General features: G+C 39.1%; 1 protein-coding gene across 1 annotated transcript; it reads left to right on the top strand.

The window, feature by feature from the left end:
• Positions 1-34,308: 34,308 nt before the first annotated feature.
• Positions 34,309-116,676, top strand: LOC149172436 (poly(A)-specific ribonuclease PARN-like). Its single transcript, XM_089424328.1, has 8 exons — positions 34,309-34,864; positions 71,886-72,016; positions 72,158-72,349; positions 72,432-72,544; positions 115,051-115,167; positions 115,285-115,399; positions 115,565-115,802; positions 115,903-116,676. Exons 1-8 carry the CDS (start codon positions 34,518-34,520, stop codon positions 116,558-116,560), a joined length of 1,911 nt encoding a protein of 636 aa, XP_089280454.1. The 5' UTR covers positions 34,309-34,517; the 3' UTR covers positions 116,561-116,676.
• The last annotated feature ends 27,503 nt before the right edge of the window (positions 116,677-144,179 follow it).

Here is a 144,179-nt window from a genome sequence, read left to right as displayed (position 1 = left end):
ACTTGGAATTTAACTACATTATATATTATATCTCTTTAGATCGAAGTTTGATCCAAATAGTAGGTCGAATGTGTGTTCCAAACTAGGCAAAAATCTCATCCAAGAAAGGTATAAAGTCAACTCCAAATGATCACAAGATGCCATGAAATACCAGAAAAATGTATATAACCAAAACTTAAACAAAGAATCCCTTTCTTGGTCCCTTGATCTCCTCCAAGTTTCACGAGTTATGAACCCCTCACTTTGCTACCTCAGGTTCAAATTTTATTAGGTTCCTTGACTGAATTTATTGGCACATTTATGCTCCACGATTGCCTATATATATGAAATTTGGAGTGCCCTTGACTAGAGCCACCCTGTGACTTTTGATGAAGCTAACCTTTCTTGTAGTGTTTTTAATATTCAAAATAATTAAGAGACAAAGTGTGATTGAAACATAGTGCTATAAATGTTCCATTCAAGTAATACAACATCCCATTCAATGTTTTATGAAGTTAATCGCTTGTTATCAACCTGAGTATTTTGGAATTAGTGCATTATGAAACCTATGCTCAGAAAGTAGATGAAGGATATATTGTTTTACAGCTACTTATTGAATTTGGGATCAATATGCAATGGAGTCCTCATCATAATCATGCATACCATTCTCTGCAATGACATAGTGACTAGATCAATTCTTATTCATAGAATGCCAACCTTTCACAGTTACTGAAGAATGGTCAACTCAGTGGCTCCTTGCTTTGTTCTCGACCATAGCATAACTGACCCTTTTCCATCAATGACAACACCTCAGCATTAAGATTCTTTGCCAACTCTTGGGTGGACCCAACCTCAATATTAAGGTCTTTTTGCGCATTATTAATGATATTTTGTGATCCATCTTCACGTGATCTCTCTTTTTCAATGAATTCATTAATATCAAAGGCAAAATAATTCTCCTTCAACTTTATTTTCATAATTTTCTAAATTCTGTTGATCTTTAAAAACAAGTCACCAATTACAACCATAAATACTTATTTTCGTCCATGGTCTGTCACTTGGGAAACTAAACCAGTAGTGGAAGGAAATGATTTTTTATCATAAAATAATAAGGTTTTAAAACTATTTCATCCAAGTCATAAGCCTAATGTATCCAACATGATAAATAAAAAAGGTAAATGCTTGTCAATACAATAGAAGCAATGGTATTACGTATAGAAGATAGCAAAAAAAAACGATTGAAAGAAATTGTTGAAGGAATTCCCATAGTGCAGTTGAAACCATTAGAAAAGTCATGTTAACTTGGAGACATTAATCGAAGCTGCAAGTGTTCCTGGTGAAGCAAGGCCTTTTCCTATAAGGAATATGGCTTTGAGATGTCCTAATCACATGGCCAAATCATGGTTTTCCATAGCCATGTCTCGATTATCTGCTATAATGTCATTGAGTTGCATTGGGATCTCCTTACGTGTTTCAAGGTTGTTTGTTAGCACTTGGCCCAAGAGGGATTTCATGTGCTTATATAGATGTATCGATTTTTCCTGTTTCAGGAGTGCATTGGGTGAGAGAACCATTCAACAACTGAGGCAAGAATCTCAACATCTATGAAATCATTGCAGTTTGCCATGGATGCAGTAATGGCATGATTTAAGTCCCTCTGAATAGGGCCAAGAGTTTTTTCATGAAATCTTGTTGCCATAGCAAAGGCCCTAGATTGGGCCCTAATATTGTTGTCACCTATGATTATAGAGCCTATGTGGCTCCACATACATTCTCGGGGCATGTTGGGATGGGGGGAACGTAGCAAGAAAGGATTGTGAAACAAGAGTTATGGTGTAAAAGAGAAAGGCTTGAGACTTCAAGAAAGAGGATAAAGGAAACCAATCAGGGAGGGGTCCCATAGGCCGCAAATTTGTGGGGGTGCCAACCAACGTGAAATGAATAAGTAGGTGACCACGGGGAGAAGAAGAATAAGGCAAAGGTCAGTGATCGAGTTTGAATAGAGCGCGGGGGAGGGAAAGGGGACCGGTGAACAAGTCTTGAGGCAACTTCAAAACTCAGATGTATATACCTAGAAAACACTAATGCACTTGTAGTGAACACTAAGCTAAGCTAATTCCTGTTAATTAAGAGAGCCAATGTTAGAAAAACCATAATAGGTGGTTACTTGGAGTTGGGCCTTGCATAACCAACCTATACCAAACATGTTAAGCCCAACAAAGTGTAGATTCTCATTGAGGAGGTTAATTACTGGAGCTACATCAAATGGAGGGCGTTGAGACTAGCCAGTAAATGAGGAACCATTGTTGTGATCCATAAATCATGCCATTAGAGTCAGGATTGCATTGCATTGGAGATGAAGGGAAGATCCACCTCTCGGCCAAACAAATAAACAATGATAGGTGGAGGGGGAGAGGGTGGTAAGGTCATAAGGACTTGGATCAACTCCCAAAATGAAAGTGGAAACAACAAGTGCCTAGCGAAAGTGCAACTCACAAAGATGGATGAGAATTACCATTGTAGTGAGATATCTGGGTGGAAGGACGAGGACCATAACAAAATACAAGTTTGAATAGCAAGTGAATTGGGGTGAGTGCAACATTACGTGACATATCCACATGTTTGTTAACTTAATTGTTGAAGGGATGGGGTTGTGGTGATGTCATCTCATCCCCTGTAGACGAATGTGTGAGCACCCCGAGTGGGGGAGTTCTCCCACAATTCTCCCTCAACTTTAAAGCTTGATTAGCTAACCAGACAACTACTTGATTACTTGTTCCATGAATAAACAATTTTAATTATTAAGATGATATCCTTAGTCAAGTTACATTGGAACTTTAGCTTTTAATATGATATCCTTAGTCAAGTTACATTTGAACTCTAACTTTTAAGATGATATCCTTAGTCAAATTAAATTGGAACTTTAACTTTCAATTGCATTTTGTGTTGGAATCCACGACAAAATTATTTACAACAAAACTAAAACAAGTATGGATGTCTTTTATTATTATTTTTTGTTTTGTAGATTGTTGTATATGTGGTGTTATAAGCTACATTCTTTAGGTGACATATATTGTGTAAATATTTTATTCCATAATAATATTTCTCACTTTTTTTTAAACAAGTTGTTAACGTTGACATCATGATTTTCATATATAAGATAATTACATGTCCATCTCTCTTTCTCACTTCTCCATTTTCTTTTCTTTTTTATCAGTTCAATCTATAACATCTTTCTCCGAGGAGTTTTTGTTTCACTTATTGGATTGATATCATGTCTTATCGGTCTTCTTTGAGTTTGGGCTACTATTGACATGATATCTACAATACTATCTCTTAGAAATTGTGTATTCTCATGTAAACATTTCATTTTGTGTTAATATTGTCATTCATTTTTATTATTGTGACATGCCACCCCATATCTACCCAAATTCACGAGCTCGTAAGGGTAAACATGAGACGAGTGTCACTATGACCTGACCTGATCTCTTAGTTCTAGTTAAGGAAGTGGGGCCTACAAATTGACAACAAATTGACATCTTACAGGGAATACAAATTGACCACAACTAACATCTTACAGGAACTACAAATCACCCAGGAGCTAAAGAAACACCCGAGGTGGTCAATCCCTGAGCTGGGACCTTATTTCTCTAACATGGACCCACAACCGCACCCAAAATAAGGCATGCATGCAGTTATGAGGCTATAACCACACTCTAAGCCTAGCTACCAGCAGTTATGACCTAAAATCTTTAGTTTTGTGCATGTGGTTTTGGGATTTCTACCACCTTTTCAGCCTAGCCTCTAAACCCCTGCTCAAAACTGCCTGAAACTTTCCAGAAGCATGATTTACATGACGACAATGATAAACCTTAAAACTTGAAGCAAGAACTTGACCTATATTAACTAGAACATACTAGTTTTTTTGTCAAACACATGGTAACACATGTAAGCTATAGGTCATGAATGCATATCTGAGTGTAAATCTCTGTACTTTAGCTAGAAATCACTGAGAATGTATAATTCCCTCTCAAGTAGCTACAACAAAACTTGTTAGCCCATGCATTCATCAACCATTCGTTAACTTATCAAAGCATAATAAGAGCCATAATTGGAGCACATCATAAACCATGCTTATAACCAACATATAACTAGAATATTAACCATGACAGAACAACCATCAAAGCAACACAATAGCAAGTACAAATGCCCATAATTCATAATAGGAAAGTAGCTCTTATTAGTATATGCAAAAGGTAACCAAGTCATGGACTTCCACGTACCACCCAACCATAGATTGAAATGAAGCAAATTTTTCTTTCAACCAATCACCCACATGCCATATTACAAACATGAATGTGGGATCTCATGTGATAAACCAAAACATAAACAACCAAGGGAATTCAGAGGTTAAACCACCTCCACCCTCAAACTACTACAATCTCGCCAAAACCGACCAAGAAATCACAAACCAAACTGAGCTTGGATGTCTCAGAATTCCTTCACGATACCTTGAGGAGTTTTCTTGTCTCCACCCACTTGTCAAGGGCTTCCTGGAGAAAATCATCTCCACCCCCAACCCTTGGTAATTTTCCTTAGACCACCTCACCTGGATCCCAAACCTTCCGAAAATCCAAAGCTCAACCATCAATGAATCCCATCACACCATGTTGTCCAGGAAATGGCAAGGCAAGGCTGAAATCACCGTCAAACTAGACAAAACCCATGCCATTGACAACAAATGAACCAAATACATAAATGCATGAACCATGCATTTACACCTCAGCTAGGAAATCACACATGCAACATGTTACCTGCACCACATTCATGTTGAAGCCGCTAATCCAATCTTCTCCTTGATTTCCTTCGCTTTCCTTTGTGATCTGATTGGGAAAATTAGTTTTGTTGTGCTAAATTCCTCTTTAGAATATGTTAAAGGTTCTTAAGGATTCATGAGGTTAATTACAAGTTTAAAACATGAGTTTTTGAGTGCTTTTATGTAAATTTTATGTTCAAATTAACATAAACAAATGACTAAACAACAACATATAACATACATAAACATCACCATAAACAGTGTCACAACAGCACATGATGAAGAAGTTCACCCCTCCTGGGATACGTCTCCTTGGTCCAACTTCTAATGTTTTCACCCTCTCTATTATGCTCAAAAGTGTGAATACATCAGTTTACAATGCTCAGAAAGCTCTGAAACTTGTTCCAATGGCTCCAAAACGCCCAAAAATGCCCGTGTAGCCCTTTCCTACTCCTGATTGGGTAAAAAACTAAAGAAGTTATGGTCTTTCCAAGTTTTCTACTAATCGCACCACAAATTCCCCAAAATTCGTCACCATCCTACAAATTTGCCCCAAAACGCGCTAACAGAGTGACAATTTTGTCGATTTTCGACCGAAATTGTCAAACGCTTTAATTAGCCTCCAACGCCTATAATCCGAAAACTTTGGGCACATGGGGGCCACGTGCCCAAGGCTAAGGCCAATGGCCCACCCCCGCCGGTCGGCCCCCCCGTCCCCTTCGGTAGTGGTCACATGATGGTGTCGTGTCCAAGGGGTGGCCTCTCCCCCGAAATGGCGCGCATGTCTAATTCAAATAAAAGCCGAGTTCTTATATAGTTTTTTTTTTAACAGAAATGGTTGAATTTTATTGAAAAATATGGTTGGGCCTGAGTTAAACAACCTCTATTACAGACATTTGTAAGATTTTTGGCATTTCAAAATCCACATAATCTGGCTTTTTCCTTGGAATCTCATTGTTGCTTTTGATTCTTTTGGGATACCTTGAGATTTCCTTGCTTTGCGCTTAGAGTCTAAATGCTTGGCTTTTTCTTTCAGCTTTTCTTTGGTGGGATAAGACAACTTGACTTACCAAAAATTGCTTCCAACAACTCGATAGTTGTAGTCTATGACATTGCTATTCCTTTCCTTTATCTTGGTGGATAAGAGCTAAAAGCTTAAGTGAACGCGTTGGTTGTGGCAAGCCGGTTGTGTGGTTCGAATTGTACTGCTAGAGCAACGATCAGTCATAACCTGCAATGGCTGCGATGATTGACTTTCCAACAACGGTTGTCTACCTGTGTCAAAGCCATGGATCAACGTCGGTCTTTTGCATTCAGATGTGATTTGGATGAATGTTGTGTTCGCCAAGGTTGGCACTTTCATGGAGATAGAACTGTTGCAAAGGGAGTGCGAACAGAGACATGCCTTGGCTGCCCTGTCCATGCTCAGTTGCCCTTCTTTGCTAAGGAATTGGGTGCCTTTCAGTTTCTTCATCGTTCTTTGACAGAAAACCTTGGGCTAATAGACATCCCTTATTTGCCATAATGTCAGCTTCCTTGTTCATAGTTCGGAGGATATGGTAGAATGAGCAGGAAGTGAAGTTTTCCAACATCTTTCTTATTCTTTCAAGGGTCCTATTAAGCGCAGAGCTATTGAGTTGGTCGCCAATGTTTAGGATTTTAATTAGGATTTCAGAATCGCCGAAGAATTGAAGGTTTTCCCCTATGTTCCTCTGGGCAAGCTAACACGCTTTGAATAGTCCGAGAATATCGGCCTGGTTCTTAGTGCTCTGTCCTAGGTCCCAAGTGAAGTTGTCATTTGTGTGCCTGTTTGAGGAGTAGATTGTTCCTCCTACACTTGATATCCATGGGTTTCCTTTGGAGGCTCCGTCGAAGAATATCGTGACTTCGCCCTGATTTTCCCACCAGTTTTGAAAGTCCACCTCAAGGATCCGAAACCGCCACTCTAGATTGTGCAATGTCGGGAGAGGTTCTTTTTGTCACTAGCCCGTCTCAGGGATTCACCTAGCCAGCTGAGCTCTTCGGGGAGTAGAGAATTGTTTGACTTATGAGGTCTATTTTCGTAAGTTTCCAACAGCAGAGCTTTGGCCTTGGCAGTCACTGTATTGGTGGATTGTAATATGTTGTTGAATATGGCTTCATTCCTTGCCAACCAAATTCCCCAGCAGATGTATTTTGGAATTGCATTCCAGATTTTAGCCCATGTTGATTTTCTCTTCAAAGTGTGAGGATAGTGCTCTTTCCATGTGGCGAAGAGACTAACTACTGAAAGCTGCTCTGGAATTTGGGCGTTGAGCCCCAACATTGCTTGCAACCAGACTTCTTGAGAGAAGGGGCAGTCGATGAACAGGTGTTCAATCATTTCCTGAGCCTTGCAGTAGAGAGGGCATCTATGGGGACCAATAATTCCCTGTTTCTCTAAATTATCTCCAGTGAGGACCCTTCTTTGCATGAGAATCCAGTAGAAGGAATTGATTTTTACCAAGCCAAATGGGTCCCAAACATGCTACCAGAGCTTTGTAGAGTGGATCTGAGGTGGTTGTTCTTGAAGAGTTACAAAGCCCTGCTATACTGAGTAAGCTCTAATCTTCCCCCAGCCCCACTTGTCCCTCAAATGGAGATGCACAGGAGCCATACCAGAGAGCTTAGCTAGAAAGAGATGGAGTTGAGGGAGCATCCAGTCAGGGGGGCGATGGAGAGCCCAATTACTCCAATTCCCACCGGAATCCCAAGTGCATATGTCAGCAAGTTTTTGAATACCTTTTTGGATGAGCCAGTTGTGCAAATCTACAGTTTCCGGTGCAAGATTTAGGGGTTGGAGTCCCATGATCTTATCTTCCCACAATCCAATTCTTTTTTTGTTTCCTCGGATTCTATAGAGATGATCTTTAAAGAACTCCCAACCTTGGCTGCACAGCATCCACAACGTGGTTTCTTTGTGGGAAGCTCCTTCTTCCATATTCTTTATTGAGAGTCCATGCATATATTTTTTAACTAGAACTTCACTTGCAGGATGTCTTTGATTTGAGAAGATTTTCCAGAGAATCTTACCTCCCAAAGCCAGATTGGCCATCCCGGGATCTCTTACATGTAGTCCACCTTCAGATATTGGCCTTTTCACTATGTCCCAGCTTACAAGATGAATTTTTTTTATTCCCCTTTCCTCCTTGCCATAGGAAATTTCGAATCAGCTTATCTAGTTGTTCGGTGATCATTTTTGGAGCTAAAAGGAATGAAGCCTAGTAGATAGGAAGGGATGAGAGTACTGACTTAACAAGAGTGAGCTTCCTGGCTGTGGTGAGCCACTGTCCGCCCCATGCAGTCATTTTTTCCTTGATTTTGCTGATAATTTCCATCCAATGAGGGGCCTTGCTGGTTCCCAATGTTAAAGGTAGGGCTAGATACTTGAATTTGTCCTAAGAGACATAGTCGGTGAAGACCAGGGCTTGGGAAATCTTGAGAATAGTTTGCTGGTCTACTGCCCAGCCATACACTGCGCTTTTCCTCTTATTGACCATATCTCCGGAGACTCTGCAAAAGCTTTGGATTACTCCATTGAAGGCCCTTGCTATTTTAATGGAGGATCCTCCGATAAGGATAGAGTCATCGACAAATAAGGCATGATTGATTAGGGTTGTTCCATTTATCGCCCTGATGCCTGGAAGTTTCCCATTAAGCTTCTCTGCTTAGAGCTTATGGCTTAGGAAGTCCGCCATCAGAATGTAAAGGAAAGGGGACAAAGGGCAGCCTTTCCTAATGCCCCTTGAAGCTTTGAAGTATTTTGCCAACCTGCCATTTACTAGAGGGGCTATCCAAGGTTCTCCACTACATGCTTTAATCAATTTTATAAATTCAGAACTGAAACCAAATGTAGAAAGAACTTGGAGGAGGAAAGAGTTCCTTACTCGGTCAAAGGAATTCGCCATGTCCATCTTGATGAGCATACCTTTCTCTTTGCATTGATGGCTAGAATGGATGATTTCCTGCACCAGTATCAAGTTGTCCAGGATATGTCTACCTTTGACAAACCCTCCTTAGATGGGCGAGATGAGTTTTTCTAGCAGTGGCTTTATTCGATTTGCAAGTAACTTGGTGAGAATTTTGTAGGACGCATTACATAGCGAGATTGGCCTGAAGCAGTCGAATGCCACCGGGTTCACTTCTTTGGGGATTAGTGCTAGGAAAGTGGAGTTTGTGCTTCTTCCCACTTTGGCTTTTCAAAGGAAGCCTTTGATCATTTGGTACAAATCAGCCTTGATGATGTCACAACAGATTCTATAAAAATGTATGGAGAACCCATCGGGTCCTGGAGCTTTGTCTGGTTCCATATTCCATATGACATTGCTAATTTTGTCTTCAGTGAAGGGCTTCAGGAGTGTTGAGTTATCCTCCTCGTTAACCAGCCTTGGAATGTGCTTGAGGAAGTCTTGAGATTCCTCATCATCCTCCACACCTTCTTCTTTGTACAACTGCTGAAAATGAGAGGTTGCAACCTCTTTTATCAGATTTGTGCCTTTGAGAACAACCCCATCCAGCGAGGTGATTTCAGCAATGTGATTTCTAGAAAGACGAGTTTGAATTTGCTTGTGAAAGAAGGTTGATTTTCTATCTCCAGACACAAGCCAGAGATTGCGTGATTTGAGCCTCAAGGATTCTTCCTCCTCTCTAAATGAGCGGAGGGTGCTGATTTGGAGTTCTTTCTCGCTCTGTATTTTTGAGCAAGTTATGTCTTGCAGCTCCAGGCCCATTTGCAGATCCAACAGCTAGTTTTTGTTATGTTTTCTATGACTAGTGGGGGAGTTTGTGGGCTTTTTTATCCATTGTTTCAAGGTTGATTTGGTGGCCTTTATCTTTTTCTCCTAGACATAGTTGGGCGATCTGATAACATGGATGGACCAAGGCTTCTTGACTGTACCCATAAACCCAACTCTATTTGCCCAGAGAGGGCTGATTTGGAAGGGGATTGGCCCCAAATTTTCTTCTTCTTCCAGTAGAAGAAGGATGGGTTTATGATCTGAAATCAACTTTGGCAGAATATTTGTGGAAATGATCTTCTTCTCGGAGATGAAGGTGCTCTGAAGTAGGAATCTGTCCAACTGGGCTGAAATATGCTCCACCCCAACTATGTTATTTGTCCATGTGTAAAGCCCTTTTTTTGGCTTAAAATCCAGTAAATCCCATTGTTGAATTAGGTCTTCCACTAAGGGAAGGAAGTGTTCCCTGCTACTGGTTCCTTCTCTTTTTTCCTTTGGGTCGAGGATTAGATTGAAGTCTCCCACAAGACTTATATTCTTGAGGGAAAAGGCTTCAAGGAAATCCGTCAGGGTTTGCCAGCATTCTTTCTTTTCTGCATAGAGGACAGGTACATAAATATTAAAGAGAGAAAAGTTAATATTACTTGGAAGGTGTCAGAGTTCGGTGTAAATCCAGTGATGCGTCTGAAAGGAGCTCTCAAGTTGAAACTTGTCGTCCTCCCAGAGAGTTGCTAGCCCACTGCATGTACCTCTAGCGCTTATAGCTTTTCCAGCTTTTGTTTTCCATTTTACTTTGTTGAGTTGCAGAAGGGCTATGCCTTCTATTTTAGTCTCTTGGAGCATGAGGATCTCATGAAATTTTGATTTCAATAGGTTCTTGACTACTTCAGCTTTTGAGGGATTCCCCAATCCTCTGCAATTCTAAGAGACTAATCACATTATTTACTGATAGAGGGTGGGGTAGTACCTCCCTTGGGAGGCCTAGTTCTAGTATTTCTGCCGATAGACATCTCAATCGTGGGCTGGTTGCCTTGCATTTTTTGTCTCTCTGCCTCTTCTTCTCTGGCCTCTCTGTGAGATTTCCTCCCGGGTCTTCTTCCTTGTCATATCTGCATAGGTTGGGGAACTAGAGACACCTTTTGGAGTTCCAATTTGGAGAGGGCCTATTTCCTCTTGCCTTTGTTTTCTTCCATGATGATGGCCTATTGTTTAGCCTCTTTATCTGCTGGATATTGGAGTTTTTTTGGTGTGTTGAGTATTTCAAAGGGATTTGTGGGTATGTCTGCTCTTGGTGGGTCTGAGCTTCCCTCTGCTTGGGCTTCGGGAGGAGGACCACTCCCCGTGGACAATGCTTTCCCTTTGTTCTTGTTACTCTTCTTAGATGTTCCTAGTTTTTGGACCTAAGTCCATTGATCTCCTTTCACATTCTCGGCCAAATCCTCTGATTTCATTTTACAATGCGTAGCAAAGTGCCCATAGCCATGGCAATGTCGACATTTAAATGGGAGTTGCTTGTAATCTAACACTTGTATGTGAGTTTAATAGCTTTACGGAGACCTTCCTACAGGTCTACTTCTACCCTAATTCTCACACAGGAGTACTGGTCCCTCCTTTCTGCTCGATCGATGTATTTGCCAAGTTTATTGCCTATAGTTTCTAAGGATTTTGGGTTCCAGCAATGCAGAGGTAAATGGGGCAAGCGCACCCAGACAGGCACAACCGAGGGCACATCCTGTGTCGAATCGAAGTCTGGAGTCCATTGATTGAGATACAAACCCTGAGGCCCCTTGAAATATGAGCCGTTTCTGAATATGAGGTTTTTGTCTTTTGTCACTTCAAATACGAATACAAAGAAGCCTTTTCCGACAAAGTGACTTTTGGTACCTTCCTTGACCAGAGATCGCCAATTCCTTTGAACCCAGGCATCTACAGCTTTAAGCGAGGGCCATAGCCCAGTGAACTGTCCAATAAGCCCTCTTTATGCTAGGTTCAATGCTACTTTGCATGGTTCTTCAATCGGAAAAAGCAACTGTGGGTTGGAATCCATTCTTTTGACAAACTTTTGCTATTTTTTGGTTGTTGGGTGTTTATTGCATGCCACAACTAGATCCCAGAACGCAGCTAGCTCAAGTGGAAGGGGAGGATCCCATTCGTGGCCCCCTCCTGGGGCCATGGCACTGGAGCTGCGCGCAGTCTCACGCTGTCGCTGTGGTTCCTCGTGCGCAGAGCAACCAATATATATATATATATATATATATATATATATATATATATATATATATATATATAGTTATGAACTATTACTTGTAGAAATTTTGAATAATATGACACTTATTCACAGATATTGAATAATATGATATTGGCCCACACTGCGCAATCCTCATTGGCATTACTCAATCCATGCATGTGCAAATCTCATGCACAACTGATAGTCACAACTCACCCTTTCACTTACCTCTAACACCTGTCTCTATTGAACTGTCCATGCATTGAGTTAACTGATGTATTCTTAGTTTCTTTATGAGTTAATAATTAGTGAATTAATTAATAATCAATTCACACAACTCATCACTAGTGTATTCTTTAGTTAGACTAAATACAACTAGTTCAACTAAGTCAAACTGAACACAACTCCATCAACTCCACATCCAACTCCACATAACTCACATGCATGAGTTCTAACTAAAGTCCTCCATGCAGTAGCTCAACTAACACATAAGAAACCACGTGATTCCTTTTGTCAGCTGCATGTGCCACATCCGTAGCTCGAACTGAAGTGCTCCAAGAGAATAAGATAATGTTTAGAGTCCAAATATTACTAAGGGCTAATAATATTTGATTGTTTCTATTTTTAGCCTGGTAGTCTAAAAATAGACTCTGATCACTCCGCTATGAACCAAAAAATAGAAGTCCATCTATTTTTCCCAACATGACCAATCATCCATAAACAGCATCCTGCAACTCATAGACCATGGTCCATATGTCTAAAAATAGACATAGTCTAAAAATAGACTTTGCGCCAAAAATAGCCTGCGGGCCCACTTAGTGAAGGCGACTCCTTTCCACTAAGCTCCATCATCTTGTTGCATTTTCAACACTCCCTCTCAACAAGATATGGATTATCTACAACCCCTATCCTGCAACTCTGGAATGTTCTGCATGCAACACATTTGCCTGGTCTACTTGCTCCAACAACACTTGAAACAAAAACACTCCCAACTGACCACTCTGTTGGGCTAGGAACATACTCTGATGCTGAAGCTCTACTTGCTGCTGACAAGTGCTCCCTCTCTGACATCTTCGCTACTGCAACATCTCCATGCATCTCGCACCATTGCACACTTCTCTATGCCACCTAGCACTGTGCAAAACACTTGTGCCTCTCGCATTGCTGCAGCCTGCTAGCTATGCGCTGTCTTGGGATTCCCTACACTGTCGCTCTCTCTGTCGCTCCATCCACATCTGTCTCTACCCAATCAATTAGTTCCTGCTACTCCACATTGGGGCTCCCATAGCAAGGTCTCATCCAAGAGGTTGGGTACCTCAAGGATCTTTCCGCTCCTCCTTGGGACGATCAATCCACATCACCCCACCTCCTACCTGGAGGTATGGGTGCATGCGATCCCTCAACCCACCTGGCTCGAAGTTTCCCCCTACTGTAGGTCTCTGCATGAGTAGATGTCTCTACTCGATCTCCTCTCAGCTTCCCTTGTTGTGGCTACTCCACAACCTCCTGAAGTTGCTGCACCAATCGTGGCTCCTCCACAATCGTCTGAGACTTCTTCTGGCTCTGCATGTTGAGAGGTAATATACGCTCCCTCTCAACCACCAAGTCTCCATCAGTTGCCTCGCTACTCAAGGCTTTGCATGCATCTACATGCAACTGATAAAGGTTCCTGACTCGAACCCCTATCTTCCGGGTTTCTCCAGTTGTCTTGCTGTGCAGGAAAGCCTTTCCCTCACTGAAGACAACATCATATCCCTTGTCTTCTAACATCGCCACAGAGATAAGATTCTTCTTCAATCCTGGAACATGCATCACTTCCTTCAATCTGAAGGGTTTACCAAACTCCCTCTCAAAGGAAATGGTACCGATACCGGTCGCACTGTATCTACCATCATCGCTCATCTCGATGTGCACTCCAAGATCTTTCTCATCCAGATCAGAAAACAAATCTCGATCTCCTGTCATGTGAGAAGACGCACCACTATCCAAGAACCATACTGATCCCATCACACTTGATACCAAGCATGTGATCAGTGAAAAATCCAGCTCAAACTGCGAGGCTAAGGCCTCTCCCACTACAAATCCAACAGCTTGCTTATTTTTCTTCTTCTGCGGACAATCTATGGCACCTCCATTCTCAGCTTTGATGTTTCTGAGTTTATCCTTGAGCGCCATTCCACAAGCTCAAAACTCAACTGCTTCTGATCTAAAATTCGTGAGAACAAAGTATTTCTTGTACAGAGATCGACTGTATGGGCATTCACCGGATATCTCACCTTCCATAAGAAGGATGAATCTAGAGGCTACCTGGCCCGATTACAGACTCTGCCTGAAGAAATAAAATGTAAACACTTTCTGAATAATAGATCTGATGATCAATCCTCGCTTTGATATCCTGTAGAACTTTTTCTACAAATCAAAGAGCTCTGATACCATGTAGAAATTTTGAATAATATGACACTTATTCACAGAGATTATCACGATTACACACTATTGCAGAATACATGCATAATACATAACCTCCTCTACGTTGATCATCAATTTAGCAGCATTAAAATCAATGAAACATCAATCGCATGTGCACATTAACACAATATGTAACTCGAGGAAAGCATACAGCTGAAAACCCCACACTATCTGTATATTAATGATTGATAACATGTAACAATACATAGTACAATACTCCTCACAAGTACTCAGTACTATCTCCACCTGTTACACACAAACTAGCTCAAATCCGAACAAGTCACAGGTTCAAATCTTCTCCACTGCTTTGCCTGCCTCCACTACACAATCCTGCAAGAGAATCACATGAGCACAAGCTACAATTGCCTTGATATTGGCCCACACTACACAATCCTCATTGGCATTACTCAATCCATGCATGTGCAAATCTCATGCACAACTGATAGTCACAACTCACCCTTTCACTTACCTCTAACACTTGTCTCTGTTGAATTGTCCATGCACTGAGCTAACTGATGTATTATTTAGTTTCTTTATGAGTTAATAATTAGTGAATTAATTAATAATCAATTCACACAACTCATCACTAGTGTATTCTTTAGTTAGACTAAATACAACTAGTTCAACTAAGTCAAACTGAACACAACTCCATCAACTCCACATCCAACTCCACATAACTCACATGCATGAGTTCTAACTGAAGTCCTCCATGCAATAGTTCAACTAACACATAAGAAACCACGTGATTCCTTTTGTCAGCTACATGTGCCACATCCGTAGCTCGAATTGAAGTGCTCCAAGAGAATAAGATAATGTTTAGAGTCCAAATATTACTAAGGGCTAATAATATTTGACTGTTTCTATTTTTAGCCTGGCAGTCTAAAAATAGACTCTGATCACTCCGCTGTGAACCAAAAAATAGAAGTCCATCTATTTTTCCCAACATGACCAATCATCCATAAACAACATCCTGCAACTCATAGACCATGATCCATATGTCTAAAAATAGACTTTGCGCCAAAAATAGCCTACGGGCCCACTTAGTGAAGGCGACTCCTTTCCACTAAGCTCCATCATCTTGTTGCATTTTCAACATTACTTTGGCATATTGGTGGAGGCTTTGGACTCGTGTTGGGAGGTCACAAGTTCGACCCCCACTGTTGCCCGAAACTCGACCCAACACTTTGGGTGGCCCCTGGGCTACCACGTGGCAGCCTTTGGCTACGCCACCTGTCAGCGCATGGTTGGCCACCAACCACCCAATAAAAATACGCCAAATTGCACCCATGAGAATGTGCCATTTGGCATAATGTGATTCGTTGAGCCTGTTGACCAGTAAAACCACCACATAGACTTACACAGTCAACGCCACGTCAGCAATACAGACTGCTGAATGGGCTGTCAATTTTTTACAAAAATTCGCCTATTTGGGAAAGTGAACAAAACATGATTCTGGGAGCATACATTGTCTGTTTCACGCGAAACGAGTTGCGTAGAATTCAGGAAGACGAGCACTACATGGTCGTCTAGGTTCCACACTAATCCGACAACTTTGAATTTCAAGTTGTTTTTTGAGCACCTAATTATTCCTCCCCACTGGAAGCCTTTTGGGCCCCAAAACATCACTTTCAATTGTCCAGCAAGTAAGGGTATAGTTCCCTTACCTTTCTTATCTCGATCCATTTGGCCTTTGAAGGATTTTTTCCCTTGAGCCCCACTCGAAGGTAATCCACATTCCCTCGTTTTGAACACCTTGTTCTTCTGTCAAGAATGGTGTCTTGTTGTAGTTCATCAAGGTGTTCAGGAGAAAATTCCTCAATCGAAGGAATTTAGACATTTTATCCTTGATCTTCAATCAAAGGAGGCTTATACAACCTTAAGTTCTCAACGTTAATAGCATAAATTTGCATATATGAAGGCAAATCCAACCTGAAGGCATTGTTACCAATCTTTTCCAGAATTCTGAATGGACAATATCTAATTGGTTTTAGCTTTTTACCTTCTCCTTGGAGCCTCTATTTGCTAATGTGAAGCCAAACTTCATCACCGACTTGGAACTTGTGATCTACACGATGCTTGTCGTGCCTTGCTTTGTAATTGCCTTGACTCTTTTCCAACTGTTCTTGAACTCTTTGGTGTACCAATTAGATTTGTTCAATGAACCTTATTGCTTTGTCTATGTCACTATGACCATCAATAGCAACATCCTTTCCAAAAATGAAATCCAAAGGAGACTTAGGCAAGTATCCCAAACATGCTTCAAATGGCGATGTTTGAGTTGAAGAGTGCTTGGCCTAGTTGTAAGCATGTTGAATATAGTGCAAATGTTTATCCCACAACTCAGGATGCTTGCTACAATACCCACGAAGAAAATGTATCATTGTCCTGTTCACCACCTTTATTTGGCCATTTGTTTGTGGATGAAATGTTGTACTCATTTTCAATTTGGTTTCCATGAATCCCCACAAGCTTGACCCAAAAATCCCAACAAAGTGAGAATCTCGATCACTAACAATGGATGTGGGCAATCCAAAATGCACCCATACATTCTGAAATAATAACTGAGCAGTTTGTTCAATTGTAATTTGCTTTTTACATGGCATCAAAATATACATTTTGTTGAACCTATCCACAACTACTTACAAATAATCATGACCTGTTTTTGACAATGGAGGACCTCCTACAAAATCCATAAAAACACTCTCCCTGGGTCATGAAGGAACCATAAGTGGTGTGTACAATCCTAAATTCCTATTGCTAGGCTTACTGACTGCATATAATGAACATCCTTTAATAAAACATGACACACTTTCAAGCATACGAGGCCAATAACAATACCTCTATAGATGTGCCACCATCTTACATACACCGAAATGACTAGCAATAATAGAAGTATGTGCCTCTCTTATGATGTTGAATATTTTTCCCTGTGGAATACAAAGCTTGCCAAGATGGTACAACAAGTAATCATGCAAATGATAATCCAATTCCTCTACTTTATTACCTTGACTCAAGCTTGCATAAACATCCTGAAAGTCATTGTCTAATGCATATTGTTCAATATAACTTTCATGCAAAACATAATTATGCTTGAGTAAAGTAGATGGACTAATAATATGCCTAGAAAGCATATCATCAACTTTATTATAGATACCTTTCTTATACCTTATTGCCAAGTGGAATTGTTGAATAAAACCCATCCATCGGAAGTGCCTTGATTGTTGCAACTTAGATTGAGATTGCAAGTATTGCAATGGATGATGATCAATGTGAATGATTGTTTCCTTACCCATCAAGCAGTGTTTCCACATTTTCACATTTGCACCAATGCATACAATTCCTTGTCATATGTAGGATAATTAATCACTGCACCATTGAAAGTTTCCAAATGAAAACAGATAGGCTTACCACGTTGCGGACTGCACCCATGACATAGTCACTAGCATCAGTCTGGATTTCAAATGATTGTCTCAAGTCTAGAAGTGAAAGCACTGGATATGAGCTAATATGTTCCTTTAATGCATCAAAGGCCTTTTGTTGTTTGCCTCCCCAATGAAAAACCTTTTTCACACTAATCAATGCATGCAAAGGAGCTGCTATAGAAGAAAAGTTAGTAATGAATTTCCTCCAATATTGGGTTGCTACCAAAAAAATTCTTACCTCAATAACCGTCTTGGGCCTTGACCAATTCAAAATGACATCAACCTTGGAGGGATCTATTTTCAACTCACCTCCTCCAACAATATGACCCAACTAAACTAAAATGTTTTTCCAAACTTACACTTTGACATTTTTAAATACAACTATTCTTTCTTTAAGACATCAAGAACATAGTTACATATCAAATGAGAAAGTGAACTGGTACCCGTTTTTTTGAAGTAGCAAAAAATCATCTGATTTTGAAAAGTGGTGATGCCAGAATACACTTTTTTTAGCATATTTTTGGCACTTTAAATTTTCTTATGTATCAAGTATGAACATTTTTTTTCGATGTTAGTGATTTTCATGCTGATTTTGAAAAGTGTTGATGCAGCATCAACACATTTTTTTCGATGTTAGTGATTTTCATGCTGATTTTGAAAAGTGTTGATGCAACATCAACACATTTTTTTAGAGGGCTTATTTCTTACACTTATTTTTTTATGTATCAACTGTGAACATTTTTTTTTTTGTTAGTGATTTTCATCTTGATTTTGAAAAGTGTTGATGAGCATCAACCCTTTTTGTTTAGAGGGCTTAGCTTTTACACTTCAAATTTTCTAATGAATCAAGTGTGGATGATTTTTTTAAAATGTCGGTGATTTTCATGTTAGTAATAAAACATGACCAAAAAAAAAAAATTCTATAAAAATGTAAAAATAAAACATAAAGCATGACAAGAAATAAAAATAATAAAAACATGTTAGTAATAAAACATAAAAACATATAAAAAAATAAAAATAAAAAAACATAACAAAAATAAAAAAGCATAAAACATGTTAAAAAAAAATGACCAGAAAAACCAAAATTAACTCGTAAAAAAAAAAAAAAAAAAAAAATTTGATGAAAAATTAAAAATTAAAAAAAATGATTTTTTTTTCAAAAAAAAAATATAATTTAAAGATAAACAAATTGATCCACAAAAAAATCTAAAAACAATTTTTTTTTTTACCTTTTATTTCTTTTATTATTATTATTATTATTTAAGTTAAAAAAAAAATTAAAAAACCTCATTACAAAAAAATAAAAATAAAAATAGTAATAATAATTAAAAAATATATATATACATATATTTAAATTAAATAATTTAAATAAACAAAATAAAATAAAAATTTAAGAATTATTTAAAAAAAAAAACCCTCATTACAAAAAAAAATTAAAAAAATAATAATAATAATTAAAATAAAATAAGAATTCTTCAGCTCAAACTCTTCAAAATCTATCCATCATCTTTGGGGTGTCGTGCAAGTTAAAATGGGACCACTTCAGCTACTTGGGAATGCCAGTAAGCATGGGTCGAGCTAGAGCCGAAATCTGGGATAAATTTCTTGATAAATTTAAAAAAAAAAAGTTCACAACTAGGGATCCTTCTGGCTCAACCCTGCCGGCCGAATGGTGCTCCTTAAATCTGGGTTGTCTTCGCTTCCTTTATATCAGTTCTCCTTAGCTCAGGTGCCTACCTCCTTTCATCTCAAAATGGAAAGTATTCTTAGACAGTTCTTATGGCAGGGAGGAAAGAACAATAAGAAAAAATTTAATCTGGTCAGCTGGAAACAAGTTATTCAAAGCCAGGAAAAAGGCGGGATTGGAATCAGATCCCCATTGTTCACTAACTTAACTTTTGGTGGCAAGCTTATTTGGAGACTGTTAGAGGAGCAACAAGCCTGGTGGAAAAGAGTCATTGAGGTCAAATATCTTAATACTCCAAGGCAACAGTTGCTAGTTAGTGAAATTCCGGTAAGGATCAGCACAGGTATTTGGAGACTTTGCAAAAAAGCCATTCCTTTTATGGCTCAAAATGCCTCAATGGTTCCCACAGGTGGGAACAAAGTCAGCATCGCAAGCGATAAGATTATGGGAAATAAAGCCATCAGCAGCTTTACAGGTTTGGAACCAATCATTCTCTATTTCCAAAGCAAGGGACTATATCACTTGAATCAAATATCTCATTGGGACACAAAAACGCAGGCATGGAAAGGTTGGTGCTTCCCTCCCATCCCTGATCATCTCAAAGAATCCTTTAATAATTTCCAGAACCATCTTCACAATATCGCACCTATAACTAAAAATGGTGCTGACGGTTTCCATTGGGATCCTTCGGGTTCAAGCTATTCAATTCAGGTAGGTTATAATTTTTTGTGCAATAGGGATCTCCCCACTTCTCCATGGACGTATTGGAAAGCAACATGGAAAGTTGAAGCCATTCCCAAGGTTAAATTCTTCATATGGACCCTTTTAAAAGGGAAGACTCCCACCTCTGAAAATCTGCAAAAGAGAGGCATCTTGGGTCCTTCTCAATGTCCGAATTGCCTTGAAGCTGAAGAGACCATGCAACATCTCTTTATTTCATGCCCTTTCGCCATCTCCTGTTGGAAAGGTATAGTCCCCTCTGTCCCTCTCACCTGGAATTCACATCAGTCCATTGGCGAAGCCCTAAGCAGCAAGAAAAGCTATCCCTGGCCAAATAAGAAAAATAGCGTTGTCAAGAGGGTATGGGACGCCCTCCCTTACGCTCTCTTATGGAAACTTTGGATCGAAAGAAACCGCAAAGTTTTCAGGGGCTAGGAGACTTTAACCGGACTTCTTTGCAATAAAGCCAAAAGTCTAGCTATAGAAACCATAGCTGCCAAGAATTCCAAGAAAATCGACATGGCCAGCTTCTATAGTGAAGAGAGAGATTTTATCAAGAATTTGATAGACAAGTGTAGCAACCTCTCTCCAGTAGTCAATTACAATAGCTATTCCAATACCTCTGGTCATAACTGGAAAATAAGATTAAAGCAGGGTGAATTCACTGAATGGATCTCCAACAGCAACACTCATATCATCTTCTTCGATGGCGCCTCCAAGTCTAATCTGGGAGCTGCGGGAGCAGGGGGAATCATCTATTCGCCTAATGGAGACCCCCTTATTTCTTTTGAGTGGGGTTTGGGAAATCTCTCCAATAATAGAGCTGAGGCCCTGGCTCTCTATCAAAGCCTGCTCCAACTTCAAAACCTTGGAATTAAGAAAGCTTGGATTTTTGGGGATTCTGCTATTATTATCAGTCTCATGATTAGCAAGAGAATGCCCTCAAATATTCATATTCAGTGAATCATCAGTAGATGTCAGAGCATGGTCAGCCAATCTTGGGAGATCAAACTCTTTCATGTCCTCCGCACTTTCAACCGAGAAGCAGACAAGTTCGCCAGTCAAGCTTGTTCCAGAACCAAAGGGAATTTCTTCTGCAATAACAAAGTTTCATTTCAATATCTTCCCTGACCCTCTTTTGGACTAATGCTATTCCGTTTAAGATTTTCTTCTGATCGACCTTCTAAGGAGCCCCCTGTCCAAATCCTTTGCAATTCTGATTTGGTTTCCCTCCTTTTTCGTATGTCTTGTGCCCCTTTCCTTCTGATTCCTCTTGCCCTTTGCTTCCTATACTCTCTAGTGAATTTCGAGAAGTCTCACCGTGTGCCTCTGTTCCTTATCCTTTTCATTTTTGTTGGCTACTATGGCCTGGACTCAGGTGTTTTCATCATTTCCGCTCTTCATTCTATCGCCCTTCAAGTCGCTCTCATATCCAAGTTACCAGGGGAAATTATATGCTGGAGATCCCTATTAATTCAAGCGCAAGTTGCCACAGATCCATCAAGTTGCCAGAGGACTCTTACGTGCGGCAGGTCAGACTTTTAAAAACAGATTAAGATGTTTTGCAAAACTTGTTTTCTCCTCTTCCAATTTGTCCGGATTGATACTTGTACCAGTCTTCCTCAAGTTAAAAACCTCCAGAGAATAGCACATAGTAGCAATATTGTCAAAGAGCAGTTGTTCCATTCAAGCTCTAAGTCTGTACTTCTGGAGCTTTGCCTCCTTTTCTTTTTTGAATTATAAACAACAACCGATTTCATGAAAAAATTAAAAAATAAATAAATAAATAAATAATTTAAATAAACAAAATTAAATTAAATAAAATAAAAATTTAAGAATTATTTAAAAATAATAATAATAATAATAAAAGAAAAAAAAATTAAAAAAAAAAATGTCGCTTTTCCTCCCTCAACCACCTCTCGACCCCTCTCCTCTCCCGTCCCTCACCCTGTCCCCTCCGCCCCCCTCGCCTCCCCACTCTCGGCCTTCCCCACCCTCGCCTCCCCTCTCCTCTCCCCCACCCGGCCTCTTGGTTGTTGGCTAGGGGCTCGGGCAAGGAGGGGAGGGGGGTGCGCTGGGGACCGAGTGGTCGAGGGGAGAGGGGATGGGAAGGAGGTGCGATGGGCGCCAGGTGGGGAGGGGAGAGGGAAGGGGTTGTGGAATTTCGTAATTGCTTTATTTATTTATTTTTTTAATTGTTTATTTATTTTAATTGTTTATATATATATATATATATATATATATTTAAGTTGTTTTATTTATTTTTAATTGTTTAATTTTATTTTTATTTTTTTAAATATAATTTAAAAAACAATAATTTTTTAATTTAAATATTTTTAATTTAAATTTTATTTATTTTTTTAATTGTTTTGTTTCTATTTTTATTTTATTTTTTTAATTATTTAACATTTTTTTAATAATGTTTTTATTTTCATTTTATTTTTTTTAACTTAAAAAATGATTTTTTTTGTTTATTTTGTTTTATTTAGTTATTTTATTTATTTAAATTTTTCATTTTTACAAGTGAATTATTATTATTATTATTTTGCCTGAATCGTCCCCTTGCCACCATGGAAAATTTTAGGGGCTAATGTTCGCCCAATGGGTTAATTTTTCATGATTTTTCCACAAAAAAGATTCGCCAATTTCCAATTTTATAAAAGACGATTCGCCCAAATTTTAGAATATAAAATTATTTTACCTTAAAAATCGCCAACATTATAGAGAGACTATATATAAATAATTATAAATTTGATTAATTTTACAAATATATCAATAAACATTTATAATTTGCATATTAGGGATTAGTGAGATTCGCCAATGTTTTAAACTTCAAGAAAATTTTCCATCCTTAAAATTTTCCTTGCTTGCCACCCCGTTAAGTTAGGCCTCGGGGTCGCTAGGGTTTTTTTTTTTTTTTTTTTTAATGTTGTATTTTATTTTTTTATTTGGTTTTTATTTTATTTTACTCTTTTATTTTTTAAATTTTACATGGTATGGTTAATTTTTTTTACATTTTATAGTTTTTTTTTCTATGTCATTACTATATATTTTTTATATTTGATTTTTTTGTCATGTTTTATTACTTGTTATTATTTTTATGTTTTTTCAATATTTGAATTTTTGTTTTTTTTTTTCGATTTTTTGTGTTTCTTTTATTGTTTTTTTTTTCAATATTTGAATTTTTGCATTTTTATATATTTTTTATATTTGATTTTTTTGGTCATGTTTTTTATGTTTTATTATTTTTTATTTTTATTTTTATTTTTTTTTCCAATATTTGAATTTTTGTTTTCTCATATATATATATATATATATATATATATATATATTGTTAGTGTATTGTCGATGCTTGTCTAGCAACCCAATCCTATTATGTGCAATTTGATAGTTGATTTTAAATTTTTTGTTATAATGAATCGAGTCTGCCCCACAATGTGTTAATTTCATTGTTGGTCTTTAAGTTTTCATTACAATGGGTTGAGCTCACCTACAGTGCCTATCAATTTGATATCTTTTTATTATGTGCAATTTGATAGTTGATTTTAAATTTTTTGTTATAATGAATCGAGTCTGCCCCACAATGTGTTAATTTCATTGTTGGTTTTTAAGTTTTCATTACAATGGGTTGAGCTCACCTACACTCCCTGTCAATTTGATATATATATATATATATAATTTGTTTTCGTAATGTATCAAGTTGTCTTAGGCTACGATTTCAAAATCGCTATACATTTAGCATTTAAAAAAAAGTACTCATGGTATAATAATTCTTTCATTCAGTGCTCATTTTTAAAGTTTTTTTAGTCATAAATTTTTTTCCATAATGTCATGTTTAAAATATTTTGAAAATTTAAGATTATTTTGTAGTCATAATCTTTGGTTTTAATTCTATGGTTGAAAAATTATCAAGATTTTTAATGTTTTTCTAAGTCATGATATTTTATCTTTAATGTTATGGCTGAAAACAATTATAAATAATTAAAAAAAAAAAACCGACTTTATTCCGATATCAACACTTTTCAATTTCAAGGTGTTTTTTCATGTTTTTTTTGGATTTTTGGACTGGAGTAACCATTTTGAGGTAATAGTTCCCATTTGATCGGTAACTATGTTCAAGTACTTTTCTCACATGCATGACATGTTCATCACGAGAATTACTAAAAATTAAGATGTCATCTAAGTAAACTACAACAAACTCATGAAGAAATGGTCTCAACACATCATTCATCACACGCATGAAGGTAGTAGGAGCATCAGATAAACCAAAAGACATAACTAGCCATTCAAACAAACCTTGTTTTGTTTTGAATGTTGTCTTCCAAATGTCTCATTCAACAATTCTAATTTGATGTTAGCCACTCCTTAATTCCAACTTAGTAAAATACTTTGCATCTTTCAATTGATCAAGTAAATCATTTATTCTAGGCAGTGGGTAACGGTTCTTTACTGTAATCTTGTTCAATGCACAGAAGTCCACACACATGCGCCATGTTCTATCCTTCTTTGGCACCAAAACAATAGGTGAACCACATGGTGAAGAACTTGGCTTGATGATCCCTTTATCCAACAACTGTTGAATCTACTTTTTAATTTTTGCACTTTCCATCACTGACATCCTGTACATGCCAATGTTAGGAAGAGGACTATCTTGCTACAATTGTATCGCATGTTGGATTCCTCTCTTGGGAGGCAATTCTTTTGGTTCCTGAAACATCTCACCATATTGGTTAACAATATCAACCAATTCAGATGTCAATCTTGAATCACAACCTTGGAAAGCTTCATTGTCAACATCATTCTTGGGTTTGATCATTAGAAGCACATAAATCCTGCTAGAATTCACTAATCTTTTCATCTGCCCCGCATTAACAAGTGAAAGATTTAGTTTCTTGTTATGGGCTCTCACAATATATTCTACTCCATCTTTGAACAAATGGTATTTGTTTTCATGTCTATGGCAGATAGCTTCTCTATCATAGAGATACGAGTTGCCCAAAACTATACCACATATGTCTAATGGCACAACATCAAGCTCCACTTCATTTATGAAATTTGCAGCAATGGCGAAGTTCAATTTACACTTTCTAGTTACTTGCAATTGTGCATTGTCACGCACTCATCTTAATGGATATGGCTTATGATGTGGAATGGTTTCCAAGTTTAAACTTTTTACAATGTTTTCAGAGATGAGATTGGCTTGAAAGCCACCATAAAAAAGAGTATCAATTTTTTTTATGTTTTGAGATTACCCTTATGTGAAAAAGTTTTATCCTCTTCTTTTCATTTGGAGTTTCATTGTGTAAATTTGAAGTACTAGTGCTAGCAATGGATTATTTTCCTTTCATACCCATGGCTATAATTTTAGTTTCATCGGCCGAATCGAATCCCAAATCCTGTTGAGTGGTTGTAGTTGTCTTTGTTTTCGCTTGTTGTTGAATTTCTTTGGTTTCATTTCGGGATGAATCTTCCAACAATGAACTTCATCGTGACCCTATTTGGAACAATGCTTGCATGTTAATTTCTCTCCTTCCTTCTTAATGGATGCATTTTTCTTTCCCTTTCCTTTGAAACCTTTTTCTTTTCATTTACCCTTGAATGGATTTTTACTACTATCTTGTGGAGTATTTTTCCCTCTTGCCTCGAGATGAGTGGCTTGCACACACACCTCATCTAGATTATTAGGATTAAACATAAGGATAATATGCCTAAGGTAATTGTGTAAACCCCCTATGCACTTCAGTGACATGTCTTGTGATTGCAAATCTACACATTTTTCTTTCCCTTTCCTTTGAAACCTTTTTCTTTTCATTTACCCTTTAATGGCTTTTTACTACCCTCTTGTGGAGTATTTTTCCCTCTTGCCTCAAGATGAGTGGCTTGCACACACACCTCATCTAGATTATTAGGATTAAACATAAGAATAGTATGCCTAAGGTAACTGTGTAAACCCCTTATGTACTTCAGCGACATGTCTTGTGATTGCAAATCTACACCTAACATTATAGACCTTCCTTTATTTTATTTTATTTTTCCCTGAATTATTGGGTATAATCTTGCACATTTTGACCTTTAAGTTGTCTAAAGTTCTGCCAATTCAGGATGGCTTTCTGCATATGTGTTAGAGGGTAGAATTGTCTTTTAATTGTAGCAATGAAATCAGACCAAGAAATTGAGATCTTACCATGTTTTTTATTATTATCTCTTATTGTGTCTTTTATTCCCACCATACTATTGTTGCACCTTCAAGCCTCAACGAAGCTAACTGAATCTTTATGTCATCCTCTTGAAGGTTTTGAATTCTGCAATAGACCTCCAACTGATGAACCCAATTATCAATCTTCTCTGCATTCACTTCACCATTATACATGGGCAGTTCAAATTTAACATCAAGTTTTAACATGGGTGATTTACCAGTTCCTTTTGAAGTATGTTGATGAGTATGAGTAAGGGTTGTATTAGTGGAAGAGGGCGAAGATACTTGTGAAGAAGATGGTGGTGAGGCTGGAGGTTTACCTCCATTTCCATTACCTCCTCCTCCTAAAGAACCTTCTCCTTTGGGAGGCTTGGAGCTTTCACCCTGCAGTGTGGTATTCGTCTCTTCATAGAGGACCTTCACCATCTCTGTCATATCAAAGAAATCCTTCCTAAAGACCTTCTCATCCTCTGTCATGTTTGTAGGCTCTCCTTCATGAGACATTCTCACTGAAGTCTCAACTGCAACTTGAGGAAGAACTGGTGGTGGAGATTGTGGAAACCTTGCACTCCTTCTCCTTGACCCAACTTCAGGGCTTTCAACCAGCTTCCCTTCTCCTCTCTTGAGCTTCAACCTTGTAAGCATGACATTCACTTACAAACAGTTAAATCCTTCTTGCACAAAGAAAACCAAGAGCTCTGATACCAAACTTGATCTGATTGGGAAAATTAGTTTTGTTGTGCTAAATTCCTTTTCAAAATATGTTAAAAGTGCTTAAGGATTCATGAGATTAATTGCAAGTTTAAAACATGAGTTTTTTAGTGCTTTTATGTAAATTTTATGTGCAAATTAAATTAAACAAATGATTGAACAATAACATATAACAGACATAAACATCACCATAAATAGTATCACAACAACACATGATGAAGGAGTTCACCCCTCCTGGGATACATCTCTTTGGGCCGGGTTCCGAAGGCTTGACCCTCTCTATTATGCTCAAAAGTGTGAATACATTAGTTTAATGCTCAAAAAGTCGTGCAACATGTTCTAATGACTCCAAAATGCCCAAAAATGCCTGTGTATCCTCTTTATGCTCCTAATTTGGTCAAAAACTAAAGAAGTTATGGCCTTTCCAAGTTTTATGCTAATCACATCGCAAATTCCCCAAAATCCGGCACCATCCTACAAATTTGCCCCAAAAGGCGCTATCAAAGCCACAATTTCACCAATTTTCAGGGGAAATCATTAGATGTTTTAATTAGCTTCCAACACCTATAATTTGAAAATTTTGGGCACATGTGGGCCACGTGCTCGGGGTTAAGGCCAATGGCCCGCCCTTGCCGGCTGGGCCCACGCTCCCCTCCGGTAGTGGTTGCATGATGGTGTCATGTCCAAGGGGCGGCCCCCGTGGGCTAGCCCCTTCCCCGAAATGGCGCACATATCTAATTCAAATAAAACCGAGTTCTTATATAGTTAAGAACTATTGATTTTGCGTATAAGTGGAGGCTTTGGACTCGTGTTGGGAGGTCGCGGGTTTGACCCTCGCTGCTGCTTCCCGAAACTTGACCCAACATTTTGGTAGCCCTTGGCCACCATGTGGCGGCCTTTGGCTGGGCCACGTGTCAACCCGTGGTTGGCCATGAACCACCCAATAAAAATACGCCAAATTGCACCCATGAGAACGTGCCATTTGGCCCAATGTGATTCGTTGAGCCTGTTGACCAGTCAAACTTCCACATAGATCTGCACAGTCAATGCCACATCAACAGTACAGACTGCTGACTGGGCTGTCAAATTTTTACAAAAAACCGCCTGTTTAGGAAAGTGAACAGAACATGATTTTGGGAGCATACAGTGTCCATTTCGTGCGAAACGAGTTGCGCCAGATTCACGGTGATGAGCACTACATGTTCATCCAAGTTCCACACTGATCAGACAACTTTGAACTCTGAGCTATTTTTTGAGCACCTTATCACTTTGCTTGTCCTTTTCCTTTCTTTCCTTTACTTGTTTTTCCAAGTGCTTGCTCTCTTTCCTTTGATACACTTGCTCCAAATATGGGCAAATGATGTCAACTGATTCTCAGGTGCCTTTTTATCATTGATGTCTCCTTTTTTCTTCATTTTCCTTCATTTTCTCTCTGATTTCCCTTGCGTGCAAATTTATGTCTCTTCCCCTTCCTTTTCTCCGATTTTCCTTTATTTTAATAAATAAATGTCAAATAATGCCTCTTTGCCTTTTCTCATGCCTTTTCCAATTTTCTTAGCTATAAATAAACCACAAGTGACCCCCAATGTGATGTTCCCCCCCCATTAAGCTTGGAATATGTGTCCCATGACCTTGGTCTTATTTTTATTTACACGGAAACTTATCCCGGGGCTATTACAATTATATCATAATCATAGAGTTACAACGGCAAACCAAGTCTGCTACACACATGACCTTAGTATTTTTATTTTTAAATTTTCATGTAACTACACATGGGAAGCCTCAAGACACTTCACTACCATCAACAAGTGGTAACTAGTGTAAAAACTATAGTATGCCTAACTAGGTAAGGACAATGAGTATTAACATATTGTATATAGTCAATTTGGAGATTGAGACCGAGACTTCTTATTTGTAATCCACAATGCTCAACCACTCAAGCTAACCACATGGATTGACATGATCGTAACAATCCATAATTTTAAGGTTTAATTTTGTGGAGAATTTAATGCTAAAGTCATTCGCATTTGATGCTAAAGTCATGAATATTAATCCCCAGTGACCAAATTTTTACTAATGTGAACAATCCACTAAACACTAATTACATTAGGTAATTCTCACAAGGGTGAAGAAAGCGTCTCTGAAGCTAGTGAAATGAATCACAAAGTGTCAATGGTCACATTCACTAGTTGCTTCCAATAACTAGGGTTTACTGAGAATGTAAAGCATCTTACTATGACTATAGCTCAAGTGTGCTTAGCCATGAAATCCTCCCATCCCATCTCACCTCTGTTTGATAACAAAGCTTGTTTAGCTTACTAACCCACTACTAAAAGTTTAGTAAGTATTGTGCCTTATACACTATAATGCCCTCTTATTTTATTTAAGCATTAGGGTGTTTTGCAATTTAATATTATAAAATACAAGTGTGCTATATAATATAAAATTTAGTTAGTACAACCCATGCCCAATAAGTGTCATTCAATAAGGGCAAAAATTCCATCTTCAGTTGTCCACTTTACACTTACTGCATGATGCTCACATGGGAGAAGAAGCGAGATTGAAAGAGTGTCATCGATTTCTCCTTAAATAACTCAAATATCATTTGTTGAGCTATGCTCACAAGTGCGATTGCCCAATTTCTCCTTGAACTATCACTTAGTAATTATTGCACAATGCTCACATGGGTGAACATGTTTGATTCAAAAACTAATATCCATTTCCCCTCAAATACTCCACTTAAAACTCACTATATAATGCTAACAAGGGTGAAAAAGAGGTACTCAAAGGGATTTCACTTGATGACAAAGGCTTATTGAGAAAGCCACCCATTTTAATTTGACTATTTTTTAAGTATACTTATTTATGCAATTGTTTTTTTAGTCAAACTTGTTTAAATTTTTTTCCCATTTACTCGAGGGGCTAGAGTATATATACCTCCTTAGTCATTTGTCTCACAAACAAGAAGATCCTACATATCAATTTAAAGTTTAACTTCACTACCAACCTAGATTCATCTTAACTCTGAATCTACCAAGTGTCGAGAGGGATCAAATCTCTTTTCGCCCTAACCTAACTACCAACCTAGATCCATCTTAATTATGAATCTACCAAGCTTCAAGAGGGATCAAACCTCTTATGGTATAAACCTCTTTTATAGTGAAAAAAGTTTTGAACCCTCTTAACGCTTAGTAAATCCAAAATTTAAATAGATCTATATTAATTTAATATATATATATATATAATTTGACCAATTGTTTACCTAATATGACAAAACGATAGATTAATAATCATAAAATTAAATTGTTGGATCTAAGACTTTTGTGATCCTTAATGTAGATATAAGTTTTCCAGATTAATCACATAGCTAGGATTTGGTTGACGTTTTGAACCAACTAATGTTGTTCATCCTCAGGGCAAGGCGAGAAATCAACCGATCTAAAGGAATAAATAGCAAGGATGCATCATTGTTTAGAGTTAGTTGTTGGTAAATTAGTTAATGGGAAAAAATAAAATATTATTTAAGAAGGAGATATCTAATAAAACATTATATATTTAAATTAAAAATAACTATTATAGAGTATAAAATATTTTATTAATTAATAATATTTATATATTTTTATTTGCTATTTGTTGACTTGTCCCTATTTAGTTGAAAAGTAGTTGTTGGTAATAATTTAATATGATTATTTATTAATATTTTCAATGATAATTTGTTAGAAGTTGCTTAAAATAGAAATAGAGTATTAGGTAAAGAATTGTTAATATTAGTAAGTTAGAAAGGAGGTTACATCAAGATCATCATTTCTCGGCTCAGAAACTCGGGGTTCTCAACACTCTTGTTACCCGTGCTCTAAGAATCTTTCATCTAGTAGGAGAAATCACATCTTCTTGATGTTTTTAAAAATAATAGATATAGTAGATCTCAAAGCCTCAAGGCCTTTCACAAGGCCCGCAAAGCGCCAAGAGTTAAATTTGCTCGTGCTGAACCTATCTCCAAGGTTTATCTCCCGTATATTGAAGGAACCACGGATATGATTGCCCATATCCTTAGGAAGATCAATGTCTTTTCTTCGTTCAAGCCTCACAACACCATTAAAAATTCTCTTAGGTCTATTAAAGACCCTATTGACCCTAAAGACACGAAAGGTGTTTATCTTGTTCCTTGCTCTTGTGGTATTCCCTATATTGGAGAAACATGTAGGTTTATTAAACAGAGAATCAAAGAACATGCTGCAGATATTAGACACAGTTGATCCTGTGCATCAACCCTAGCCGAGCATGCAGAGAAATCGAAACACCATGTTTGCCTTGAAGATTCCAAGGTCGTTGCTAGGGTTGATCATTTCCATCACATGAAACTTAGGGAAGCGAATGAGATTGAGAGGCATGCAAAAATTCTGAATAGGGACGATGGTTGGAAATTGAGTAAGAGTTGGATTCCGGCTCTCTCTTCATGATTCTTCCACCCTTTCTTATCCTTGCTCTGCTTTTATTTCAGTCCGATTTCATCATTTTTCCGTTATTATCCTTATTAACATTCTTTAATTTCTTATGTTTAATTTCCTCCCTTTAAATTATGCTTATCCCATTAGCATTTTATTTTATTTTAATATTTTTGATTTTTGTTTTATCTCCCCTCTTGACCTAATACTCTATTTCTACTTTAAGCTAAACTCTCACCAATTATCATTGAAAATCTTAATAAATAATCATATTAAATTATTCCTAACAGCTAGTTTTCAACTAAATAGGGACAAGTCAACCCATAGCAAATAAAAATATAAAAATATTAATAAATATGATTAATTAATAAAATATTTTATACTCTATAACGACTAAATTTTAATTTAAATATATAATATTTTATTAGATATCTCTTTCTTAAATAATATTTTACTTTTCTCATTAACTAATTTACCAACAACTAACTCTTGGTAATGATGCGTCCTTGCTATTTATTCCTTTTGATCGATTGATTTCCACCTTGTCCTGAGGATGAACCACATTAGTTTTTAGATGGATTGATTTCTCACGTTGAAGATGAACCACATTAGTGTTGAAGTTAATGCTTACATCTTATATTTAAGATGTTGGTCTCAGATGGTTGAGAAATTCTCTCAACCTCTCATTCTAAATTAGGAATAAGTTAGATCGGAGAAACTCTCTATATTAGAGTATTATCTAAATGTAATGTGTATGTTGCGCTGATACACCTTTGTGTGAAATATATGTGTGCTTTCAGTGATTTTTTTATCTTTGGGAGTGCGGGCGAATTGCTTTCCGGGGGAATTTGAAAGGGTGTTTCCTGAATAAGAGTTGGGTCCTCTGGCAATTTTGTATTTTTCTGGTTAATAAGATATCGCATTTGATGAATGCAGTGTGGGCGGACTCTTTTTGGAGAGAATTTCAAACGGTGTGGAGGCTGCCGTAGAGAATGCAACATGAAGCATCGTCGTGCATTTGAGTTTCCGACATTCTTCATAACAGTGGTGCTCCAGTCAGGAATGCATCTTCTTATTGTATAAGATTTGAAGCCAACTTACCTGATATTATGTAAGCCGTGAAGCGTAGATGAGTTTTTTCAGTGGAACTCATTCGCAGGGTATAAGAAGGTAGATTCTCTCGTTTTTGAGCGTGCGTGGCGGTCAACGTTAAAGGTGTTCGAGTGTTGGAGGCGTAGATTGGAGGTTGTGTTGGAGACTGGTGCGATGGAGGTTCATTGTTAGAATAAACCGTGGAGCGTTGACTGTTTTCTTTCCGCGAGTTCACTGTACAACGCTGTTTTGTTTTGTCTTGTTCGAATTTCATCTGAGGCATGCCGCTTTCACAAAGAAACCGAAGCATTTTTTAATTGCATAAGGATACATCGGTGCTTAAGTTTAAAAGGTATTTCATTTTCTTCTTTCATCGTGGAGTTTATGGTTTTAGAAAAATTGAGCGATAAATTAAAAATTTAAATGCAATCAATGAAGAAAAATTTGTGGGGAATTTGTGGGGTATAATGAATGGTTCAGATCTAGGGTCTACATATGCTAAATAATTAATTGAATGGAAAAATAGAGATGACAAAGCTAAGTCCATTATTGGACTTGCTCTTTCAGATGCAAAATTTTCCGTAAAATTGCAATTATTTAAACTGAAAATGAGTGAAGAAACATCTATGTCCACTCATGTAAACAATTTAATGTCTCTTATAAGACAATTAGCTGAAGCAGGTGCCAAGGTGGAGGATGAAGATACTAAAGCAATATTACTAAATAGTCTTCCTTCAAGTTATAGTAATGTTGTCTTCACTTTGAGTCTAATGACTTCACAAAAATTGCACGAGACAATTGCAGCACTTCTCGTGGAAGAAAAGAGAGTAAAACTGGAGGATACGGAAGAGAACTCTCGAATAGAAAATGCATTGTTTACAAAGACAAGGATGAAAAAGAAAAATGCAAACAAAAGTGAAATTGAATGCTACTATCGCAGGAAAATTGGGTATACAACGTGGAATTGCAAAAGTCGTGCTAGTGATCTGTTAAAAGGGAAAGCATTGACAAATTTAGTCGTAGATGAATATCCATTGAATTCTGATGATGAATTCAGTGAAGAATTTGAACCTCTCAAACTTTTTTAGAACAACTCAGTGAAAAGACTCAAGATGGATGGTTGTCCAGATAATATGGTAGTTGCGGATCTTGGAAAAAATCCCTTGTTCGTTGAAGACGTGGGAGTGGTCTTCTAATGAGGTTATGCGACGACTTCGAACGCTATTCAGTAATTGACTTTGGGAGGTCCTTGATTCGGGAGTTCAGGGGTCGAACTCAGGAATCCAACTTGTCGACTACACCTTTACGAGGATTATGAGGCAATTTGATGGATTCTATACTGATAAGTTGTAAACCAGTTAAAGAATGACTGTGTATTTTGTTGTTTGTGGATGATTTCAATAAATTTATGTAATGTAAGCATTAAGAGAGTATGTTGGAGTTAATGCTTACATCCTATATTTAAGATGTTGGTTTGAGATGGTTGAGAAATTCTCTCAACCTCTCCTTCTAAATTAAGAATAAGTTAGATAGAAAATCTATATATTAGAGTATTTTTTCAATGTAATGTGTGTGTTGAGCGCATACACCTTTGTGTGTGAAATATATATCTGCTTTCAGTCATTTTTACCAATTAGTTAGTTCGAAATATTGACCGAATCTTAACTATATGATTAAGTTAAAAAACTTATATCTATAAAATTAAACTATTATAAAAAATTTATATAACTGAACCAAAAACCCTGCCCAATAAAATTCCAAATAAGCTCCACTCACTTCCCCATGATTTGCGAACGGTGGTTATTGCACAAAATCACAACCATACGGTACTATATAGAAAATGTGAGTAAATTACGTGATTATCATGTTTACTATTGTCGGAACATGGGCGGCCGGTATTAGGGTTCAGGATTTCACGGCTTTTGATTTTGATTTCTGCTGAGAAACTTGTTTTCCAAATTCCAGAGTTGGAGAACCTCGAATCTGATGACTCCGATGCAAAATGCAACAAACAAAATATTCTCAGGTTCTCTGCATTCACAGGCGGCATTTTTTTCAGAGACACATGGGCAGTCAGACTAGCAAACGATGGGGATTCAAGCAGGTCACGAAGTCGAATCTCGGGCCCGCCATTGAGCAGGTGATTGAAGACATTCGAAATGCGGACTTTATATCCGTTTCTCTACAGTCCACGGGCTCCCATGGAGCCCCATGGCACCGAATATTACCCTTCGACACCTCGGAGACGGCCTATTATAAGGCAAAAGACAATGCCGAGAAGTTCCAGCTGCTACAGTTTGCAGTGTGCCCCTTCAAATGGGCGTCGGACTCCAAAATTATTGCATTTCCGTAAGTTGTTTTTTGAATACAACAATGAATTAATAATTTAGCGTTAAGGTGACTTATAAATGTTTGCTGCTGTTATTCATAGGAGTTGTCTATAATGCGACTTTTTGGAGATTCCCGTGACGGAATCCGGCGGAAGAAATTGAAGTTAAATCTTGATTTGTTGCAGTTAAAATGGTTTTTTAACTGCATATTTGGATTCAGCACCCTGGAAAACCCCTGGATGCTTTCATTGTGCAGAAACTAGCTATCAAACTTGCGATTCCAATAAATTCCTGCCGGATTTCGACCGGAAAAACCCACCGGAAAGGCTTTCAAAAAATCGCGTTATAGACAACTGCTTATTCATATTGTTTTTTTAATGTCTGACATTTGAGACCTAAACCCCGAGCCTGTAAAATCATTGGCCGCAACATCCACTTGGACTGAAGGTTATTCTTATTATTATTTTTGGAAATGCTTAAAAAAACATGCACAAGTGTCCAAGTGTCTGTACCACCAAGAATGGATTTCCTCCAGCTTAGAATCCAGCCCAAGTGGTGTCTATCTGCTCACAGAAACAGTACTCTCTATAGCTCTGCAAAGTACTCCCAAGTCGACTTGGCTTTCTGAGCCGGTGCATCAAGTCAAAACTTCATCAAAACTACTGGTCAAAATGGGTTAGACTCGGGTTTGGTGCATAAGTTTGCGGAGTCTAGTCGAGTTTGTGCTTGCTGATTTTTTGACTATATGTTCCCTGATTTTGTAATAAGCCAAGTTATTTTTGAGTGTTCTTGGATGCCAAGTTGACACCACTTTGTTGTTGATAAGTCCGAGTTGTGTGACTCTGGTTCAACTCAGTTTACAACTCAATCACCAATTTTGATTCCTAAAATATAATTGACCAGATTTAGCCATTTGAATTGCTTATTAGGATGAGCAAAGGCACAATTGTAATCATTCTTCTTGAGCACAAGTATTGTGTGTGAGCTTGTGAGAGAGCGGAACAAGAAGGAGCTTGTATGTGAGTTGGTAGAGAGCAATTTTCCTTGGGAATTGCGCTAGGAAATAGGAGGAAATTCCTATTAAATTGGAGCAGCCTATGCACTAGTATTTAGGAGGATTTGCGCTAGGAAATAGGCCTCTAGGATTGCACAAAGGAGAAGGAAAGGAGACCGGGGTCTTGTAGGTGTTTTAATTTAGTACAACCAGAGGAAATCAAATTGGTTTCTATTGAAACAAAGTTGTATGGTAAGAGCTCTATTGCTCAATATTCTATCAATAAAATTCTCAAACAAGTAGAGGGTTTTCTCAGTTTGGTTCCCTAGAAAAAATGTGTTGTTGAATTGTGTGGTGTGTATTTATTTATGTTTTTGTTCCGCCACGAAATTGGTCGAGAAATTTTGTGTCTATATGAAAAAAATTAGTTTCAAATTGCTCATATTAGTAGTTGCAGAATTTCGTGGATTTTCTACATACTCTCGTCGTCATTCTGCTTTCAATGGTATATGACATGTCTTGTGGGCTTGCATGGTTATGAAGATATGAATCTTTAAATATAATGACCCTTGATCTTGGTCCATAACTCCAAGTGAAAAGCCTTGTTTATCGTGCATGATCCAAGGAAATAATTCTTATAGCTAACAGGACATGGCAGTTGCATTTTAATTATTCGGTGGTCCAAAGGCTACAATGTTAAGAGGGGTTTATTAATACTCGTTGACCAAAAAAAGTCAATTTCAAAAAGGGGGTTTTGGGTCTTTTGAATTTAAAATTCAAAATACCCTCAAAGGGGTTTTTCCCCCCATTATGTTTGAATTTCAATTGTGATTTTACCTCCAAAATCAAAAAGTATATAAGGGAAGAAGATCTCCCTCCCAAAGTATGATTAAAACACATATCTTTGTGTGACCAAAAGCTCTGAAAATATCGACCTTAAGGAGTCCCGAAGACATAACAAGGAGGCAAGATAAATTGAAGGGCCAAATTCCACCTTGGGACAACTCTTTTGATGGAGATGATGATTGCATTAGATTCCTCTTTTCGAGAGGACCAAGTTTGATATAAAGATCATCTCATTTGGACAAACAGAAGTATGATTTTGAATTTATGCCCACTTGTGTTCAATTTGTTTAGGTCGGCCACATCATCATGTGGGCTCATGAAGCCCGATAGATACGACTCTTCACCCTCGTCGACTTGTATAAATACAAGTGTCCTCTCACCTCATTTGTCATCTTCATCACTCACACATTCTCTCTCCTTCTCTCATTGATTCGTACAACATTGGGCACTCTTCTCTCTCACACTTGTGGATTGAGGAGGACGAAATTTCAGACTAAATTACAGGGCTGAAAATCACAAGGAATTTTGTAGTTTGACCAGTGTTGATTGTGACTTTCCAGGCATCTTTTGACTTCGATTTTATACGGTTACTTATGTCTCAGCACGCCACATCTTTTGGCACATAAATCGAGGCATTCTATGCACTTTGATCGCAGACCCAAATTACAGGTCGACCGTAGGGTTGACCAAGTTTGATCGCAGATTTTGTGACTGTTTTGTGTTGAATTTGACCGATGTTGGAGGCCGAGTTTGACTGGGAAGACCGAGTTGTTTTGAGGATAATTTATTGCTATTTTGACCAATGTTGACTTTTTGGTTAGGGCTGAAGTTTGATTCCAAAAATTTACAGGGCTGTTTTGACTTTGAATTGGGCAAGTCAATTTAACTTTTGTACTCTCTCTCAGCTAAACATTTGATATAATAATAAGAAAATTCGAACAAAATGTTTTCCGCACATTGGGGTTTTTCCTTGGCATCTGCCAAATTTGATGTCCTCTTGTCTTGGCTTTTTTTTTGCATTTTGTTTCATGTTCTATCTGCTTTTACTATCAATGTGATTATTGTGATTGCTATTGGAAATTGGAAATTGTTTTTGGGCAACTAAGGAACATTGAAGTAAATTGTGCTAAGCATTAAACATACCATTGCTAACTAAAATTAACATGGTATTAGAGCCCAGGTGAAGACAAAGGCCAATCAAGAGAGAGAAAAGCAATCACTAAGGAAAACTGTTAGACAAGAATCTTGGTTTAGCTTCAATGGCTTCTACATCCTACTTCAAATATGAGGATAAGCTCAAGGACAAATCTGACTATCATGCATGGAATATGACTTTGGAAGAGCATGATGCAATGGACTATGTAAAGGGAAGAGTGGTGGAGCCTCCTTCAAATGCACCTGCTGCTGCAAAAACAAAGTACAAGAAAAGAACATTTGTGGGCTACAGTGAAAATTCAAAGGCATATAGAATCTATGTGCCTGGTCAACTAGATGTGGAAGTAAGCCATGATGTTACATTCGATGAATACACTATCCTTGGGAAAGCCAAAGATCTCCCCATTCTACGAAAAGAGAATGATGATGCTGCAAATAAACAAATTGAACCTTTGGCAGATGAATCTATGCTTGATGTTGAAGGCCCGATGGATCCCATTGATCCACCACCTGGTGATTCCTCTATCTCAAGAAAAAGAACTTTGTGGCTTAAGGATACTCTCGAAGATGCTAAAGGACGTGTTGCTCCAAGAGGGACATTTCATGAAAGTAAGAAGCCAAATAAGTATCAAGGGTACGTTGTTGCTATGAGTACTATTGTTCAATCTGAGCCATGTACATTCGAAGAAGCCGTAAAGCACCAAGTCTGGAAGGATGCGATGAATGAAGAATACGAATCAATCATGAAGAATGGTGTTTGGGACATGGTTCTTAGGCCAAAGGAAAAGTTTGTGTTTGCATCTAAATGGCTTTACAAAATCAAACATGGAGCTGATGGGAGAGCTGAAAATATAAAGCTAGGTTCATTGCTCGAGACTTCTCTCACAAGGAATGAGTGGAGTATGGCAAGATATTTGCACCAGTTGCTTGATATACCACTATTCGTTCCTGTTAAGTTTAGGTATGTTCTATGCTGAGAGCAATTTATTTCAAGTTTCATAGTTAGCTCAATATCTTTTCCAGATTAGCAATCACATCAGCATTAAAGTAAATTGCAGATAGAACATAAACATAAATCGCAGAAGACAAGCCAAGACAAGAGGACACAAGATGTGGCGCTAGCAAGGGACAAACCCCAATGTGGGGAACCCTTGATCAATTCTTTGTATATGTTCTTCAATAGTTCAGCAGAGAGAGAGAGAGATAGTACATTTACATCACAAGTCAACACTAGACTTATCTAGATAAGAGCATAGATCATCTCTAAGAAGATGATACATGAGATCAGTTGAATACATGCTGCTTTAACTGATTTTCCAAGGTGATTCCTTCACTTATCATCGTGTTGCATCTCATCATCATGCTGCACCTCACCGTGCTGCACTCATCATCACAATGTTGGACCTGATGACTGCTGCACCTAATGCTACACTGCTGTCCCATGTGCCATGGTTGAACCATGTTGTCCATGCTTGCTGTCCCATTGTGCCATTGGTGCACAATGACATAGCAGTCCCATCATTGTTCTGTCTCATCATGCAGCACTATGCTGAGCTCTTCATTGCACTATGCTGCACCCAAATGCAAGCTGCAATATGTTCTTGCTACTGCCATATGTTCTTGCTGCTGCCATATGTTCATCATTACCATGCTGTACTATTGCTGCTCCATACTGCACCATGTTGCCTTCGTCATGCTGCCACTCCTTTTATCACAGTGTTGCACTTTGTTACCAAGCACACAACATGTTGCACTACACTTCTTTATGATGTCTGTCATGCTGTAGCAGTGTTCCACACCGTGCTGCTCCAACACTGTCATATCTTATCATTTGCTGCATATTTCACTGTTAAGAGGATTCTCTATATGCTGCATTGGAAGTCATTCTAATACTAGGTGGACAACCTTCATGTTAAGACAATCCTACCTATCCTCACATAGCAACATCAAACTTGCTGCTCAAACTTTCATATGGTTGTAGCCTTCGATTCTCCAACAGACTTCCAAACAACCTTTGAAGGACTTCGACATACCTTAATAGAACCATCCCTAACTGCGTTGCTGCCTTAGGGCATATGACAACCCTTTGCTGCCCTACGCAAGCCTAGTTGTGGTGCTATGGCTTGCAGCCTAGCACAACAACATTCGGTCCTCAAAACATGTCACAATCATCATGCGTTTAGCCCTCAATCTCGGCCTAACAGCTAGCTAAGATGACTGCGATTTAGGTTTGCGTTAGAAGTCTCTTTTGCTATGATGATACTTGCGGCTAGGGCACATTTTGCATCAGCTGTAACCCTTCCTTAGATCTGCAGCTAGGGCACATTTAAGGCCTCCTCATGACAACGGATTAGGGCATCCTTTAGGCAGCGTATTAGGGTAGATTAGGGCAGCTTATAGGAGCATGTTTAGGCTGTGAAGGAGCCTCTTTACTGTGGCCAAATCTCCTCTCTTGGACTGCGGTTAAACCACCTCTTGCTACTAGGGAATCATCCTCTAGGACTGCGTTTAGGGCATCATCCTCTAGGACGATGTTTTTCCCTTAGAGATTCTTCTTTCCACTAAAACCCAAAACAAGTTGAGAAGAAGAAATCTCAAGAGAGTTGTGTACAAATGACTTGCAAGGCACTTGTATTTATACCAAAACGTGGAGCACAAGTGGGGGCAGTTTAGTTGCTGGCCAACCTTGACGAATTGTCCCATAACACAAATAAATTCATATCTCCATGAATACTTATCAGAATTGGATGATCTTTAGATCAATCCAACACCTCTCGATGAGAGGAGTCCAAGAAAAATATCAGCTGGCATAAATAAGATGACCCACATGGAGTTTGGCCTTAGGTGCCAATTTTAACACTTCCTTTCAACTAGGGAGAACTCCATCCGCCGATCCATCTGCCAGACTGTACTATCTCTGCCATCAGTGCCCTGCACTGCTTTGCTCTGCTTAACCATGAATAAGAAGAATTGATCGAGAATGTCTCATACCATTCTCTACTGACCTGAAGTCAGTTTTATTGATCCCAGATCAATATCACAAGAGAGTGTCTCAAACCACTCATATTGATCCCAAATCAGTTACATTGATCTCAGAACAATGGAGGACATCCTAGCGTAGGGAGTATGATAAATACAATGATGCGTCCATCGATAGTACTACTATGGTCCCTAACCCCATTTCCCTGCTCATTGATCAGATGAGAGGTAGTTCCCATGAGTCCTAGACTGCATGGGTAGGATGCCTCAACAGAAGAACCAATCATCCTGTCCCTAAGTTGCCTCGGGGTATCACAGGGGAAGGCTGAGCTATTCACCCTGTACACAGTGCACCATTAGGGAGGGTGAGTCGCCCTATGGTCGCGTGTTGCTTCGGTGGTACCCCGAGCCCCCTGGAGCTCCCAGAGCTCAATGCATGCAACATGCAGGACCCTCATAAGAGGGTCTCTCAACGACTCCAAGTCGTTCGGGAAAGTCACAAATTTGACCTTTCCCTAGGGCCTTGACAGAATGTCTGCGACTTGTACATCAGTCTCAATGCGATGGAGCCTCCTCGCTCATTGACGTACCATATCCCTGATAAGGTAGTATTTGATGTCTATCTGCTGGAGCAATCATAGAATACGAGATTCCTCAACAATCAAATCCCCCCGTGGTTGACACAGAAGATCACGGTGGTATCCATCATGTGTACAAACAACTCACTGAAGAGCTTCGACAACCAGGTAGCTTCAATCGAGATCATACTCGTAGCTATGTATTCGGTCTCGGCGGTGCTTATAGCAACCAACTTCTGCTTCCTGCTCATCCATGATATCGAAGCAGAATCCAAAGAGAACCAACACTCATAAGTGTTCTTGCGATCCTCCATACTGCCTGCCTAGTCAACATTCGAATAATCATGCAGCTTCACATTTTCGGTAGTGCATCTCAATTCATGAGAGATTGTGCCTCGAAGATATCTCAAAAGATTCTTGGCACCAATCCAATGAGGCTCAACCATATATGAGCTCATCATGCTAATTGCAAAACATATGTCTGGATGGAAGTTCACCAAGAACATCAATGTGAATGAGTTTATGAAACTTAGAGGCATTTCCCAAATCTGGTCTGGCATCACTACCATATAACTTCTTGAAAGTTAAGATCCTCGAGGTAGTCACGGGCTTGCAGTTTACCATTCCACATCCGAAATCCAACTCCCTCTTACTTCTGCAAATGAGAGGGTCTGCACCTGTTAGAAATAGGTCGTCCTTAGAAGGTGCCGGTATGAGAGGTCTATTATCCACAACCTTCGAGCAATGGTTTGGATCAGTTTCACTCCTAGTGAATCTTAGCTTCATCAGACAACTATCAATCCTCTCATACTATGCCCAGGGTGTTTTGCTTCAAGCCATAGAGGGCTTTCTTCCACCTGTATACATGAGATTCCTGATCATGAATCTCAAACTCCTTGGGTGTTTCCAAACCTGTGGACCTACTACATAAGGGGAATGGTCCCCTTGTAAGATTTTCATTCGGTACATCTCAGACATGTACCTTCATGCTCTTTTTGAATTCATGCATCCCTGTCACCATTTGACTCACATCGGGTAGGGCCCTATAAGTAGATCTCCGGTGTTATAGATGAGATATGTCAATTGACATGATCCCCAATGGACCATCTTGCAACTTGATACAAATTGCAAACCCTGAACCCATGAGAAAAAACATCTTTGAAAATTCTATTTTCAAACACGTACCTTTCGATCAATGGATGCCACCCTGAAACCTTTGACTTCCATTGCCGAAATGGACACCAGGTTCTTCTTGCGATCAGGTACATAAAAGAGATTTTGTAAATGAATCGAGTTACCCTCATTCAATTGAGGGGTAACATTTCCTACTTCCTTTCCGGGATAGGTGGCATCGGTTTCAAGTATAATCCCATGATTGTTTCCATCTCTTACCAAATTCGAGAGAGCATCCTTCTATTCGATGAAGTGCCTTGAAGCACTATAATCAATAAGCCAGATTCCCACAGAATTTGAAGGAGAGGACCAATACAAGATAATACTTCTTTATTTTATTAAAAACAACATTTGATTCTTCATACCTGGGGTTCCTTGCTTTCTCTGAAGAGTCAACCATTTCCTTGATGACTTGCATTACCAGTTATTCCTCTGATCATTGAAGATGTCCCTGGAATGATTGTTATCATCATCAAGTTATTTGTTCCTGCCATTCAGACACTCCTTCAAATAATGGCCAAACTTATCGCAAACAAGGCATCGGTCTTTCTTTCCACCCTTAGATCCAGACTTCTAATTGAAGTGATCTTTAGGCCATCGGAAACTTCTGCTGCGCCATTCTGATAATATTCTCTGCTTCGACTTCACCCTTGGTGAATTTGAAGAGGGATGAGAAATCCATTGATCCTTTTGTCCTTTCCCAACTGTCTTCGGTGATTGCTCTTTCACTCTTGCTTGGGCTTGGGCTTGGGCTTGGGCTTTGTCTTCACCTCACCTTTGATACCATGTTAAGTTTAGGTATGTTCTATGCTTAGAGCAATTTATTTCAATTTTCACAGTTAGCTCAATATCTTTTCCAGATTAGCAATCACATCAGCATTAAAGTAAATTGCAGATAGAACATAAACATAAATCGCAGAAGACAAGCCAAGACAAGAGGACACAAGATGTGGTGCTAACCATGGGCAAACCTCAATGTGGGGAAACCCTTGATCAATTCTTCGTATATGTTCTTCAATAGTTTAGTAGAGAGAGAGAGATAGTACATTTACAACAAAAGTCAACACTTTGACTTATCTAGATAAGAGCATAGATCATCTCTAAGAAGATGATACATGAGATCAGTTGAAGACATGCTGCTTCAACTAATTTTCCAAGGTGACTCCTTCACCTATCATCGTGTTGCACCTCACCGTGCTGCACCCATCATCACAATGCTGGACCTCATGGCTGCTGCACCTAACGCTGCACTGCTGTCCCATGTGCCATGGTTGAACCATGTTGTCCATGCTTGCTGTCCCATTGTGCCATTGGTGCACAATGACATGGCAGTCCCATCATTGTTCTGTCTCATCATGCTGCACTATGCTGAGCTCTTCATTGCACTATGCTGCACCCAAATGCATGCTGCAACACCTCATCATTCTGTTGCTGCAATACCTTCTTGCTGCTGTCATATGTTCTTGCTGCTGCCATATGTTCATCATTACCATGCTGTACTATTGCTGCTCCATACTGCACCATGTTGCCTTCATCATGCTGGCACTCCTTTATCACAGTGCTGCACTTTGTTACCAAGCACACAACATGTTGCACCACACTTCTTTATGATATCTGTCATGCTGTAGCAGCATTCCACACCATGCTGCTTCAACACTGTCATATCTTATCATTTCTTGCATAGTTCACTGTGAAGAGGATTCTCTATATGCTGCACTGGAAGTCATTCTAATACTAGGTGGACAACTTTCATGTTAAGACAGTCCTACCTATTTTCACATAGCAACATCAAACTTGCTGCTCAAACTTTCATATGGTTGTAGCCTTCGATTCTCCAACAGACTTCCAAACAACCTTTGAAGGACTACGACATACCTTAATAGAACCCCTCCCTAGCTGCGTTACTGCCTTAGGGCATATGATAGCCCTTTGCTGCCCTACGCAAGCCTAGTTGTGGTGCTATGGCCTGCGGCCTAGCACAACAACATTCGGTCCTCAAAACATGTCACAATCATCATGCGTTTAGCCCTCAAACTCGGCCTAATAGCTAGCTAAGATGACTGCGATTTAGGTCTGTGTTAGAAGTCTCTTTTGCTGTGATGATACCTGTGGCTAGGGCACATTTTGCCTCCGCTGTAACCCTTCCTTAGATCTGCGGCTAGGGCACATTTAAGGCCTCCTCATGACAGCGGATTAGGGCATCCTTTAGGTAGCGTATTAGGGTAGATTAGGGCAGCGTATAGGAACAGTTTTACGCTGTGAAGGAGCCTCTTTACTGTGCCCAGATCTCCTCTCTTGGACTGCGATTAGACCACCTCTTGCGGCTAGGGCATCATCCTCTAGGACTGCATTTTTCCCTTATAGATTCTTCTTTCCACTAAAACCCAAAACAAGTGGAGAAGAAGAAATCTCAAGAGAGTTGTGTGTACAAATGACTTGCAAGGCACTTGTATTTATACCAAAACGTGGAGCACAAGTGCGGGTAGTTTAGTTGCTGGCCGACATTGATGAATTCATATCTCCATGAATACTTATCGGAATCGGATGATCTTTAGATCAATCCTACACCTCTCGATGAGAGGAGTCCAAGAAAAATATCAGCTGCCATAAATAAGATGACCCACATGGAGTTTGGCCCTAGTTGCCAATTTTAACAGTTCGATTATTGCTCTCGCTGCCTCTCAAGGATGGAGCCTACACCAAATGGATGTTAAGACTACTTTCTTGCATGGCTTGCTTAAGGAGGAAGTCTACTTGAAACAACCTTTGGGGTTTGAAGTACAAGATCGAAGGACACACGTGTGCAGGTTGAAGAAATCCCTCTCTGGGTTGAAGCAAGCCCCCAGGGCTTGGTATGGGAGGATTGATAACTATCTTATGAAGCTGGGATTTACAAGGAGTGAAGTTGATCCTAATCTATATTTCAAGGTTGAAAATGACATGCTTCTCATTCTGGTCCTTTATGTAGATGATCTCTTTTTCACAGGTGCAGACCCTCTCATTTATCAATGCAAGAGGGAGTTGGCTTTCGAATTCGAGATGAAGGACCTAGGTTTAATGCACTACTTCCTAGGCCTGGAGGTCTAGCAAAAGCCAGGTAAGATTTTCCTTTCTCAAGGAAAATACATTGTGAAGCTGCTCGAGAAATATGGGATGGTGGATTGCAAGTCTGTGTCTACTTCAATGGAACTCAACTTCAAGAAGCTATGTGGAAGTGTTGTTGGGCCCGAATTGGCAAACCCTTCCGAATATAGACAACTTGTGGGGGCCCTTATGTTCTTGGTAAACTCCTGTCCTAACATATGCTTCGCTGTGAATACATTGAGTCAATTTATGGTCGAGCCTCATCACATACATTGGATTGCTGCTAAGAATCTCTTGAGATATCTTCGGGGCACAATCAATTATGGACTAAGATACATTGTCTGGAATTTGAGGCTGCATGGATATACAAATGCTGACTGGGTTGGCAATGTGGTGGATCGTAAGAGCACGTCTGGATGTTGCTTCTCATTAGGGTCTACTTCAATTTCTTGGATGAGCAGGAAGCAGAAATCGGTTGCACTAAGCAACGCCAAGGACGAATACATTGAAACTAGTATGGCCTGTTGTGAAGCTGTTTGGTTGAGGAAGCTCTTCAGTGAGCTATTTGAGCACGTGCTGGATACCACCGTGATCTTCTGCGATAACCAGAGTGGGATTCTGCTTCAATTTCTTGGATGAGCAGGAAGCAGAAATCGGTTGCACTAAGCAACGCCAAGGACGAATACATTGCAACTAGTATGGCTTGTTGTGAAGCTGTTTGGTTGAGGAAGCTCTTCAGTGAGCTATTTGAGCATGTGCTGGATACCACCGTGATCTTCTGCGACAACCAGAGTGGGATTCTCCTTTTAGAGAATCTCGTGTTCCACGACCGATCCAAGCACATTGATATCAGGTACCACTTTATCTTGGATATGGTACAATGCGGAGCAATAAGGCTACAACACATCAGGACTGATGAGTAGGTTGCAGATATACTCACGAAGCCCTTGGGGAAGGTCAAATTCTTAGCCTTCCGAGAGAGACTTGGAAAGACCCTCGCATGAGGGTCCCGCTTGAGTTGGACATTGAGCTTTGGGAGCTCCTGGGGGCTTGGGGTACTTCTTGGAGCTATGAGCGACCATAGGGTGAGTGGTTCACCTTTCCCTATTGGTGCACTATATACAGGGTGAGTGGTTCACCTTCCTTTGTGATACCCCATGGTGGTTGACATGTGTGTAGGGTGAGTGGTTCACCTTCCCCTATGATTGACATATGTATAGGATGAGTGGTTCACCTTCTCCTGCTGATGCCCCAACATACATCCTACCCATGTAGTCCAGGACTCATGGGAAGTACCTCTCATCTGGCCAATGAGTTGGGAAAAGTGGATAGGGACCATAGCACTACCGATGGACGCATCGTGTACTGCCGTACTCCCTATGTTTAGGATGCATGGTGTTCAACCACTTGATCTGGGATCAAGGTTGATTGACGTTCTACCGCTGGACTGACTTTTGTCAGTGGAGATTGGTAAGGTCTTGTGACTCACTCTCAATCAATTCCTCTTCATTATTCATATTAGTGTTCAACATAGCAGAGATGAGATATAGAGATGGTTCATGACAACAAGATGGCATGATGTTGATGATGATGGATGGATTGGCAGGTGGAATTCTCCCTAGTTGATAGGGAGTGTTAAAATTGGCAACTAGGGCCAAATTCCACCTTGGGAGTCGTGACAACTCTTTTGATGGAGATGATGATGGCATGAGATTCCTCTTTTCGAGAGGACCAAGATTGATATAAAGATCATCTCATTTGGACAAGCAAAAGTATGATTTTGAATTTATGCCCACTCATGTTCAATTTGTTTAGGTCGGCTACATTATCATGTAGGTTCATGAATCCCAATGGACATGAGTCTTCACCCTCATTGAATTGTATAAATACAAGTGTCCTCTCACCTTATTTGGCATCTTCATCACTTACACATTCTCTCACCTTCTCTCATTGGTTCGTACAACATTGGGCACTCTTCTCTCTCACACGTGTGGATCAAGGAGGACGAAATTTCAAACTGAATTTCAGGGCCGAAAATCACAAGGAATTTTGCAGTTTGACCAACGTTGACCGTGACCTTCCAGGCATCATTTGACTTAGATTTTCTAGGGTTATTTCTGTCTCAACTGGCCACATCTTTTGGAATAGAAACCGAGGCATTATGTGCACTTTGACCGCAGACCCAAATTACAGGTTGACCGCACGATTGACCAAGTTTGACTGCAGATTTTGTGACTGCTTTGGGTTGAATTTGACCGCTGTTGGACGCCGAGTTTGACTAGGAAGACCTCACTGTTTTGAGGATAATTTATTGCTGTTTTGACCAACATTGACTTTCTGGTTAGTGTTGAAGTTTGATTGTGGTTGACTGCATAAATTTATTGGGTTGTTTTGACTTTGAATTGGGCAAGTCAATTTGACTTTTGTACTCTCTCTCTGCTAAACATTTGATAAAATAATAAGAAAATTCGATCAAAAGGTTTTCTCCACATTGGGGTTTTTCCCTGGCATCCGCCAAATCTGGTGTCCTCTTGTCTTGGCTTGTCTTCTGCATTTTGTTTCATGTTCTATATGCTTTTATTGTTAATGTGATTGCTATTGGAAATTGGAAATTGCTATTGGGCTGCTAAGGAACATTGAAGTAAATTGTGCTAAGCAAGAACATACCATTGTTAACTAAAATTAACAAAAAAGTATATAAGGGAAGAAGATCTCCCTCCCAAAGTATGATTAAAACACATATCTTTGTGTGACCAAAAGTTTTGACTATCTCGGCCTTAAGGAGTCCTGAAGACATAATAAGGAGGCAAGATAAATTGAAGGGTTTTGGTTAAAAATCTTGGGATAAAGGGTTTCATTTGTATAAGTTTATGCAGGACCAATGAAGAAAATACAAGTGCAGTTTTGTTTGCAAACCTCTGTGTTTCATCTCTGTGGTTTCAACCCTCACTAGGGCACACATTCTGATCTCTATACCAACGAAGAATTCTCGGCTCTGTGTGTAAGGGCTTGTTATCTAAAGCAACAAAGAAGCCTTTGATTAGAAGCCTAAAAACCTTAAGACTTGCGGTCTTCTCTTGTTGCTTCTGAAGTACCATGCGGTCTACATTGCAGGAGTATTTTTTATTGTTTCAGGGATTCTTTGGGCAGAGAAGGGATTCGTTGGCCTTATATTCTTGCAGGTGGAGCATTACATCTTAAGATAATTTCGTTGGATTGATATTAACATCTTGCAACTACTGCACCAACGACGGAACAATTTTGTTGAGGGTTTATCTACCTGTGTTTTTCTCTTGCACAGTTTGGACCCTTGAAGATTCAATATTATTGAAGCAAATAATGATTATTTCTCCACCCTGTAAGGTTTGATAATAATTACAGCCCCTAAGATTAGCATTGAATATTTCAGCCCAAGAACTATTACTTTGATCCTTGACATATCTCCTTCCTGCAACTAGTTTTCTCTTTAAGTATTTCACATTGTTCTAGCTCTAGTTCAGTGAGGATCCAAGCCCTAATTGCTATTTGAAAAATTTACAAGTCTGACATCTACTCAATCACCTCGACAATAGTAAGGAATGTTGATGGCTGATTTCACTTGATTCCGAGGCTTAAGTGTGCTACTTGACCAACGAAGTTCCCTTGAGCATATATATGAAATTACACCTACTGTCTATGCATCTAGTTCAGTTGACTTTTGTACTTGTGATCCGTGCATTGGAGAATTGGAGGAACAAGATCTATTTTAAGAACAGCATCTCCTAAAGCAATCCTGAGGTACACTCTTCGAACAAGCCTATTTTCTTTTGGTTTATTTCACTTGGAGTTCTACAATGGGAAGTATCTTGGTATGCTTGAATGGCTGATTATCCATCAAGTCAACGCTGGTGTTAAAGAGATGAGACAAGCAATAGACTATCTTCACAAGTCACCTCTGTTGTAGTACTTTATCATTCTGAAGAAGGCAGTAAGAGTTTCATCATACAATAGTTAGGGCCTCTTCCAGATATGGTAGTAAAGGTTACACAATTTCATCACTAAAAGTTTTGCACTTACAGTGAGGGTTTTGGCATTCTCTGCTTTACGACATTCCCACGAAATCATTTAACAAGGTACAACAGTTTAACACTTCACTGGTATTATATGTTATAGTTGTTTGGAAAGAAGAACAATTTGATTCATGTTTGGTAATGGTTTCCTACTATTTTTGCAGGAAGGATTTTGAAGTAAGGGTTTTTGTAGTGTAAGGGCAATTGTAAGGAGCTTCACCATTGAAGTTTTATTGTCGTATAATTCATTGTAAGTGGGCCATTGTCTGTGGTACGAGAGCCCACAATAGTTTGGCGAAAGTCTATTCATTGTAAATGAGTCATTGTCCCTAGTACGAGAGCCCACAATAATGTGTCGAATTCATTATCATTTTTAGGGTGGTGCTAGGCAGGTGGTTGAAGTCACCTTCAGGTTGGAGCTTGGAAATACTTCAAGGTGGTAGGGTGGTGCAAGGACAAGTTTTTGCTTGTAAGGCATTGAAGCATCCTTCAACTGCGTGCTTGTAAAACAGGGTGTAGGAGCATCCTTTCAGGAGTTGGAGTTGCCTAATAAAACTTGAACACTTTTCTAGAGTACTAGGGAGTTGGGGCTCCCCTTTTCAGTTGGAGCTGAAGCATTGATGTACTTATAAATTATTAGAGAAGCGTTCGGTGGTTTTTCTCCCAAAAGGGTTTCCACCTAATTTTTTTGTCTACTGTCTTGATTTTGTGCTCTATTGATATATGTTTATGCTGAAGATAATTAATGCTCTGAAATGATAAATTAACTAATTGTAAGTGAAATATTGATTCACCCCCCTCTTAGTATTTCCAACAATTGGTATTAGAGCATGTCCTGTACAATCAGTCTAACCGTTGAAGGGAGATTATGGAGCACACCAAGAATGGAGTTCCTTTGTTTAATGGGCATAACTATGCACTATGGAGTGGAAGGATGCAAGTATATCTACTTGCACATGGATATGAAATTTGGGATGCTGTTGAAAATGGTTACATTGCACCATTCTCTTCTCCAATAGATGAAAGTGGTAAGAAACTTGTTGAGAATGATGCCAAAGCCAAGAATGCCATTATAAGTGGACTCTTTGAATCTGTCTATGTTAAGGTGTTGGGATGTAAAACAACTCAAGAGCTTTGGGGCAAGCTTCAAAACATGTATGAAAGAGATTCAAAGGTCAAAGAAGCAAAACTTCCATTTTGTAGAACATTTTGAGCAACTTAAGATGAGAGAAGACGAGAATATTGCATCTTATTTTCATCATGTAGATGAAGTAACAAATGCCTTGGAAGGATTGGGAAAACCAACAAATAAAAAGACTATTATGCAAAGGTTCTAAGATCTCTTCTAGTAAGATTTAATCCTAAAGTTTATGTCCTATAAGATAGATTAGACTTGGACAGTCTTAGCATGGATGAGCTACATGAGATTCTAATTTACAAGCGAAGCAACATTCAAGGCCTCAAGGAAGACAAGCAAGAACCAAAACATAAGTCCAGCCAAAGTAACAACGAGGACTCAGATGAAGAAGAAGCAAACCTCGCAAGGAAAGTCAAGAGAGGAACTGGCAAGTACAAAGGTAAGTTCTCTTTAAAATGTTTTAGTTGTCGAAGAATTGGTCATTTTGCTTCAAAATGTCCCTATGCAAAACTATATGACAACGATGAAGAAGACGAAGCTCCCAAGAAAAAGAAAAATCAAAAGGGGAACGAGAAACAAAGTAAAAAAAATGCCTAAGAAAAGCTTCTACTAAGGAAGACAATTATGCGTCTGACAGTGATAGTGATAGCGACAGTGATTCAAAACATGTATTGTTTATGGCTTTTGAAAATGAATATGTCTTTGAGGATGAAAAAAATGTGGAGGGAGAAGTTGACTTGAAAGGCGAATTGATAAGTGCTCTTGATGATTTGAAGGCAAAAAAGAAAAATGTCACGAAATTGAAAAGGGGACTAAGTAAATTAAAAGTACAATCCGAGGACTCTGAAAAGATCATCATCAATCTGAAAACAAAATTAGAAGAAGCAAAGAAGATTAAATAAACACTCAACAAGGAACTGGAAGAAAGCTCCAAGATAAGAGAAAGACTAGAAGCTGAAATAGTCTCCCTTTGAAAGGAAGCCAAATAAGGGTCATGGATCTATTCTTTGGGATCATCTTCATAACTCCTTAATCAAGAGAGGTTGTTAAGGTACTAAAAGAGGTCCTCATTGGTCATGGAGGGAAGGTCACTACCAGCAATATCCCACGTTGCCTTGAAAAGTTGAAAAGACAAACCATCAATGCTTGGTGACTTACATTCTTAACAGAGGAAAGGGCTTCAAAGAGTTCCTCCTTAGAGAGCAAAACTTCCAACTAGTTCTTATTCGCCAAACTAACCTTCTTTGGAATCCCTCAATAGCAGGCTTGTCAAGCTTAAGACAGAGACAGAGAGCAGATAAGGTAGAAAAATGTGTTGAAAATTGCAGCAAATAGTTCTATGATCCTGATGGTGTCTTCTTTTTAATGACGTATCCTCCTATTGAAGGTCAAGTATGCAATCAACATAAGCTTTGTGTTGGAAATTTCAAGATAGAATTTAGAGTCTATATCACCTTTATTGACCAATTGTAGGTGTTCACGAACTCTAGCATCCTTGGCAATATACTCTCTTTGTACAACCATCTCCCACCATGTTTCTTCTTCTTGGAGAGAGGGGTTGTGCAAATCCTCCTCCAAGAATACTTAAACCTCCTCACATTGTTTTCAAGCCTTCTTCAATTCCCACCTCCGCTTACAAGTAATCAACCATCGCTGAATTTGCATGAACTTGACCTTATGACAAAGAGCTACATCCCAAGAAATCAACCATTCAATGCCCCCTTGTGGCTAAGGGGAAAGAGTCTACACTGGATGGACTAAAGCTTTAAAGTCAAGAAATTCCAAGTTTGAAACATGCAACTTGAGATTTACCAATGGAGAAAAAATAACTTATTGCTTAAGCGAGATTGTAGTTAGAATAGGTAGGTGATTAGATACTGTGGTATGCATCAACACATCCATTGGCCAAAGTTTTCTAGAGAGAATCAATCCCCATAGAATCATTCTTGTTGCACTTGAATGCTATCAATGGCTTCACTAAAGTAGGACTACGTGAACTAAGCCCCATAATCCAAATCCCTATTTATATAGTTACGATCAAACACTTGTAAAGAAGCCTTACATTTAGACCATGTCCACTTCTCCAAATTTGAAAGAACATTGTCAACACCACTATCTTTGTTTGTTGACCACTCCATCATATTGAAGCCCTCCCCCAATGATCCATTATGTAGTTGGGAGTGAGGAAGCCACTCAATTATTAGAAAATCAGAAAGGTAGAAATATTTTCTTATCTTGATAATTGCTTGGGATTTATTTGTGTTCTTATTATCTTCTTTTATCTTCTTATCATCACTTAACTACCAAAACATAAATGCATGAAGATCAAAAACAACAAGGACACAAGATATGTTGAGAAATCTAGGGCAGCTAGATTAGGTGATTTCTGTTACTTTGATAACTGCTTGTGATGTATTTTTACCAATGTTACCAGACTCGGAATCGGCAATAAATCGGCGAGGCAAAAGAGCGAAGAGTTTTAATCTGATCGGGGAAAAATGGGGAAAAATCGGTTAATTCAATAATTTAAGATATACACATATATTGAAAAAAAAAAAAAAAAAAAAAAAAAAAAAAAAAACACACACACACACACACACACACAAAACAAAACAAAACAAAACATTTTTCATTGATATTCAATAAAGCCATGTCCAAACAATGCATTATATCAATAGATGTCCAAAATATCATGAATGAATAACTATCTCATATATGTTATGAGTCCAAACATGATCCAAAGTATTGGTTCTTGACTCCTAACTTGTGATTACATCGAACCAGAAGCACCTGCTTCTAAAAGTTTATAAAATACTGCATACTAATCAATAAAACAACAGTAATTGAAATCTGTTGATTGCTGCTAAAATGATATGATAATGGTTTGCTACTGAAATCTCTGACCAAGCACACGCTGAAGCTACAATGGAGCACACTGCACATTGCGCCTCTATTACATTACGACTCTATTACGTGGAGTAAATTGAAACTGAAACCATGCCTCTATTACCTTCTCGACGTATGAGTTGTAGGCCGAGTAGTGAGAAAAGTCAATTACAAACTGACTTTTAATTTTTAACCTAACTAAACTACGCAGCAAAAAATGCAAGAACCCTAAAAGTTAAAACCTGTGCCCCTTGAGTTGAGGGTTGAAAATCACCTCAGTCGCCTAAATTGCAATTAATCGGTGAGTCTCAAGTGAAACTCACATTGACCACGATTCAAACACGGTCAATGCAAGTTTGACTTGCCCATAGTTGAATCGGATCGTTTGAGGGAAGAGCAGAGTTTGACTCGTGATTAATCGCGAGTGATCGGAGATTCATGTTTCACTGATTTTTACTTAACTTGATTAACTTTTTCTTTCTATTGATTACATTTAATGTTCTTATCATCAAACAACTACCAAATCATAAATAACAATGAGACAAGAGGTCACAGTATGTAGGCAATCAACTAGGGACAAAAACTCTCCACTTGAGAGGAAAACCCAAGAATTCTTCTCTTGTTATAGAATCTTCAAGTGACGAATTACAAGACCTAAGACCCTTGACAAAGACCCCTCCAAGACCAAGTCAACCTTTCTTCTTTATGAGCTTTCTTTCCATCAATTTCGACCCCAACAACTTCTTCAACAACTTCGACCCCAACAGTTTCTTTTGCAACTTCAACCCCAACAACTATCCAACACTTCGACTTGCCCAACAACTGTAGAAACCCTAACACAAGAGAGAGAGAGGCCCAAAACTTCGATCTTGCTTTTCTTCTTTTTCGTCCTTTTCCAACTTCTATCTTGAGGAGATCGAACTTGCTTGAGAGTGTGTCCAAATGAGGTCGAGTTCCTTCTTATATATAGGCTTTTGAGGGGTACAAATTGCTATCTTTAGGTCGACTTGTCCCTTCATGTAGGCTGACTTCTTGCTACTTGTTTGACAAGGTCTTGGAGGGTCTTTAACTCTATTTTTGACTAAAATAAATTTTCTTTACAATATGTAACATGCCCAAAAGGGTCTTCCATACACAACAATGACTCAATTGACTTGTAGACTCAATAACAAGCCTAGAAGCACTCAATGGGTGCTTGATCCAAAAATAGATTTCCCTGGAGCATGAAACCCATGCCCAAGAATGACAATTATAAATTTATTTTCTCTTTATGAAGACCAAACCTAGTTACATATATCATTATGAAGACCGAACCTAGTTACATATTTCAACAGGATATAGGCTCTCAACTAGGGCAAAACCCCTTTCCTAGGGGAAAACCCAACCAAAATCTCGTCTCCTTCAAGAACCAAATCAAATGAGACAACCAAGACCTGTAGACCAACAACAGGTCTTCCTCCATCCACCAAGTCAGTCTTCCAATTATCCTTCCTTCATCAAGACAATAATGCCCAAGACAACTAGCTGTTATACCATCAAAGTCAAACCAAGTCAATGCAGACTTTGCTCGAATCAGGATCTCGACCTTCCTTTTATCTCTGCAACTTATTTACCCTCGACTTGTTGTTCTATCTCAGACTTTCTCGCATGTGTAATAGACAAAGAGAGAATTTTCGGTCTTTCTTAGCTTGACAAAGGGTCCTTCCTTTCTTGCATGGGTCATCTTCCTTTGCAATGGATTTAGACCTTCTTCTATGCTTTTCACACTTTCTTCCTTCACTTAGATTGCAGATCGAATACTTCTTGATGATGTATCCCAATAGGTCGAGTGTATTGCCTATTTATAGAGGTTGAATCACTTTCAATAAGGCCGACATGAAGGATCTTGAGGCAGACATGAAGAGGAAGTAGGCAAAATTGGTGGAGGAGGTGTAAATGACCATTTTACATAAAAATGATTTTTCTTCTTTGATATGAAAGGCCCAGTAAGGGTCTAGAACATGATGACAAGTGCAATGACTCATGACTCAACTGTAGAAGCACACAATGGGTGCTTTGACCTATAACCATAATAAATAGAGCATGAAACCCATGCTTATAAAAATAAATATCTTTGATATTTTACAATGAATTTGTTTTCTTCTCTTTGCAAATACATAAAGATTACATCATGTCATGAGCCATACAATAATTATGAAGACCGATACTAGTTACATTTTCAACACAATCCCAAAGAATACATGTGTTAGCACTAGAATTGGTGGCATAAATGGAGCAAAACCTCAACAACCTATCCTAAATCGAAATTGTGACCTACACATGTATGCAAAGGGTTAGAACAATGCCCAACCACAAAAGTAACAAGTTTGTAAAAGGGAAAAAAGAGCTAGAACCAAACCCTCGCGTCCTTGGGAGTGCTGCAAAGTGCAGTAGGGGCCTTGTTACCCACCACTTGTGGGTGACACCCATAGGAGAAATTTTTCTCCTAGATGGTCCTTAGTTGACAACCAACAACCCCTTGCAACCACTAAATAGCTCGATGTGTCACCATCTCCGCCACGTGAGCCAACCGTTGTGTGCCCTCGCTCATCTGTTCTGAGCGTATGTTTGGAGGTGGGCCTTCCAACCCTGAAGGTATGGCTTTTCATTATGTAGTTGGGTACTTTTGTTTACTTATCATGAACACATTTGGGCATGGATTAATGGGGGGATTCGACGTAAAGAATGGGCTTGGTTTGTACTATTGTCCCCTTGTCCAACTTTGTGGTTAACCTTGTATCCTAGTACCGTGGGATCTCCTTTATTGGCTACTAGTTTTAGGAATGGCACTACATGGGAAATTCTGATTTTTATTGCGTGGTCCTGCTTCTCGACATGACATACATCATTCCCCTCTGCTCATTATAAACCCTTTTACATATTTCCCATTTGGGTCTAGATTTGTCCATTAGGTCCACAAGTGGTTAGCCTCTCCCTCCCCTTGCCCACACTATGGGTGGAGCCTAGAACGATTTCCCAGAGGTTGATGCATCTAAAAAGAAAGTGAAAAGCTTAATTTTCCCACTCTCAACAAGAAATGTACCACAAAATGCAAAAGATGGTCGAGACATACAAATTTAGCACGTGGGCAAAACGAAAACATGAGCTCTACCCCCAATCATTGTGGCCACCACCCTGGTTGATAGGCCCCCCTATATTAATCCCCTGCATCATTAAGGAACCCATGATTGTCCCAACCCCTGGTGGGCGATGAACTCCCGAACCTTAAGGGGGTATTCACTGCTACATCATTCACATCATGCTCTCATCCCTTGGAGCCCCGAGCAGTTATATAAGAAAAATCAATAAAAGGCAAATGGCATATGAGTGAGGCTAACAGGGTGGAAAAACAAAGGCCAAGGTAACTCATGTACCACGATTACTCCCTCCTACATCTATATACTCAAGTGTGGGCTTCCCTTATCATAGCTACCCTTTTACTATGGCATATGGCGTGGAGCCTTCCGCTGATGCCCCCACTCCGTTCCATCATTATATCACATGACACTTGCCACTTGAGGGATGTATTGTGGACCTATCACTCCCTTAGAGGTTGAAACCACCTAATAGGTTTCTTGATTAACCTCCTTTTTAAACTTGGAGACATTTGTACACACTTGTACACTCTACAACCCATTATGAAAGGGTATGCCACCATGAAGTGTCCACTTGGTTCCATGATTTGTAAGCTCATTTTCTCAATTACATTGATGATTTGTTGCACTGAAAGCTGAGGAGATGCATTGGATCTTATACAGGATTGCAGGTGGGTCTTCATCTTGGGTTTTGGTCTCCCTATACGGGGTCTAAGCCCTCCAAAGGGTCATATTGGCATTTGTAGAGTGTGCATTGAGATCCATGGGCCTTCACTATAGCATAGAGTAGATAGCCATGCCATGGGATCCTTCAATTCTATCCATTACGCGCTTGTGTTCCACCTAATTGATGATGATGCACCTAGACCACCTTGCCCAACCGGCTACACACTCGTACCGCACACTTGGCAGATGCTCCCGGCCCTAGATGAGGTTGTGACTCACGATAAGAGACAAAGGGAGGGCTTGCATGATTGTTCCGACCCTTGCTGATGGGATACACGCTTGCTCAATTCACTTGGAGACCCATGAGGATGATTTTGTGCCCCCAAAACCACTTGGGAGCACCACAGGTCATTTGCTTGGAGATCAAGGAGCCACCCCCTTTATCATTATATTTGGAGCCCTTCTGCTCATTTTGGCACATATTGTACTCCACTAGGACTTTCAATGGCCCTCCTAGCTACTTATCTATCATTTTGGCCCTCTTGAGAGGTTTATTTTTCATATTGTGGAGCTATTTGGTGGGCTTGTCACCAAAAGTATTGTTATTTTGCACATTATTTACTTTAGGGGCATTATTAGTCTAAAATAGGCCATTCGAATCCCTTAGAGGATTGTATAAATAGAAGAGAGGCATTCTCTCTAATTCATCATCACTTGGATTTGTCTCTCTGGAGAAAAGGTTTTGGACCTGCTATTGTTGGATGAGTTGGAGATCAATTGATGCATTTTGATGTTTGGATATTTGTTATTTGCCTTGGAGCTTCATTTTTGCAAGTGTAATGGATGTATATAATCTTCATGTCATGTAAGTGCTTTTCTTATGCAAAATTTTTAATGCTTATGGTCTAATGTATGGAATGTTATTGCTATGGTTATTTTGTGCCCTAATTGTGATGCAAAATTCTTAAACACTTGGTAATCTTGGCTCGTTGCATATGTTACCCGTTTTGACAAGAAGATTGAAACATTCCTAGGGTGGGTTAACTCTTCGCACCTTGAAACTCCATTACTTGGTAAGTCAAGATATAAATCTTTATTGTGACCTTGTAGCTGCTTCTGCTTCTTTTGGGCATGCGAAGTTGCAGGAAGGTTCCTTGGTAAAGTAAAACCCTTAATCAATTTCACTTTGACTCTATTCTCCATAATTCGCTAGGCACTGGTCTCAAGTCCTTGATGATCACACTAAAATTTTCCCTTTTTCACAAATTTTCTACCCCAAGCACAAACAACCTAGCTAGGGCATCCAACGAATTCCATTCTAGCCATCAATTTGTTGAGCAAGTTGGCAAGGAATTTCGTTGGGGTGTCCTCCAATGGCCCTCCAAGTTTGAAGCAAATGTCACAGTCGGTTTGTAAGATACACCAAGCTCTAGCTCCAAAATCGCTTTGATTTATGTCTCTCTAGGTTAGTGGCTTTCTAAGCGTTAAAATTGGCAACCAGGGCAAAACTTCATGTGGGTCATCTTATTCATGGCTAATAATATTTTTATTAGATTCCTCTCGTCGAGAGGTGTAGGATTGATATAAAGATCATCCAATTCCGATAAGTATTCATGGAGATATGAATTTATTTTGATTATGGAATTATTATCAAGCCGACCTACAACTCATGTAGGCTCAAAAGCCCAACAGTTGCATCTATTCACCCACCAACGTTGTGTATAAATATAAGAGGACTTTTCCTCATTTGGACTCACTCATCTCATCACATCTCTCTCTCTCTCTACTGCGCAGATATGAGTCTCTTCTCTACTGCGCTGAAATGGGTCTCTCTCTCTCACACATGTGAAGCCGGAAGCTGTTGAATTTGAAGCTGCAACTGCAGAAGTAAAGATTGACTTGCGTGGCCTAGAAGATCTCCTCTTTGGAACTGCGCTGTAGGTTCATCTGAACCTCCTTTGAAAGCCGCAACTTTTGGTGGTGGAATGAAGTCAATCTGATGAACGGTTTGCAAGATATCGACTGCCCTAGTTTGAAGCCGGAAACTGCTGAAACTGAAGCTGCAACTGCAGAAGTAAAGATTGACTTGCGTGGCCTAGAAGATCTCCTCATCTGAACTGCGCTATAGGTTCATCTGAACCTCCTTTGAAAGCCGCAACTTTTGGTGGTGGAATGAAGTCAATCCGACGAACGGTTTGCAAGATATCGCCTGCCCTAGTTTGAAGCCGGAAACTGCTGAAACTGAAGCTGCAATTGCAGAAGTAAAGATTGACTTGCGTGGCCTAGAAGATCTCCTCATCTGAACTACGTTGTAGGTTCATCTGAACCTCCTCTGGAAGCCGAAACTTTTGGTGGTGGAATGAAGTCAATCCGACCGTCGGTTTGTGAGATATGGTCTGCCCTAGTTTGATAATGAAGCCGCTAATGCTGATGCTACTGATCTAGGGTTTGCTACTGCTGATATGAATCAGATTTATTGTACTATTTCTCTCTGCTGAATTATTGAAGTTAAAAGAAGATTTGATCAAAGGGTTTCCCCACACATTGTGGGGTTTGTCCCTGGCTAGCCGCCACATCTTGTGTCTCTTGTCTTGGCTTGTTTTCTGTCGATCGTTTAATGTTCTATCTGCACTTTACTTTATGTACATGTGATTGCTAATCGGTGGAATATAATAAGAAAAAGAAGTAAACTGTTATAAGCATAGAACATACCATAACTTAACACTAAGGGATCCCATATGCCTGAAAACTCAAAGGAAGTTCATCTATTGTTGATCCCTTTTTCCCCCTTGCTTGACCTTGGCTTTTCATTTGAAGATTCACTCAAATCCCTAGGTCTTGTTTGGGTTCCCTTGGGCTTCTTTGTGGTCCCACACCTCCATCACTCCTTACCTCACAAGGCCACCTAGAAAACTTTTCTCTTAAGAATCTTAGGTCTATGGCATCCCTCATCAAGAAATATCTCTAATCCCGAGGTCTATGCATCCTTTGGGCCTTTCTTGGAGAGCCCCACACCATGTTTCTAGAGCAAGTAAACCCTATCATTTGAGTCTCTCCCGTGAATGGGCTCTAGAAATCACTACCAATCCTATCATTGACTACTTATTCCTAATAATTTCCTTATACGGGACTCCTCCCATCGATGTGGTGACAGTGGGTCCTTGTCGCATTGTTTCCACTTGGTCTAGTAGTTGCCCGTTTGAAATCCCTCCTAGGACCCCTTCTAGATTGAGCAGTAACAAACCGCCCTTCTAACAATAACATGTTTGGCACTGCAACCCAAAACCAACAGAATTAACTTCTTGGAGGAAAATTGCATTAGGCTTGGCTTTCTATAACATATCTTCTGACTTGTGATAGTCATCTCTCTTACATTCCAAAACATGATAGAAAGCTTCATGATGGATTAAATCCATACATAGGCTACTAAAACTATTCTTGGACATGAAATCACACAATTGAAAGGCACTTCTCACCATTGAGTACATTGTTGCATCCTAAGAGAATTTGGGACATGAATTAGCCCCATGATCCTTAGGTTCTTGGTCCACCCAAGAAGGGTATTGGTCTCCTTTTGCTTGATTGTTTGAATTATCCATCTATTATCAATCTCCATTGCTCTTGGAATGGAGGATCGGTGTTAGGCTACATTAAAAAATGGGAAGAGGGCTTGGATTGCTTATCAATCATCGAGAACGAAGTCCGAGGGTCCTTAGGCATAGGCATATCTTATCAAGGAATTGGTTCAAGGGAAAGAGTCAGGATCATGGTGGATGAAGAATTAGGCCCGGGAGCCGTTGAGTCCTTAGATAGTTACGGTTTAGGTTTGTTGTGGGTGCAATTATAGATGAGATGATCTTGGGCTTGGTAGGTATTGGGGAAGTTCAAGTAGTGGACTTTTTGTTGGCACACTCCATATGTGGTTAAAATTGAGATGAATGGTAGAAACCTATGCTTCAAATCTACCTCATCATAGACCCTTAGGTTCACACATAAGGAGTTACAATGGCCACTTGTTATCAATACTTTGCTAAATCGTTGGACAATCAAATCCACAAAAAGGATGGAGATGTGCATACAACCTTGGTGTTGATTTGCGGTAGCATTGGATGTGCTCTAGCCATGAAAATTGGTGGAGGCTAAAGCACATGAGATCTCCAAGACCCAGAAATGGTTCAAGCAGATTCTAACCGGTTTGGGAGATATTAAAATAATTAATATTTTTAATGGAGTTCCTAAGTCTAAACTTAGGAAAAATAAAATATTAATGGGTATTAATATAAAACTGGGTTAGCAGGGTCCAAAAGTCATGGATCAAGCCAAATCTAATCTTAGCCGTTGATTAGAGATTTAATCTCAGCTGTTGATAGACCAATGAGAAAAGTATAAGAGGAGGCTTGAAGGTCAGTTGGAGAAATACACCAAGAGAGATCTCGATTTTCTGGGGCAGGGTTTGCTGAGGAAATTGAGTGAGTGATCTGAGTTGCAGCTGAGGGGCAGTGAATACATAGCAGAGAAGCATAGTTAGTACTAGGAGGATCAGCGCAGAGCCGAGAGAGGAACTTAGAGCCAGCGAGAGGCCACACAGAAGCAACCAGGAGTTGCACAGAGCCAGAGAGGGCCAGCGTGTGAGACGTAGAGGGTCCAGGGTTTTGACGAAAAGGCTTTAGAAGCAGACGCAAAGCCAAGAAAGGCTGACGCTGGGCCAGAGAGGCTGACGCAGGGACTAGAGGCAACACTGGGAGCATTTCGTGGGACAGACTGAGAGCTGGAGAGCCAGATAGGGTGACGTAGTCCCTATCAGAGTGAAGTAGAGCAGCAGAAGCTGCATTGTTGTTGTGGATCATTCATCCGGTGTTTTAGCCGGAATCAATGTTTTAAATCTCCGACTCCGACTCCGACTCGGCCAAGGGTCAACTCCAACTCCGACTCCGACTCGGCCAAGGGTCAACTCCAACTCCGACTCCGACTCGGCCAAGGGTCGACTCCAACTCCGACTCCGACTCGGTATCGACTTAGTCGGCTCGATTTCAATGACTCGATCATTGTAAAAAATACATTAAATATTTATTTTTTTATAAAAAAACTAAAGATTTTCATTCATGTTTCCAAACACACAACATTAGAATATAGATAGAAGATAACATATGATTGAAGTAGGCTCATGAATATATCCATGATATCAAAATGGCACCTAGTGCACTGTCCATTACATGCATGATGATGATATAGAGATCAAAACAAAAACACATAACCAAGGAGGCTAGAGATGGCGTTATCCTCCAAAATAGATTGTAAGTCATCAAGGAACTAATACAAGGGTCCAAGAGTGTTTCTCACTCCAAGAAAGTCCCAAAGTGCATGTGTACATCTTCAAAAGGTGCATCCTCCACCATGATGTCATCTAGGAGAGACCCTATTCACCCTTTTCAAGCATGTGAGTGACATGGCACCCCTAAGGGTAAGCATTGCCATCAAAGAGGGATGTGCTAGCCCTCCTAAGTCATCTCAATGATAACCATCCTCATCTGTGCTTTGGAAGAAGGCACCATCCACCAAAACAGGGTCAAGGCCAACCAGGGGGCATCTTTAGTCCATTTGGGCATATCATTAAATAGTCCAACGTCCAAGCTTTTAAGTTTAGTGTTTTAGAATTTGGAGGCTCGTCAAGGGGTGTAGCATCATGTGGAATCAACTCAAGGCTCGATGCTCATCTTTGGAGGGCTAAGGTTGGGGATACAAAGTTAGGTTTGCTTTAAGAAAGGGGCAAAGAACCTATTGGAAGGTTTTGAAGAAGAATGAAGCTATCCCTTAAGGAATCTCTACTACATATGTGATACCACCTAAACAAACCTCTCAAGGTCAAGCGAGATAAACTTATTTAGGGACAAAAAACCATTAAAGTATCATAGTGAAAACTTTGGAGTCCCCCAAAATCAAAAAAAAGAAAAAATCGTTGTTTTTTAGTTCACAGGCCGCTGTCATCCAACCCAGCCGAGTAGGCTCGGACTCGGCCGAGCCAGTGATAACTTGGCCGGTCGAACTGGTTCACTGGCCAAGTCGAACCGCTGAGGCCTTGACTTGGACCAACTCGGCCGAGTCGGGTTCGAGCCGGACGAATATTAAAGCACTGGTCGGAATATCTCTCCCACTGAAAGGTACTACTGCCGAGGGCATTCTCTGTTGGGTGAGCCATTTCTGGCACCTAGGTTATATTATGAAATCGCATAATAATAAAACCCTCTGAGTAGCTGTACTGGTTTTCTCACATTGGGTTTTCCCAGGGACATCAGTCCAAAAACAACGGTGTCACTTGTGTGCTTGTTTACTTTTAGTTGATGATCTGTATGTGTTGATATTGTATTTGTATTTATTTTCAGTATTTACATGGTAAATAACTTGTTAAGTAATTGAACAAGTAGGAAGAAATAAATCAGATAGTACAGGAAGAATTTCTAACGGGTTAAAATTAGAAATTCCAACATGGTATCAGAGCGTGGTTGCAGATCACAGGATAACTGAAGGCATCAGCTGAGTAGAGCAGTAGTAGCAGAAAACCACTGTCCCGAGTGACAGAAGTTCTTCCTAGCAGAAAGTAGCTAGGAAGGGGTGACGCAGAGTGCCTGCGTCATTAGTTCGAGCCAAGAGGAGGATCGCGCAGTGGCAGAGAGGAGTAGACCTGACCTATGCAGTGGCCGGTCATCTTTCTCAGCCAGGAAGGATTGACACTGTGGCCAGGAGGTGCAAAATTTTGCCAGTGCCGGGATTGCGTAGAGCCTAGAGGCTCAGTTCTTCAAGTTGCTGAGGTATAAGGGGCTGCGGATAATTTGCGGAGTGAAGCTGGTGGGGTACTGTGGTTAGAACAATACCTAGCAGGGCAAGACCAAGGAGGAAGGATTTCCAGAAAGGAACTCGAGACTCAGAGAGAGTCAAACCGAGAACTTCTAGAAGGGAAGTAGAGAGACTCGGAGGAGTCGAAAGAAGAGCAGCGAGATGGCAGTGAATGGGCTAAGAGATCAGGATAGACTGGATGAAGCTTCCAACTCCGTAGTTTGGAAGGCCAGGATCTTGTCCATTCTAGACAGATATCGCATCAAGGACTTCACCTTGAAAATTATAGTGATCGCAGTTGACCCAGCTGAAAATGAGAAGTACGAGGAGGCAATGGTCAGGGCGAAGTGCATCATCCTTGATGGGGTCAAGGATCATGTGGTGCCGCATATTGCCGAAAAGGATACGATAAATGAAATGTGGGAGGCCTTGAAGAAATTGTACCAGCATACTTCCGTGCAAAGGAAGATGTTACTGGAAAATCAATTGGATTCATACCAATGCAGAAGGGAGAGCAGATAGATGTCTTCCTCGGTCGATTGTAGGAGATCCGTGACCAGCTAACTTCCAAAGGGGCCACACCAGATTAGGAATTGATGGTGAGGACCGCATTGAACGCAATCTCAGAGGATTGGGAGGTATTTGTCCAGAGCATACTGGGTAGGACGATCCTTCTGGATTGGGAGGAACTGTGGGCGAGTCTTTGTCAAGAAGAGATCAGATGGGTGACCAAGGCGGGGAATAGCGGAAAAGGGGTCAGAATCAAGAAGGAGGAAGAAGAGGATGTGACTCTAGCATCTGCGGGAAAGCAGGAAAAGAGGAAGAAGAAGGACCTCTCCAAGGTCAAGTGCTTCCATTATGGGGAACTGGGTCATTTTGCGAACCAGTGTCCTAGGAAGAAGAGAAAGGGAGAGGCTTCTGAGACCAAGGCAGCGCCAGCGAGGGTAGAGAAAGAAGTCGAGACAGATGACGACTGTGCCATGAGTGCTCATGTGCCACTTGAGAGGAAGTGGGGAGACATCGAGTTGTAGTCAGATGGACTACAGGCGATGAGGGGCTGGATCCTCAAGGTACCCAACCTCTTGGATTATACCTTGCTACGGGAGCCCCGAAGAGGAGTAGCAAACTGGTAGATGTCGGTAGAGACAGATGCGGATGGATCGACAGAGAGTGCTAGAGTGCAAGGAGCCCCGGGACAGTGCAGAGGCTAGCAGGATGCAACAGTGTGAGAAGCACGGGAGTATTGCACCAGTGTAGGATAGCACAGAGAGGTGTGCAACGGTGCGAGATGCATGGAGTTGTTGCAACAACGAAGAGGTCAATAGAGGGAGCAATTGTTAGCGGCAGAGGGAGCACTTGTTAGCGGTAGAGGGAGCTTCAGAATTGGGAGAGTCTCTAGCATGACAGGGATGTCAAAGTTGGGTGGATCAGTTACTTCCTTCTCAGTAACTAGGTTGCAGTGCAACAGTTAGCAGTGGCAGTGCTATGGGCAACATGATGCAACGTGAGGAGAAGGGGATGCAGTGTTGGGTATATGGACTAGCAGCAGCACGGATGCAGAGGGAGCTGCCGTACGAATGCAGCAGTGGCAGTGGTAGGGCCATGGGCAGTAGTACATGATGCAACAGTGCAGAGGATGTTGGGCAGGGAAGCCTAGCATCAACACAGGGACTGATGTTGGATGATCAAGGTGATACTCAGTGAGGAGTATTACTAGAGCACAGTCTTCGCTAAGAGGGAGTGTTGATTTGGGTAGCATCGGATGTGCTCTAGCCATGAAAATTGGTGGAGAGGCTAAAGCACATGAGATCTCCAAGACCCAGAAATGGTTCGGGCATATTCTAACCAGTTTGGGAGATATTAAAATAATTAATATTTTTAATGGATTTCCTAAGTCTAAACTTAGAAAAAATAAAATATTAATGGGTATTAATATAAAACTTGGTTAGAAGGGTCCAAAAGTCATGGATCAAGCCAAATGTAATCTTAGCCATTGATTAGAGATTTAATCTCGATCGTTGATGGACCAACGAGAAAAGTATAAGAGGAGGCTTGAGGGTCAGTTGGAGAACACACCAAGAGAGATCAAGAACTCGATTTTCTGGGGCAGGGTTTGCTGAGGAAATTGATTGAGGGATATGAGTTGCAGCTGAGGGGCAGTGAATACATAGCAGAGAGGTAGAGTTAGTACTAGGAGGATCAGCGCAAAGCCGAGAGGGACGCATAGCCAGCTAGAGGCCACACAGAAGTAGGCAGGAGCTACGCAGAGCCAGAGAGGGCTAGCGTGTGAGACGTAGAGGGTCCAGGGGCTGATGTAGAGCCCAGAAAGGCTGACGTAGGGCCTAGAGGTAGCGCTGGGAGCATTTCGTGGGACAGATTGAGAGCTGGTGAGCCGGATAGGGTGACGCAGTCCCTATTAGAGTGACGTAGAGCAACAAAAGTTGCATTGTTGCTGTGGGATCGTTCATCCAGTGTTTTAGTCGGAATATCTGTCTCCGACTGAGAGGTACTACTGCCAAGGGCATTCTCTGTTGGGTGAGCCATTTCTGGCACCTAGGTTTTACTCTGAAACTGCATAATAATAAAACCCTCTGAATAACTTCACCGATTTTCCCGCATTAGGTTTTTCCGGGGACATTAGCCCAAAAAAAACGGTGTCACTTGTGTGCTTGTTTACTTTCAGTTGATGATCTATAGGTGTTGATACTGTACTTGTGTTTATTTTCAGTATTTACATGGTAAATAACTTGTTAAGTAATTGAAAAAGTAGGAAGAAATAAATCAGATAGTACATGAATAATTTCTAATGGGTTAAAATTAGAAATTCCAACACTTGGGAACTCAATCCACAAGGGTAGTGCACTTGGGAAAGGTCATTAAGATTGGCATTGGAATGCTAGAACTAAACATATGCCAGTGAACCACCAATGTTTTAGGTGCCATCTTGAAGGACATTCTGCTTGGCAACATTAGAGTTGAAGGTAAGTAAAGGTATTTAGACGCTAGGCCCTAATACGAGTTCAAGGAATTCCCTGTAGTCTCCTAGTTTAATATCAACCATTTGTTTAAAGCATCTTCATTGTGCATTTGATGCAGGAAAAATAGAATGACCCCCCTATGCTTTAAATTTTGACAACCATACTTAGAATTCTTGTTGTGGTTCATAAAATTTAAAATCTTGTTTTAGATTTGGCTAGTTTATTGGATTGGTATTGCGATTTGGCATTGATTGCATATTTGCAAACCCAAAATAAGGACTAGTAGTGGGGTTAGGGCTTGCATGCACATCAGTGTTTTTAACTAAGGGTTAGTGGTGGTACACATTGATTGACGCCTCAATTTCCTTGTCAATAGTTGGGGAAGGGGGGGAACATCAAGGGAAGTCCATCCAAGATTAATGTGTGACACCTTCCCCATTTTTGAAGGGCCACAATTAGTGTAGTGATCCACACCTTCTTGGGTCTTCAAAGGGTTCTCCATAGACATTAGTAGAAGCTCCTCCTCAACCATGAGAAAACCAAATTGAGGAATCCTTTGATGAAGAGAGAAGTTGTACATAATAGGTTCTCGCTATGTATCCATGTTCACTAAAAAGGGTTGGGTCTGGAGTGTTGGGCTTCCATTGAGTCAGTGTAGTCTTGATTGTTTTGTGTCATAATCATCAAGAGGAATGAAAGCACAAATGGGATTGTGATCATGGTATTTGTTGCACTTGAAGTGCATTTTCCCCTCATACAGAGGGTTAACAATAGATCGACCTCTTTCAAACTTGCTACCATTTGCCTGGGGTGATTTGGAAGAGGGGTCTCTTAAATTGTGCCGAATAGAGTTCACCTTTGCATTGCCTTAATGAAACTTAGCCTCAACAACAATTGTATGACCTCCTTTTGTTTCATTTACTAGTTCACCATAGTTGTTTAGCTCGAGCTCATACTCTCTCTCCCCTCTACAGTCTTGATTGTCCTTTTGTGGCTCCTTTTGTCCCTTGTGTATACAACTCCATTTTATTGGCTCCCTTATACTAACCATAACTGGAATACTTGCATAAGACACATTATCCACAAGGCTCATAATTGTCCAACAACTTAGCCTTTCTTATTTCTTATAAGGGATTGTGACTAGGAAATTCCCAAGCGCTCCATGGTTACTTCTACTTTCACATGTATTGTTATATTCAACATGATCAATGAAAATTGGGTCAGGTTCAAACTTGTTACCTCGTTATATACCTATACGACAAACTTGAAATTCATTTAGGCGCCATGATATTTCTCACTAATTGCAATATTCATTGCCATAGGGGAAGGGTTATGAGCCAGGAAAGGCTCATTTGGCAAATGAGTGGGAATCTCACTATTAAAGTGTCATGAAGGACATTAAGATTCAACGCCAAAATATATGTGGATTGGTACCTTATGCCCTATTTCTATGCAAAGGATCATTTATCTTGGCCCACCTCTAAAAAGTTTTTACTTGGACTGCTGGATCTACTAGTCGGGTCAACCATCTGGAGGGAAAAAGAGGGCTTCTATTTTGGCCAACAATATGAACTAGCTAAAAGCTTATTTTGCACACAAGGTAGGTCGAGTTTGTGGTGGTTATACACCGACTTCCCTTTACACTATAATTTCCTTAGGTAAAGGGGTGGATACAATGAACCAACTAGGAGACCGTAGAGGATAATTAACATATCCTGTCGGATCCCTAAGCCTAATATCAATGCCTTTGAAAGATACATGCAGCTTCTCTTGCTGAAGCAAACAATGTGAGATGATAGCATTGGGTTGGGACAAAACAGCAAAAAGATAAAAATCAGAAACACTTAAGAAACAATCTTTAAAAAAAGCCGTAAGGTTAATATATTACCTTTAAAAGATACATACAGCCTCTTTTGCTGAACCAGATAACACAACGTGATAGTATTGGGTTGGAATAAAACTGCAATAAAATATAAATCAGAAACATTGAAGAAGCAAGCTTTTAAAAAATTGAAATGAGTGAAGCAGATGTGTAGCCTCCAAACCTTGAAGCGGCCAAAAATCTTGAGCTTGAGCAAGGGGACATGCCATGAAGGCCTTGATTCTTAATTTCATGAAGCTCTCATCATTAAACATTTGGCTTACAATGCCCTTTGTGAGTATAACTACTTCATGGTTCTATGTCTGAGAATAGCCCCATTGGTTTGAAATCCTAGTTGTTGTAGGGACCTTCACAAATGTTACTAACATAAAACCCTAGCCATGACCAATACCATTTTTCCATTCCTTGAATAAAACAAATAATGGAGTTCAAAGATTGAACCCTAACAAACAACTTCCCTTACGTCGCACAACCGACAACCTATACCGCATATAGGAATCATATGTTGTACCATAAATTCTGTTATGTGGTGTCTAAACATTAAAGTCATTTTATTGATGCTACCATTGTGAGGTTCATCCTGAGATGATTCCATTCATTTGTAAGATATCACACTTTTGTTAAAGAGCAATCAAGTTATGGCCTGCCAAAGTCAATCAAGTCTTTTCTGTTCCTTGTAACCTCACATGGAAACCCTAGAGACTTCTATGCCATCTGCAGATGGTAACTAGGATAAACCACTGACTTAGACTAAAGTACATCTGACCCGATAGGGACATAGAGTATCAAACCATAGAAGCCTACTACATATTAATAGAGGCAGCCAGCCCAAGGACTTGACCCTGAGATACCCTGCTTGAAAATCATGGTACCCAACCACTTGAGCTAACCTACCAGGCTAAAAGTCAATCAAGTATAAGTCACTACTTAAGCTATTTAATTGAATATTATCCAAGGACTAGTTAAGAGGGAATATTGTGTCCTTTCTAAAGTGTCACGCCTTTAGGGATTTCGTAGCATTCCTAGGTTATACAAGAGAGATCTTCTCTTCTAAGAAATCGTCATCATCAGAAGGTATTTCATATTCTTTTATCAAACTTAAAGGTTATATGTGTCATCTCCTAGGATTGCAGAGTGCACCGTGTATGATATTCTAGGCAAGCAAAGTACTACCGATTATGTATGCACGCTTTCAGTGTATTAATTAGAACTTGTAATTTCTCTCTAATCTTCAGAATAATTTTTCATTATCTTAAGAATTACAAATACGTTGTGCCAGGTGCAGAACACATGCCTTGCTAGGCAATCAACCAAATATGTCCCCTTTCTCCTTTCCTGGCCGATAACGTGTCTCCAAAATCTCTAGAGGAGTCAAGAAGGGTTTGGGCAGGATGTTTCAACATTAATCTAGCTCAATCTTAAACTAAACCACGAATTAGCATATATTAGCATGTGTCAGCAACCTGTAGGCACTTGTAGTTCTATTTGAGTATTTTTTCTTTTCAAAAAGTTCTCATTAAAACAAAAACACAATGGAATTGTCTCAACTCTTGTTTATTTTTTCTTCCTCTTTATACCCAAATATTATATTTATGTTACTTCTACAATTTCATCCACATTATTGTCTTTAATTACGTCATGTTTTCTTTCTTGATTGTTTATTTATTTATGACTTTTCTACATAGCTTTTTTCAATGGAACTCATCCTCTCTCTCAGCCCGAGGGCGAGAATGAGGGTCAATACAACAATATTCATAGGAACATAGCCATTACAACAATATTTCTCATCATCATGTCACTCACAGGGAATTGAACCTGGGTAATGAGGGTCAATACAAAAATATTCATAGTAACATAGCCATTACAACAATATTTCTCATCATCATGTCACTCACAGGGAATTGAACCTGGGTGGGGGAGATAACAACCATTCTGCCCAACCACCTGAGATAACACCAATTGACAGCTTTTCTTTTCTACATAGTTGTCGTAACATGCCAATTTGATTATTTCAGTGGTCGAAAAATGCCTATTTTCTTTTATACTTCACTCTTTTCCCATGTTAAATACCCTCTTCTTCATCTGGTTGTTGTTGCATGATACTTATTTGATGCGAATTATTCAGTGGTCGGAAATTGGCTACTTTCTTTTACATGTCACTCTTTTCCGATATTAGATACCCACGTCCTTATCTGGTTGTTGCATTCTACTAATTTGATGCCAATTATTACATTAAAAACTAGGGCCTTCCTGCAATATAGGGAAAGGGGGACATTGTAATTTGTGAGAGATTTGGAGTAGGGCATGTTGTATCTGCCACAGAGCATCCTGTTGATTGTGAGAAAAATACTGTACATTGAGTCAATGTAAGGGTTTCTGAGAGCTGTGCCTTAAGTCTATTGTGATGGGGTAATAAATCTTAATTGATAACTTTGGTCTTTATACTGATCATGCTAATTTATTTAAAATACTGATCATACTTATCTAAATTTAATATTAGCAATTCTTCAGGAAAACTGATCCCTGTGCGTGGCATCAACTAGCAAAGTAGTACTTAGTCCACTGTGACCTTGTAATTACATGCAATGTTGGTACTTTCAACAGAATAACATGTTCGTAGAGATGGCATAGAACTTTTCATGACTGTAAACTTGAATTATATGACAGGTATAATTTTCATCTATTTCCACGGGATGATCTGAGGATTGGGATGCCTTCTTACAGCTTTTCATGCCAACTATCATCCATAACTTCTATGGCTCAAAAGGGTTTTGATTTTAACTCGTGGGTATATAATGGTGAGTCCAAGCAAAAAATTAGTGTGTTTGTTTCTCTAACCTCTTGTATGTTAAAGCTATCTTTATAAATTATATCTGTGAAGAACATTGCATAAGAAGCATTTGAGATTGTAACATGTCATAATTTTGTGGTTATGATAGGTATTTCATATTCATCAAAGGCACAAGAATCCACTGCAAATCAGCGAGGTAGGAACTCAAGTATGCTTGGAACTTATCCTGCCTTGCCACGTCAGAATCCTTATATTGCTGATATTATCTTCATGGAAAGGGTTAGGTCACAAGTACAACATTGGAGAGATGCTTGTCTAACCTCTAATAATGATTCCAAAGGTACTTGTTTAAGCATTCTCATGTTGACTACGATCTATGCTTTAAGGCAAGTATGCTTATGATGCAATTACACCTGTTACAGGTAGGTTGGTGCACTCTCTCATGACGACAATTTTCAACAATGAAATGTTTGGTTCCAGACCATGCTTGAGAATCATTACTGCTAGTGATCGCCAAATGCAGTTGATTCTAGAGGTTAGACTATAATTCACAATTTGACACATTCCCAATCTAAAACCAATTTCTATCTATACAGTAGAGTAGTGCTTCTTGCTTTCAATTTAATGTTTCCTTTCATTTCTGCTTACCAGAGATTTTGTCTAAGTTCATGACGGGTTGGAGATTGAACTTGAAAGATGAGTTTTTTTCTTTTTTATAAAAAAGAAAGAAGAGTGATTAATTTTTAAAGAAAGATTGGTTACTCAGAGATGATAAGATAATTCTATTAATGTCCAAAGAGTGGCCACAAAAGTAGGTCAAAGGGACTGACAGTCAACGTGGGAATGCAAAAGCAACTCTTAGATCAATAGTGAGAGTAAAGGTAGAGCGTATCTAGCAAGGAACTAAAAACTAACTGTCCAGCAGAAAAAAATAGGAGTATAGGGTATGGATGCTGTGATATAAAAGGAGAACCAAGATTGAGGATCTTGGCACTGCATAGGAGAGGGAAAGAAAATGTTAGTTTTGCAGGTCCTGATGACTGATGGCAAGGGTGGGGACCTGGATATGGGCTCACTGTTGTAATTGTCAATCACCATGAAAGGGCCAATGCTCTGACAGATGATATCCCTGGGCAGTGACTAGGGCTGAGGGGGCTCATCTGTACAATCCCTGGGGGATCACCAAATGAGGAAGTCCCATACCCTCCAAGGTCAAGATAAACAAATTCCTGATAGAGGTTTTAGAGAAAGCTCATATCTTGTTTAACAATCTCTGAAGGGGGCTCATCTGTACAATCCCGGGGGGATCACCGAATGAGGAGTCCCATACCCTCCAGTGTCAAGATAAACAAATTCCTGATAGAGGTTTTAGAGAAAGCTCATATCTTGTTTAACAATCTTTGAAGGGGGCTCATCTGTACAATCCCGGGGGGATCACCGAATGAGGAGTCCCATACCCTCCAATGTCAAGAGAAACAAATTCCTGATAGAGGTTTTAGAGAAAGCTCATATATTGTTTAACAATCTCTGAAGGGGGAGCTATCCTTCTCTTAGCGTCATGTGCTTGCTAGATATTGAAAGAAAATGTATATACTAGAGTAGTTGCACTAGAATTTTTTTCCTTGTTTTAATTGCATTAATTGCGTGGTAGTGAGGGACTATAATGAGGCTAAAGATGTAATCTCAAGCAGATAATTTTATACCTAACAGTTTCCTTCAGCAAATTACTGTGTGTTGTTGGCTGTCATTTTTTTTCTCCTCTTGGTTTTCTCTTAATTCACAGCTTGCCTAAATTCCTGATGGATTGGAAATAAATCTAGGATGAGTTTGAGTATATAGTTTATTATACAGAGATCATAAAAGTGCAAAGAAAGGGTCAAATCTTTTATTAGCTCCTCACACAACTTAGATATTAGGACATGATGGATATGCATAATCTTCCAAATATATTCTTGGATATGTTATCTTGTACATTATTTTAGGCAAATCGAAATTTTTCACATACATTGTTGCTGGGATTTTGCTATACTAGGGCTAATTTACTGCATCCATTTATGCGAGGTTGTGGGATTTTTGTTTCTAGATAGTGTTGCTTCATGTATAGGCCATGCATAATGAATGGATGTTCCTAGGGATGTTTCATGGTTGAAATTCATCTTGATAAGCCATCTATTTTGCAAAACGAAGTGTAAAGTCCTTGAAGCTGCTTTTGTTCTGCCCTAATGCTAAGCAAAGTTGTCTTTGAAGCCTCCTTGTTGACTCCAATCTCGCCAAAGGATTAGGCACTGGTCCACCATAGGTGATCACCCTAAAACCCTAAATGTTTCCTTCCTTTCTTTTCTAGGTCTAGCACCATTGGGTCTCCTAGAGCATCAAATTTCTTGCAAGCCACCCATCAAAAAAATTCGATCTCTTGGCTCCTAGGTGCCCTCCAATTTTGAAGAAATTCCAAAGGTGGGATTTTGAGATATCCCAAGCCCTAACCTCGAGATTGAATCTTGCCCTTGGTTCCCTTAGGCTAGAAATCTCACTAGGATCATTGCATGACCTTTCATTGAAAATTCCTTCCTTTATCCCATTCGCCTCCCAGATTAGGTCAAGCACATCATTGGTTGCTCAACCCCATTCTCTTGACCTAACCTTGGGTCCACTTGGTCCCGTGTGGTCCCACAACTTATTGAAGCCAATTTCACAAAGACCACTTGGAAGCCAAGTTTCCACAAGGATTTTAGGAGCTAACAATCTTCTTAACAAGGCATATACTCAAACCTTAGCTCTTATAATTCCCTTAGGCCCTTTTTAGAGAGCCTTTCATCTTGCTTTCAAAGCAAGCAAGCCATATCTCTGAGCCTCTCTTGTGAATAGGCTTCTGAGATCACCTCTCATCCTATCATTGATCCATTATTTTGTGATCCTTATTATAACGAGTCTCCTCCCATCGGTGAAAGTCCATAAATAGTAGGGAGCCTTAGTCCAGGTGACAACGGGCTATTGCTCCATTGTTGCCCTTGACCTAGTAATAGCCCTTCAAGGATTTGCTTTAGGATTCTTGCTAGTTTGAGCAATAACATTTTGGTGCCGTTGCAGGGGACACGAGATGCGTGTTTTGTTCCCCATACGACATTATTGATATATCATTTGGCGACTCCATTGGAAGAACGAAGCCCTAGTTCTTCATTGAACTTTAAGGTCAATGCTTGTAGGGTGAAGCAAGCATGTCTCTAGGCATTTCTAAATTCATCCTGGCGACTCCATATCTAAGATCTTATGAAGATTTGTATGGCAATAAATGGCTCATTGGAGAGGCCTATTTTACATGTTTCAAGATGGTGATCCTCGTTCCAATGATCATGATGTCATTAGAAGCACTGTTTTAAAAATCGACCAAATCGACTCTAAAACGGCCAAGTCAGACTGAGTCATTGCATGACCGAGTCGACTCGGCGGTCAGCTCGATTCAACCGATCGGGTTGTTACCGAGTCGGCCGAGTTGGTTATCGACTCGGCCGGTTCAGTAACAACCCGGCCGTTTTGGTGGAAGCGGCCGTAATGCGATTTTTTTTTAAACTTGGGTTTTTGGGTACTCCAAAGCCCATTCTAATGTGTCTTTGGGTTCTTTGGGGTCCATTTCCTTCTCCCAAACCCTATAAAACCTATCCAACTTCTCTCATTTCCTCACAACCATCTCATTGCATTTGAGTGAGAATTTGTGAGGAGTTTGTGAAGAGTTCTAGAGTTTGTTTTTGGAGCAGAAGTGGGGACTCTTGGGCAAGCATTGGAGCAAGAGTGAGGAGCTTCTTGGGCAGCCATTGGAGCAACATTGAAGAGTTGGTTTATTGGAGCAACTTTGAGGAGGCAGTTTGTGCCTAGAGGTATTTTTTTTTAACTTCTAAAAATATGTTTTTGCTTATTTATTTTTTTGTGCAAATCTGGAAATTGAAAAGAGTGTTTTTTGTGAAAGAAATGAACACTGAAGCAATGCTATTTTTTTGTTTTCATTTTCATATTTTTTTCCTTTAATTTCCAAGTCAAAAATTGGCACCTAGAGTGAAAGATGCTGCTTGGGCATATGTTGAAATGCTTGATAGTCAAATGCATTGCAAATTTTGCCATAGAAAAATTAAGGATGGTCCTGGGGCCATTAATAGGCTGAAACAACACTTGGCAGGGATTAGAGGCCAAATTACTCCATGTGAATCACCACAAATTGGGGAGATTAGGAAGGAGTTGTTAAATAGCTTTGAGAAGTTTAAAAAAGAAAAGGCTAGGCAAAAAGAAATAGAGGCTGAAATTGAGAGGAAGAGGAGTATACAAAAAATGATGGCTACTAAACCCCATTTTGATTTTGAGGGTTCTTCTTCTATCCCTTTTACTGATGCATCCAACCCCTTCCGATATGTTCCTCCCTCTTTGGAGTCTATTCAAGAAAAGGGTAAGGGTAAAATGAAAAAGAAGGGTGATATGAATATCAAAAATTATTTCACTGTCACACCCTCCTCTCTATCATATCCACATGGTCTTGAAGCTAGTAGAACTTTGCAGCCCACTTTAGATGACCACTGGAAGAAAGAATTGAGGGGGACTGCTTGTGATTACATATGTAGATGATGGTATGATGCTGATATCCCCTTCAATGCTTCTCGGTCACCATATTATGAGCCTATGTTTGATGCCATATTTGCTGTTGGAAAGGGGTATCGTTTGCAGAAAGAAATTTCCTCCATTAATGAGTATTTGAAAGATATCAAAGACTCATGGGCAAGAACAGGATGTACCATCATGTCAGATGGATGGACTGATCAAAGGAACCGTACCATCATAAACTTTCTTATCTTTTGCCCACAGGGAACCATGTTTCTAAAATCAGTTGATGCATCTGATAGGGCGAAAGATGGACAATTGTTGTTTCAGCTATAGGATGAGGTTGTTGAGGAGGTGGGGGTGGCTAATGTTGTTCAAGTCATCACAGATAATGCCTCCAACTATGTTCTGGCTGGTAATCTGTTAGAGGAAAAACACAAAACCATCTTTTGGACCCCATGTGCTGCACATTGCATAGACCTCATGCTTGAAGATATTGGCAAATTAGATTGGGTCAAAAACATTGTAAATCATGCCAGAAGCATAACAAAATTTATCTACAGTAATTCATGGATTTTGAGCCTTATGAGGAGACACACAGGGGGCAGAGATATTATTAGGCCTGCCATCACTAGATTTGCTACTCATTTTTTGACATTGCAATCTATGCTTTCACAACATAAAAACTTGCAAAAGATATTTTCTAGTGATGAATGGAATCAAAACCAATGGTCTCTCAAACAGGAAGGCAGAGAATTGAAAAAGAAAGTTAATGAAGAAATATTTTGGAGAAAGGCAACAGAGATTGTGAAGGTTGCTGAGCCACTGGTTAAGGTGTTGCAGTTGGTGGATGGGGAAAGATTGGCTATGGGCTTCATTTATGAGGCTATGGATCAAGCAAAGGAGAAAATAAAGAGGGCATACAAGGATAAAGTGGCTAAGTATGGGTCCATTTAGGCAATCATTGATGAAAGATGGAACAATCAACTCCATCGCCCTATACATGCAGCTGGGTATTTTTGGAACCCACAGTATCATTATAAAGCTTAGGCGCAGGAGCTTTGAGTGGGGAGGTTAGAGATGGATTGATTCACTGCATTGATTGCATGATCCCATTGGAGTGTGATTAGCTGGAGATACGCCGATAGATCACAACCTTCAGCAAAGCCACAGGTATCTTTGGGAAGAACCTAGCAAAGATTGCAAGGGAAGCAGATGAGCTAGGTAGACGAAAATTTCAATTCAATTTTTTAATACTTATTTTGTTAAATCCTTTATAATTTGAAAGTTGGATATAATTTGTAATTTTGTTGAGCTAACTCATTATACTACTATGTTTTTGCAGCACAATGGTGGGAGGCTTTTGGTAGCCATTGTCCTAAATTGCAGAAGTTTGCAATTCGTATTTTAAGTCAAACTTGTAGTGCTACTGGGTGTGAGTGCAATTGGTCTGTCTTTGAGAGGATTCACACGAAGAAAAAACGTTTGGATAAAAACAGTTAAATGATCTAGTCTATGTACAATACAACCTCCGGCTCAGACGGAACCAATTTCTGAATAAAAGACCTGATTCAGATCCCATTGTGTTAGAAGATATTGATCCAACATCAGATTGGGTAGTGGAGAGTCATCCAACAGAGTTTGATTCTGATGAGGAACTTGATTTGGATTTACAGATGGTGGCATCACTTAAACAAAATGCTCAGTTGAATGCAGATCCACTTGTACTAGCCAAGTCCTCTAGTTGCAGGCCCTTCTTCTGCTCAGCCATGACGGAAGCGCATATCTCGTCTATCTCAGCGTGCAGCTGCTGCACAGCTTGCTAGTGCTACCACTTCTACAGTTGCAATTGGAGATGATGATGATGAGGAGCCATGGGTTTCCCTGTCTGACTTTGATTCAGAGGTTGAGCCAGATGATGTTGGCTCCTCTAGCAGTAGCTAGTAGTATTGGTCAGTGGTGACTAGTGATGTTTCACTGTTTACTTTTGTTGTAGAGGCCATTTCTTGCTTCCTTGGTTATGTGTTTTTATTTTGATCTCTATATCATCGTCATGTATGTATTGGACAGTGCACTGGGTGCCATTTTGATTTAATGGATATATTCATGAGCCTACTTTGATCATATGTTGTCTTCTCTATATTCTAAAGCTTTGAGTTTGGAAGCATGAATGAAAATCTTTAAAATTATGTTTTTTTATAAAAATTAAATATTTAATGTATTTTTTACAACAACTGAGTCATTGAAATCAAACTGGCCGAGTCGATACTGAGTCGGAGTCGACCCTCGGCCGGGTCGGAGTTGGAGTTAGAGTTTTAAAACATTGATTAGAAGCCAAGAGGAGCTTGTGCCCCTCCTAATGAATCTCTTGAGGGCCATGAAATTGAGGAGCTTTCTCAATGCTCTGAAAGGGGATTGTGGTTCTTCCCAAGATATGATGATCATAGTCCACCTTGTTCCTCCCTTGATAATCAGGAAAATGTAAATGTGGATGTGGATAAGCAATCTATCTCGTTATGCTATGAGGAGGATATGCCCGAGGTTTCTATTCATCGAAAGTTTATGAGCTTGGTGATTGAGTTCTCCATATTTTCATTACAAGAAAGGTTGCGTGAGTTGGATTCCTCTTTTCCCTCCTTGTTTATGACCATTTATGCATGGTCCTCAAATGTTTTCACCCCCCACCCTTACCATTCATTGAGCAAATCTTGTAATGGGAAAAGTGATATTTGGGTCTATTACCGCTCAAACTAGCAGGAGACCTCAAGGGGATCCCTAAAGGGAAATTGCTCGACCAAGGGCAACAAATGGAGACTTAGCCCACTGTCACCTCAGCTAAGGCTCCCTACTATTTACAGACTTTCACCGATGGGAGGAGACCTGGTATATTATGGAGTCACCAATGAAAGATATATCAATGAGTGGATGTGAAGTGAACCAAATGATCCCCTTCCATAAGAGGTTAAAGGATAGAGCTTGCTTGCTTTCTAAGAAAGGTACAATGTCTTCTAGGAGAGGAATGAGAGGATTTAAGGGTTAGGATTTGGGGATATGATTTGTGAAAGAGTTTCCAAATCCCTAAACACTGTTTTGAAATTGGTATTTGGGATGGTTCTTGATGAATTGTCTTTTCAAACGAATAGGACCACACTAGACCAAGTGGACCCCGTCTAGGATAGGATAAATGAGTATGGCAATCAATGTTGTTCTTACTGTTGATTTGGGGTAGCATCGGATGTGCTCTAGCCATGAAAATTGGTGGAGAGGCTAAAGCACATGAGATCTCCAAGACCCAGAAATGGTTTGGGCAGAGTCTAACCAGTTTGGGAGATATTAAAATAATTAAAATTTTTAATGGAGTTCCTAAGTCTAAACTTAGGAAGAATAAAATATTAATGAGTATTAATATAAAATTGGGTTAGAAGGTTCCAAAAGTCATGGATCAAGCCAAATCTAATCTTAGTCGTTGATTAGAGATTTAATCATGGTCGTTGATTGATCAACGAGAAAAATATAAGAGGCTTGAGGGTCAGTTGGAGAACACACCAGACTCCAGAGTGATCAATTTTTCTATTCTCTAGAGTGGGGTTTGCTAAGAGAGATAGAATCAGTGATCAGCAGCGAGGGGCAGTGAATACATAGTAGAGAGGCAGATTTGGTACTAGAGAGAGCGCAAAGCCCGGATAGGTTGATGCAGAGGTAGTGGGGTGCTACGTAGAGGCAACCAGATGCTGGGTAGAGCCAGGAGAGGCCAGCATGTGAGATGCAGAGGGTTTAGAGGCTGACACAAAGGCTCCAGAAGCTGACGCAGAGGCTAGCAGAGCTGACGCAAGGCCAAGAGGCAGCGCTGGAAGGATTTCGTGGGACAGACTGGGCGTTGGTGAGCCGGATAGGGTGACGCAGTTGCTATCAGAGTGACGCAGAGCAGTGGGAGCTGCAATTGTTGCTGTGGGATCGTTCATCCGGTGATTATTTAGCCGGAATATCTGTCTCCGAGGAGAGGTACTATTGCCGAGGGTATTCTCTGTTGGGTGAGCCATTTCTGGCACCCTGGTTGTATTCTGAAAACTACATAATAATAAAACCCTCTGAATAGCTGCATTGGTTTTCCCACATTGGGTTTTTCCAGGGACATTGGTCCAAAAATAATGGTGTCACTTGTGTGCTTGTTTTCTTTCAGTTGATGATTTGTATATGTTGACATTATACTTTTGTTTATTTTCAGTATTTACGTGGTAAATAACTTGTTAAGTAATTAAACAAGTAGGAAGAAATAAACCAGATAGTACAGGAAAAATTTCTAACGAGTTAAACTAAGAAATTCCAACATGGTATTAGAGCCATGTTGCAGATCACATGATAACTGAAGGCATCAGGTAGCAGAGCAGTAGCAGCAGATTTAGCTGTCCTGAGTGACAACGCTGATCCATGCGAAGGCGACAGAGGAAGGAGTGACGCAGAGAGACTGCGTCATCATTCTGGGCCAGAGAGGCAGTGCAGAGGCTAAGGGAGGCAGAATCAGAGTCACGCAGAGCCCAGGACAGCTAACGCAGTTGGCTAAGGGAGTTGATTTGTGGTGCTGGGATTGCGCAGAGCTATGTGGCTAAATCCTTCAGTTGCTGGGGTATAGGAGGCTGCAGGTAATTTGCGGAGCGAAGCTGGTGGGGTACTGTGGTTAGAACAATACCTAACAGGGCAAGACCAAGGAGGAGGGGTTTCTAGAAGGGAAATTGAGACTCAAAGGGAGTCGAACCGAGAACTTCCAGACAGGAAGTTGAGAGACTCAGCAGGAGTCGAACACATGACTTCCACGAGGGAAGTAAAGAGACTCGGAGGAGTCGAAAGAAGAGCAACATAATGGTCGTGAATGGACTGAGAGATCAGGATAGGTTGGATGGAGCATCCAACTTCGTGGTTTGGAATGCCAGGATCTTGTCCATTCTAGACAGATATCACATCAAGGACTTCACCTTGAAAACAATAGCGATCCCAGTTGACCCAGCTGAAAATGAGAAGTATGAGGAGGCAATGGCCAGGGCGAAGTGCATCATCCTTAATGGGGTCAAGGATCATGTGGTGTTACATATTGCCGAGAAGGACATGACAAATGAGATGTGGGATGCCCTGAAGAAATTGTACCAGCATACTTCTGTGCAGAGGAAGATGTTACTTGAAAATCAGCTGCGGTCATACCAGATGCAGAAGGGAGAGAAGATAGATGTCTTCCTCGGTCGATTGAAGGAGATCCGTGACCAGCTAACTTCCATAGGGGCCACGCCGGATCAGGAATTGATGGTGAGGACCGCATTGAATGCAGTCTCAGAGGATTGGGAGGTATTTGTCCAGAGCATACTAGGCAGGTCGAGCCTTCCAGATTGGGAGGAATTGTGGGCGGCTCTTCGTCAAGAAGAGATCAGACGGGTGACCAAGGCGGGGAGTAGCGGAAAAGGGGTCAGAATCAAGAAGGAGGAAGAAGAGGATGCGGCTCTAGCATCTGCGGGAAAGTAGGAGAAAAGAAAGAAGAAGGACCTCTCCAAGGTCAAATGCTTCCATTGTGGGGAACTAGGTCATTTTGCGAACCAGTGTCCTAGGAAGAAGAGTAAGGGAGAGGCTTCTGAGACCAAGGCAACGCTAGCGAGGGCGGAGAAAGAAGTCGAGGAGGATGACGATTGTGCCATGAGTGCTCATGTGCCACTTGAGAAGAAGTGGGAAGACATCGAGTTGTAGTCAGGAGGACTACAGGGGATGAGGGGCAGGATCCTTGAGGTACCCAACCTCTTGGATTAGACCTTGCTACAGGAGCCCCGAAGAGTAGCAGGACTGACGGATGTCAGTAGAGATGGATGCGGATGGAGCGACAGAGAGTGCTATAGTGCAGGAGTCCCCGGAAAATGCGAGACTAGCAGGCTGCAACAGTGCGAGAGGCACGGGAGTGTTGCACCAGTGCAGGATTGCACAGAGAGGTGTGCAACGGTGCGAGATGCAGGGAGTTGTTGCACCACCGCAGAGTTCAGTAGGGGGAGTACTTGTTAGCGGCAGAGGGAGCTTCAAGATTGGGAGTGTCTCTAGCCTGACAGGGTGTCAGAGTTGGGTGGATCAGTTACTTACTTCTCGGTAACTAAGTTGCAGTGTAGCAGTTAGTTGTGGCAGTGCTATAGGCAGCGCGATGCAGCACGATGAGAGGGGATGCAGTGTTGGGAGGATCGACAAGCAGCAGCTCGGATGCAGAGGGAGCTGCCGTACAGATGTAGCAGTGGTAGTGGCAGGGACATGGGCAATAGACAAGATGCAGCAGTACAAAGGATGTTGGGCTGGTAGGCCTAGCATCAGCACAGGGATTGATGCTAGATAATCAGGGTGATGCTCAGTATGGAGTTTTACTAGAGCACCGTCCTTGCTAAGAGGGAGTGTTGATTTGGGGTAGCATTAGATGTACTCTAGCCATGAAAATTGGTGGAGAGGTTAAAGCACATGAGATCTCTAAGACCCAGAAATGGTTTGGGCAGATTCTAACGGTTTTAGAGGTATTAAAATAATTAATATTTTTAATGGAGTTCCTAAGTCTAAACTTAAGAAAAATAAAATATTAATGAGTATTAATATAAAACTGGGTTAGAAGGTTCCAAAAGTCATGGATCAAGCCAAATCTAATCTTTGTCATTGATTAGAGATTTAATCTCGGCCGTTGATGGACCAACAAGAAAAGTATAAGAGGAGGCTTGAAGGTCGGTTGGAGAACACACCAGAGTGATCAGTCATTCTATTCTCTAGAGCGGGGTTTGCTAAGAGAGATAGAATCAGTGGTCAGCAGCGAGGGGTAGTGAATACATAGCAGAGAGGCAGAGTTGGTACCAGAGAGACAGCGTAGAGCTCGGAGAGGTTGATGCAGAGGCAGTTGGGTGCTATGCAGAGGCAACCAGGAGCTGCGCAGAGCCAGGAGAGGCCAGCGTGTGAGACGCAGAGGGTCTAGGGGCTGATGCAGAAGCTCTAGAAGCTGACGCAGAGGCTAGCAGAGCTGATGCAGGGCCAAGAGGCAGCGCTGGAAGGATTTCGTAGGACAGACTGGGTGTTGGTGAGCCGGATAGGGTGATGCAGTCCCTCTCAGAGTGATGCAGAGCAATGGGAGCTGCAATTGTTGCTGTGGGATTGTTCATCCGGTGATTATTCAGCCAGAATATCTGTCTCCGAGGAGAGGTACTACTGTCGAGGGCATTCTCTATTGGGTGAGCCATTTCTGGCACCCTAGTTGTATTTTGAAATCTGCATAATAATAAAACCCTTTGAATAGCTTCACCGGTTTTCCCGCATTGGGTTTTTCCAGGGACATTGGTCCAAAAATAACAGTGTCACTTGTGTGTTTCTTTTCTTTCAGTTGATGATCTGTAGATGTTGATACCGTACTTGTGTTTATTTTCAGTATTTACATGGTAAATAACTTGTTAAGTAATTAAACAAGTAGGAAGAAATAAACCAGATAGTACAGGAAGAATTTCCAACAAGTTAAACTTAGAAATTCCAACACTTACCCTAGACAAGGTGGGGAAAAGATCAAAGAAAGAATTTTCTCTTGAAAGTGTTGATTTGATCCTATGAGGTACTAGCCTTGCGGATGTTAAGGCAAAGTTTGATCCTAGAGTTGGGGCTTGGCTTTTCTCCCAACTCCAGCGTCGGAATGGCTTCAAAATTGGAGGAGACCTTGAGGAAACACCAGCGCACTAGACCCTAAGAGATCGAAATTTTTGGAGTTCTAGCTTGTCAGGAAATTGATGCCCTAGGTGCCCCAACTTGGCTAGACCTGAAAGAAAGTGAAAGCATGTGATTTTTGGTGACCTCCTCTTAATAGATCAGTGCCTTAATCTTTGGGAGAATGGAGTCTATGATGAATATGAGGAGGATTTTTTGATTCCCAGTCAATGAGGCCTCAAGACCACTTTGCTAGCCTTCTAGGTCAAGGAGAAGCAATCTTGCAACTTTTATACTTTGATGTGCAAAGGAAATGGCTTATCAAGGTTAAATTCTTTGATAGAATTATCCCTAGAAGATTTCGTTCCTATTACATGGCCCATACATTGAGAGATGCTATAATAGAGACAAAATTCCACAAATTTAAGCAATAAATGCATGCAAAAATTAGCACTAGAACAACGAAAATCCAGTCCAATGTATATGACAAAGTAAACAAGAATAACATTAAAAACATGTACTTACATGTAACAAAATATATCCAAACATTCACAACTGACAAGAGAGAAGCTCCAAGAGAAGACAGACCAATATGCACACATCAAAATTCATCCATAACGCTCCAATTCATCCTCTAGAAAAAGTGCGAAATTCTCAAGAGAGAGAAAAGATCCAATCCAAAGTGATGATGAGAAATGAACTCATCTCACTTGTATTTATACACAACTTAGGAGTTCGAATTAGCCTACTTCGCCTACATAAGCCCCAAAAATAAAATAGTGTTCTAATAATTCAACTTTTGGTAACACACCCACCAACTAGCTCATAAATGAAAGAGTAAGCCTTTCAAGAGGTCAAATAATAATCTATGCATGTCGTAGGGCCCTCTAAGAGGCCTAATGAGGTCCATGAGTGCGACAATGAAGAATAGGACCCTAAAAAGCAGTGGATAAGGGGTTGGCCCCTTGTAATAACCTGTTGTGCTCCAAATTACATGTGGGGGGCACACAAGTGTCTTCATGGGTCTCCAAACAAATCGAAGATGCTTGTAGATCGCCCATAAGGGCTAGGATGATGGTGTAGGTGATGCCACATCATCGCGCAATTCCTGGATCATTTGCCAAGTGTGTGGTGCAAATCTTGGGCTAGCTGGGCATGATGGAACAGGTGCATCTTCCTCATCCAATAGGTGAACCACGAGCAATTTCTGAATGGCTATGGGGATCCATGTCTGCTGTTGTGGAGGCCCATGGCTCTCAATACACACCCTACATGTGCCAATGTAGCCCTCTGGAGGATTAGGACCCCGTATAGGGAGACCAAACCCAACATGGAGACCATTTGCAATCCTTCATAAGATCTAATGCGTCCCCTAGCTTTTCAGTACAACAATTCATTAGAGAAATCAAGTAAATGAGCTTACCAATCATGGAACACAAGTGGGGACTTCATAATGGCCTTCCCTTCCATAATGGACTTCGGGATGTGCCAATGTCTTCTAAATTCCAAATGGGGTTAACCAATAATCCTATTAGGTGGTTTATACTTCTAAAGGGGATAATATAGTCAAGGTACATCCCTCCAAAGGTGGTGGCATGTGACAAATAGATGAATGAAATAGGGGGGATGAGAAGGGGCAGCGCTGAGTCACATGCTGGGGTACAAGGGTAGCTAATAAGAGGGAAGCCTATACTTGGATTTATAATGTCTAGGAGGGAGCAATCGTGGTACATCAGGTGCCTCGACCTTGATTTTTCAACCCTTCTTTATATGCCATTTGCCTTTTTATGATTTTCTTTGACTAACTGCTCGGGGCTCAAGGGGTAAGAGCTCGATGTATAAGATATAGCAGTGAATACCACCTTTTAAGGTGGGGCGGTTCATTGTCCACCAGGGGTTGGGACAATCACAGGTTCTTATATGATGAAGGAGGCTCATAGAACTTGTAGGAACCAAGATGATGGCCATAATGATGGGGTAGAGCTCATGTATTGACTTTTGCCCACGTGCTAAATGTGTTTGTCCCGACCATCTTTTGCATTTTGTGGTACATTTTCCTGTTGAATGTGGCCATATATGCTTTTATCTTTCTTTTTAGCTTTATCAACCTCCAGGCTTCATTCGAGGCCATGACCCAAGGTGTGAGCAAGTGGAAGGGGCATGCTAACCCTTTGTGGACCCAGTGGAGGAATGTGGACCCAGGTGGGAGAAATGATGAATGGGTTAATAATGAATGGAAAGAGGGTAATATAAGCGGAGAAGGGAGCTGGACCATGCAACCAAAATCGGGGTTTCCCATGAAAAACCATCCTTAGAGCCAAATGGTCAGTAAAAGAGATCCCACGGGACTAGAATCTAAGGTTAATACCTAAAAGGGGTCTAGGGGACAAGAGCACAAACCTAGTCCATTCTTTTCGCCGAATCCCCCCATTAATCCATGCCTAGAAGTGTCCATGATAAGCAAACTACAATACTCATTTATCAAATGACAAGGCATACCTTTAGGTTTGGTAGGCCCACCTTCAAACATACGATCACAGCAGATGGGCGAGGGACCACATAGATGGCTCAGGTGATGGAGAAAAGGCATAATGAGCTAGCTGGTGGCTGTATGATACTTTTAAGAAAACGAAAGCTTTGGTTGAGAATGAGACAGGAAAGAAGTTGAAGTGTCTCAGATCAGATAATGGAGTTGAATATTGTAGCAAGGAGTTTGATAATTACTGTTCAAAGCATGGAATTCGTAGAGAGAAGACAGTTCCAAGAACACCAAAAGAAAATGGTGTATCAAAAAAGATGAATAGGACAATCATGGAGCGTGCAAGGTGCATGACATTGCATTCAGGAATGCCCTTACAATTTTGGGCAGATGTTGTAGATATTGTTGTTTATCTAATAAATAGAGGACATTCAAGTTCCTTGGATGGTGGGTATTCCAGAGGAGGCATGGACAGGTAAAAAGGTAAACTATGTTGAAGTTTCTAAGTCTACTTAGTTAGAAACCCTCCATGCACTTTATCTGATTTATTCCTTCCTATTTGTTATGTTACTTAACAAGTTATTTACAATGTAAATACTGAAAATAAACACTAGTGCATGCTCAACATATTACAAATCAACAACTGAAGAAACACAAACAATCACACCATATGACACCATTATTTTTGGACCAATGTCCCCGGAAAACCCCAATGTGGGAAAACCGGTGCAACTATCTGAGGGTTTTCTTATTAAGCAATATCAGAGTACAATCTGGGTGCCGAAATTGGCCTACCCAACAGAGAATTTCCTTGGCAGTAATACCTCTCAGTTTGAGACAAATCTCCTAGCTGAAACCCCGGATAATCCTTCCGGCAGCTCCTCAGCACCAATCTGCCCCAGAAACCCCAACGTCTGCCCTCTTTGGATTGCGTCAGCCTCTCTCTGCCTAGTGTTGGCCCTGCGTCACATCGGATGGGTCTGCGTCAGCCTTAGGAGGCCATGCGTCAGTCTTCTGGCCCTTTGCGTCAGCAACGTTGGCCTCTCTAAGGCTCTGCGTAGCTCCCGACTACCTCTGCGTGGTCCTGCATGAGCCCTGGCTGGCTCTGCGTCACTCTCCCTAGTTACTGCGTTGCTCTCCCGGCACTATCTCTGCCTCTCTGTCTCTCTATACTCAATTCCCCTCAGATGCAACTCCCGATCACTAATTCTATCTCTCTTAGCACACCCTGCTCTAGAGAATAGAATGACTGATCACTCTGGTGTATTCTCCAAGTGACCCTCAAGCCTCCTCTTATACTTTTCCTGTTGACATATCAACGGTCGAGATTAAGTCCCTAATCAACGACTAAGATTAAATTTGGCTTGATCCATGTCTTTTGGACCATTCTAACACAATTTCATATTAATCCACATTAATATTTTATTTTCCCCAAGTTTAGACTTAGGGACTCCATTAAAAATATTAATTATTTTAATATCTCCTGAACTGTTTAGAATCTGCCCAAATCCTTTTTGGGTATTGGAGATCTCATGTGCCCCAACCTCTCCACCAAATTTTGTGGCTAGAGCATATCTGATGCTACCCCAAATCAACACTCCCTCTTAGCGAGGAGTGTGCTCTAGTAATACTCCTTACTGAGTATTACCCTGATCATCCGGCATTGGTCCCTGTGCTGATGCTAGGCCTGATGCCCACCATCCTCTACACTGCTGTATCCTGTACTGCTGCCCATGGTTCTGCCATTGCCACTGCTGCATCTTTACGATAGCTCCCTCTGCATCCGTGCTGCCGCTGGTCCTTTCTCCCAGCACTGCATCCGCACTGCACCTCCTCTCATCATGTTGCATCGTGCTGCCCACTGTTGCACTGCAACTCAGCTACTGAGAAGTAAATAACTGATCTCCCAATCTGACCTCTTTGTTGGGCTAGAGACACCCATTGATGCTGAAGCTCCTTCTGTCGCTGACAAGTGCTCCCTCTCCGACCTCTGCACTGTTGCAACAACCCCCTGCATCTCACATCGTTACACACCTCTTTGTGTCATCCTGCACTAGTGCAACACTCCTGTGCCTCTCGCACTGTTGCAGCTTGCTAGCCTCGCTCTGTCTCGAGACTCCTTCATTGTAGCTCTCTCTGTCGCTCCATCCACATCTGTCTCTACCTGACTCAGCCAATCCTGCTACTCCTCTTCGGGGCTTCCGTAGCAAGGTCTAATCCAAGAGGTTGGGTACCTCGAGGATCCTGCCCCTCATCGCCTGTAGTCCGCCTGACTACAGCTCGATGTCTCCCCACTTCCGCTCAAGTGGTGCGTGTGCACTCATGGCATAGTGATCGTCTGTCAACACTTCCTTCTCTGCCCTTGCTGGCATTGCCTTATTCTCGAAAGACTCTCCCTTACTCTTCTTCCTTGGACACTTGGTCGCATAATGACCCAGCTCCCGATAGTGGAAGCACTTGATCTTGGAGAGATCCTTCTTCTTCCGCTTTTCCTGCTTTCCCTCAGATGCTAGGGCAACATCTTCCTCCTCCTGCTTGACTTTGATCCCCTTGCTGCTGCTACTCGTTTTCGACTATCGTCTGATCTCTTCCTGGCGAAAAGCCACCCACATCTCGTCCCAAGGTGGGAGAGTCCCTTTGCCTAGTATACTCTGGACAAATACCTCCCAGTCTTCTGAGACAACATTCAGGGTTGTCCTCACCATCAACACCTGATCTGGCATGGCTTCTATAGCAGTCAATTGATCTCGGATCTCATTCAGTCCTCCGAGGAAGGTGTCAATCGGTTCTCCCTTCTTCATCTGATACGACCTCAACTGATTCTCAAGTAGCATTCTTCTCTGCACAGAAGTATGTTGGTACAATTTCTTGAGGTCTTCCCACATCTCATATGCCGTTTCTTTCTCGACAATGAGTGGTACTACATGGTCCTTGACCCCGTCAAGGATGATGCTCTTGGCCTTTGCCATTGCCTCCTCGTACTTGTCGCTATCATTGGGGTCGACTGGGATAGCTATAACCTTCAAGGCGAAGTTCTTGACACGATTTCTGTCAAGTACGGATAAGATTCTGGCCTTCCAGACTGCGAAGTTCGACACTCTGTCCAGTCTATCCTGGTCTCTTACTCCGTGTAGTGCCATGATGCTCTTCTACTTCCCTCTTGGAAGTTCTCTGTTCGACTCCTCTGAGTCTCTACTTCCCGTCTGGAAGTTCTCTTCTAGACTCCCTCTGAGTCCCGATTTCCCTCCTGGAAATCCTTCTGCCGTTGTCGAGATGCCCCCTACTCTGATCGTCTTGTGCAACCGCACCACTGATCCAGGTTCCTTGGCTAGAAACCCTCGGTAGCAACTCCCTCCTCTTGGCCTTGCTCTGTTAGGTACTGTTCTGACTACAGTACGTCACCAGCACCACTCTGCAATATTCCCACAACCTTCTAAACACCAACAACCTAAAGGTGAGAGCTCCTAGGCTCTGCGCAATCCCGACAATAGCAACCCGGCCTCCTTAGCCAACTGCGTCAGCCCTCCCAGCTTCTGCGTGGCTCTGCGTGAGGCTCCCTTTGCCTTCCTCAGCCTCTGCGCTGTCTCTTCTCGGCTCACCCTTGATGATGCAACTTCTGTCACCTCGGGACAGTTGTTTTGTGCTGCTATTGCTCCGCTCGGCTGATGTCCTCAGTCCTCCTGTGATCTGCAATCACGCTCTGATACCATGTTGAAGTTTCTAAGTCTACTTAGTTAGAAACCTTCCATGCATTTTATCTGATTTATTCCTACCTACTTGTTATGTTACTTAACAAGTTATTTACAATGTAAATACTGAAAATAAACACTAGTGCATGCTCAACATATTACAGATCAACAACTGAAGGAAACAAAAACAATCACACCATATGACACCATTATTTTTGGACCATTATCCTTGGAAAAACCCAATGTCGGAAAACCGGTGCAGCTATCTGAGGGTTTTCTTATTAAGCAATATCAAAGTACAATCTGGGTGCCGAAACTGGCCTACACAACACAGAATTTCCTTGGCAGTAATACTTTTTAGTTTGAGACAAATCACCTGGCTGAAACCCCGGATAATCCTTTCGACAGCTCCTTAGCACCAATCTGCCCTAGAAACCCCAACGTCTACCCTCTCTGGACTGCGTTAGCCTCTCTCTGCCCAGCGTTAGCCCTGTGTCACCCTTGATGCGTCTGCGTCAGCCTTAGGAGGCCCTGCGTCAGCTTTCTGGCCCTCTGCGTCAGCAACGCTGGCCTCTCTAAGGCTCTACGCAGCTCCCGACTGCCTCTGCGTGGCCCTGCGTGAGCCCTGGATGGCTTTGCGTTACTCTCCCGGCTACTGCGCTGCTCTCCCGACACTATCTCTGCCTCTCTGTCTCTTTGTACTCAATGCCCCTCAGCTGCAACTCTCGATCACTAATTCTATCTCTCTTAGCAAACCCCGCTCTAGAGAATAGAATGATTGATCACTCTGGTGTATTTTCCAAGTGACCCTCAAGCTTCCTCTTATACTTTTCCTGTTGACATATCAACGACCGATATTAAGTCCCTAATCAACGACTAAGATTAGATCTAGCTTGATCCATGTCTTTTGGACCATTCTAACCATAGTTGCGGAGGAGCGCTCCCCCCCCTCGAACCCGCTCCCGAAAAAAAATTTGCACTCCCTGCCATTTTCGGGAGCGGTCGCTCCGTCGCTCCCGAAGCGAAATTTTAAGCTCGGGAGCGATCGTTCCCGATCGCTCCCGGGCATTAAAATTTCGCTCTAGGAGCGTTTCAGGCGGCGCCGGGGGCGATCCGGCGGAAAAAAAATTCCGCGGACCTCAAAAAAAAATTAAATTTATAATTTTTTGTTTTAAAAGCCCAATGAGCTTAAAAAACTTCATTATCACTTCATTGAGTTGAGTTTGTTGGAGAGCAAGAGCAAAGGAGCAAGGAGAAGTGAGGAGAAAGCGCCGAGGAGCGAGGAGCAAGCCTGAAGAGGTAAGTAACTTAGTAATTTAGTTAGTTTAATTTAGTTAGGTAGTAATTTAGTTAATTTAATTTAGTTTATTTAGTTTAAAAATCATGAATTTAAATTAATTAATTCCAATAAATTAAATTAATTTGCAGATTCAAAACCCTACAAACATCAAACACCATGGACCTGGCTATATTTCTTGGCATTTTCCTCTTCTTGGTCCCTTTTATGGTTATTATGGTGCTGGAGAGTAGGAAACGGAGGGGCCAAACTGAAGAGGGGGATGAAGAAGCTGGAGAAAGTCGAATTGATGAAAACCCCGATGAGGAGGAGTTGGACGAGGGTGAACATGACCCTCAAAAAACTAAACAAGACCAAACCCCATTGTGGAAATATGTTAACAGGGCTGAAACAGGGAGAGGGGTTGGAACCACTAAATTTCATTGCCCCCATTGCAACACTGATTACACAGGTTCATACACCTGTGCTAGAAGACACCTCTGCGGGAAAAGGCCATGGGATGGAGACAAACAAATAGGAATCAAAACTTGTACAGCGGTGTCAGCAGCGGATAGAGCCAAATACATAAGGGAAGAGGAGGAAGCCCAATATAGATAAAAAAAATCAAGGGGTTTCTTTGAACCAAGCTCACAATCACAAAGAACTCCTTCAGCATCCTCCCAAGGCAGCGGATATGGAGGCACAGGGTCATCATCTTTAAGGCGTAGAACCATATCAAATTTCCTTGATGAGGGGTGTAGGAATGATGTGGAGGCAAGCCATTGATAAGTGTTCTTGCTGTGTCTGTTAGTGGTCCCATCTTTCTAATTGCACATGATTACTCTGACAAGTTCAAGACCGCCATCAACATTGCAGAAGCATTACTTGAAACAATTGACCGTATTGGGCCATACAATGTCATCCAAGTCATCACTGATAATGCTCCTAATTGTAAGGCAGCGGGAGCAATTATTGAGGATAAATACCCCAACATATTTTGGTCTGGATGTTTGGTTCACACATTGAACCTTCTGTTGCATGATATTGTCAAGAACAAAAATGAACAATACCAATGGATTGGTGATTTGTACAAGAAAGGCAAACAAGTGATAAAATTTATTACAAATCATAGCAATACCCATGGCCTTTTCCGCAGTCACTCGAGATTGGAGTTGTTGAAGATTGCGAAGACCAGATTTGGTAGCTATTACCTCACCTTCAGGTGCCTTTTGAAGGTAAGAGAGTCATTGGCTAGCATGGTATCAAGTCCACATTGGCAGGTATTAAAGGAAAGGGCTACAAATGCAGTGGACAGGGGAGGTTTTGAAATGGTGAAGGAGGTTGCTCTTGATGGTTAGTTTTGGACAATTGTGAGGCAAGTATTGGATTTCACCAAGCCCATTTATCACATGATTCGGTTTTCAGATACAGACAAACTAGTGATTGGCGAGGTGTATGAGCAGATGGATACCATGTTGGGGGAAATAAAAGATATTGTTCATAACAGAGATCCCGACTTGTACAAACTGATTCACGATTGTGTGTGTGAACGGTGGAATAGACTTACGCCAAAATACTACTCTACATCTTGGTTGGGCCAACCTGCAGCAGGGGGTGGGGTTAGGACCAAACCCCATTTAGATCCACAGGTAACTAGAGGATATTTGGAAGCATTAGAAAAGTTGGTACCTGACAGGGAGGAATGTGCAGCTGTGCGCCTTGAAATAGGCAGATACTTCAGTGGCACTGGTTTGTATGGTAACTTCCATGCAATGGACGACAGAGATAGATTTGATACTCTCACATGGTGGGAAACATATGGCGGCCAGGGACTTTTGCCAAAATTGGCAAAAAAAGTTCTTTCACAGGTTGTAAATACTTCTTCTGCAGAGAGGTGTTGGAGCACCTACAGCTACATACATAATGTGAAAAGAAACAGACTCAATGAAAACCGAGCAGAAAGCTTGGTTTATGTGCACTACAACTTGAGGTTGTTGAGTCATTACTGTGATCGGGCTTATGAGGATCCCACATATAAAATTTGGGACAATCACCCAGAGGATGACAATTTGGAGAATTGCATTGTACATATTGAAGAACTGGAAGAGGAACTTGTAAGGGATGAAGATGAAGCAGCTGCAGCAGCCATGCCACCTCCACCTCCACCTCCACCATCCAGTAGCAGTGCTTGAGGTCTGAGTCTTGTTCCTTTGCTGTCGCCACCTCCATCTACACCCTCACGTGGAGGTTCTAGTTCTGGTCGTCGGTCTGTGCGGGAGACTCCTAGAAGACCACCACGACCTGCTTATACTCCTGGAGACTCTCGTGGCAAGGGCCACATGTAGATTTACAGTTTACTTGTCTTTTTTAGTTTGTATTAGACTTTAATTTTCATAATTGTTGAGTTTTGAGTCCTTGACTCTTGACTCTTGACTCTTTCATATCATAATGATATTTTTTGTAAACAATATATCACTGTGACAATGAAAATTTGAAGTTTGAAGTTGGGCCTTGGCAATTATAACTACCAAATGATTGTGAATTATGAATATGATGCTTCGTGAAAGACTAAAGTTGTTTCATTTCATTTCATTATTCATGTTTCATTTTATAAATTTATAACATTTCATATCATGTTAACAGTTAGAAGTTAGGACTTAGAAATATCTAAGATATTACTTCTTGTAACGGTTAAACTTAGCTTACAAGTACAACTTTGGTGATCAATGATGATAAATGTTATTGAATTTTCAATTTTGAAAGCTTGAAGTTGAAACTTTAAGATTGAATTTGATGAATCATGATTCATGAGACTCAATATGTTGCAGTTGTAATATGTATTTTACTAACTTGTGGACATGGTTGATGACGATTATAATTTCTAGATGATTGATGTGATATGGTTCAATGATCAATCTATGTTTTTTTATGTTTTTTATGTCTAATTCATCATTCTACATGTTTTTGTTGACATATATGTATCAAAAATAAAAAATATAAAAATATATATATATATATATATATATATATATTTTTTAAAATCGCTCCCGGATTCGCTCCCAAACCGGGGGCTTCTGAAAATGGTCGCTCCCGCTCCCGTTTTCGCCCCTGCTCCCACTCCCGCTCCCGCTCCCAAGCAACATGGATTCTGTTATCACTTAGAACTAAAATTGATATATGTAACTTTTCATCCTAGCCCGATGACAAAGGTCAGTGCTAGTTTATTTTTGTTTTAATTTTCTTCCCTTAGAATCTGAAGTTTTGAAGAGTTTTTGAGTCAAGTTATTCTCAGCTCCCATTGGTTCCCCTCCATCTACCATTGTTTTATAGCCACCTGTTATCTTATGTCAGTCACTGTGCCTTTTTGTAATTTCGCAGCGCAATCCTGATTAGGCAGTTTCGCAGCGCATCATTCAAATTTAAAACTGACAGCGCTGCGAAATCATGGATTCGTACATTTCGCAGCGAATCTTTCCCGAAATGTCAAATCCGTTAGGTGAGTCATAAGCCGTGTCTTCTCATGTTAGCTCATGTACCCCTCTTATCACATTTCACCACTCATTGCCACTATCACCACCACTAGACTGTTGATACGCATGAATCATCATTTCCAAGAAAGACCACCGTGCATAAAACTTAATGATGGTCGTAAGTCTTGCATGAAATGACAAATCTGCAAGATTACAACTTGAAAGATTTTAAACGGCAAAATTTAAAATTCAACTGCAAAGATAATCAAGCGAGGCTGAATTCAAATAGAAGCTGAATCACAATTCCAACCGGAGCTAGTAGTCATTGTTTGCGAAGATTTGGAAGAATCAATGGAGAAAAAGGAGCACAGATCCGGCAAATGTCTAAGGACTGAGCCTGAAGGCTTAGATATAACGCTGAGAAATAAAGAGGTGGAGAAAGCATTTAAAAAGGCCGGGTGCTGGAATTTTTGCAAAAAGTTACAAGGAGGGCACGCACAGGTAACTAAAGAATTTGCACTTAACTTCACAGGCTTGAATTCAAAAGTAGCCATGATAGAATTGCAGGTTTCGCCAGAAGTGATATCTACTGTGACAGAGATCCCACGAGGACAAGAGCAATGGTTTAAAAATTTTAAGTTTGACATGAATCCTTGCAAGGAGTTTTTGAAGGATGAATTTGTAAATGAGTTATGTCAAAGAATATTATGCTCATTTACTCACCTGCATACAGAAATATCTGACTTGTGAAGGAAGGTATAACAAGGTTTACTCTTACCATTTTAAACTCCTTTTGCATTTCACCGGGAAGGTCTCCATAGACTTACCTTTTTATCTTTTCCGTAGTTTGAGTAAGATGTGTGATAAGGTACAGCTGAGGAAAGAGGATTGTGAAACCTCTTTGTTTCATCATGGTTTGATCAAACTACTGGTTTTAGATGGGCTCCAAAAGGTAGACAGAGATTGGAATTCATTCATTTTTATGGCTGGCTTCAAAAGCCAGATTGGCCTCACTCTTCTACCTGCTAGAGATTTTACAATAGCTGAGCTCCAAACAGAAGCAAGAGCTAAAAGAGTTCCAAATTCACAAGTAAGAAAACAAGTGAAGCCACTCATCTTCCAAGATCAACCTCAGCAATCAACTAAGGAAAAAGCTCATGGTAAAAAGACTGTACCTGAAACAAGCACATCTGAAGTAGTCTCAAGGATAAGAACAAGAAGCCAGATGAATAAGGAAAAAGGTAAAGCTGTAGCAGTCGAAGAAAGTCCAGTGTCCAAGGGAAGTTTAAATGCCTTATTACAGGCTATTGACTTTGAGCAGTCTCTACCAGTTCAAATTGAGTTGATACAGTCAGAACAAGAAAGCACCAAGAAAGCCAAGGCCTCAAAAAGGCTTAAATTTGATGAGCCAGCTGAAGAGTTTGTTTTTAAACCTAGAAGACCTATGACAAGGAGATTCCAGCAAGTACAGGAAGCACTGTCAAGAACAGAGCAAACAGGGGAAGGGACACAACGTTGGCAAAAGAAAAACACAGGCAAAACAGTCATCACATCTAAAGAAGATAATATAGCAGACCTGAAGAGCCAATTAGAATCAGCTAAGCATGAGATTGCCAAATTGAAGAAAGCTGCTAGAAGACATGCAGTCATACAAGCAAACTATTATAAAACTCTATGGAAAGGGAATGCAACTGTAGAAGCCCAGGTGAATTCAGTGGTTGATGGCCATTCACAATTTCACACCTGGACAGTACCAGCAATCAAAGAAGCCAAGTACATCAGAAGGATCAATATGCAACTGAGAGCTGGGAATAAGGTTATGAAGAAACAAATTGAAGATCTGAAGGCACAGCTAAGCCAGCTTAAAGGACCTGCTAAATGAGTTTTCATTTCAAGTAAGATTCTATTTCAAAATTTTGATAAGTTTGCTTGATCTTATCTTTCTGAAGAAATCTAAATCCCTATTCGGCCTTTGGAAAGTCTAAAGAAGTTTTTGGCAATCAAGCACTCGGTTAATAAAGGTCTCAGGTTAAAAACAAGTTGCTACGAAACTGCTGAAAGTGATGATTTCAACATAAATCAAGCAGTTTTGAAGTTGAAGCGGGAAAATTTTGAAGGACAATTGTATACAAAGAGAACACCTGAAGTTACAACAGCCAATCAGACTAGCACAAGTGGAAATAAATAGTTTGAATCAAAAAGTGGCATTTTGTCATATCATAAGGAAATTGAAGCATGTATCAGACAGCTTGAATACGTTTTCCTTTTTTGTTTTCGAAACAGTGGATGACACATCATCAAATCAGGTTTCATAACAGCGGACAGCACATCAAAACGTGGCCATCGTCATATTTTGAGGGACAACAATTAAAAAACCGACTTATGAAGATTCGAAGATCATACAGCCGAGAAGCAAGGATAGTCTCCTAATTTTTCTGGACAGTGAAGAAGATACAACATCCAAGGTTAACATGGAGCATTAAACACCCATCTCAGCCAAACTGAAAGAGAACCAGATGTCATAGAAAGGAATCATCTTAATTAAAGCCATCATGCATGTAATATGGAGTTAGAATCATAGTTGATTTAGATCTCTAAAAAACTCCAGTCAACACTTTGTTGTATTTATTAAGTAGTTAGAGTTTAAGAGTTGTCAGTAATAGAAGTAGTTTTCGAATTCCCCTCATGCTTGAGGAGGAATCTCGATCAGTTAGAATAAGAGCTCTATATATAGCCGAAACAACAATGTAATCAGGGTTGGAAAATTTTATGGAAAAGCTTGTATTTGGCCTATGTAAGACTCATTTTCAGTAATACATGCTTGACTTTACTTCTCAGGATTCATGAAGGATTTTTTATGTTCAGAATATGTGATGTTGTCCTTTCCTTAATTCTTACAGTGGTATGGATGTATAATCACTCAGAATTCACTGAATGTGCTCTGACTTCCTGTATACATTTATAAACTGTGTGGTCCCATATGAGTTTATGTTCAGAATGTTTAAATGCTGAATGCCCTGACTTCCATGTAGGGTTGAGTTCATTGTTATATTGAGGTGTTGTTGACTCCATAAGACCAATGGATAGTTTTGTTTAATGTGTTTCCACCATTCATATTTTTCACAGTTGTTCTATAAGAGTTAGCCATCTTATCTTTAATCAAAATCATTAATCCATCAAGAGAGAGCCCTCTCAGGTTGAGGAGGCTAAGCCTCAGCCTAAAGTAGGTTGAAATAGTTACTTAGAGTCAACCTGACTAGCAGCCTATCAGGATCTGATTTTGAGATAACATTTTGGTGCGTCTGCCGGGAGCCTGAAGTCTATTCATTCCCGAAATTAAGAGGTTGAACTTCTGAAGGTAGCAGGAGCTCAGACATCTATTTGAGGCTGCAAAACTACCTTGGCGACTCCACACATCGAATAAGAAATTGGAAGGTGACTCAACTGCTAGAAGATCAGTAGCTTGATGAAGTTTCAAGATGAATTCCACTGCAAGAATGAATGCCAGGTATGCTCCTATGAATCGGTCTCATATCCCTGGTTTTCCAAATCCTATGCCAAAGGTTGATTGGTTAGATGATCTTCCAATATTCAAAGATGAAAAGAAGGACAATGCTGTTCTTCATTTGGTTAGGTTCCATATGCATGTACGCAGTGTTAAGGTTCATTTCCCTGAAGATTGTCTCATGAAGATGTTTATGACCACTTTAGAAGGAAAGGCATGGTCTTGGTATAAAGGTTTGGAAAATGGTTCAATATATTCGCTTGCTAATTTTCATGATGAATTCTATGAGATGTATAAAGAATGTCATCCTTCCTTATTGTTGCTCAAAGATTGTTGTAGACATTCTTTAAGTCTTATTCAGTACTTGGAGAATTGTTATGATGATGATGAATTTATGGATGAAGAAATTTTAGAGGCTCTTCATAACAATGCATTTCAACACCAAGAAGAAAGTATAACATCTCATGAAACGCAGTATGAAGATCAACAGGGGTTTACTTGTGAAAACCATGTTTCATCCTTTGATATGAATGAAAAGATGCAGCAGATTTGTTAGTCTTTTGATCATAAAGAATATGAAATTGATTGCAAACACCAAGAAGAAATACTGGAAGAAATTTTTTATAATCCTCAGGCAGAAGAAAAGGTTGTTCATTTTTGTGATTCCTTGCAGCAGCTTACATCAAAGAATGATCACAATAGTGAGGAAAATTACATTGTCTATGGGAATCATGCAGAAAGGCAGTTGGATAGCACATCAAAGGAATTTTGTGTGGCTAAGGATCAGTTGTCTAAAGAGATAGAATGTTATGATGATTATCAAAATAACCATGTTTTCTTTGACCCTATAAATGAATACATGGCAAAGTTTTGCACATCAGTATTTCAATTTCATTTGCATTATGAAGATCATATACATTATAGGTTGATTTGGTCATCTCACTATCATGGTTATTTTGAGGTTGAATGCAGTCAAGAGCCTCCAATATCAGAGAGGACAATTGATTGGCTTTATTGGAAATATCATGTTGCTTGAGCTACAAGTGGAGCTTGTAGTAAATAGGGTAGATAGGTAGAAAAATGCAAATAAGCTCAAGGTTGACTGAGCATTTTTTTTTTCAGTAGTGGTAGATTTCTTTCTCTCACAATGATCATCAAGTTTAAGCCCGAGGTGAAGGCCCAAGAAGTTGGAAAGGAATGCTCATCAAGCAAATCTATGTTTTTCATAAATGGACAAAGCACTGGACCTACGAGTTCTTAGTGTACTACAGGAGCACACTATCCCAAGTGGAGCCATTGTTATCACTTAGAACTAAAATTGATATATGTAACTTTTCATCCTAGCCCGATGACAAAGGTCTGTGCTAGTTTATTTTTGTTTTAATTTTCTTCCCTTAGAATCTGAAGTTTTGAAGAGTTTTTGAGTCAAGTTATTCTCAGCTCCCATTGGTTCCCCTCCATCTACCATTGTTTTATAGCCACCTGTTATCTTATGTCAGTCACCGTGCCTTTTTGTAATTTCGCAGCGCAATCCTGATTAGGCAGTTTCGCAGCGCATCATTCAAATTTAAAACTGACAGCTCTGCGAAATCATGGATTCGTACATTTCGCAGCGAATCTTTCCCGAAATGTCAAATCCGTTAGGTGAGTCATAGGCCGTGTCTTCTCATGTCAGCTCATGTACCCCTCTTATCACATTTCACCACTCATTGCCACTATCACCACCACTAGATCTGTTGATACGCATGAATCATCATTTCCAAGAAAGACCACCGTGCATAAAACTTAATGATGGTCGTAAGTCTTGCATGAAATGACAAATCTGCAAGATTACAACTTGAAAGATTTTAAACGGCAAAATTTAAAATTCAACTGCAAAGATAATCAAGCGAGGCTGAATTCAAATAGAAGCTGAATCACAATTCCAACCGGAGCTAGTAGTCATTGTTTGCGAAGATTTGGAAGAATCAATGGAGAAAAAGGAGCACAGATCCGGCAAATGTCTAAGGACTGAGCCTGAAGGCTTAGATATAACGCTGAGAAATAAAGAGGTGGAGAAAGCATTTAAAAAGGCCGGGTGCTGGAATTTTTGCAAAAGTTACAAGGAGGGCACACACAAGTAACTAAAGAATTTGCACTTAACTTCACAGGCTTGAATTCAAAAGTAGCCATGATAGAATTGCAGGTTTCGCCAGAAGTGATATCTACTGTGACAGAGATCCCATGAGGACAAGAGCAATGGTTTAAAAATTTCAAGTTTGACATGAATCCTTGCAAGGAGTTTTTGAAGGATGAATTTGTAAATGAAGATTTAAGTAAGGCAGTGCCCAGGAGTTATGTCAAAGAATATTATGCTCATTTACTCACCTGCATACAGAAATATCTGACTTGTGAAGGAAGGTATAACAAGGTTTACTCTTACCATTTTAAACTCCTTTTGCATTTCACCGGGAAGGTCTCCATAGACTTACCTTTTTATTTTTTCCGTAGTTTGAGTAAGATGTGTGATAAGGTACAGCTGAGGAAAGAGGATTGTGAAACCTCTTTGTTTCATCATGGTTTGATCAAACTACTGGTTTTAGATGGGCTCCAAAAGGTAGACAGAGATTGGAATTCATTCATTTTTATGGTTGGCTTCAAAAGCCAGACTGGCCTCACTCCTCTACCTGCTAGAGATTTTACAATAGCTGAGCTCCAAACAGAAGCAAGAGCTAAAAGAGTTCCAAATTCACAAGTAAGAAAACAAGTGAAGCCACTCATCCTCCAAGATCAACCTCAGCAATCAACTAAGGAAAAAGCTCATGGTAAAAAGACTGTACCTGAAACAAGCACATCTGAAGTAGTCTCAAGGATAAGAACAAGAAGCCAGATGAATAAGGAAAAAGGTAAAGCTGTAGCAGTCGAAGAAAGTCCAGTGTCCAAGGGAAGTTTAAATGCCTTATTACAGGCTATTGACTTTGAGCAGTCTCTACCAGTTCAAATTGAGTTGATACAGTCAGAACAAGAAAGCACCAAGAAAGCCAAGGCCTCAAAAAGGCTTAAATTTGATGAGCCAGCTGAAGAGTTTGTTTTTAAACCTAGAAGACCTATGACAAGGAGATTCGAGCAAGTACAAGAAGCACTGTCAAGAACAGAGGAAACAGGGGAAGGGACACAACGTTGGCAAAAGAAAAACACAGGCAAAACAGTCATCACATCTAAAGAAGATAATATAGCAGACCTGAAGAGCCAATTAGAATCAGCTAAGCATGAGATTGCCAAATTGAAGAAAGCTGCTTGAAGACATGCAGTCATACAAGCAAACTATTATAAAACTCTATGGAAAGGGAATGCAACTGTAGAAGCCCAGGTGAATTCAGTGGTTGATGGCCATTCACAATTTCACACCTGGACAGTACCAGCAATCAAAGAAGCCAAGTACATCAGAAGGATCAATATGCAACTGAGAGCTGGGAATAAGGTTATGAAGAAACAAATTGAAGATCTGAAGGCACAGCTAAGCCAGCTTAAAGGACCTGCTAAATGAGTTTTCATTTCAAGTAAGATTCTATTTCAAAATTTTGATAAGTTTGCTTGATCTTATCTTTCTGAAGAAATCTAAATCCCTATTCGGCCTTTGGAAAGTCTAAAGAAGTTTTTGGCAATCAAGCACTTGGTTAATAAAGGTCTCAGGTTAAAAACAAGTTGTTTTAAATAACTCAGCAGTTTCGTAGCGCGCTACGAAACTGCTGAAAGTGATGATTTCAACATAAATCAAGCAGTTTTGAAGTTGAAGCGGGTAAATTTTGAAGGACAGTTGTATACAACGAGAACACCTGAAGTTACAACAGCCAATCAGACTAGCACAAGTGGAAATAAATAGTTTGAATCAAAAAGTGGCATTTTGTCATATCATAAGGAAATTGAAGCATGTATCAGACAACTTGAATACATTTTCCTTTACTGTTTTTGAAACAGTGGATGACACATCATCAAATCAGGTTTCATAACAGCGGACAGCACATCAAAACGTGGCCATCGTCATATTTTGAGGGACAACAATTAAAAAACCGACTTATGAAGATTCGAAGATCATACAACCGAGAAGCAAGGATAGTCTCCTAATTTTTCTGGACAGTGAAGAAGATACAACATCCAAGGTTAACATGGAGCATTAAACACCCATCTCAGCCAAACTGAAAGAGAACCAGATGTCATAGAAAGGAATCATCTTAATTAAAGCCATCATGCATGTAATATGGAGTTAGAATCATAGTTGATTTAGATCTCTAAAAAACTCCAGTCAACACTTTGTTGTATTTATTAAGTAGTTAGAGTTTAAGAGTTGTCAGTAATAGAAGTAGTTTTCGAATTCCCCTCATGCTTGAGGAGGAATCTCGATCAGTTAGAATAAGAGCTCTATATATAGCCGAAACAACAATGTAATCAGGGTTGGAAAATTTTATGGAAAAGCTTGTATTTGGCCTATGTAAGACTCAATTTCAGTAATACATGCTTGAATTTACTTCTCAGGATTCATGAAGGATTTTTTATGTTCAGAATATGTGATGTTGTCCTTTCCTTAATTCTTACAGTGGTATGGATGTATAATCACTCAGAATTCACTGAATGTGCTCTGACTTCCTGTATACATTTATAAACTGTGTGGTCCCATATGAGTTTATGTTCTGAATGTTTAAATGTTGAATGCCCTGACTTCCATTTAGGGTTGAGTTCATTGTTATATTGAGGTGTTGTTGACTCCATAAACCCAATGGATAGTTTTGTTTAATGTGTTTCCACCATTCATATTTTTCACAGTTGTTCTATAAGAGTTAGCCATCTTATCTTTAATCAAAATCATTAATCCATCAAGAGAGAGCCCTCTCAGGTTGAGGAGGCTAAGCCTCAGCCTAAAGTAGGTTGAAATAGTTACTTAGAGTCAACCTGACCAGCAGCCTATCAGGATCTGATTTTGAGATAACAGATTCTAACACAGTTTCATATTAATCCACATTAATATTTTATTTTCTCTAAGTTTAGACTTAGGGACTCCATTAAAAATATTAATTATTTTAATATCTCCTGAACTGTTTAGAATCTGCCCAAACCCTTTCTGGGTATTGGAGATCTCATGTGCCCCAATCTCTCCACCAAATTTCGTGGCCAGAGCACATTCGATGTTGCCCCTAATCAATAAACTACTCATTTTTAAACACTTTCGGTTGTGAAGCATTTGTCCACATTAATAAAGAAAACAGAACAAAGCTTGATGCAAAATCAAAGAAGTGTACCTTCATTGGATATGGTGTTAATGATTTTGGTTATCGCTTATATGATTATGGAAACCATAAAATCATCAGGAGTAGAGATGTGGTATTAAAAATGAAAGTGTTTTGTACAAAGATCAGTTGCAGGTAAAGAAACTAGAAAAAGAAAACACAGAGTACATAGTGCTTAACGAGATCACAGGAAGAGTAAACTCAAAGGTGCAAGGAAATCATAATGATCAACGACAATAGCAACAACAACAACAACAAACAACTCAAACTCCTGCCAGTGATGGTTGAAGATCTGCCAGGTTAAGTAGACCCCCTGGATGATATTCTCCTTCATTATATTATGTATTGTTGATTGATTTTGGTGAACTAGAAAGATATGAAGAAACAATGTAGGTAGAAACTAGGAAGAAGTGGGAGCAAGCCATGAAAGAAGAGATGAATTGCTTGGTACATAACTAGACTTGGGACTTAGTCAGGTTTCCTACAGGTAAAACAACATTGTAGAATAAATGGGTTTACAGGTTGAAGGAAGAAGATAGAGGAAAACATAGGTACACGACGAGACTTGTAGTGAAGGGGTTTGCACAAGAGAAAGATATAGACTTTGATGAGATATTTTCTTCTATTGTTAAAATGACTTCAATCAAAACTATTTTAAGTTTAGTGACAACAAAAACTTGCATCTTGAACAGTTAGATGTAAAGACAACCTTTCTCCATGGCGATTTGGAGGAAGAGATCTATATGCAACAACAACCACAAGGGTATGAGGTCAAAGGGAAGGAGAAATTAGTGTATAAGTTGAAGAAGAACTTTTATGGCTTAAAACAGGCTCCAAGGCAATGGTATCTAAAATTTTACGAGTTTTTGTTTGAACAAGGTTATACTAGATGTCACTCTGACCACTGTGTTTATCTTAAGAAACAAAATGAGGACAACTATATTATATTGCTATTGTATGTAGATGACATGTTTGTTGCAAGGCTTAACATGCAAGAAATAAATTTGCTCAAAGGAAAATTGGCTATTTCATTTTAAATGAAGGATTTGGGTGCTGCAAAGCAAATTCTTGGTATGAGAATAACTAAATATAGAAAAAATCGCAAATTAATAGTGTCTTAGAGTGAGTACATAGAAAAGGTGTTGGAAATATTTAATATGTAGAATGCAAAACCAGTTAGTACACCTTTGGCTAGCCATTTCAAACTAAGCAAGGAGATGTATCCCAGGACCCAGGAAGAGTTTGATTATATGTCTAAAGTTCCATACGGATCAACAATTGGAAGCTTAATGTATACAATGGTCTACACAAGACCTGATATTGCACATGTAGTGGGAGTTGTGAGCATATATATGAACAATCCAGGAAAAGAGCATTGGATGGTAGTGAAGTGTATTCTCAAGTATTTGAGAGGTACCACTAATCAAGCATTATGTTTTGGAGGTTCAAACTTTAAGCACTGTTCTACAGGGATATGTCGACGTAGATATGGTAGGTGATAGAGATAACAAGAGCACCACAAGGTTTGTAGGTGGAACAACTGCCAGTTGGGTTTCAAAATCGCAAAACATTGTTGCGCTTTCAACAACAGAAGCGGAGTATGTTGCTACTCTAGAGGCTAGTAAAGAAATGATTTGGTTACAAAGGTTTATGGATGAATTAGATAAGAAGCAGGAGATTGGTAGATTATACAGTGATAGCCAGAGTGCTATTCATCTTGGAAAGAACTCAACCTTTCATTCCAAGAGAAAACATATACAACTCAGGTACCATTTCATATGGTTAGTTTTGGAAGATTGACAGTTGAAGCTGGAAAAGATACACGTTAGCCAGAATCTTGTAGATACGTTGACAAAGGTCTGCTTAGTTTCAATAGGTCTTCAAGTATGATGGTGAAGATGAGAAACAACTAAATCCAAGTGGAAGCATTGTCCAACAAGTGAAGCAGTGATGGAGTTGATATAATCAATCTCCAAGTGGGGGATTGTTGGGTGTGGAGTCTGATTATCTTCCTGATTCAGAGGTCTTGTTTCAGTAGCGTTTGTATCCCAATCCTTGACAAGGGAGTGTGGGCTATGTTCTAAAACTCGGACTCCAAACCGGCCAAGGGTCAACTCCGACTGTGTATCGAATCAGTACATTTAATATTAATTTTTAATGAAAAATCATATTCTTAAAGATTTTCATTCATGTTTCCAAACTCAAAGCATTAGAATAATAGAGAGAAGACACACCTAATCAAATTATGCTCATTAATATATCTATTACATCAAATGGCACCTAGTGCACTGTCCAATACATGTAATATATAGAGATTAGTACAAAAACACAACCAATGTTGCTCCAAAAACCAACCCCTCAATGGCAAATGCTGCTCCAAAATCAACTCCTCAATGTTGCTCCAAAGATCACCCAAGAACTTCCTCAATGTAGCTTCAAAAACCAACTCCAACTTCTCACAAATGCTCACACAAATGCAATGAGATAGCTGTGAGGAAATATGAGGGGGTTGGATCAACTTTATAGGCGTGGGAGAGGGGTAGAGGGGCTAGGAAACAATTTAAACAAAAAAAATGATTTCAAGTCCGCCCAAGCCGCCTTTTTTTCTTGTTGCCAAGACCTGTCGGTTTAAGTCGGGGCTCGGTCAATCTGTTACTGAACCGGCTGATTCGGTGACCAACTCGGTCAGTTCGGTAACGGACCGACTGCTGAACTAGATAATTGACCTAGTCGGTCCAGGCAGTGGTATGGTTTGGTCAGTCAGTCCAAGTCAGACCGACCTAATTTTAAAACTATGGGTGTGAGGGGCCTTGCCCCTCCACTATTGCTGCAAAAGGGGGTCTAGGGGGGGAAAGCCCCCCCACACCCCTTGCAAAATATTGTAATTTCATAGTCAATTTGAGCCATTCATTAGGCGGAAGATCTGACGGTAGAAGTTATGTTAATTTAGGGTTTTTTTCCTTAGAAGGCAACCCTCGATTTATATGAGTGAATTGTATTGCGGTTGTGGATTATTATTCTGTGCATGAAGAAAAGAGGAGAGACCGTGTAAGAGGAAGAGGAAATGACAATGGATTTGTTGTAGGTTGTATCTCTTCATTTTGTTGGATAATATAAAATGAATGATTGATTGTTTCTCCGTGGATGTAGCCCAAATTGGGTTAACCACGTATATTTGTGTCTCTCTTGCTTTATGGTTTTCTGTGCTTGTTTTTGCAGCAATATTTTATGCATTCCATTGCTCTGTTATTTAATTTTCAACAATAATTTTGTCTTAATTTTGGAGCTTCTGTATGACATTGTTATGGATGGATATACTCTTCATTATCTTTTACGTGCTCTTTTATAACGGCTTTCTGATTTTCGCTAATGTCTAATGCATGGGATAATGTCTCATGGTTATTAATGTGCCCTAATTGTTGAATATTGTTTAAAATTGTAATTGTTGGATGCTATTGCATGTGTTACTCATTGATAGTGAATGAATGAATGTTCCCATGGGATTATTGTATTTTATCCTTGAAAATCCATTAACAATTGTCTAAGAGGTATAAATATCTAAAGGGGTAGCAAAAGTTTGTTCCTTTAGGTCTCCTTTAAGAGCGAAAATCCCATATCAAGATCCTTCATGACTCCAAACCTCCCAAGGGTCTAGGCACTGGTCAAATTTCCTTAGTGGTCACTAAAACTGAAAATTACCTCTCTTTTAACCTATATTTTTCGTCCCTTTAAGCATAAGAAGGTTAATCTAGGGCTTGGTGCAAAATCTTTTGGAGGAATTTTTTAATTTTATTTGGATAGAAGTCTTCCTTTGTGTCTTCTCTAGAGGACCTCAAATTTTGGTGGAATTCCCATAGTGGATTCTCCATAAATTTTGACGCCCTAGTTGTCACATCAAGTGGGAACCCTAGAAGCTAATCCTTCAACTTACGGATTTTTTAAAGGTAATTTCTTTACTCCTTGGTGAAGTAAATCATACATTGCTTTTTCTCTCACCTATCTTGACCTTGGATGCACATATATCTCATGTCAACTCTCAACTGTAGGTCTTGTGTAGTTTATTGTCAAAGGGGTTTTTCGTGGTAAGTCTTACTAGCTTCTCCCAAAGCTTCCACCATTTGTTGAACTTTCCATTAAATGAGCTACTTTGCCTCACTTCAAACCTATCATAAAGACATTTATCACAAGTGAGTAACACTGAGGCTCCCCCTGTCAATGGAAATTCGAGAAGAGCATGGGACTTATGCTGTGGTGATAGTGGGCATTTGTCCCAAGTGTTGTTATGCCCTCTAGCTTTTGCCTCTTTACAAGGCCTATTAGTTTGTGCAACAATAGGTCCCATGCTTTTTGAATATGGAATGACACTATTTTTGTTTTCTAGCAAGCCTTCGTTTTTTGTTCCACTGACACTGAAAAGGTTTAATTTGTAGAAGGATGCCTAAAAGAATCAGATTATAGAACACTCAATTTGATATATGGTTCTATATATATAGTTATTTTGGATCCAAATTGGAAACTAGAAGATGTTGGGCAATTTGTAGAATGCTTAGTTTACTATATGGTTTAATATGATTTTTGAGAGCATTATTGGCCCAGATTGAGAGCTGGGAAAAACATTGATATTAGAGCTTGGAAACTGACCTTATTGAAGCATTTGCAGTGGTTGCAGAAATAGCAAATATAGTGCTTGCTAGTTTTGACACTGACGTTGCAGGGTTGATTGTGGTTGATCAAATTATTGCTAGGGTTTGAGCTAACAGAGAGGCTTCTTGATCTATTGATGACCCAAGGTTTGCAATTGGAAAGTGTTGGGTTGAGGACGTAAAGTCTACATCTATTAGGGTTCATTTATATGTGGACAAAGATTGGTGTTGGTGCTAGTTGTTTTGAGTATTTTGAGCATATGCTATTGTACTACAATTGATCATATTTAAGTCAGGTCACTATTGCTAGGGTTTTTTGAACAAAGCTGCTAAGGTTTTCGTTTATATGTTGATACCATCAGGGTTTTAACAATGATGATGAGCAGAGAATTGATTATTGAAGTATGATGCTAGGGTTTGCTATTGGAGGGTTTATCCGTGAGAGTATAACACTGAGTTGCTAAATTGAGTGAGCAGAAAGATCTGATATTGTTGTTGATGGCCTTGTGCCAATATTGCAGATCGACAAAGTCGACAAATTGTTTTGATGTTATTTATTTTATTGAGCACAAGTGGACCGAGTTTGAATATTGTGAAACGTGGTCTGCTGTGGTGAATATAAGGTTGGCAAGGTGGAGCAAGGCAAGAGATTGGAGTCTCCTTCAACTTGGAGCTTGAGAACACTTTAGTTTAGCAAGGTGGTGCAACAATTGGGCAGAGCGTGTGTAGGGTGGTGAAGCATCCTTTCAGTCGAAGCTGATAAAACCAAGGTGTTGTGGCATCATTCTAGTTGGAGTTGGTAAATCAGGGCATTGGAGCATCCTTCCAATTGGAGCTGGTAAATTAAGGAGTTGAAGCTTCCTTCAGGTTGGAGCCTGTAGACCAGGGGGTTGGAGCCTCCTTTAGTTGATGCCGAAAATCTTGGAAGTTGGAGCTTCCTATTGATGTAAATTTTGAAGACCTATATTAAGAAGCGTTCGGTGGTTTTTCTCCTAGAAGGGTTTCCACCTAAAAAAATTCCTTTCTACTGTCTTGGATGTTGTGCATTGGTGAATGGTGTTGTTTTTTGTTCATGTGATGTGATGCTTACTGATGTTTTTTATCTAATGCTAAAAATAATCAATGCTCTATGAAGTTAAATTTAATTGATTGAAGTGAAATACTAATTCACCTTGCTCAATATTTCCAACATAGTCGTGTGGGTAGGGAAAGACTGTTGCATGACCGTGTCTTGAGGGCAAACGATGGACTTGTGTTGAGACATCACATGGGTTGGCTGAGAGAGCTGTGACATGACCAAGTTGGGCACGTTTGGCACATTTTGGATTTTGTAAACTGTGTCAGCAAGCCTAGAGGGTTGTGGCACGAGTTGGGGTTTGTTGTACATGGAAGTAAGTGGAGGTTGAAATTTGTTGAAGTTGTAGCATTGTAATCTGGGAACCGATGAGGTTGCCCTTATACTTGTATAATTTGGTGCACATTGTACATTGATGTTTATGTAGCATTGTGACATTATACTGTTATGTATTATTCTGGCATATCTTTATATATGGATGATTATATACTTGTGAAGTGAAGTAAACAGGCATTTTACTTGGGTTAAAACTTAAGATTGCATGTTAATTCTACGAACATAACATATCTAACTCGTGACTTAAGTGCAAGTGCGAGAGGCATAGTCCAGGTGTAAGTAGTTGTAAGTTGGTCAAGCCACGACGACAAACCACACTAGCGCCGCGTGTCGAGAGGTGTCGACGTGCCTTAACTCGAGGGCCGCTTTTAGGGTGTGACAACTCATCTTTAGTTATGTGGGATTCTTGTATGTTGCATGCTCCCAAATGGAGAGATTTGTAGTGGTTGTAATGGTTTTCTTTATTTAGCGTTTATGAAAGCTATCGTGTTGAGTTATTGTTTGCCACAATGGTGAAGTGAAGCTAGTATGTTGGTAGGAGTTTAAGGGTCAATATGTCGCTGTAGATGAGCTTGTAGGCAGGGCTTTTCGTGTTTTCTATGCTAGAGAGGAGGTTTTGCAGTGTTGATAAAATCGCCAATTTTTCAATAACGTCTGGAAAAATTGCGATTTTTTTTCGATATTTCCCCCATTTTTGCTGATTTTGGAAAAATGAATATATTTCGTACTTTTAAATGTGTTGTGGTTTTCTGATTTTTGCCAATTTTTTCGCTGATTTTTCTGAGAAGATGGTTTTTGGACCCTTGATATTTTTTGTCTATGTCAATTTTTTCAACACTAGAGGTTTGAATCTGCCTGGTTAAAGGCAATGCATAGTTTCAATTGGGAGTTTTTATGGAGCTCCATGTTATCGAAAGGAGACGGGTACAATTTTTCAAGTTTTCTTTCCTTAGTATTAGGAGTTTGGAAGTCTTGGCTATAGCTCTTGGTCGATGGCCAACGGGAGTCATGACCAAGAGCCATCTCGAAAGTGGGCTTATTGAAATATTGCCCCTTGGAGAATGAACAAAACTGTCGATGGAAAGACCTTGATACACTGCGGCCCCAAGCAATAGACCGTCATATGACGACCTTATTTCCATTTATCGGACCTATCAATTAACTTTCGAGTATCGAAAGTTTTTAAAGATGATGTTAGCATCATGTCATGAAGGATGACATGGCAATGCCACGTGTACAACACATGCCACCTAAATTTGGCCGATTTAAGTATCCCAACTGTAGGAATGAGTGACATGTGGTACATGTCAGGAAGTGCCACATGTTAGAGGATACATTAGCCTCTGCCACATGTCAGGTGATGATAGGACATTTGAGGTATGAGGTGGCATGTCGAGTTGGTCACCGGCTTATCATCCCTCAGGAGTTTGTAAGTGTTTTATTGTTATTGCAGATATGTCTAGAACTTGGTACCCCAGCCTATCGGCACAACAAGTATCGCTGTATTGGCATATGGATGCATGTTTATGCCATATCTGCCATATCGGTATATCAACACAATGGTCACTATCAACATATTTGACATTGGAACCCCCAAAGGTTTTGGACAAGGGATATATCGAAATTTGCTCATATGGCAAGGTCCCAGTATGACTGGCGAGATGAGGAGGTGTACCCATGTGGGAGCAATGCATAGCCAAGGACAACTGTATGTCAACCACGTTGTTGTACAGATGATGATGTGGCCTCATAATGGGTAAATCTTCAAAGGGGCATAAATTTGTTCATATAGCTGGAATGAAATAAAATTTATATCGTTGGAAAGCTCTCGACTAGCAGAAGACAATGGTGGTATTGGAATTGTGATTTGACGTGATGGGAGTAAGAGGATTTTTGATAACCCCATCTTCATTATAAACCTTGAGGATTGGGTTTAGATTACACCCAACAACACTAATAAGGTATTAGGGGGTTGGGTGTGTTACAATGTGTTTAGGAGAAAACCACACATAAATCCAAAGGCAAGAAATTGGTATATGCTTGCATTAGACAAGTTGGTCCTTGATGAAGAGTGTACTTAAGTACGGAGTCAATTAAGCAAGTACATCAAGGAACATGGATTATTTGCTAACTTCCATGCAACTAAAGATCAAGACAGGTTGAATCCCTATCAAATGGTGGAAACTGTATGGTTTCTATATCACACATCTACATAAATTTGCGGTGAGGGTGCTTTTAGAGGTTGTTAACACTTCTTCTGCAGAGAGGTGTTGGAACACCTATAGCTTCATCCACAACATGAAGAGAAACAGCTTGAATGTAGATTGGTTAGAAAGCTTGGTTTATGTGCACTACAATTTGAGGTTGTTGCCCCATTATTGTGAGGTAGGGAAGAATGATACACCTATAGCTTCATCCACAACTTGAATGTAGATTGGTTAGAAAGCTTGGTTTATGTGCACTACAATTTGAGGTTGTTGCCCCATTATTGTGAGGTAGGGAAGAATGATACACCTATAGCTTCATCCACAACATGAAGAGAAACAACTTGAATGTAGATTGGTTAGAAAGCTTGGTTTATGTGCACTACAATTTGAGGTTGTTGCCCCATTATTGTGAGGTAGGGAAGAATGATACAACATATGTGACTTGGGACAACAATCCAAAGGAGGCTAATTTGCAGGATGGATTCATAGTTATAGAGTGCTTGGAAGCTGAACTTTTGGGTGATCATATTCATGGAGAAAACACGCCACCCCCATCCACTAGCAGTTTTCCGGATGTAGGGGATTTGCCTTTAGCTTCGCAATGTTTAGCGTTACATGGGGGCCATGTAGTTGCTGGTCATGTTCCATGAACACTTTCACCTACTCTTGCTCCTCTTCTTCATATATCATGGGAAAAGAAATTAGAAGTTTCTTGTGGCAAGAAGAAAGCTTAGTAGATACTAGATCTCTCTCTTTTTGTTGTTTAAAAGCAGTCCCTAGAAATTAGTAATTTGTTTTTATTATGGCCTATTTCGTAAATATTATATGACTTTTTAAGATTGAACTTTGAACTTGCCTTTAAAGTTTGAACTGTTGACTGAATCTAACAACTCTTTGGTAATGAATATGATGCTTTGCTTCATTTCATGGTTGATGTTATTTATTAGTTTTTGTTGATGACAAATTTTATATGTTGAAACTTGAAGGTTGATGTTGTGGAATGTGGTTGATGATAATGCTATAACTACTAAATGATTGATGTTATTTGTGTACCAAATGGTTGATGCTTTAATGATCATCATTAATCTAGTAGTTAAATATATGTTTTCATGTTTTCTGTAGTTGACTCAACTTTTTGCATGTTTTCTTTTGAATATATATATGCAACAATTATATTAAAATATGTATTATATAAAAAATGCTTCTGAAACATTCCTCTACTGGAAGAATTCTGCTTCCAACAGCCTTGGGAGGGGGAATTTTGATAAGCAACTGCACTGGGGCTAAGGTATTGACCAAACCCCTCCCATGATTAATAATTAATGGAGGTCATTAAAAAAGGTTTTTGCCTTTTTGGGGTGGATCCCCCCCTTCCACTTGTCAATTCAAGAGCATGTCAAGGAGTGGAGGGGTAAATGCCATAGACATGAGCCCCCCTTCATTACAATTTGGTGATTTTTTTTAATTAGCAGTATTCGATTCCCATGTGTGAAACTTGATGGCCTTACCCAGGGTTAATGGCTATCATTTCTAGCTTTTAAATTGGCTGCTTAATAAGGGTTATCGGTATGTTGAAACATAAGCATGATCATTCTTGTTTGGCTTGAGGGTTTAGTTTGGAGCTCCGCATTTTGGTGGAGGGCCTGACACTGAGTGACCCAACTGGTTCCCTGGGATCAAGGCGACTCTATTGGTCCTTATCTGAGAGCCTCCAGGTCTCACTACTGCTGCTGCATTTTCAGGGAGATTTGTGGTTTAAAGAAGTGTCTTCACAAATGTGATAAAGACATTGTGGATGCCCATGGCAGTTTAATTTACTTGGCACTAGCATGGGCAAATTGGAAGCATGGTTTTGAGGAGCACTCAGAGGCCAACAAGGCTGGGGTCTAGTTCACCCTTGAGGCTGTATATGTCATTAGCCCTTGAGACTGGTAAGAGGAACCATGGGCCACTGCGGATTTTGCATAGGAAACATACAAAGTTGTCCACCATTCTGGACACCATATCTGACCTGGTAGTGTGTATTTCAGCTCACATAAATCTTGACCCTACACTTGGCCTGCCTGATCACTTTGTTGATTTTGCTGCATCTGGCCTCACATAAGAGTCTAATATTTCTGGTGAAAATGGAAGTTTGGAGACCACGTTGACTTTGTAGATGACGCCCATTCTGCGCTTTAATTATCTGTTAAAATTTGTTTGTTTTTTCTAATTACATTTTTGTTAATCATGTAAGACAGTATAGTTGCAAATTCATAAGCAGGCTGGTTTGGTGCCATAATCTAGTGGCTGTATATGTAATCTGAGCTTATCACTGCTGTCTCTGTGTCTGTTAATTTCGCTAGTGAGCATTTGGATCAATCATATAACTCTCTGCACCACTTTCCAGTGAAGTCACCGCATAATGAGTTTGTTGTGCTATTTATAACCTTCGTAAGTCCAATTTTATTAATTTGTTAACTCTACTTTTACCTTCTAAAATGATGGGTGTCCATCTTAATCTATAGTGGATATCTGTCTATTTGTTTATCTATCTTAGTTCCTTCTTTAGGATACTATATGTGGAAGCCCTTCAATTTGTTGAGAAGGATGTCTAGAAATGTCCAGATTCTAGTATCCTGGCGACATTAGCCATCTACCTGTGCAAAAGGTATCCTTTGTTGTAGTTTCTCCTTATGTTTCCATGCCCTTCTTGAATTATTGGTGCTTTTGTTTGAACATTTTGAAATACCTTGTCAACAAAGCTCATAATGAAATGGCTACATGGGTTATGTGGAGTCTGGACATCTATTAGTTCTCTTGCAGCATCTTTAAATGTATAGGTTGTTTGTTGCAGGTGTTACGAGAGTTTTCACACAATCTTGTGCCATTGAGAAGCTCAGTTGGAGAAGACGTAAAGAAGGAAGTCAAAGTGATTTTCACAAGTTCTGAGGAGGACAAACATTTCCTTCTGGTACAACCAAGCTTGGCATTCAACTGTTTCTAGCCAGTAAGGTATATCTGTTATTTTTGTGCTTGGAGTTGACATATTAGGTGGAGATGCACACTGACATTAATCTTTTACTTCAAGAGCGAACTGCAACAGCATGTAAAAGACCAATGCAAACAGATCTTGAGATTTGAGGACGTGGTTGATGCTCTCATCAAGTCAGGAAAAACCATTGTTGGCTACAACTGCCTAACAGGTTGTTTGATACAAGCATCTGTACATTTCGTGATATTTGGATATTGGAATGGCTTTCATGCCTTTTATAGTTATGTCAGTGAGTTCATTTTCTGAGAGTAATCTTGGGTTATATCTTTATGCCTGCTAATATGTAAACTTGTTACACCTGTACTGTTCGTTGCAGATTTTACTATGATTTATTCAAGCTTCATAGCACCCTTGCCGCCAACTGTGAAGGAGTTTTTATGCTCTCTCCAAAGCATCTTTCCTCGTGTTTTAGACATCCGTCACCTACTGAAGGAGGTTAAATCTAGGGAGACCCCTTCCATAAAGAAGGCCAAAAACTTGCATGCTGCTCTCTCCTACTTGAACAGGCAGTTCTCCCTGCCTCTGGATCTGGAAGTACCCCTTGAATTTAAATGGTATTCTCTACACTGTGCATGCAGAATCACATATTAAAATTCATGTTCTTATTTCCAACATATGGGACTACATGGTCTAATAACAGATTTTGCTGTGTAGTTATGGATCCAAAGGAGCTGAAAGTCACGGCCATACTGTGCTGAGGTTGACCTATTTGTTTGCTAAAGTTTGTCGGTTATTGAAAATCAGCTCATCAGATTTGAGCATATCGATTGATGGATGTAAAGGAGCCTTGGCAAGCCATGAAAATATTCTTTACCCTGGGGCTATATGCCTCAATAAATTAAATGGGGAAGATGTGAATATAGAGAGAGATTCTTATTCTAAAAATTCGCACATTATTTTCCTCTGGGGATTTAAGATTGGCTCCTCCGCTAAGGCACTTTCAGAAATGTTAACCACCATCCATGAAATATGTCAAGAAGGTTTCAGAGTACAGTTGGTGGACAAGAGCTGTGCATTTGTTAAATTCAAAAGGGCAAAGTACGCAGAGTTTTTTCTTCAAGATTTACAATCTGGAAATAAAAGTTCAGGGTTTGCGAAGTCCAGGCCCTTAGATGATTTCAGTTTTGGAGGACTGAGAGCTGTTAACTATGCTGTGTATGAACAACTTTGTAAATCATCTTTATCGAGGACCAACTTAGCCAATTCCTTGGAGTTGGTCTTGTCTGAATCTGGTTACTTGGCTTACAATCCTACTGCAGATTTACCATCACCCAAAAACAGTGCTTTAATTCTCGAATTAGACAACCTTTAGTGAGGAGATCGGCATGTATTTCTGATCAACATCAAAGGTTACAGCTATCCATATTTTACACACGGAAGCTTTCAGTAATCTGCCTATTTTCTCAGTTGCAAAAAGAAGTTTGCCAATAGCAATCGGTATTTGTTGTTGCTGTTGAAATGTCAGTGCTCAATGGTTCAAAGTTTAAGTTTTTAGTACGTGTTGGTTAGTATAGGCTGGCTAACAGAGGTCAGGAATATATATCTACTTGAATCATATTGTGTTTAAATGTAGAATAACTACGAACATAATGGGTTGTATCAACAAGAAATGTGCACGTCCAATGTTCATCTTTCGAAGCTTACCCAGGGAAAATGAAAGTGCTACTTTAATCTCAACAAACACATTGGCTGAATTTTGAAGTGCTTATTTGTTCACGGAAAACAATGGCTGTATTTTAAGTGATCTGTTTTACGTTGTTGCACTTGGAAAAATCAATACAGAAAGGGTTTTTGTGAACATGTTAGTGCAAAAATCAATACAGAAGGGTTTTTGAAAACATGTAGTGCAAAGATCAATACAGAAGGGTTTTTGAAAACATGTAGTGCAAAAATCAATACAGAAGGGTTTTTGAAAACATGTAGTGCAAAAATCAAGCGATCGTTAGAAAAATGAAGTAACTAGTGATTTCTGAGCCCCTGCCCAGGATGGGGTAACTATAACATTCACTATCAGCTCATCATCAATTGGTTGCAATAAAAAATTCTCACAATTTCCTGCTGTTAATGAATGAAATTGTTATTTCTTTGATAAATTCTATCGAGATTTTCTATCAACATTCACAGATTTAGATAAAATTTGATTAGGAAACTGACAGCATGTGCAAAGCACTACGAACGGTATCACAAAATCATATTTTCTAAGTTAATGGACTGGACATCAAAGATATTTTTAGGAAATTCTAAGTTTTTTAGTTGAAAAATATGTAGATGTTTGAAAAATAATATTTAAAATTTCATTATTATTCTTATCAAGTCCACTCAGTAAGATCATAACTCAGTAAGATCATAATTTTTTTATTGAGTTTAATTTAGAGTAAATAATTATTGATATAATTGTTTTAGGGGTCAGTTCAATTGGTGATTAAGTAATGTGAAGTAATTTTATGTGAAGTAATGTGAGTCTGTGGTAACTCAGAAATCCAAGATTCAAATCGCTCGATTGTGACCTGTATTATTTAGAAGATAGACTGTAGGATCCAAACTACAAAAGTTTATTGGTAGCCTTGTATCACATAAGCTAAAAAAATATTAGGGATATAATTAGTTCTTTTCAATAAAGTTTATCAGTTATCCCTCAAAATGCCCAAGATAGATTCGTCCTACCAACCCATACTGGCTTCGGCACCCGGAGTAGGAATTGTTAGACCTGTCTCTACTGCTAGTGATATGGCATACTAAAGCTAGGATCAAAGCCTAGGCATTAGCATCGAACAGTGCGTAACAGTAAAAGGTTGGTTGTAGGAATGGTTCTTCCAGTAGGTTCGACTGTCTTCCTTTAGTAAATATGGGCTGTAGGAATGAGTCTTCCTTTCTTTCGTACTCATTGATCTGACAGTAAAAGACTCCACCAGGTGTAATTCATTTACCCGATTGAATACACATCATGTGTATCTAATCCCGTTCCCGTCACTAAGAAACAGGGTACCATCTGAATTTGCATTCCAGTTTGACACATTTGAACAGAAACTACACTCTGATCTTGAAATGAACAATGAAACTCAAGAATGAGCAAACTTGAACACAATTGCTGGTGAATTGTCTTATATGAGCACTGTGGCCCTGGCAAACACAAGTAGATTGAAGCAAGCCTAATCACTATAGGCCCTTTGAACGATCTTTTACCCTATTCGTGTGATATCAGTTCCCTAGAAAAGTCCCTAGAAAAGAAAAGAAAAGAAATTAAATTTTAATTTATATATTTTCTATAATAATACAATATTATAAATAATAATATAGGTTAAGGAAAAAAGTCAAGTTCTTTGTAAATCCAAATTCTTTATAAATAAATTTTGATTTATTTTTTACAATAATATATTGTTATAAATAATAATATTAATAAAATTAAAAATAAATTAGGATGGAATGAGAAAGGAAGTCCAAGGTTAAATGAGAAGCACATTAATTAAAGTGATAATTCTAATCACTTTAACAATTAAATGTGGAATTATCATAATAGATAATACTTAATAAATTAAAATTTATTTAAAGAGAATATATATAATATATAGAAATATATATATTATAAATAATAATATTAATAAAATTGAAAATAATTTGGGATGGAATGAGAAAGGAAGTCTAAGGTTAAATGAGTAGTGATAATTTTAATTATTTTAACAATTAAATTATTATAATAAATAATATTTAATAAATTAAAATTTATTTGAAGTGATAATTTTAATCATTTTAACAATTAAATTATCACAATAAATAATACTTAATAAATTAAAATTTATTTAAAGAGAATATATATAATATATAGAAGTATTTTTTATTTTTTGGGGATACTGTTGTGTTAATTTAAAATTTGAGTTTTATATTAAATATCATTTTTCAACTGAAAGTTGATCTTCAAAATCAGATTGCATTTTTAGATGAGTTTTCTCGCTTCAATGCACTAATTTAATAATTTTTGAAAATGTTTTATTAAAGCTTTTAAGTTGTAAAACTAAAGAATTATATTATTACATATTTTTTATTTTTTATTTTGAACTATCACATTAAGATTCTTATAGATCTTCTGCTGGATGGTTCGATGACTTTAAATATTTTAAATTTCTAATTTATATTATATCTAAACTAACATGCTGTAATGATGGGCCGTTTAATGGTTATAGTTTTTTTAAAGTTTCAAGATATAAGGGTCAGAACTAAAGAAAATACATTGTATTTAGTTTGATTGTGAAAGAAGATGAAATGACTAACTATGACAACAATATTATTATTATTATTATTATTTTACAACAATATTGCAAATCACTAGCTATTATGGTGATATTGTAAAATTTTAGCCATGCCTTTTCATTTTAGTGTAGTTGTCATTTTACAGAACTGTTTTAGTTTGGCATGTTTGGTGACATGTTTTCTTATATTTTTTTAATGCATTTGGAAAAAATAGAATCATATTTAATTGAGGATTTTTCTTTTACTATAATTTTTTTGATAAATCTTTTCTCTGATTGGTGAGATGATTATGGACAAAATCCTTCGCTGTTTTGCTCTTATTTGTTAGATTTCTTCATAAAAAAAATATATGTTGACATTTTGACCGGACCAATTTACATCATGAGTTGCTACTTTCTATGTTATTTTGTTAGGGATGTTTGTTTGGCATGTTAATGAACACACTACTATCTCCATTAAATAAAATTGCATATGGTTGAAAAATAAGACTAATCAAATGATAATTGTTGAGTTGGATAGACAAAAAGAATGATTATCATATTTCTGTTTGACAATATTTCGCGATATGTATGCCTCAATTTTGGTGAAGTCACTTTGAAATATGTCAAATATTTTTTTCAAATACCCAATATGAAATATTTTATGTTATTAGGTTATTTATGATATAATATTTATTATATTTCTATTATTATTAGGGGTTAGGAATATATTGATCACTTAGGAATTGATTGACTTTGATGTTTTTTTTTTTAAATATTATTTTTGTATTATTGTGTAGAAAATTGAATTTTTTTGTTTGTGTAGTTCAATGACACTAGACTGGTGGCCACTACGTCCATATAAGCTATCTGGGCAGACCCACTCGAAGGGATCACTTCCTGCGGACTAATTTAACATCTATTTGTCTTACGCATATTGAGTGATATTCCCCATCATAAATATAATTGTTGTGTGAATTAGTTGAGAGATTTAGTCCAATTAAAATAACTTCTACTTTGTGATCGGTTGAGATATTTTCTCAACTAATTAATTGTGTGGTTAAGATAATATTTCTATCTTAAACCAATAACTAATGTATTTATGTGTATATAATATAATGCAAATAATTTTTTGGTGTGCAATTAATTTTATAAATTGGTGTTAAAGCTGGTTATCTCCAGGCCCATAAATAAAAGAGATGTGAAATTAATCAAATATAGATTAGATTAGCATGATGATATGGGTTGTGTGAATATTTTAGTGTGGGTGACTTTAATGAATTGTAGAAAGGTCCATAGGCACAACGAATAGGAAGACATTGGAGTTCATAGACACATCAGGGTTCCAAACATGCAGACAACGAAATTTCCAGGCAGATAGCGGAGTTCTAGGCAACGTTCTTGTGTTTTCAAGCAACAATTAGGAAGTGGTTCAAATAGAGGTCACAGAGTGCCAAACAACGGATAGGCACAACGTCCAAGTTGAGTTTTGATTCCAACGGGAAGCTCAGGTCGGACCCACATCCCCATTTTTTTTTAGATTATTTGTTTGAGTTCATTACATGTGTTTCAAACTAGCAAACAAACTGAAAACCTTTCAAACATGGGTCCCTTAAACCTCTGTTAAACCACTTGCAACTGATAAGGATATTGTTAAAATAACTTGGCATGGGGACAAGGGGGCCCAATGCAGAAAAACACAAGGTTTGATGGAAACTAAATACCCAAGAAACATAGAGTTACAAAAAAGTATTGCCAACAGGTGGGATTTAGCAAGTGGTTATCAAATGCAAACATTGAGTTTAGTCCTAAGGGGGCTTCTGGAGGATGGTTGGTGCGCACCTTGGAATCACAATCTCCAAATCTCAAGAGGAGTTAGGAAGCCCTATTACAAAATTATTGCAGAGAATATAAGTGGGAACTGAACTCCATGTCTCCCAAAGTTGTCTCAAGCCAAAGCTTTTGGCGCAAATGAGAGATTGATCTATGTGAATGCAAAGCAGTACAAAAGGATTTTACAACGCAGACAGGCCAAAAAGATGAGACAATTACAGAGAAAAAAAATCACTTGGATCTTACCAAAAACAACAAAGAACAATACAATTGTCACTGCGAAAATGCATTTGTTAGGAGAAAAGCAGGGAAATCAAGTTGTGGATATTATGAAAAATAAAGAGGTAATTTCAAAGCAAGATGAACCTAGGCCAAAGCAAGATGAAAGTGAAGCTATTCCAGCAAACAAAGGAGAGCAATAATGTCACATACGACCCCACAACCACTCCATTCTTGTGGTCATCGGAGCTCTATGTAAGCAAACTCATGAGCATGAAAAAAAGAATCGAGTATATTGAGTTAAAGGGGCAACATGAAGATCTCAAATTAAAAGAAATTTTGGAAACCAATCAGAAACTGGAAAGGGAAAACAAGGTTCTCAAAGAGCATGTAATAAGCTTACAAAATAGTATGGAAAGAGGGCAGCAAGAGTTGATCACACTGAAACAAGAGTTAGAGCAAACAAAGGCAGTAGAAGACAAAGACACAACGACAAGGAAAATTGGCAGAGCAAATCAAATGGAAGAGTTTCAATCAACAATTGAAACATGGAAATGAGAGAAAACAAACTAAAGCAACAAATAGAAGAAGCTAAATCTTGGGCCCAAGTGGTAAAGGAACAGTTGGTTGAGCAAAAAGAAACCATTGAGAGACAAATCAAGAGGCAAATAAGAGAAGAAAAAGATAGGCAAGACAAGGCCACAAACGTCATTATCAAAGGCCTAAAAGACTATGGAGAAAAAGAAAGAACAAATATTCTAGCAAGGGATTTTCTCAAGGACAAGTTGAACTGAACATGGTATATTCAACAAGTAAATAGGATTGGTAGGAAATCAGAAAATGGAAGGGATAAGCATGTCGGAGTTTTATTAAGGAGTATAGAAGACAAGATGGTTATCCTAAAGAATAGGGGACTACTTAGAGGCACTCATATTTACCTAGATGATGACTTGACACTTGAACAACAAGGCAAGCAAAAGAGGGAATGGGAGAAAGTGAAATCAACAAGAGAAGTAGGAAAAAGGGCGTGGTTGAAAAATTGGAAAGCCCAAGTCAGTGAGAACTTAACAAATAAAAAATAGGGATGTGGGGCTCCTTGGGAGTATTTAAACACGATGAGTTGGAATTGTAGAGGTTACCAATGGAGGAAAGGATCGGGATTGGAGCCCATAGCAGAAGGGAAAGACATCATTATCCTTACGAAAACCCATGAGCATGAGGGTTGCAGGGTTCTAGAATTTGAAGGATACAATAAAATTTCAGTGTGGAACGAAGAGACTAGTACAGGGAAAGGACATGGAGGGATCATTGTTCTAATAAGGGAAGGGTGGAGTGGAATAGTGAAAGTGGAAAAAGTGGATCCAAATAAGCAATTTATATGGCTAAATATAACAGACAACAAAGTAACATTCAGGTTGGCAGCATGTTACTTTGCCCCACAAAACTTGAAGTTCTACAAGAAGACAAAGTTAGATAAAGAAGACCCTTATGTTGCTTTAAAAAGAGATATTTCTGCTTTCAGGAGTTTAGGAGATATAGTTCTAATTAGTGACTTTAATGCTAGGACAACAAACAATCAATGTATTCAGTTGGGAAGTGATGGGAATTTGGACAACAATCCTCTTTGGTTAGAGGAGAATGAAGAGCACATGTGGAAAAGGACTTCTTAGATGGGAATGGGAGTGTGTCACACTTTAGCGTTGAGTTGTTATGCATATGCAACCTCTATGACATGGTAATTTGCAATGCCATGAAAGCTTGGCCAATATCCAGGAGCATCACGTGTAAAACCTACAATGGTCAAAGTGTGATGGACTATGTAATATGCTCTCAGAGCTTTGTTTACAATTTGTTAGAGTTCAATATTGAGGTGTGTCCTATGGAGATGAATTTTGACCATGTGCTTCTTTGTATTAAGTTGGGAATACACACAAGTGGGATACAGGAAGAGAAAACACAACAATGTCATAAGAAAGTGCATGCAAATGGAAAAATCCTCATAAATCAAGAAAACCAAGAGCTATTTATTGCTACTCTAAAACAACACTTTTGTTGGGAAAAAAACAAAACAAAAAACAAGGAAGACAACGAAATAACGAAATAAGCAACAATATGTTGATCCCTCTATCCAAAAAGCCTTAAAAGTGTGCAAAAGATCTCGACCTAAGAAGAGGGCCTCAAACACTTTTCCAACTAATCCTTGGTATGATGAAGAGTGCAAGGTTGCTGAAAGGTCCCTCAAGGAGAAGGAGACAAACAATGAAAGCAGGAAAAAGTATAAAAATCTGGTAAAATAATAAAAAATAAAAATTTATGTAACTTCAAGAAGGAATGAATTAATATCTTTGGGAAAGCACAACCCCAAAGGATTCTGGCATGAACTACAACAAAAGAGAGAGCAAATAGATAATAATATCTCGGTAACACATTGGTTGGAATATGCAAAGCTCCTCTATGAGAGAAAACAAGAGAAAAGTGCCCCCCCCCATAATTAGCGCTACAACCGAGTTATTTTTAGTGGAGGATGTCAAACGTGGTATAAAAAATCTAGCAAGTAGTAAAGCCCAAGACATTAATGGGCTACATGCAAAATTTTTAAAATGGGGTGTTGAGATCTTGGCCCCAATCATCAAAAGGATCTTCAACAACATCACACAAGGCAATTTCCCAGTTGAATGGAGAAGTGTTGCTATCCCTCTTTACAAAAGTGGAGACATCAATAATACCTCTAATTATCACACTATTATGGTCAATCCTCTCCTTGGAAAATTGTTTGGGAGCATGATGGAGTGCAGAATCAACAGTTGGGTAAAAAAATAGGGTGAAAGCATAAAAGGACAGGTTGGTTTTAGGCTAAGGCACTCTACAATTGATCATTGCATCACTCTTAGGCACTTCATCGAAAAAGTATGGGATATTCAGGGTGGGGAAGTCTTTTGTTGCTTTGTTGATTTCAAAAAAGCATTTGACATTGTTCCTAGGGATAAGCTTTGGAGAAGAATGGAAGAGCTTGGAATCCCAAGTGAATATAGGGTTGTTGTCCATAAGCTGTATGAGAAAGTTAGTGCTAAAATCATAACTAAAGAGGGCTTTTCAGAATGCTTTGGTAGTGACATTGGGGTCAAGCAGGGGTGCCCCCTTTCCCTGCTTTATTTGGTTTATATATTGATAAATTAGAAGAATGACTCAACAACACCAGTGGAGAGGGTATTCAACTAGCGGGTTATGCGGTGAAGCTACTTTTGTATGTTGATGATCTTATCCTAATTGCAAAATATGTTCATGGTTTGAGAGATCATTTGAAGGCCTTAGAGATTTTCTATCAAGAGGTTGGGATGCAAGTAAACACTAGCAAAACCAAAGTCATGATCTTCTCTTTAACGTGGAAAAAGAATTAGGTTAGCTTTCTATTTGAGCAAAAATCCTTAGAGATAGTGGAAGAATCAAAGTACCTAAGAATTGCTTTTCACAATAGGCTCAATTGAGAGACATGCATAACTAAAAGGATCCAAGGGGGATGGAGAACTTCTTACCTTCTTCAAAACAGATGCAAGAAAGCAAAATAATGGGACTAGAAAACCAATAAAACTCTTTTTGGAGTGTTGGTTACCTCGGTTGTCCTCTATGGATGTGAAGTTTGGGGGAGCAACATGTCAAATCACAAGTAGAGACAACTAGAAAGAATTCAAAAGCATTTAATCATTAGTAACCTTAAAGTCAAGTCAACTTTCCCATATGAGATCTTGTTAGCTGAGGATGAAATGTTCCTGATGGAGGCTTCAACAATCATTCGTTTGTTAAGTTATTTAAAAAAGGTGGAAAGCATGGATGAACACCGTTGGCCCAAGATGATTGTTGCAGAGGAGCTAAAGTGTAGGAAGAAAACTTGGAGGAAGCAAAATGACAAGTGGATGGGCAAATGGGGAATAAATTGGCAAGATTGTCCTAACTCTAAAGAGGAGATAAAAAATTGGATACTTGAAAAATTCAGGACTGCCATGTGGGAGAACCAGGGTGGTAGAAAAAAGCGCTATATGTCAAAAATTTCAACCCATCATAGTAGCATGATGAAAAGACTTATTTGAGTACCACAACCAAGGGAAAGGCTAAAATTTTAATAGCGCACTTAAGGACCAGATCTCACTATCTTAGGTGTGAAACGGGGAGATGGATAACCTCCAAGGAAGAGTGGGAAGAAACAACTTGTAACTTTTGTAGGAAAGGAGCGGTTGAAACTGAATGGCACTTCATCATGGAATGTCCAACTTATGAGGACATTCATAATCAGTTTGAAAATAATCTAAAGGTAAAGGTAGACAGTTTGAGAAAACTGTATGAAGAAGCAAGGCTTCACAAAACTGTGAATTTCTTGACCAAAATTCATGGCAAAAGAGTTGTTTTAGAAGGAAACTTAAGATTTTGATGTTTTGTTTGGTTTAGAATATAAGTCCCTTCGACCGCTGGATCTCGTAGACATCATTAAAATTCATTCCATTCAATTCACTGAGCAACTGCAATTAGTTTGGAAACAAGACTGCCAAAAGTGTCCATTCTCCTGTTGACGTCTAGCAACAGGACTGCCAAAAGTGTTCGGTTGTAGCCTCACAGATCGCCTATCGAGACTGCTCAACGCCATTGGAGCTCGCATTCAGTTGGAATTTTGCTTCCTACGATATGAGAAATATAAGTTCGCCTATGTTCTGGATAGCAATGTTGTCCTTGATCTTGTGAGTGCTACGAGCAGTGTTGAAATTCAAGGATTCAACTACACTCTCGGGACACTCTTGAAGATTCTGACACTCAAAACTCCCTTACACATGAAAAGCTTCATCACTGGATCATGGGTGGTCAATTCTTCTGTTGCCATTTATGGATTAGAAATGTGCTTGAGAAGTCTTGTGGCGCCTGATTGTGGTGTATATTGACAAAAAAAAAGTGATTGCATCTATGGATCATCTTTCTTCTCAGGTTGATGCTCAAGTGTTTCTTGGCAGTTGCACTGTACGCTTCCAGACGCATCGCTTCTATAGCCAATCTAAACACCTTCCATGAGATAACTGCAAGCTCAATGACCCTCTGCGTGCTGTGAAATAAAGGGAGATCTCCTCCCATATCCTATTTTAGTTGTCATAGATATGGAGCAGCATCGGCAGTGGGTATCTCTTGTGCAGGCACAACATTAAGGCCATTTCACTGCTACCATTAACACTAGATGTGGTACATTTTGTTCGTCGAGGTTCTCTTATAGCCATGAAAAACCTCTTGTAGGCAGCTTCAAGCATCAAGTTGAGAAGATCATTCTTGACAAGCATGTTTCAGATTCAGCAATTTTCAATACAGTAGTTTTGGACAAAGATATAATTGATTGCTAATGGTTGAAGTTGTGGATTGGCGCAGCAGAAGCAAATATCATTAATTTATAGTGGAGAGTTGTGCACAAAAGTAAAAACAACATTTTAATTGGGATAAATTCTTCGCTGAGCTGGTTTTGATGTAATTACCTTTCCCACTTATCATGGGTTTGTGTGATATTCCAATTCTGGAAGACCACTGCGGCATTGCCAAAGATGATTAAACACGATGAAAGCGAAAGCCAGGTTCTACCACAAGCCCGGGAATTGGAAATTGATATGGCGCCGACTATATTAGTCGTTAACAAGAAGTTTGTTCTGCGCTCGATTAACAGGGTGCGAAGATTTGGTTTATGCAGAGGTCACCCCTGCTCTAGCAAAGGCTTTGAAGGGTAGAGTTATGGCACTGTGTCATATAAATAAAAATAAATTTTGGGCAATGGTGTTGTTATAGGAGTTTTAGTAGGAAGACAATTGTTTGAACTAGTGTTAATATTTTTGTTTAGTGATATGAATGATCGAAATCAAAAGAAGGAAGGCGTCAGTAAAAATGGTTTACTTTAATGTGATTTATAAAAGGGGATAAGTGGAATTAAAACTCAATATAGATGGTTGAAGTTGTGAATCTAGGGAAAGATTCAAAAGAAGGAAGACACAAGTAAAAATGGTTTAATGTGATTTATAAAAGGGTAAGTGGAAGTAAAACTTAATATGGATGATTGAAGTTGTGAATCTAGGGAAGGATTCCTCATATATGTGAGTGGTTTGCTATGTGAGTGGTTTGCTAGTGAGGTTATGTGATAGTTTGTGGACATTGTTGTGGGTATTGTTCAGTAATTGAATTTGGGAATCTAGCTTGCCAACTACACCTTTAGATGGAGTTCACTCCACATGATTTTGAAAATGATTAGATATGCAATACTTTGCTGGACAAAAGAATCAAAGACAAGTACTAGCTAAGAGAGAGAGTTGGAGAGTTATCTCCTACTTCTCTTATGCATATAGTGATATTCCTGATCATAAGTATAATGGTTGTGTGAGTTGTTTGGTTATTGATTAGTTGGATTTGAGAGATTTAGTCCAACTAAAATAGCTCATACTTTAATGTTTGGTTGAAACATTTTTTCAACTAATTAATTGTGCCGTTAAAATAATATTTCTATCTTAAACCAATAATTGATGTCTTTATATATGTGTATAATTTAATGCAAATAATTTTTTGGTGTTCAAGTCTTGGAGACATGTTGTCACTCACCCCATTAATAACACCCTTTAATAATATTTATGAATAATCCGTGTAATAATAGTAGCAAATTTATCCAAATTATTGATTCTTCACTAATATATGATGATTATATGAATATATTCTATCTTGATGTTGTAAATACTTAATTCATAATGGATAACATTTATATGAAATCGTTTTTAAATTTAAAAATTATATATATAAAATTTAACTATTTATTATATATTTTCCAATTTTTAAAAAAATATAATACTTTTTTTATATATAATTATTAATGTATAATTTTATTAATATAGAAAGAAAGAAAGAAATTATTTTAATGTCCACCAAGCTAAGAATAATTTATGGAACAGATTGCTTCTTCTTCATCTACAACGTTTTTCTGTGAAGCTTCAAAATAAATATTCCCAATTTGTCAACAAACCTTGACTAAATCATTATCATTACATTATTAACTTTTTTTGAGAAATAAATAATAATATTATATTATAATCAAAATCTAATTTCAAAACTAAAGCGTTTACAAAATTCATCTTGTTTCTGTTTTGAAATATCACTATTTTTACTACGCCAAAATATAGTGATTTGTGACATCTTTTACCAACCATTCTAAACAATTGTCTCCCAGATACCTTATAAAATACTCGCAACAACATAAACTTGCAGAACATTAAACAATGTCAGAGCAAGACAAATTATCTGGAAATGGACATCTTTACTTTAGAAGCTCCTTCCAGTTTTTCAACTTCAACGTCCTTCTATTGGTCTTTTTCCTCAAAGGTTCCTCACTGGTATCAAGTGATTCTTCCTGGATGCTCTTTACACTGTGTTGAGATATGTCAGATGCTCTTTAATCCACGTTGAGATATGCCTCTGAAAGCTAAACAACGGTTCTTAATATGCAGAATTAAAAGTTACTTATCATAAACAATCGTAAAAACTTGATGTCCAAGATAACTTACCTCCAGCCATTGATGCTGCTCGGGCTGTTTATTCTTTAAGTCCAAAACTGCAACTTCAAGAAAAAAAAATCTCCAATAGCTTTGGCAATCTTCTTCTTTCGAAACTTTGCCAACTCAAAAATTCTGTAAGAAGCAAGAATCCGGCCACTTGACCAAAGATCTTTTGTGATGTAATCTGACGCCTTGAATCCAATGCCAGACCTTCCAACAACTTCCGTGCGTGCCACTGACTATGCTACAGGACTTAGAAGGCAATTGTGAAAATCGTTGTGGAAAGGAGGGGTCTCCGAAGCTTTTACAATCGGACAACGAAAACGCTGGAATTAACAGAGCATGTAATACAAAGAACCTAACCTACTCTAGCACAGCAGGTAAGAAAAGGATTATAGAGAGGCACGCGGATCTTTCCTAAATGGCACTTAAAAATCTGAAGGCACTTCCAAGCTCTGTTCTCTCACTTGATGGTGTAAAAACTGAAGGAGATTGAGATGCAAGCTTGGGGACCAAACAGATAAATATATAGCCAAGCTTCCATCAAGTTTTTGGCTATGTGTTAGGTGTTCCACAGATCATGGTAGAGAACTCCAGATGGAGTAATGGACCACTTTAAAAGCTCCCAATAATAAATTAATTAACAGCAGTTGATTTCCGTAATTTAAGAAAACTACTGCAGTTGGTTTCCAGAAATTAAGGAAATGACTGTAGTTCACTTCCATAATTGTAGGTAGCAGTTGGGAAAAATTTAATGGAGCTTAACATTCTCCCACTTGGTCCATACTTCCAAACTTAATGTCTCATCTTAAAACCCATTGATAATCTGTATTAAGTAATAGATACATGAATCACAGCGATAAGTCCTCTAATGACGAGTATTATCTTCCATGTATTACTATGTATTTATTCTTATTTTAATTTATGTGGCAACAATTTCTTAATGAATAAACCTTATGTTTATTCCTGGTCCTACACAAATGAGTTTTCTCAAATCAAATTAAGGTGCACATAAATATGAGAAAAACATCACAATAATTAAGAATTTCATTAAAATAACATTGTCCATACAATGAGAAACTACATAATGGAACCAAGTCCCATATTCATTACATGATCCTTGAATTTAAATGGTGGCATGCCCTTAGTCAAAGGATCAACGATCATCAACTCAGTGCTGACGTGCTCAATGACCACTTTCTTTTCTTTAACACGTTCCCTTATAGCTAAATACTTAATGTCGATGTGTTTATTTCGACTCCCACTTTTTTTGTTTTTAGCCATAAAAACAGCAGCTGAATTATCACAATATATTCTCAATGGCTTAGAGATAGAATCCATAATTCTAAGCCCAGAAATGAAACTCTTAAGCCATACACCATGTAAAGTAGCCTCAAAACAGGAGACGAACTCGGCTTCCATAGTGGAAGTGGCAATCAAGGTCTGCTTGGCACTCCTCCATGATACAGCTCCACCGGCCATCATAAAAATGTAACCTGATGTTGATTTGCGTGAATCAACACATCCAGCCAAGTCAGAATCTGAGTAGCCAATTACTTCCAAGGTGTCCTTCCATCTATACATAAGCATGTAGTCTTTGGTTCCTTGAAGGTACCTCATTACTTTCTTTGCAGCTCTCCAGTGGTCTAAACCTGGATCACTCTGATATCGTCCCAACATTCCCACAACAAATGCAATGTCAGGTCTTGTGCAGACTTGAGCATACATTAGGCTTCCGACAGCAGAAGCATATGGAATGTTCTTCATTTGTTCCCTTTCAAACTCGTTCTTCGGGCATTGGTTCAAATTGAACCTATCACCCTTCATAATGGGAGCTACACTTGGTGAACAATCCTTCATCTGAAATCTCTCTAAAATTTTATTAATATAGGTTTCCTGTGACAGACCCAAGATGCCTCGAAATCTGTCTCTATGGATCTTAATGCCAATGACATAAGATGCTTCACCCATATCCTTCATATCAAAATTTTTAGAGAGGAATTGTTTTACCTCATGTAGCAAACCCTTATCATTGGTTGCTAGCAAAATGTCATCCACATATAAAACAAGAAAACAAATTTTACTCCCACTAACTTTCAGGTATATACATTGATCCATAATGTTTTCTACAAAACCAAAAGAAGAAATTACATTATGGAATTTCAAATACCATTGGCGGGATGCTTGTTTTAAACTGTATAATGACTTTTTGAGCTTGCAAACCAATTGCTCACCATCACTAGAGGGGAATCCTTCAGGTTGTTTCATGTAAACATCCTCCTCTAGATCTCCATTAAGAAAAGTCGTTTTCACATCCATTTGTTTCAACTCCAAGTCAAAATGGGCTACTAATGCCATAATAACGCGCAAGGAATCTTTCTTAGATACAGGAGAAAAAGTCTCCGTGTAGTCGATTCCTTCTTTCTGAGTGAATCCCTTAGCAACAAGTCTTGCCTTGTATCTCTCAATGTTGCCCAATGAGTCTCTCTTTGTCTTAAAGACCCATTTACATGCAATGGCTTTTGCACCATTAGGCAACTCAACAAGATCCCAGACTTCGTTACTCTTTATAGAATTCATCTCTTCCTTCATGGCATTGTACCATAGTTCTGATTCTTTGCAACTCATGGCTTGTGAAAATGACTCGGGAACATTTTTGGCTCCAATGTTGTAGTCAGATTCTTGCAGATACACAACATAATCATCAGGAATTGCTTATCTCTTTGGTCTAGTAGATATTCTTAATGTTGTACCATCATCTTCCTGAGAAGTATGTGGTTCAAATTGTTGTTCAAAAGTTCTTGGCAACTCTTGAACTACCTGATCTACTGGAATGTCATCAGCAGCTTGTGGAATTTCAACAATTGGTTGTTCAACACCAGTTTGTACTTGAGGGGTGATATGAACAATAACCAATCTATCACTTGAGGTGGAAGGTTGAAACTATGAATGATCCTTCTCAGAAACTATGTTCCTGGTTTGATCGCTCCCACTGATCAAGTCATTTTCAAGAAACTTTGCATTTCTTGATTCCACAATCATAGTGCTGTGAGATGGACAATAAAATCTGTAACCTTTAGACCTTTCAGCATATCCAATGAAATACCAACTAATGGTCCTTGGGTCTAGCTTCTTCTCTTGTGGATTATAAATTCTCACTTCAAACGGGCATCCCCAAACGCGCATATGTCGCAAACTCGGTTTCCAACCTTTCCATAATTCAAATGGCGTTTTAGTAACAGCCTTGGTTGGAACTCGGTTTAATATATACACTGCTGTCTTAAGTGCTTCAGTCCACAAGGATTTAGGAAGATTGGAGCTGCTAAGCATACTCCGCACCATGTCCAATAATGTTCGGTTTCTTCTTTCTGCTACACCATTCTGGTCGGGTGAACCAGGCATGGTGTACTAGGCAACAATCCCATGCTCTTGAAGAAATTTATCGAATGGCCCAGGTGCTTGTCCATCTTCTGTGTATCTACCATAATATTCTCCACCTCTATCTGATCTCACGATCTTAATTTGCTTGCCGCATTGTTTCTCTACTTCAGCCTTAAAGATCTTAAAGGCATCTAATGCTTCGCTCTTTTTATGAAGCATGTAGAGATACATATATTGTGAGTAATCATATATAAAGGAGATGAAGTATCTCTGACCATGTGAGTCCATGTCTGGACTACATATATTAGTATGTATGATCTCTAATATGTCCGAACTCCTATTGGCACCTTTCTTTGACTTGTTGGTCTGCTTTCCCTTTATGCAGTCCACACAAGTCTCAAAATTAGTAAAATCCAGAGTATTAAGTACCCCTTCATTTACCAATCTTTTAATTCTTTCTATGGAGATATGACCTAGTCTTCGGTGCCATAATTTAGAGGAATTTTCATTAATAACACATCTTTTAGTGCCAGTGTGAACATGCATTGAATCATAAGTGACATTGTTTTGTAAATTAATGCAGTAAAGACCATTGGACAAAATACCATTCTCAACATAATCAGATTTATAAAATAGACTGAAGGATTTTTCTGAAAAGTTAAAGGAATATCCAAAAGGTACAAGCCTTGAAACTGAAATCAAGTTTCTAGAAAAACTTGGAACATAAAAGGTCCTTTCTAATTCTAAAACAAAACCACTACTTAAAGTTAAATAACATGTTCCTATAGCTTCCACATGCGAGCCCATCTTGTTCCCTGATAAGATGTTTTGCTCACTTCCCACCGGCTTCCTTAGGTTTTGCAAACCCTGCAAGGAATTCGAAATGTGAATTGTTGATCTAGAATCAATCCACCATGTGTTAATATTGACATTAACCATATTAGATTCATAACAAACAAACGATATTAAATTACCTTTGTCCTCAAGTCATTTCTGAAATTTGGCGCATTCCTTCTTCATGTGTCCCTTCTTTTTATAGAAGAAACACTTGGAATCCTTCTTGATATCGGCTTGGGGAGGTACTTTACCTTTCCCTTTCCAATTGGCTTGAGATTTCCCCTTTCCACGCGTTGCCAGCATTGCACTCTCTCCCAGTTCCATCACCAGTCTCTCTTCCTCTTGAACACACATGGTCATGAGTTCATTAATTGACCATTTATCCTTATGTGTGTTGTATGAGATTTTGAAAGGTCCGTATTGGTGCGAAAGGGTATTTAGGATGTAGTGCACCAGGAAAGACTTTGATATTTCAACCTCGAGTTTCTTCAATTGAGCCACAGTGTCCCTCATCTGCATGATGTGCTCACGCACACCTTTTACACTGGTGAGCCTTAGGGATGAAAACTTCATGATTAGGGTGCTTGCTAGTGCCTTGTCTGAAGTGACGAATTGATCATCAATGGCCTTCAACAAGTCTCAGACCTTTCCATGCTAATCAACGGAACCACGAATACCAGCTGAAATTTTAGTCTTAATGAACATCATGCTTAGGCGATTAGATCTCTCCCAATGTTCATAAAGCGTAATGTCCGCTGTAGTGCTGGTATTGGTGAGTGCCGGTGGTTCATCTTTCCTAATAGCATAGTCTATGTCCATCCACCCCAAATGAAGGAGAACCCTCTCCTTCCAAACCTTATAGTTATCTCCCTTAAGTTCAGGGATATCACAACAAATTTCAGAGAAATTTGCAGGTTGTACAACTGCATCAAAATTAAAGATCACATGCTTATGTTAAAATTGAGGCTTAAATAAAATTTCATGTTTTACCAATGCAAATCATGTTCAAAATTGAATCTAATGACATAAAAATTGCCTGTGGGCTAAATTTTCAATTCAAACAGATTCAATTATTTAATTATTCATAGTTTTGAACTTTATGATAAAACTATTAATTCATAACTCCTATGGGTAAGTTATGAAATTTTATCCTAATTAATTACATAAACATAATAAAAATTCCTGTGGGATAAAATTTATTATATTTAGTCTAATTAATTACAATTTAATGTCTAAATAATCTTTATGTGATCTAACCAATCATAATATATAATTTTATTTAATTAGAGATGTTGTGGCCATTCTCTAATTAATTAAAATTATATGAATCACTAGACATTATTTCTTACATAAATTGCATAAACAAAACTATACATAGTACTTCACATTTCATGCTAAGTGAAATGGCGTATACACAGTTTAATATGAAGCAATTTAAAAATATGAAAATATGGAAAGCGGAAACAATTACCGTACTAATGAAAATCTTAAAAAAAATTCTTATAAAATTATAAACATTTCTTTAACCAGAGTAAAAAAAAAAAAATGTTTAGTAAAATGAATAAGTCAAAATGACATTTTAAATAAACTTCATACAAGAAAACTATATAAGTAAAAACTGCGATAAATATCAGTATTACTCCAAATGACGGCAAGAATTCCTCTCAAAATAAATAAACCTTAAATTCCTTTTAATGAAAACCATATAAAACATTTTTTTAAATAGTCGATATTTTTGGGGAAACGTATTGTTCTTAGTCCACAGAAACTTCATGGAGACCAAGAAAACCAAGGCGAGAATTAAAATATGCACTAATTTATCCCCAACCTTATTGTCGAGGGCTACACACTGTAACTAACCATAATATTAAAAATCATCACGGAAAAATTCCAACAATTCTAAGATGTCTTAGATTTCTGAGCATGGACTGTAATTTCCGTTCTCATAACAACATGATTTGATAAGCAAAACACACCAAGGCAGAGATAAATTAAGGCTTTGATACCAAATGAAAGCTAAACAGCGGTTCATATGCGTAAATTAAAAGTTACTTATCATAAACAATCGTAAAAACTTGATGTCCAAGATAACTTACCTCCAGCCATTGATGCTGCTCAGGCTGTTTATTCTTTAAGTCCAAAACTGCAACTTCAAAAAAAAAAAATCTCCAATAGCTTTGGCAATCTTCTTCTTTCGAAACTTTGCCAACTCAAAAATTCTGTAAGAAGCAAGAATCTGTCCACTTGACCAAAGATCTTTTGTGATGTAATCTGACGCCTTGAATCCGATGCCAGACCTTCCAACAGCTTCCGTGCGTGCCACTGACTATGCTACAGGACTTAGAAGGCAATTGTGAAAATCGCTGTGGAAAGGAGGGGTCTCCGAAGCTTTTACAATCGGACAACGAAAACACTGGAATTAACAGAGCATGTAATACAAAGAACCTAACCTACTCTAGCACAGCAGGTAAGAAAAGGATTATATAGAGGCACGCGGATCTTTCCTAAATCTCGTTTGGCACTTAAAAATCTGAAGGCACTTCCAAGCTCTGCTCTCTCACTTGATGGTGTAAAAACTGAAGGGGATTGAGATGCAAGCTTGGGGACCAAACAGATAAATATATAGCCAAGCTTCCATCAAGCTTCTGTTGGCTATGTGTTAGATGTTCCACAGATCATGGCAGAGAACTCCAAATGGAGTAATGGACCACTTCAGAAGCTCCCAACAATAAATTAATTTACTGCAGTTGGTTTCCAGAAATTAAGGAAATGACTGCAGTTCACTTCCATAATTGTAGGCAGCAGTTGGGAAAAATTTAATGGAGCTTAACAGCCTCCACCTTTTCCTGTCTGATGTCAATGACACAACCAATTCAAACTATAGTGTAACCTGTAGTTTCTGAAATTTCCTATGCATCGATTCATAAATTTTATCCAATAGCTCCAAATATGCTTGTCTTTCCTTATCCTCCAAGTCACTTCGCTGCCACATGGCATTCAACATATTCCTGACAACTTCCAACAATCTTTCCAAGAGTTGATTCATCCTCTCCTGTGCCTGTTCGAGGGTTGTTAAATCATTTTCCACCATTGAAGCTCTTCGAGGTGGCACCAAATGTCAGACAATGTCTATTGTTGCAAGTTGCCCTGTATCCCTACTTTTAACTTAGAACTTGCACTGTTAGACCAACACGACTCCTTTTATTGATGATGCCAAGGAAAATTAACCCGCTCCATCCTCTAGATCACCATCTGATGGCATTTAATTTAGTCTCTGCCAAATCGATGACACCACCATTGCGGATCAACTAAACTAAATGACGTGAATAACAGCCTATATGGAGCTTATGAGGATTTAAATCCTCTCTAAAGCTAATCACTTTCCAGTTCAAGGCTATAGGAGTCCGCACCTGTATCCACCACACCTCAAATGATGTTTGTTCGACCTGTCGCCACTTGGCTATCTGAAATGCACCATATACTCCTCCATCGAACCCTGTGTATATGGATTATAATTGTGTCACCATTCCGCCTTTTGAAATCAAGTATGATAACTTCTGCGGAGCACTTAATTGTTTAGAGATTTGGTTTATCCCTGATTTAATTTTTGAAGGAAAAAAAGTTGTAGATTATAAATATTTAGGATTTGATTTCAATAGAAATCTAAGTTTGGATGGTTGTAGAAAGAAATGAAATTTGGGAGTTGGAAAATAAGTATAGAGAGGTAGAGCTATGGGACTGAAAAACCACTCTAACTCTTTTTGGGCTTTTAGTGATTCCGGTGATTCTGTACGGTTGTGAACAGTGGGTCAACAGTACATCCAAGATGCAGTGGAAACAAATTGAGAAATCCAAAAGCGTTTGATTACAAACAAATTCAAAATTAAAAGTACAGTTCCTTATGTTATCGTGTTAAGTGAAACACATGGAGCCTATTGAAGCAATTGCTATGGTGCAAATGGAAGAGGGCAGATGGCCTAAGGTTGTGTTTAATGACATATTGTGCAAAAGAAAGAAGACTTGGATGTGGCAAAATAACAAATGGTTTAGTAAATGGGGTATTTGTTTGAGCATGTGTCCCACAAACAGTAAAGAGATAAAAACTTTGTTATGGATAAGTTCCACAAACGTACTTGGGAGAAGGAGCTAGGGAGAAAGAAGAAGTACTATATTGAAGAGTTTAATCCCACTCATAATTATCAACAAAAAGTGTACATAGGGGCTAATATTCTTATTGCTCAATTAAGGACTAATTCTCATCAACTCTGCTGTGAAACATGGCATTGGAAAAAGCCAAAAGAAGTGTGGGAGGAAAGAGTATGTATTTTTTTCTCTTCCAAAAAGTGGAAACAGAAAAGCATTTCATTTTAGAATGTGAGGTTTTTCCAAAAGAAGTGTGGGAGGAAAGAGTATGTATTTTTTTCTCTTCCAAAAAGTGGAAACAGAAAAGCATTTCATTTTAGAATGTGAGGCCTTCAAAGACAGCAGGGAAAGTTATGCACATATTCTAGCAATTAGCTCTTGGGATAATCTATTCAGTGAGGGGTTTGTCGAGAAGTTGGGACCGTTTATTGTGAGTCTTCACATGAAAAGGGTTGAATACAAGAACCATATGGAGAAGAAATTTGTCCCATAGGCCATTTTTAGCCTCGTGGACGTTAAAATAATTTCATTTCATTTCACATATTTATCCGCTGTGGTTGTCAACTTGATCATTTTTGTTGGGGGAATGGTTTTCCAAATTAATCACAGCAAAGGTAAATATTTTGGAGGACTTTGATCTTGATCCATTTTTCCTTGTTTGAAAGTGGCTCCTTTAAAGCTCAACATTTAAATGTCGACACACATGATAAAATACAATATTCTTGAAATGCAATCTTTTGCAGTATGGGAGAAAGGGAAGTGGTATATTTTCCCCTAGCTTTCCATACCCATAGAATCACAATAATATTTCATTTGTAATTAATATTTCTCTCCATATATATATATATATATATATATATATATATATATATATATATATATATATATATATATATATATATATATATATATTCTATTCAAAAATTATATTAAATTCATAAAATCCTATGTTGGTTTCTGGTTAGGGTAACTAGACTATAAACATAATTTTAGCTTCCATGATAATCATATGAAGAGTTCATTGAGTTTGAACTAAAACATAAGAAAATAATATACAAATATTGGGCCACCAGGTTAACCATTGAGCTAGAAAAAGTAAGTCTAGGAAATGAAAAACTAGTTATGTTAGAGAGCATTAGGATTTGTCGGAGTTAGAGGCTTCAATCAGGATGGGGTTCTTGGTGACTTCTAGTGAATAGCCTGGTGTAAGAGATAAACCAAGGAGAGCATCAATTTTTATAAGTCTACATTCAATAGAACATGAGAGCACCTACATTTCATCCAACTAGAGGAGGATTTCTTCTCGAGCCTCATTCCTATTAATCAACATTATTCCCAACAATGTTTTTAAATGCCAATAAAGGTGAAATGTATGCACGTAGTAGTTGAAGCATCCTTATGAGTATCCTATATCTGGAACCCAATTCGCTACCTTTTCTAACTTCAAAATCCGTCAAGCATTGACGTTCATCAACAATTTCTCACTCTACATGAGCAACTGTTTCCTAGATATGTGGTGGAGTATGGGCATAAAAATGAGAAGTGGAGTTTTCCACTCTTTGTTGGCCCTTGGAGCCACTCATTTCTTTGTAGTAAAGTGTCTCAGCATATTATGGCACATTGATGAGGCGTTATGAAATGCAACTAGAGAGAAGATACATGTTGAGGGGAGAGATAAAGAACATTAACATTGAAGGAGGTTGGAGAGAAAACACTGAGGAGGGAGCAACTGAAGTAAGGGAGCGAGGCAACGAGAGGTGGGTCGACGAAAAAACACAAAAAGAGCCACAAAATCTAAGATGAAATAACCAAGTCTAAGGCAAGACTTGGGGAAGGGGCTAGGGAAGCCTAAAACCAGAAGAGTGGGTGAGCTCAACGATGAGGAGAGAACCAATGGTTGCAAAAGGAAACAACCTAAGGGTTGTGAGTCATTACCAAAACAAGAAAGAGACAAAATGGAACAGAATAAGAAATAACAAACAATGATAACTTGAGCAATATAAATACTTGGAGCCCTATTAGCCAAACAATGCCCAATTTTACCATGATTAACCATAACCATTGAGATGATCTCATATGCCAATAGAAATCAATGTAACTCGTGTGCCTGGAGGTGGCTCTGTGCATCGTGATTACGCTCTGCCTCCATGAATAACCAACATGCTTCATGAGCTCAAACTCAAGTGTGGCAATCGACCAAAAAGGATAGACAAAGTTAAACTAGCTTAATCTTGAGTGCATCGAGAGAGTTTGGGCACTAAATGGCATCATGTGTACAAGAGAAGAGCTCTATTGCTACCAAGGAGGAAAGTGTTGCTACGTCCACCCTATGTATTAATGACTGGGATAATGACATCGCGTTCCCTCATCTGTCTCACACAAATCACACATCTCGAAATATATATATATATATATATATATATAGATATATAGTTTTTTAAGTAATGTGAGTCCTAAGATGACTCGTACACCTAATTTTTGACTTGAATAGTCGTGACCCAGGGGCATCTAAGCTATCAAAATCACCTAAGGATCACACCTGACCTGTTGAATGGTGTTTTCATTGATGCCAACCTTGGTTTTTGAATGCTCTTAATATTGTCTGGAATGCATCAATTGACTATTTCAAATAACAAGAAGCCATATAATCCCTACTTTTGTTGACAAAAATGAAAAGGAAGATCAAGTTAGTTGGGCTCAATATCATCGTCAATTGATTCCTATCATCATACCGATTCTAATGGTAGGTGGTGCATCAAGTGGGTCCTCGCAGTTTGAGAATTATGGCTTTTGGAAGGTCAAAGCCCCCTCCCTATGGTCAAAATTCCCAATACCAAGATGATGTGGCAGCCCATTATTTGATGACCAAGGAGGAGTTTCATTAAAAATTGAAGTAAATTATTATGATAAAAGTTATTGGGTTTTGGGGTTGATGTCAAATATGTCTCCTTATCAATAAGTAGGCCTACTTATTTGTGGGGTTTTTGAGTCCTATATTTAAAATTTAAATTTTAAATTTCGTCTCCCTCCAAAAGTAAGTTGGCCTCACATTTTGACTCCTAAGTTTTAATTCAAATCTCTAAGGTCAACTCCCTCATGGACTATAAAGAGGGTACTCGTCCCTCCTCTAAGACATGAACTCAATGCTTAATGTTTTAAATTTTTGTGCAAGCTTTGTGACCAAGAGGAGTCTTGATTATCGGATTTGCAGGTCAATTTTTTGAAAGGCTTTGGGTTAAATTTCTTGTTTTCTAGATTGTGGTTATTCGATGATTTTCTAAGAAAAAAATTTGAAGCAGAAGAATCTTGGCCTTTTTCTTGAGGCAGATGTTGGAAAATCAAGAGACTTCTAGATTAAATATGATTTTCCTTAACTTGATAATTACTTGTGATGTTAGTTGGTCTTTTATTACTTCTTTAGTTTTTGTTCATCAAGCAATTACCAAAACAATGAAGATCACAGAGAGACAAAGCATACAAGATATAGGCTCCAAGCCAAGCAAAACCCCTCTAAGGGAAAACCCAGAAAAAATCTTCCCTTCTTATAGAATCTCCTTACAATTAGACTTCAAAGACGTAAATACCAAAGCCTAAAATCCTCCCAAGCACCAAGTGAACCCCCCAGCGAGATCTCTTCAAGGAAGCTTCAAGACTTCGACCTTCTGCATCTTCGCTCTACAATTTCGTCTCGCAATTGCTCCTCAGAATTTCAGCCTCCTACAACTGGAAACTTCACAGAAACCCTAGCAGCTTCACACATGCACATAGAAAAAGAGATAAATCCAAGGAACTTTGATTTCTTCTCCCTTCCTTCGTCCTTCCAGCTCTTTCTTCTCCTTCGCTATTGCAGATCGAACTTGGCGATGAATGGTGCTACAAATGAGTTGATCTCCTTGTATTTATAACCTTCTTGAGGGGTCGAATAGCCCTCCTTTAGGCCAACTTTTCCTTGACAGGGGCCGACTTGGTCTTGGAGGAATACATGGCTTTTTCTTGACAAAAATAAATATTTTTCTTTGTTACAAAGAGTCCAAATGGGGCTATAAGACATGACATAAATTCTTCTTTGTCCTAGAAAGACCTAAAAGCATGAAGAACATGATTTTGACCTAGACTTGAGCATAAATCCCATGCTTTGAATAAAATAAAATTATTTTTTTTCTTTCTTTTTCTTTCTTTATACAAAATATATAATGTCATGATTATTCATTATGAAGACTGAACCTAGTTACAATTTCGAACACTCTCTCTTAACTAGGGAGGTATTCATAATCCCATCATGAATTACAAGGAATCTCATTCTTGAAGTATTCTCATAAGAAGAGTCGGATTGATAAGCTATTTGCTAAGCACATGTTATCATAACCAACATTTTCATTGAAGGCCTTAACTAGACATCATGTTAGGAGGATTTAGTGAGCTGCCACACTACCTCTAAGGCGCATACCCCATCTAGATGTTCACTGGGTATGTCCTTTTAGGACTATTATTATCTTGGATTTCCAATCCTGAATCCTCAAAGAATATCGTTCCTCTTCAACTACTCTTATACTGGATGCCCTACCTCATCCTAAAAGAGTATTGGTCTATAACTGGTTTTCATGGATTCTACAATCCATAAGAAGTTCCAATCACATATGTTTATCCAATCCTTTGGACTCCATTCTTTCTTTATGGCCTTCACTAAAACTTATGACTATTAGTCCTAGTCTAGTGCATGACCCATAAAGACAAGAACTATCCAACATCACTCCCTTTCAATTAGGGAGGATATGTTTACCAAACCAAGATTACCTCTCAGATACTCAAGCTTCTTGTTTGGTAACACTTTAGTCAGAATATCTGCTACTTGTTCATATGTAGGTAGATAGTGCAGCTCCACGACCCCATCTCATACCAAAATTTTGATGTAGTGGTACTTATTCTTTATATGCTTTGTCTTAGCATGAAACTCATGGTCTTCAATCAATCTTATGCAACTTTCATTATCACAATGTATGCGTGTAGGGATAAGCGATCCTTCAAACAAATATGATAATAACTTCCTGAGCCAAACTACTTCCCGAAAAACTTCACTTACAACAACATACTCATATTCAACACTACTCAATCAACTACATCCTGCTTTATGCTCATCCATGAGACCATGGAAGATCCTAAGCTTAAGCATCCACTTGTTGTGCTTCTTCCATCTGTCTCACTGCCACCCTAATCAGAATCTATATATCCCATGAGTTGAATATCATTACCATTATAATGAAGGCAATGATGTATAGTTCCACACAAATATCTTAGGATGTGCTTGGATGTAATCCAATGATCATGCTTTGACTTCATGTGAAACTCATTGAAGACATTTACTGCAAAACAAATGTCCAGTCTAGTGTTTATCAAGTACATAAAGGACCCAATCAATTGTCTATAGCAAGTAGGATCCACTGGACTAGAATATTAACTCCTCAACTTCTTTATATTGGTAATCATAGGAGTCAACATAGGCTTGCTATTCATTATGACAAATTTCTAAAGAATATTGATCACATATTTCCCTTAACCAAGATATATTTCACTCAGCTTATGCCAAACTTCTAGTATCAAGTAGTAATACAAAATCCTAGGATCCTTCATATCAAACTAAGCTGCTAACTACTTCTTACATTCTTGAATTCGATACTCTACACCTGTAACAAGTAGATCATCCACATATAAGTGTATGATAATTGGTTCACGCTAGACCACCTTGACGTTTAGGTTAGGATCTACAAAACTCTTGGTAAAACCAAGTCTCTATAGCTATGCTTCCATTCTTACACACCAAGCTCTAGGTGCCTGCTTTAAGCCATATAGAGCTTTCTTCAGTCTGCAGACATGAGTCTCCCTCTGATTTGTTTCAAATCCTTGAGGTTTCTCAATGTAAACCTCTTCATCAATAGTCCCATTCAAAAAAGTTGTCTTAATATCCACTTGATGGATGTTCCATCCCATAGTAGTAGCCAAAGAAACAAGTCATCTAATTGTTGTATATCTAATTGTAGGAGCAAAGATTTCTTCATAATAAATACCTTCCTTTTGTGAGAAGCCTCTTGCTACAAACCTTTCTTTGTACTTGTCATTGCTCCCATCCGCGACATGATTTATCTTATATATCCATTTTGAAGTGACTATAGATTTGTCACTAGGTCTAGGAACAATTTCCTAGACATCATTCTTCATAATTGATCGGTATACTTCCTGCATCGCATTCCTCCACTCTTGATGTTTAGTTGCATCTTCGTAGGAGGAAGGTTCAGCTTCAATAAGCTTCGTCATATATGTTTCATATCCATAACACCTTTTTGGTCTTCTACTTTCCCTAAAGGTCCCCTTTGTTGTGTGTCCTTCTGCTTCTTGTAGAGTAGTTCTCAACCAAGCAGGCCTCTTTCAATTTTCAAGAACAATCTCTTGTTACACAGACTCACTAGGACCTTCAACATCTTCTTGAGTCAGATCTTGATCATCATTGTCTCTTGAGATACCCTCAAATATAGGTATCTCCTCTTCATCAGAGTTGACTGGAACGTCCTTTGATTTCTTGTAGGTTATACTTTCATCAAATATGACATCCCTCCTTACCTGGATCTGACGATCCTCAATATTTATTTTGTATGCTTTTAATGAAGCATTGTACCCAACAAAGATGCCCTTCATACTGGTAGGATCCAACTTCTTCCTTTTTTCCTTTAGTATATGAATATAAACAGGACAA

Source organism: Pinus tabuliformis, chromosome 4_2, assembly GCF_031772625.1.
Source record: "Pinus tabuliformis cultivar Carrire ecotype Pingquan chromosome 4_2, CPIR1, whole genome shotgun sequence".
NCBI lineage: Eukaryota > Viridiplantae > Streptophyta > Pinopsida > Pinales > Pinaceae > Pinus > Pinus tabuliformis.
Note: the sequence above shows the minus strand (reverse complement) of the source record. Positions and strands in the feature narration are given on the sequence as shown.

Bases quoted from the DNA above. Each gene is read 5' to 3' on its own strand.
- LOC149172436 (XM_089424328.1), top strand. From the start codon at position 34,518: ATGCAACAAACAAAATATTCTCAGGTTCTCTGCATTCACAGGCGGCAT. The intron at 34,865-71,885 runs GTAAGTTGTTTT...ATTATATGACAG, and splicing joins TCCAAAATTATTGCATTTCC to GTATAATTTTCATCTATTTC. The intron at 72,350-72,431 runs GTACTTGTTTAA...CACCTGTTACAG, and splicing joins CTCTAATAATGATTCCAAAG to GTAGGTTGGTGCACTCTCTC.